The sequence below is a fragment of the Primulina eburnea genome, chromosome 2 (genome assembly GCF_022965805.1).
Source record: "Primulina eburnea isolate SZY01 chromosome 2, ASM2296580v1, whole genome shotgun sequence".
Classification (NCBI taxonomy): Eukaryota; Viridiplantae; Streptophyta; class Magnoliopsida; order Lamiales; family Gesneriaceae; genus Primulina; species Primulina eburnea.
The window spans coordinates 41421418-41553398 of NC_133102.1; the positions used below are offsets into that span (position 1 = coordinate 41421418).

Here is a 131981-nt window from a genome sequence, read left to right on the forward strand (position 1 = left end):
GTCTGCCCATTTTCTTCCGTATAACAGAGATTTCACTTTCGATCGGATGGCACGGTTGTACATTCAGGAGATTGTACGGTTTCATGGTGTGCCCGTGAGTATCGTTAGTGACAGAGATCCTCGATTTACATCTAGATTTTGGGGCAGCTTTCAGCAAGCTTTGGGCACTACCTTGAGTTTGAGTACTGCATATCACCCAGAGACTGACGGTCAGTCAGAGAGGACTATTCGTACTCTTGAGGATATGTTGAGATCTTGTGTGATGGATTTCGGGCCAGCTTGGCAGGATCAACTACCGCTGATAGAGTTTGCATACAACAACAGTTTTCATAGGAGTATTGGTATGTCTCCGTTTGAAGCATTGTATGGTCGACGTTGTCGTACTCCTCTGTTCTGGGAAGAAGTCGGAGAACGACAGGTCGAGGGTCCAGAATTGATTCAGCAGGCCATGGACAAAGTTCTTGTGATCAAACAGCGGATTAAGACTGCTCAGGATCGACAAGCGAGTTATGCGAACTCCAAGCGCAGACCTCTTCATTTTGATGCAGGCGAGAAAGTGTTTCTCAAGGTATCACCTTTTCGGAGGATTCTGAGATTTGGACTCAAGGGTAAGCTATCTCCGAGATTCATTGGTCCTTTTGAGATCTTAGAATGTGTGGGAGATTTGGCCTATAGATTAGCTTTGCCACCGTATCTGTCTAGTGTTCACAATGTGTTTCATGTGTCCTTGTTGAGACGATACGTAGCGGATGAGTCTCATGTTTTGCATCCGACAGAAGTTCAGCTGAATCCGGATTTGTCTTTTGTGGAAAGACCGGTTTCGATCTTAGACCGGAAGGATAAGGTACTGCGGAATAAGACTATTCCTCTTGTCTTAGTGCAGTGGCAGCGCCGAGATACTGAAGAAGCTACTTGGGAACTAGAGAGTCGCATGCGGTCAGAGCATCCAGAGTTGTTCTAGTTGTAGTATTTTCAGTAATGATTGTAATTTCAGTTATACTTTCAGTTGTAATTCATTCTTAAGTTGAATGTATTGTTGTTCAGAATTGTCATTCTTCAGACTCGATTTCGCGGACGAAATCCTTTTTAGGGGGGGAGAATGTAGTATCCCGATGCCTAATTTGAGTTAATTATTGGATTAAATATATTTCGGTGGGATCGGAAGGACCGAACAGAGTTCGGATCGTCCGAAGCGGGTTCGGATCGTCCGAAGAGGGTTCGAATCGTCCGAAGACAGGTGGCTGGACACGTGGAAGACATGCAGAGTTCGGATCGTCCGATCAGGGTTCGGATCGTCCGAAGACAGGTGTCTGGACACGTGGAAGACATGCAGGGTTCGGATCGTCCGATAAGGGTTCGGAAGGTCCGAAGTGTACAGTGGATCGGATCGTCCGAAGTGGATCGGATCGTCCGATCGTTGTCTATAAATAGAGGCGCGAGGCTTCATTTGTTACTCGCCAATTCCGAGTGTTCCAGAGCGTTTTGGTCGTTTCTGATGGGTTTCTAGTCTTTTCCCGAGGTTTAGGCACTAGCGGGGAGCTACTGGTTTTGTAGCGGAGCTGTGCTCTAGTTGGGAGCTAGCGGCATCAGTGGGCTGACTACGGACGCAGACTTGATTCTAGGACTGATTGCTAGGATCTACTGGTTTGAGGTACGAAAGTACTATCCGAGATAGCAGGATTGAGTATGCTTTACTATGTGTTGCATGTTTATATGTTGCATTATTATCTGTCATATGATGCATGGTTTATTATGCGGCATTTGCATAATCATGTTGAGCCTGACTATTTTTGAGATAGCCTGTTGAGAGGGTGCTCAGCCCTCGTTTGTTGTGGATGGTTGGACCCCGTTGGCCGACGGTGGTCAGGTCACCGGTATATCCACAGGTTTATTTTGGTATGGGAGCCACCTCCTGGTGCGACGGCGCAGAGTGCTACATACCTTGACGTCATTTACCTGAGCAGTATTTCGATATACCCAGATCCTGGTATCCAGTACATTTTGCATACATGCATGTCATAGTCTTGTATACTCATGCTTTCGGTGCTGAGCGTTTTATGCTCACGTCCTCGGTTTATCTCTGTTTTGGACACCCTATTCGATGGGGCAGGTCTCAGGTTGGACGGTCCAGGAGGGAGTGGACAGGGAGCTGGCAGAGGTTGACATGTAGTTGTTGGTATTTATTCTTGGTATTTAGTTCGATCTGGTTGTTTAAGTATTTTGTACTTACAGATTCGATTGGGTTGTATTACTGTTTTTCCGCTGTTTACCTGATTCAGTTTTAAATGTTAATTTTGCATGCTTAAGTTCTGATTAGTAGGTGATTCTGGAACGGGTCACTACATTTACACTTCGGCTTACCCCTTCCTATTCATTCTTTGATTTGTTCTAATCTGTCAGTCTAGCTTCTTTCCGCAATTATATGTTAACAAACTGATATAAACACTCGATAATAGTCAGTTTAGTTGCCAACCTATCTAAACTAATCGAAAAATTTCCATATTGTGTTCTAAGTGTTTAATCAACATCCTTCTAAACACTTAACTAATCCTGCAATTGGTATTAGAGAGGTTTATTTTCGATTCTGAACATTTCCGATTACAATGAATCATTCAGTAAAATTCTCATGCTGTCAATGCATGCTCACTTAGCTGCTCAAGATGAAGACATGTAGTTTGTTATTACAGAAGGGCCGATGATGATACTAAAAGCTAATACAGCTATAGCCATCTCCGAAGGTGCTCCTCAAATTCTCGAAAAAACAAAGACCGAATCAACCAAGGAGGAACAATAAGAAAGAACTGATTATGATGAAACTTATACCCCAAGAACAAGACTGAAAGCCATTCGAATGTTTCTTACAACCCCGCATCAGTGCCACGTCAGCACCATATTGGAAAAATGACTAAAATTTTCAAAGAAACAAATATATCATACTAAAAGTGAAATTTGACAACATAGAAAAAATTAAAATCACAAATAAATAAACATGGACATGACATATTTGTCATTTAGATATATTTGTCATTTATATCTAAGATATTAAGGCTCAGTTTGGTTAGTAGGATTAAAGGTGGATAAATTATTAATGTTTTGTTTGCTTTGATTTATAAAGTTGACATTGACAATTTGTGGGACAGCTTTTACTGTGTGTGTTGGACAAGAGATCCGATAATAGAAGAAGGATAAAACCTATCCCACAACTCTAATACATATTAATGTCCTAAATACCCCTGATTTATAAAATCAAATTTGCAATTTATTCTTTACCTCATTCTCCCAATTTCTTCAGCAGTACACTCTTGCCAATTGTTTTGGTTGATCTTGCTCTCAATTGTTTTGGTTATAATGAAATATTAATTTTCTTTATTTATTTCAGCGATCTTGAGGAATGAAGTTGGCTGGTTCGACGAGGAGGAGAACAATTCCAGCCTTCTTGCAGCCCGTTTAGCCACCGATGCCGCGGACGTAAAATCAGCCATCGCCGAGAGGATATCGGTGATACTACAGAACATGACTTCTCTTCTTACATCTTTCATTGTTGCCTTCACAGTCGAATGGAGGGTCTCACTGCTAATACTTGCCACATTTCCCCTTCTAGTCCTGGCAAATTTTGCTCAGGTAAACCTTTCAATCCATCCACAACCACACTTGTTTTGTTATGAACGCTCCGAAAGTTTGTGGGGGACTAGGTCGTTTTAGGCATTTTCATTGAAGTAGGGCCCAACCCAGAAAAACATGCTCAAGCTCTCTGTTACCTCTTCGATTCTGATGTTTCACAGTTCTGGCCTCAGCTTTCAATCTTCACCGGCGAAGAGAAGTGAGAGGGTTTTCATTTGATCTGTGATTTATCGGAAGACGGCCTCTAGGTTTGGGGGAGGAAAGAATATTAATTGTTTAATAAATTAAAATATTATTATGAAGGGTATTTTGGTCAACAACACATTTAGCATAATTTTATCCATCTCATTAATTTCACACCACACATGATATTATATATCACTAAAATTATATATCTTATCATATCAACCATTTATCAATCAAATTATTAATCATTCAATTATCACATCCTACGTACCAAGCGAACCCTAAATGTGTATATACTATATTTAACATGTAAAATTATAAATAAAATAAAAAAATTAATATTCAATATTAAAAATTAAACTTAAAGTGTAAATTTAATATTATTTAATTTAATTACATGTATAATTATAGATAAATAAAAATTTTAGTAGTCGATATGGAAAAGTATAAATAAGTTCATATGTGAGGGTACTTTTGGTCATATAAAAGGAAAAAAATTTAAGACATTAAATATGTAGATAATATATTTAACGAATAAGACTTGGCATCATATATATATATATATATATATATATATATATATATATATATATATATATATATATATATATATATATATATATATATATAATCTATCTGTATATATATATATTCATTTTCATATGAAGATATCATACAACTTGCTATAGTAATGATCATATGCATTAATATTTTATTTTTTGAAAAATATAGCATATGTTTGTTTATTAACAATTTCACGGAAACTCTTGTCAGTCGATTTCAAAGTTAATTTATGACACATAAATTGTATTTTAATCATTCATGGAAAATTATTTTTTTATATTAAAAATACAATGTTTTATTTTAAATACAAGCATAATTTACTCGTCTCCTCAAAAATTATACAAGAGATCGTCTCATAAGTATAACTGGAAAACCATTAAATTCAATATTTAAATTCTATTAAAAATCAACATGCCAATATCGTTATCTGTTGTCGTTGGTAGTTGTATCGTATGCAAATAATTTATTATTATTGTCGTTAAATGTTCGCAAGCAAGTTGCAAAATTTTTTAAGTGGACAATGATAAATGGTAACAACTTCACGTAAGTAGAAAACATATATTAAAATAAACATATATTAAAATATTTACAAGCTCGTCTTACATTTCAATTTTGGTAGATAAATTTTCAATTTGATCCGACTTATGAATTTTTTTATTTTTCAATGTAAACATGAACTGAATCAACCTGTTTTACAAATATTGATCCGTAAAATAGTTTCACATTACACTTACTCAAAAACATAAAACTTGTAAGTTTAAATTTAATAAAATAAAATAATTGTATATAACTCAACACAAAATACATGCATGATCTAGAAAATGGCACACGTATTTATTGAAAATTCAAATTATTAAAAACAATAGAATGATGAATATTAAGAATACAATTATATTGTCCTACTTGAGAAAGCATGGTTTTTATATATACGAATATGAAAAACGAAGAAATCAGTTAAATTGTAGTTTGATCGAATTAAGCGTAATTAAGATGTTTAATTAAGTGTGTTTAAAAATAATCAATCGTATCTATTTTTTTAATTTTTTTTAATTTTGATAGTATGTCTTTTATTTTAATAATAAATTAGGTTTATAATTTAGATGTTTATTTTTAAATTTTAATTATGATTAAGCATGTCTGATAATGATTTGACAAATATTTATCATTTTTAATGTGGTCTAATTGCAAAGACAAATAAAGATTGTAATTTTGAGATTTAATATGAGAATTAATGCATCATACTTATCATATTTATATATTATTTTATCTATTTATTGTTTGAGATAATTACAATTACACTAAAGATAAAAAACGTTTTTTCACGCTTAAGCCTGTGCTAATCTCGCTTAAACTTGAAAAGCTTGGAGCTCGACATCCGCGCTTCGGGGCACTTCATGCTTTTTAGAACTTTGACGTCAACACGATTTTGATTATGTTGACGTCACATCAACGTCGTATAGTGTCATGTCAGAAAAAATTGCAAAAATAGGGAAGTGAAACTAATTAAAAAGGAGCAGATATCCAATATGACAGGTTAATATGGTTATAATGAAAAATTAATATTTTTGACATAACATTAAAAACTCTCATGGATCGGTTCGAGTTGAAAATTCGTCTCAAAAAATTGATATCATAAAAATTTTGTTATTAAAAAATAGTCTATGCTAATATCTTCACTTTCAAAATTTTGAATTTTGAAAAATCAGAAAGGATAATTAACAATCACACGATGAAGTCAAAAATCGGCAACAGTTGCAAACTGTATTTTGGTCTTTTAAGACAAGGGGCTGTCTGCCTCAATTTACAGCATAATAATCAAAGCTATAGTAAAGTATTGGCAAAAAAGTTGAATTTTGGCACATAATTAATATTATAATAATTTTTATCCAATAAATTTAATTTTAGTCCACCAATTAGGTTTTTCCATCATTTTTCCATTCATTGACGCATGTCGGTGTTTGAATGTTCAAAATGTCGGCTAAAAGCAAGTATTATATTAAAAAATTTAATAATTTTTTTTAAAAAAACCCATTCACAAAAAACGTGACATATTATATTTGGAGTCGAAATTAAAAAAATCTAGCTGCTCATATTATTATATATTACTCTCTAAAAATGACCGATTCAATAATAAAGAAAACGTGTTCTTTTGAAGGCCAATTGAGTAACGCTTTTCCCCTTTTTGGAGTGTTGGTTTTTGTTTGTTGGCCTATATGTCCCGCAAATGGTCATTTTGGTATGTGATCATACGGACAGGTAAGTTGTAAAAGTGGACGACCTGGGTGTGTTTTATGGTTGTTGCTGATAAGATGAGGTCCCGTCGGTGACGGAACGCGGCTAACCTGCTAATCAAACTACCTAAGTAACACCTAAAATCACGAACATGAACTTTAGAAAGGGGCCGGATGTGAGCTCTAGCGTATTGTAACACTCGAAACGTGTCGAGAATTCAATCTGTAAGAGATGAGGGACATGGGATTGATTTCATGGATTTTCTTACTAGAAAACACAAAATTTACCGCCCCCGATTACATTTACGGTAACTAAAAAGAAAAATGCTTTCAAAACATAGTGCTTTAATTACCAGAAACATATGATCCCATAATTTAGCACCATGCAAGGATGATATCCAAAAGGCATTACGACAAATTGCTTGATAATTACACAGTTCTAAGATACAATGCTGATGAAAACATGAACTGTACAAACTACACAAAATGCTACAGATGCATGGGATCGGAGCCGACTGACTGTAAACAATCCACACCTCGTTGCCATTTTCCTAGACCAAAGAACTTGTTTCAGCGCTTCCCATGTCTTCATTGAAACTAGATGGCATCTCTGCTCTGGACCTAAAGCATGTAATATGTGCACCTTCATCAGCCAAAAAAAAAAACGTAAAAGTAACAAATGTGATGCAGTTCTTTCAAATTCTAGTAGTTATATATAACTTATTTTTTAAAAATAGGAAAATAGTTATCTGTAACTTCTTGATCTAGCTGGTACATATAAGTCGAGCTCAAGTAAGAGTTCTTGTCAATCTGAAGGCATACTTCTGTTTTTTATATTATTATTATTATATTTTGAGTTGTTCAAACCATAACTTGTCTCGCCGACAAATATTTTGAAGATCTAAATTGTAGCTCAGTCAGTTTCGAAATTCTAAAAAAATTCAACCTTTTTGAAATTGATTTCGAGCAATTGAAACAGGTAACAGTCCGAGCTTGAGTGTTTTACTGGCTTACTGCTCAAGCTTAACACAGCTATTGTGCACCCCATTACCAAGACTCGTAGATTGTGAAATGGAAAGAAGAATAGAGCAAAGATCACTAGAATTCAGTAATTAATGTTAGGGGTAACGTATAAGGTCAAACCTATGAGAGATCCATGGTTGGTTATCTACTGGAAACGATCTCAGCTGATGTTGCTGGTGCAAGATTTCACCTCTCGACCTTTTCGGAGCCTGTGTTGAGAAAAGATGTAGGGAAAAATGTTTACTTACTCGATTGGAAAAAGTTGAAGATTGGTGTTGACATAGCACGAAACTTACAGGCATCTCATTCTTAAAAGGTATATTGACTTGATCTGGCTCATAGTTTTCCTTTTTTATTCTCCTTTCTCCATAAAATTTGCCTTCCTACATAATTGGAGCATAGAATTTCAGCACCAATGTATAAACGCAGGACTTAGTCATCAAAACATAAAAGTTAACATCGCACCTTAATAATATGTTGGGACATCCCTCTGTCTGTTATATTGTGATAATCGTTGCCTTTAGTGGCCATATAAGAAGGCTCTTTTTTTACATCTACATGAGATATCTTAGCGATGTTATCATTGGACTTACGAGTCCACCTCTCCGCAGGTTCTCCTTCCACCTTCACACCATTGGACCTGTGAGTCCAAGTCTCCGCAGGTTCCCGTTCCACCTTCACAGCATTGGACCTATGAGTCCAAGCCTCAGCAGGTTCCGCTTCCACCTTCACGCCACAGGGAAGTTTATGACGATGATTCGGAAAAGAACCCTTTCTCACTACTTCAACACCTTGTCTTGACCTCATTTGGTTTACATCTCCATCGTCACAATCAGGCGTGTACTTGGCCAAATTTTCGGGCAATTCTACAGAAAAGTTCCTCCGGGGATAATAAGCACCGCTGCTGGGAAGCATAGTCTGTTGCCCAAACTTTTGCTGAAAGTAACTGTCCGAAGGATGAGACACATGCATCGTTTTAGCTCTATCTATGTTCGACTTATGAGAGGTCATGCCCGAGTTGTATCCAAAGTCCTGAGAGGACTGAGATAAAATGAAAACTATAATGAGTATTGCTGTAATATCAGGTTATAACATTAATCTGTTATCTTAAAATAGACCATCTGCTCTTCACAACTTGTTAAGAAAGCAATGACCAAATGTCTGAAGTGTGGTTGTGAAGATATTTAATATTGTTTTAGATAAAGATTCAAGGGGAACACCACAGCAACCCAAAACATTGTTGCTTGAGACATGGCAAAGATTTCATTATAATCAAAAAGAAAAAAATTCCTTAAAGCCATCAACTTTTAAGACCTTATCAAAAGCCTAATTTCCATTTTTGTGGTCCTGCAGGAAGTTATAGCTCTTCAATAACTTATCCATTAGCAAAACATAACTAAACCAAACAACAGTTCATATTAACTTTAGGTGTATCTCACAAGAACCCAAATAGAAATATGTTTTAGTTACTCAAGAATATGGTCATCCGAGACATCAAACCTTGCACCATGTTTGGTGCCTTTTGTATGCATAAGCAATAGGACAATAATGCATCCACAAAGTTTAAGTTTGCAGTGATCGTGGCATTCTTTAATGATAGGCTGATCTTTTGAAAACTGAAGCATTGATTTTTCAAGTCCAACACTCGCTGTATTTTAACCACTTAATAAGCCTGAAAATACTCCAACATGCAAAAGTTAATTCTTTAAGAAAAAGTCACAAAATTAACTCACCTTGTCAAAAGTTGGGTACTGGCGGATCTTTGAAACAACAGGAGAAGCAGGAACGATAGGTTCTCCGGAGTAGCAAGGTTCTGAAAAGTATGCACATTAAGAAAGAGAAGTCAGAGAAAACTGCCGAGTGGCATCCTAACAGCTCAGTTAATGTGAAGAACCGCCATGTATTGTAAAAGGAATCACGTAAATACCACAAATCGGGGACATACCATTACCACAAATCGGGGACATATCATATTGCCAAGTGAGAAGTAATATGAGATGAACAGAAATTCACCATAGTTCCCAAACTGCTGATGGTGGCAGTTCAGGATCAGCACATCGATGGTGTAAAATAACACTTTTATGTTTAACATTTTTCAGGTATGGGTGCTAATGGTCACAGTCAAATTTCAAGAAAATGGCTAGACCAATGTATAAGAGTAGTATCTAGAAAATGAAATCAAGATTAACACACAGCGAAATATAATATCACAAGTTGCATACAAGGAAATCTGCATCTTTGAGCTCCGTTCCAATATTACAAACACTAAGCAGATAACAGGATTTTAAATCTTCACAGGAGAAAACTATATCCAACTCTTCTAGGAAATAGAATGCTCCTGCAAATATTTGATCTGCTAGGCATCGTATGAAATCTTAAACATTATTAGTTTCCAAGTCAAGGAAAAAAATCGAAGTTTATCATGACTCCTAAATCAGTTCTTTATATGAAATGGTTAGTTCACATGAGCTATCAGACGATTTTAAATGCATAGAAATAAAGTGAATGACATGTTTCAAATACTAAGAAAAATGGAGACAAAAAGACTCACGAATTATAAAAGTACATAAAATTTCAGGGCGTTCTGAGAATAAAATACTGACATGGTTTAAAATTGCAGAACTAAAGAAAATAATGCACATCTTGAAAATTTATAGCTATTAACTGTTCTAACTTACCATCAACTGGATTCTTCATTGGGGTCTCAAATGCACCAGGCGGAAGTGGATCAAATTCAACACCAAGTGGTGGGCCATCCTCCCGATAATGCCTACCTAGTTGCATTTTAACAGCCGTTATGGCAGAATTCTCAACTTGACCCTTCACTTTTAAGTAACCTGATGGACCAGACCTAACTTTTCCACCCTTCACTTCCACTGGAAACTTTGGTATTAGATATCTTGAAGTTGCCAAATCCAAAGGCTCCCCATTGTGATGGGAAGGCATGTTTGGTAATGAGGAACTACTTCCTGAAGTTGAATCATTCACGGGAGTGTTGTTTCCTGTATACTGTCTACCGCGTTCATGCGTGAAGTCTGCTGCTTGGACGTTTAATCTTCCACTTTCAACCTCTCTGGTGTCAAAATTTCGATCATCACCCGGTTTTGTGCTGCCACAGGAATCTTGCCGAAGTCCACTACCTCGATCCTGTATAACCCCACTCGAACGATCTTGTCTTCCAATTGCACAGGTTTCCCCATTCAGCAATCTCTTGTCCTTCAACCTCCGGTGGCAAAACCACCCAGAAACTTGTTTTTCTGTCAAACCTATAGACTCTGCAAGCTGTATTTTCATGGATTCTGAAGGATATTTATGTTCTGTGGAAAAAAAATACTTTGTTTACAATCATATCAGAGATGGACACAGAAACAGCAAGATTTATATTGAGCAACTTTACCATCATAGAATTTCTCCAATGCTTCAACCTGAGAACGTGTCTTGACAATCCTCTTCTTGCTCTTGTCAGGAAGGGTTTTATCATCTTCATAATGTAGCTCACATGATTCTACCACATTTGAGAAGGAAATGATAGCTATAAGTCTATAACCCCTCAAGCTATCGACCACAAGAACCCCGAAAAATAAATGCCCACTAGTACCAAAAACCTTGTTTTTTAGCACATATCATGTCTTATAATTTATCTGGCCTATTTCATCATTTGTTTTCCATGCCAATCACTCCTCAAACACAAATAATACACCATTTTTTCTTTTAAAACAAACTGATCCTCCAAGTATACATGATTCCCAATGTTAACAGCAGAATAATCAGTCGTATGAACCAAAGAAAACCAAACATCAAATTTAAAACCTTCAACACTAACGCAAATTATGGCTACAGCACATTAAAGTAAAATCAAATTAAAGCCCAAAAGACATAATTTTGACGCAAAAGACAGAAACCCCAGGAACCAGAATCCAAACCATGGGAACAAAAATAGTTCTAGCAACAATGCACGCAGAGAATAGAAACACGAAAAAAAAACCCTAAAATCACTAATAGCCAAAAAAATTCAGGCAACCCATCAAGTAAATCAAAACGGATAAAACATCAAAAGTCAATAACGATCCATCTAATATTTTTTAAAAAATCTACATATTAAAAAGCTACCTTCTTCCATATTGAGATTCTTCTGGTGCACAAATTTCCCAATGATTTAAGGTGTTTCTTTGTTGTACCCCTGCTTCGCTATTGACCCACCAACGTCTCGACCAACCCCACTTGGCGGAGGATTCAAGAAATTCTGGACAGATAAAAAGAAAGGAATCTTTGTGGGTTTTTCATGAGACGTTAATTTGATGTATATATGGGAACAGCTATGAACAGAAGAGGTTTAATTAGGAAATATTTGCAGAGTAATTCATATATTTTTCGGACAATAAAACCCAGAATCTTTTTCTTTTTCTTTTTTGGCATACAGAATCATAATTCTTCTGGGTTTCATCATGATGTTTGATTCTTTTAATATTATATAAATATAATATAATATTAATAAGATGTAAATTCTATTTTCTAATTTGATTTTGTGTTTCAACTCATCCACTGCAAGCAATTGTAGCCAATCTGTAAACTATGGGTTTTTTGTTTTTGTTAGAGTCGATAAATATAAAATATTGGTTTTCACGATTGGATTTGTTGAGTTATAATCAAGATTTTTCGTATCTTGGAAACAGTAGAATTTCAAATTGGGTTCAAAACTTTTAAATAAATATATCCATCGAATTTAAAAAAATTACAATATTATATTGAACATAAATAACTCACATGAGACGATCTCACATATCAATTTTGTGAAACAAATATTATATTTAAGTCATCCATTAAAAAAAAATTTAAAGCTATTATGGAGTCAAATCCACCAAAAACAAGAAGAGTGAGTCTCATGTGAGACCGTCTCACGGATCATAATCCGTGAGACGGGTCAACCCTACCTATATTCACAATAAAAAGTAATACTCTTAGCATAAAAAGTGATACTTTTTCATGGGTGACCCAAATAAGAGATCCGTCTCACAAATAATACCCGTGAGACCGTCTCACACAAGTTTTTGTCAAACAAGAAAGAGAAAAAATGTTTTCCCGGCCAAATAAATTATTTTATATATTTTATTTCTAAATTTGTAGAAAAAAAATATTGATTTTGTCATTTACGCTCAACTTTTTCGTATATGTCACTTAAATCTCATATCTTTTAACAGTAACCTTCGTTTGGGTACGTGTTGTGTGGGACCCTTAACTCATAATCATTATTACAATGCAATTTGATTATGGTTAATTAATTACAATAGAAAAATAGTTTAAATTTTCTTTACAATAAGCCTAAAAATATCTAATTTGAATACTAAAAATTATTTCATCTCACATCATAAAATATGCTCACACATATTCAAAACCAACAACATACAAATAATTCATATCCTCGAGACATGCCCCGATATATAGATACATATACATATATATACTGGGATAGACCACTAAACCTCAAATCAAACGTGACTCCCTCCAGAAGTATACCATCTTCGGTCTCCTGATAACATGAAGTACATGTCGTTGTCCACACACAAAGACAACAACAGACCCCCTTGGGGTAGCAAAGCTCCGTATAGAACAACCATTGTATATACAACAAGTATCTAAACAATGATATATGATATGTAATGCATGTATGTCGTGGAGGTATCAGGTCAAATGTCCATCCACTGAGCGCATGTCAGAATCAAACGAATCGCTATCAAATCAATGCTCAAGTTGGCACACCGACCTCAATCAGAGATACTCGTATGATAACATCGACAAAACGCTATCAAATCTCAAATCTCAAATCTCAATCAATCAGCCGGGCCATTAATGACTATGTTTTATGGGCCATATAATGCCGAACATAACATCATGTTTACAAACCCCAAAATCAGATCCATTCATATCAGGGTATCCAAGGATCATATCTCAACGTGCATGTCATATATCAATGTATGTAGCAAATAATGTGTGTTAATAAAATATTTATTTTATACATCGATAAATCATAATGTCAATCCCACATCAACTTAACAAATAAGACATATAGACACATATTCTGAATCAAATCAATCAAACATATATTATATGATACATATACATGTCGTATGTTACTCGGTCGCAACATACCTCAATTATTCGTTTCCAGTTCACTGTAGTTTTAGATTTCAGTATAAATATATATCTACATCAATAACACAATCATTTCAATCAATAATATCATTCAAAATCAATAAATAAGTTTCAAATATATTTTGAAACTTTGAAAATTCATATCAAATCGAAATCATAACAAAATTCAATTCCGATTTCAAAAATCAGTTTCTTGTCAGTTATTCTATCACATATAGGAATCTCGACTTCAAATACATGCTATTCCAACATTTAGATAATTAGAACTGCTGAAACCCAAAGAAACTTAGCTCAAAAAAACATTCTCGACGCGAGGATTTCAAATATATAATTTGTTTCGCGTTTTTATAACTTTTCGAGGTAGATTCGGACGATAGAATCAAGTTTCTTCTTTTCTCTTTCGAAGCTGCGGCAAAGGAAATGAAAAAAAATAAAAGTAACAATTCATTTTTATCCCTCGCCAATGTCGGTCTCGCGCTCGAGCACGAGATGTTATGTCCCCGAATACCTAATATTCCGCTCTCAGGCGGTCAAATTTCGCGCTCGGGCACGAGTTGTTATGTCCTCGAATACCTAATATTCCGTGCTCGGGCGGTCAAATGTCGCGCTCGGGCGCGGAGTGTTATGTCCTCCGGATATTCATTGTAACGCGCTAGGGCGGTAACATCTCGCGCTCGAGCGTGGGATGTTCTGTCCAACATCCTATGTTACTATCTAGCAAAAGTGGTCAACATGAAAGTTGTAGATCTATGTCTTTGCTTTCTTTTTCCACCGACCTCACTCAATTTGGATATCTGACGGGAGAGTCATACACATTCTCCCAAAATGTGTCAATTCAGAAACTACAATATACACGTTACACTTCGGGGTGATTTTGTCACTATTTCCCAATGGATTTAGACAAAACTCAAAACATAAAATTGTATTCTTTGAATTAGTGTTCCAATGAAATTGGTTTCGTTTCATTTGGACCAATACTCAGATAATTATGTTGAAAACCGTAACTTGTCACTACTTTATTGCGGTTCAGCGCATCATTCAACTACCAATCAATTTCAATTCAAATCTTTCATTATCGCAATCACATTTCTTACTTTCAATATCAAATATATATACGTCATTTACATAATCACATGACAATTTCATGAGTTATCGATAATCACAATATGATTTATGATAATATGATACCAGGCCCTTACATGTTGAGTTCATATAGCATAAATCGTGTATAAAATACTGAGAAATAAACTTACAAATTTTATAAGTTAAAGAGACGCATTTGAATCGTTAGTAAAAAAGTCCAAAACTCGTATAAAGGGTATAGGCACATTATTGGAGGACAAGACATTTTAAACAATGTGTTCAACTTTCATGAGACCTTTTCCCCAACGGAGCTTTTAGCTATTTGCGAATAATGCATGACCGGACAGAGTTAATCTCGTGGATCTTGCCTGCAGTGAAATCTATGTCGACTGTTAAACGGCCCGTCATGGTACGAGGAAAACAAATATTTGAACCAAAAGCATACCACAAAATGTATCGCACTCAAAACATAAGTGTATCCATAACTCCAGATATTTGATAAATTTTGAATCTTATCCACGATTAGAAATTTTGATTTTGAAAATTTATTTCATCAATAATTTAAAAATCTCGTGTCATATTAATTTGTATGTTTGTCAGATTCATGCAACTTTGTTATTATATTAATAATAATGCATATACTGAATATTTATAATATATCACATTCATTATAAATAATAAAAGAAATCGATAACCGAGAGATCTGTATGAGTCAAATATGGATCCAAATTCAACACCTAGGTAAATATAAGAATGCATATGCAATACTACATTAGCTTCCAATATTTTACATGTCTTTGATCTTCAAAATTCTTGAGGATATGAACACATCATCTTCAAGTTTGATCACCCACTAAATCTAATATTTATATTAAATTTTTACAGCACATTGAGATACAAATTTAAGTGTGAAAACATGTCATAAATCAGATCACTTTAAAATAATTATGAATTAATTAAAAAATAAAAAAAATGTAAAATATCTTAACATACACTTAACATATTGATCATGACTCTCGATCATCTTTTTACCATATAATATATCAAATATTAAACTAAAATCATAATATTAAATATTATTATAAAATCATGTTTCTTGTAAATTTATCACTAATCGTGATAATTAAAAATAAATTAATGAATTGAATAAACACATTTACTCAATCATCCAATAATTTGTTAATAATTAAAATTTCTTGTAAATTACTTTTATCATAGATAATTAAGAATCTAATTGTTAATTATTTATTTTGCAAGAAAAATATATAATTTTATCAAAAATTTATTTCAATGATAAATTTAAGCACATTTTCATATAATATCAATTTAGTCCACAATTTTAAAATTTTTTTAGAAAAATGCCTCATAGGCCCTATTCAGAAACAGCCCACAGAAAAGGAAGGGAAGGGATGCCCGAAATGGGCACCCTGCCCGTGTGTCCACCTGCTACCCGATCAACTAGGTCAGCCGTCGCCCGCAGGGACTTAGCTCAGTTGGTCAGCAGCTGTGAATCTTGGAGAAATGACCAGGGATCGAGTCTCGCAAGCGGCAGTGTGGGAGTTAAATTCCCTCCAATGAGGGGGAGCTCCTTGTGCGCGTCGTAGCATAAGGTCTAGCTGATGTTGGTTGGCTGAGTCACCATGATTTACCTCCTCTCACATTCATGTCGGGCCGGGGGTGAGAGGCGCCCAAGGTGAGCGATTTCACCTTTTGGAGAAACTAGGTCAGCCGTCGGCAGGAACCTGCCCGTTCGTGTAGGGCAGTACGTTGTCCTGTGTGAATTTTTTTTTTGTTATTTTAAAAACTGTTCAACTAGTGTGCAGGAAGTACGTTGCATACGATGGACAACACAGCTTGGAATTGTTCCGGGCAGCGCATTGTTTTCCTAAAAATCAAATTTTACAGGCGCTACAGTTTTTTGGAAGATTTCTTAAGTGATTAGAAACAAAAACTCAACATGATTTAAACAATAAACAAAACGAATCATATGATTGAAAACTTTGGCTCTGATACTACTATTGAGGTACCGTTTTCTCGCATCTAAGAGGCAACATTCCAATCCCAGCAAATTCTAACTTTATCATGATTCTATATTTTCATTATTTAAAATTCTCATATGATATTTTTCATTCTTGAAAATACTATGCATAGTTAACTTTTGATAATGCATGACACACACACACATATATATCATTATATATTCACACACTTTTATATCTCTATATATATAGACATATAAAATTAAATAAATATTGTTTAATTACTTAATTAATTAATTTTCTTAGTAGTCACTACAACTAATTTATTATTTAATCAATATATTTTAAATTTACTAAATAAATAATTGTGAACTCGTTATAATACTGATCGACGATCAGACGGCGGCGATCTATCGAGGCTCATGTAATGAAACCGATCCATTTTTTGCATTTGCTAGTTCTGTGAACTCTTCACTAAAATAGACAATCCTACTCCTCTCACTTAATTAGCAGTTAAGTTGAATTCCACAATTTCCAATAATGAAATATACTTAAAAACTTATTTATAAGCAATATGTTTGATTTTCATCAAACTACAGTCACAAATTCAACTATTTGAATTTGACTACCTCAACGAGAACACCGAATTCAATATTTATATGACCCTCAATAGTTCACGGATACAATTAGTCGTGGTTTTATAACTTCATGTGATTCAGAACAACATTTGTTCTTATTCAAGCTTACCCTAATTAGTCTCATTCTTTTCATCAACCCCTTGATCAAGAACTTCATAACTCAATTCTGATTGCATCTATCGGATCATGGTAAGAACGTCTAGTAGTATCTTCTTACAATCTCCTAGGTATCGCTGATAGTACATGCAAGAACCAGTAAGTTATGATTAGTATATAGCACGGTCCCTTCAACTCATATATTCAGATCGAATCTGCAACCATCGAGAGTTGCAAATGAATTCGATAATGATGCGATGCATATTTGAGTAATAATAATGACATCATTATTGCAACTAAGAAAACACATTTTCTTTAAGCACATGTATTGCTCTTGCCAAAGACTCGTCACATTATTAACTCATTATATCACATCAGACATCTTCATCAGTAGGCGAGCGGTGAATCCTGACTACAATGCACTAGCTTTTACGTATTTCAAAACTGCACCCAACCTCGCCACCCGATAATCCTCATTGAAGTCGGTAGACAAATTAAAGTGCAGCATTAATATGTAGATCCTTATGTTGTCCTAGATCAAATGATTAATGGTGTACAACCATAACCGCAAAATAATTCACTCGATAAATGATAACCACTTGGATAATCTGATGGAGGTTGTTCAATGCTTCATCAAATGATCACTCTTTCGTATGAATGAACATCTTTGTGTCCTTACCAATTAAACACGACATTTTTCATCATATATATTGATCTCAAGTTTGAGCGACATTTATCCATGTTTTAGATAGCTAAATCGACTAGAAACATGTTTAGAATATATATTACACTTCTTAATGAATTTCATGATCCACTAGACTCGTGGACCTTATGGTATAGTATATTCAATTACTTTATCTATACAGCTTTCATGGGTATACATGTAAAATAAATGTCATGATTTGATAAAATCATAAAATATTATGTTATATAATAGTCAACAGAACTCAACATAAGTATGATTGATAAATTTGAAAGATGTATTTATTTAAAATTGTTTTTTTTTTTCAATTTGTTATTTTTTAAAATTTTAGCAAACGAGCTCGCTTAACTTGCAACTCGTGACATGTTAAGTTGGATTGGAGTTTTCTCAACTCGCCAACTTGGTAGGCCGACTCACCCCGGCAATCAAGTTTGTGACAATGGGTTGAGGCGAGGCAGGGCAAGGTGAGCCGAACGATTTGACAAATCTATTACTAGAATACATGCAGATTTAGGATTTTGTGTTGATACAAGCTATGATTTTGGTTTGGGTTTTTTAAGTAAATTTTTACTTGTTTGTTATAATATATATAATATATAAACAAAGTTATCTGTTAAATTCAAAGCATATTTACTAAAAAATAAAATAATTAGGAAATCTTGCTTATCTTTAAATAACTTTTTTTTTTAGCAAGAACATGCTTTTCATTACTCAATATAACATAATAACATCGTTCAATAACCGATCCTCTACAAATGATGGTAGCTCATGCCAAATAGATGGATTTAAATGTAAACAGCATTTCCTAGCTAGCAGATGAACTAATTCATTTGCCTGTCTTCGAACCAAAGAAATAGAAAATTGACTCTCGTGGCTTATCAGCTCTCTATATCTTCCAATTATATCTCCAAACTCTGAAAAGTCATCTGCATATATTTTAACTGCATTAGCGACACCTTTACAATTCTCGGATACTCGGCAAACCTTCTGTGAAGGCAGTTCTAGCAGCCACAACTGCCATTTCTCATCACGAATAACCATGCCAAAGCCTATTACTCTCTGATTCTTAAAGAAGGATACATCAACATTTCACTTTACAAACGTTGGTGGTGGTAATTTCCAGTGAACTTCGCCGTTCTCACTGAGGACACCAGTTTGAGGATGCTGGTTTTGAGCATTAAATTGGGATCGTGCTTTAGCTTCACTCCACTCAAATAGAAATGCATAACCAGATGTAGTAGCTTGAGTAGCAGGCAGGATAGAATCATTCCACAATGTATTATTCATCAGTTTCCATACACTCCACAATATCATAGCAATCTTATCAACTATGGTTTCATTTGACACAGAGAATACTTTGACCACAAAATCCGAGAAACTTTCTGAAGTATTAGAGAATGTATCCATCAAGTTTAAAATACCAGCATGTGCCCAACATTCATGGACATATTTACAGGCTATAAAAGTATGCCAAGTAAGTTCTATGTCCTGATCACATATAACACATGATAGAGGAACAGAAATACCTCGTGAGTTTAGTTTACTTCGAGTCGGGAGACACTCTCTACACGCTTGCCATAAAAACATCTTCCCCTTTGGAGGAATCTTCAGCTGCCATAATCTGCTCCAACTTCCTGGGATTTTGAGGTTATCTTGCGGTATCAATCTCTCCATTAAGACCCTGTATGCAGATCGCACAGAATACTTCCCATCTTTGTTAAAGTGCCAAACACGCATATCAGGACTTTCATTGAAAGTCAGAAGAATATTCTTTATCTCTATAACATCTCTACTACTAAACAACTCCTCAATGAGCTCATTGTTTTATGTCTTTGTGCCTGGAATCAGAAGAGATCATTTTACTGTTAAATCTTGTAAATCATTATTCATTGATGTTTCGATGTGCATATTGTTAGAGTCTCGTAGCCAAGCTTCTGACCACACATTTATATGATGTCCATTCCCAATTTTCCACCTTACGCCTCTCTGTAAAATTGGTCGTGAGCTCCAAATACTACGCCACACAAAACTTGGATTTTGTCCCAAACTTACATTTAAAAAATTCACTCTTGGATAATATTTAGCTTTGAAAACTCTACTAACCAAAGTATCTGGATTAGATAAAAATCTCCACCCTTGCTTCCCAAGCATAGCCAGATTAAAACCATGTAGGTCTCGAAACCCTACACCACCAAACTCTTTTCTCATGCACATCTTATCCCATGCAAACCAATTGATACCTCGTGATCCAGCTTGTTTCGCACCCCACCAAAAAGAATTTAGCATCCTCTGCAATTCATCTAAACTCGATGCAGGGATTAAGAAAATATTCATACAGTATGCTGGGATAGCTTGGCCAATTGATTTCACCATAATGTCCCGACCTGCTCTTGACAACGGCTTTCGCCTCCATTGTCGGACTTTCCTCCAAATTCTATCTTTCAAGAAATTAAACACAGTCTTCTTATTCTTTCCTATCAATGATGGAAGTCCCAGATTTCTTCCTGTATTTAATGGCTTTGAAATACCGATGATTTGGGTCAGATTTGTTTTGGTCTCCTCGGGGACATTTGGACTAAAATAGATCCCTGATTTGTTGAAGTTAACACCTTGGCCCGAAGCTTGCTAATAAGTAGCCAAAATGATCTTCATGGCATTAGTCTCCGGGATAGTTGCGCGGAAGAAAAACATGCTATCATCCGCAAATAGCAAATGAGAGACTGTTGGTGCACCCCTGCAAATCTTTAAATAACTTTTGTTAACCTGCATTTGGGTTAAACCTAGTTATCACCGTGCTTGAATTGAAATCACAATTATATTTCAATTTAATTTGTTTCACTTGAATATATTTAAAATTTCATCGATTTTTAAGTCTAAATCTGAAAATTTTATCAGGTCGACCGGAATTTATTTTTTTTAAAAAAAGGTATAAATAAATCTACACGACATTGTTAATTATAAAGTTTATATGGTAACTAATTTTGATTTTTAAAATACATCAAATTTTATTTTCCAAATATCGTCTCACCATCGTACACTTATATTTAATAAATAATAAAATAAATTAAAAAATATTTAATTTAAATTAATATATATTATATTATTAAGTTTGAAACACTTAGAATAACTAATTTTTCGTATAATGATTTGTTTTAATAATTACATATATTACTAAAGGGTTACATTTATAATGGAAATCACATGTAATTCAGCGGATAAAGTTTTTGTTTCTTAGATTGTAGGTTCAATTCCTACTTGAGTCTTTTTTTATTCATATTTTTTTTCAATTTATTTTCATACTTAGAGTTTTTTTTATTCATCTCTTTTTTTTTTATTTTTTTTTTAATTCATATATCAAAATTATAGCGTATCTCCATTTAAATATAAATCAAATACATTATAAAAATATAAGCATAATCGCCGAAAAGTTGTATAACACGCTATTGCAAATTATTCCACGCTTTTTAGAAAACGCGACTTTAATTTAAAGATAAGATAACTAATATATCGAGCGATAAGAAGCGCCAGTGATTCTATATTCTCGACCTGTTCTCGGCTGATGATTCTTGGTAATGGCGCTCAGTGCACCCATGAATCCATCTCTTTCTTCCCCTGCAGCGTCTAAGTCCTTCACAAGTCTGAGATATTCCAACCCGTTGAATCCATTTCCTGTTTTTGCTCATTCTGTAAGGCCGAGACCTCATTCTTTACGTAGAAAAGTTAGGAGGCTGTGTGTTCAAGCCATCGCCACTCTTGATTCCGGCAATGGGGCAGTGGGCGTGGCGCCATTAATGAATGAGGAAGAAAGCTCCACTCCTACCGAATATGGCCGGCAATTCTTCCCTTTGGCTGCTGTGGTTGGCCAGGTAACAATCTTCTCCCTGCTCCCGGTGTGTAGGATAAATGCGGGATCTTGGTGTGATTTCGTTAAGTGCTGGAGTATGTAGCATTAAATTCGCCGGAACAGGTGGATTCTACTAATGTGGAGAAAAGATAATTTTACTACGAAATTTTGTCAATGCGTGGTAGCCAATTGGGACTAGTGTTTATTGTAAATTGTACATATGTTATTGTTAAGATGAACATGGAACTAACTCATCTCAAAAACTAGCTCAAAAGGGATTGTCTAAGTCCATATATATAACTCTCAGATATTTTATGTTCAACTGACGTGAGACACTCTCTCACGCTCAAGAATGAACATATGAAACATAAAGTTTACAAATGACCCAATTATGGGCAGAACTGATAGCTCAACTATGAGAATTCCAATATATAATGGTGGAAATTGAGCTCTGATATAATTTGTAAATTTCATGCTCCAGATGTTCATTCTTGGGCGTGAGGGGTGTGTTAGTTGTCCCACATTGGTTAGATAATATACATGAGAGTTATATATATGGATTTGGACAATCCTCCCCACTCGAGCGTCTTAACAGTTATGCTCAATAATTCTTCCCTGATGATTTGGAATGTTCTTTTAAATTTATTTGTGTTTTTATTCTATTTATATTCCCATTTGTGTTTGTTCCTGACATCAAGAATGCTTGATAGTTTATTTAATATGAAGGGAGCGAGTGTCTTTGCTTTCTTATCTGCTGTCACACTTTTGTCCAACTCATTCTCTAAATCAGCTGTTTACATGTTCATCACTCCAATGGTGTTTTCAGAGGGCAAATAAAACTTAGTTGATTAGAGATGACTTGTTTATTTTGTAGACATTGAAAGTGGATTTTCTTTACAGGATGCTATTAAGACTGCTCTTTTACTCGGGGCTATAGACCGTGAGATAGGAGGAATAGCAATCTCTGGAAAGAGAGGAACTGCCAAAACAGTGATGGCGCGTGGCTTGCATGCTATTCTTCCACCTATTGAAGTAGTTGCCGGATCATTTGCAAATGCTGACCCAGCTAAACCTGAAGAGTAAGGCTTACTGATTTGCCATTGATAGATTTTATGGGATTATATATCATCAATAATATCTCATGCTTTGCAAATGCAAACTTGATGAGTTGGAATTATTTTTACATTCAGTTGCACTCTGGGCTAGTTCTACAGCTGAGCTTGCACTGACTGTTTCTAGTTTTTGTTTCTCATTTTATTAGAGATAGTGAAGTTATGTGTATTTTTTTAAATTCATTGCATGAAATTTGAAGGTGGGAAGATGGTCTAGCTGACAAAGTAGTTTATGACTCTGATGGAAACATAAAGACCCAAATAGTCAGATCTCCTTTTGTTCAGGTAGTTGCTCAGAATACATTATTTGAAATAAGAACATCTATTTTTTTATAATCTTATAAACCTGTTTTGCAGATCCCTCTTGGAGTTACAGAGGATAGATTGATAGGGTCTGTTGATGTCGAAGAATCAGTGAAATCTGGAACTACAGTTTTTCAGCCCGGTCTTCTTGCAGAGGCCCATCGAGGAGTGTTGTATGTCGATGAGATTAATCTTTTGGATGAAGGCATTAGTAATTTGCTTCTAAACGTCTTGACGGAGGGGGTCAATATTGTGGAGAGAGAAGGTATCAGTTTTCGACACCCATGTAAACCACTTTTGATTGCTACTTATAATCCTGAAGAGGGTGCTGTTCGGGAACATCTTCTAGACCGTGTAGCAATAAACTTGAGGTATGACTTGTGGTCTACTTTTATATATGCATTTTGTTATGCAGTTGTGGATCTAGCAGTTTCTTTTTGTTTTGGTGCGTGTGTATTTTAAGTATGCAACTTTTCTGTTTTTGTTGCTGGTTTTTAAAATTATAAATCTTCCACAGTTGGAATTAATTTTGGTAAACTATGTGTTGAAGCCAACAGGGATTGGACTAAAATACTTAGCATCAATTTCATTTTACATTGGTTATTACATTAGTTTAGAGTTGATTCTTTCCAATATTAATATTAGTCATTTACTAAACATTTCTTTGCACGTATATCATTTACATCTCCGATCTCTAGTTCTCTAGTTGATGAATTTCGAACTGCAACATTGTTTGGTTTCCCTAGCCATGCCTACATCATTATGCATAATTTTCCTAGTATTTACTTGATACCCTCATTTTAGAGCCAAGCAACTTAATGAGTTGCAAAATAGGAAAGCATGCACCCACATTTTGCCACCGGCTTAACTATTCAGTCTTTAATATCGAATATCATTCACCTTCAAAGTAGTCTGTTCTCTTGTGACATCATCATTATGCAGTGCAGATCTTCCATTGAGTTTTGAAGACCGTGTTGCAGCGGTTGAAATCGCTACACGGTTTCAAGAACAAAGTCGTGAAGTGCTAAAAATGGTTGAGGAAGATATGGGCTTAGCAAAGACACAGGTTTTGTTGTAAAGAAACGTGAAGGATGACTATGATTTCATATCATATATGTTATATGTCGAAAGAAATAAATTTATGTATATGCTGTCAAACAAATTTAGTTGCACAAATAACTCATAGAAGTCAAAGTCGAATGAAACTTGCATGCTTGCTTGCTACAGCAAGTTTGTTGACTGCGATGTTCATTTTAATCAACAGGAGCTTAAAATTCTGAAATCTGCTCAAGTATAGTGGCCTATGATTATGAAATCTTCTTAAGCATTAATTAGTCGTTTGAAAACTGAACGACTGTCTTTTTGTTTATTTACTGAAGATAATTTTGGCAAGAGAGTATTTGAAGGATGTGATTATCAGCAGGGAGCAATTAAAATACCTTGTTCTGGAAGCCCTCCGAAGTGGTTGCCAGGTTTTAATGTTAAACCCTCCCAATGTTTGCTTTCTTATATCATGATTGAGTTTTTCAAGGCTTTTTTTAACAAGAAGCCCGCTTTATTCTTATCATGGGTCCTCTATTTTTTTCTCCATTTTTTTGCACCGGTGTTGTTGAATTTCAAGTTACATACTTCAACTTTACTGAGGGACATGTTTATTTATTGTCAAAATTTTATACTTCTATTTTTTCTTTATAAAATTCCCACATGTTTTTCTCGATAAATCTTCCACATGTGTTGCTTAGGTCAGGATGCTATAATTTTAATGGTTGTTTTAAATTTTTTTAGCCCATAAATTTACAGCAATGTGTAGAGAACCATCTTGATGAATATCATATATTTTTAACGTCAGCACACTTTCTCCAAGTTACTTGATGCAAATATACGATGAAGGGATACATTAATGCTATAATCACTTATGAAGTGATACTGTTATCAGATATTCATTAAAAAGAAAAGCCTTGTTAATGCCACAATGAGCCTTGTGGTGTTATTTGAACATCTATTTTGGTGCAGGGTCACAGAGCTGAATTGTATGCTGCACGAGTGGCTAGATGTCTAGCTGCTCTCGAAGGACGTGAAAAAGTTAGTGTAGAGGACTTGAAGAAAGCTGTTAAGTACCATATTCCTCTGCTTTAAATGTTTTGAATTGTATCTGCAACAGTAACTTTTAAGAGGAGTGTCGAGATCAATGTAGATGAGTTGAAGACCTGGAATTTTGGTATTTATAGATAGCTAAATACATTTTACATCTGAGATGTCTTTTAAGTCTGTCCTTTGGATTGCCATCAAGTTTTGTTTATCGTTATGGTTTCATACACTTTGAAACAAGGAAAAGAACAAGCAGCGTTTGTTGAAAAAGATAACCATCATTCATCAGATGCAACTTATCCTACCTAGTTTTACAGTATATTGAACATTTTATCTTTAGCTCGGTGCTGCTTAGTTGGATACTCATGCCTTAATCCTGCGTGTGCATCTGAAAAATAAAACATTTCATCTCAAATATTTGTTATTGTTGCTATGTTCATGAGTGCGCCACCTTTGGAGAATTCACGGCAATCACTGTTAACAGGTAGAATTGGTCATCCTTCCACGGTCAATCATTAAGGAAAGTCCACCTGATCAGCAAAACCAGCAGCCTCCCCCTCCTCCTCCTCCGCAAAGTCAAGATTCTGCAGAAGAGGAGAATGAAGAGGAGGATCAAGAGGTTTGTTCAATATTCACTGCATTTTAAAGCTTTGACTTCTTTTCTTTTCCTTTACTTTTTCTTTTTTCCTTCCAAATCTGGCTTTTCTCATTACCAAATGTGTGACCTCGAAGGAAAGAATTAACCTTCCGACTGGAATGATTTTGTATCTCCTTATGGACAGAACATTCCCTTTTTGTAACAGGATGATGACAAGGATGAAGAGGATGAGCAGCAACAGGAACAAATACCTGAAGAGTTCATCTTCGATGCTGAAGGGGGTCTAGTGGATGAGAAACTTCTCTTCTTTGCACAACAAGCGCAGAGACGACGAGGAAAAGCTGGGAGAGCAAAGAACGTTATATTTTCCGAGGACAGAGGGAGATATATTAAGCCAATGCTTCCAAAAGTCAGATCTCTTTACTTCTTATTACGTATTGACCCTCTGAGGCCATCTCCCTACAAAATCTATTTTGGTGCACATTTTACACTAAAATAGTGCGATTTCTGCACCAAATACAACATTCATCTCCTACTCATTTACTTCAAATCTTACGCAATTTATTTTACATATATTAATTATTATCTTTTATTTAATATATTTTTAATTATGAATTGTATTGTTATATTAATTTTTTGCATTTGTTTTAAATTATATTATTTATAAATTAATAAATCAAATTATTCATTCATTATTAGTAATTAATATAAATACATAAATATTTTAAAAATCAATAATTATTATTTATTATTATTTAATTTTTATGATTAAATATCTAATTATTAAAATAATAAAATAAATATTATACTATTATTTATAATCTTTAATACAAATATTTAAAATAAAACAAAATTTTTTTGGCTCAGAGGAAATGGCGCAGCCCCATTGGATGACATTTTCCTGCACCAAAAAGATACCCTAAAAGCATCTTTACTCATTGAGAGGGTAATGAAAGTTGGACCGATATTGAACGTTGGTGATTTTTCAAATAAATCTTCTTACATTCCCTTGCTAACTCACTGGCTAAGAATAGGATGAGTTGTGCTGCGAAGTCTGCTTTAATGTGAAGTTTTTCTGATAAAGTTTTCCAATCATGACCAGGGGCCTGTAAAGAGGTTGGCTGTTGATGCAACTCTTAGAGCGGCAGCACCATATCAAAAGTTGCGGAGAGAGAAAGATGTTCAAAAAATCAAGAAAGTTTTTGTGGAGAAGACAGACATGAGAGCTAAAAGAATGGCTCGCAAAGCAGGGGCATTGGTAGTGTTCTGGTCGATTGCTGTCAATTTTCAGTATTTAAGTTCCATATTATGTCGGCTTCAGTGTAGTAAACCCGCATCCTGTTTAACATGTGACAGGTTATATTTGTTGTTGATGCAAGCGGAAGTATGGCATTGAACAGAATGCAAAATGCTAAAGGTGCAGCTCTGAAATTACTTGCTGAGAGTTATACGAGTAGAGATCAGGTTAGTTTTGAAAATGGTATATATATTTCCAAATTGTTTGCCATGTTTTATAGGAGTTGATGTGGAGAGGTTACGACTTACGAGGATAGAAGAAGAGTAGAGGGGAGAGAATGAAAGACTGAGAGTGAAAGAAAGAACTTTTTCATTTGTACTCATAGCCTTGTTGCATAGATTAAAAAGGAAATAATTCCCTGAATATATGTTGGTTCAGATTCCACACTATGATTGAACAAGTTTTTCTTAGATTCCTTTCCTCTCTTTCTGCAAAAGTTTTTCTTGTTCAACTTGCTGAACTAACTAATGCAATATGGTCTACTTTAAAGGCTGTGCGCTTTTGTCTATTTTCAGTCTAAGGGAGCCCAATTTAATGCCTAAATATTCATAATGCTCATCTCCTTAATTTACGAGAAATTTCTATTCATTTTGCTACGTTATGTTACTGGATTTTGTATCGGCAGAACCCTGATACCCCGAATATCTTATGGTAGAGAGGCTATAAAGACTGGGGTGGCATGAGATCAATTCGGTTTGGAAACTGCAGGAGCTTTAGCTCGAATAGACATGAATTTACAGTGTGTCAATCCCCGGTCAAATATGGTTTCTCGAAAGCTACCCCGAGTTTTTATTAGTCAATGTAATCTTTAAATTTATAATACGAATATCAAGACTAATTCATATATCATAATTCAAAATCCTTTTTTACTCCTAAGTAATCTAAATCACCGGTAAATCATAATTTGTGTGATGGTTTTCCTTGAGCTGGAGTTCTTGCTTTTTCTCAAATAATGTGCGATCATCAGCTGACAGCAAGTGCAATAAACAAAGCTTCAGTTTAGGTTTCTGTCTAGCACAGACTTGAGCTTATGAATGATTAAGAATCTGGCTTTAATAAACTCGTTCGCAACCCCGATTAAGATTTTACTCACCTTTTACTTTAAGGGCTTTTTGATGAGATTGTATAGAGCCTAAAAAGAATTATGATATATTAAATTGATGTTCGAATGGCCGTAAGTTTCTTTAGCGCTTTAATAGGTATCTATCATTCCCTTCCGTGGAGATGCTGCAGAAGTTCTCCTGCCTCCTTCGAGGTCTATCTCTATGGCTAAGAAGCGTCTAGAGAGGCTTCCATGTGGTGGAGGTTCTCCTCTTGCCCATGGCCTTACAACGGTATGATATTCTTGCATTTATATATCTGCTCACATCATTATTTTGAAGCATTATTTTATGAACTTCCAAACTCTCTGTTAAAATTCTCTCTCAGGCTGTCAGAGTTGGAATGAATGCAGAGAAGAGCGGTGATGTGGGACGTATAATGATCGTGGCAATAACTGATGGAAGGGCCAACATATCGCTAAAGAGATCCACAGATCCTGAAGCTGCTGCTGCTGCTGCTGCTGATATGCCTAGACCCTCCGCTCAAGAATTGAAGGTATATCTCAAGTTTACCCCATTTTTTGGGTACTCATAAATTTACAGTTTCCAAATTTGATCAGTTTGTTGTTAATATTGTTTCAGGATGAGATTCTTGAAGTTGCTGGGAAGATTTATAAAGCAGGGATGTCACTTCTAGTCATCGATACAGAAAACAAGTTCGTTTCAACTGGTTTTGCCAAAGAAATTGCAAGAGTTGCTCAAGGTCTGTAAATCTTAATTCTGTGATCATATTCTATTTTTCGACATTATAACCAGTTTTTCATGAAACATGGTTATCAAATATCCAGGAAAATACTACTACCTGCCGAATGCTTCAGACGCAGTTATCTCAGCAACGACGAAGGATGCATTGTCAGCTTTGAAAAATTCATAATCCGACCCCATTATAAGATTCGGCTTCTTGTCACTTAAACAGAGATGAAACGTGTTTTTTGAAATTTTCAAGTCGTTTTGGTTTAATGTTGATGTAAGATTGTACTTTTTTTTGACAATGTTGCCATAAGATTTTGGAATTGCACAGACCATCTGATAACATTTGTTGCATAGTTCCTCTGTCTCTCGTTCGTGATTGTCTAGAATCTAAAGACACGCTGTCTATGGATATACCTGAAATTGGAGGCGGAGAGAACATCTGAAGATTATGATGAAATATGTTTTGCAGGCATATATTAAAAAGTAAGAATTGGTTGAAAAAGAACCAAAGAGATGCAACAAAATAACACGAACGAATTCAATACATAACAAAGATAGCATATTAAGATTAAAACTTGACAATAGATTATCAAAATGAGCATAAAAAATTACAAACAACATAATGACCACAAATACTTTCAATCTAATTGTTCATAGTTTTATATAAAAATTAAATAAAAATAATAATTACCTAAAAACCAACTTTACAAGTGTGTGACGAATTTAAAGACGGGGGTCTATTGTCAGTGCGGAACAGGTCTTGGAGAGTTGGTTTGATTATGACGAGGGATTGACTAATGCATATAATTTCTGGCTCTACTTTGGAAATCTTGCATTCTACCTAAGCACATGTTTGCTCTCTGTGTCGGGTAAATTATTGTAGTGGTTGAGGGAAAATAATTATTGTAGTGATTGATGGAAAAGCGTTGGATCTCGGTTTTCTCGTGCTCAAATACAGCAGAAGTTTTAACAAAAAATTTAGATCTTGACATTCAGATATATTTGTTTGAGCACTCGGATGGTTCTAATAATTAAACATACAAATAGTGTTTAAAATTTTTTACCTTTGGTGAAGGATTTACAAGGCTCCAACTATTCTGAGATTAGCGGAGATAGGTCTTTATATATTTCCTACGAACTTCCTTTGAGGCTCTTTTTTCTTCAATCTTTCTATCAAGTCCTAGAGAGTTATATTAATTTGCAAAATTAGTGAAGAATCTGCATCCCAACTCTGCTTTGCATGCTCTGTTTCGAAACAAGTGTCGAAAGAGATACGAGCTTGGCTTGGGATGCGCAAGCTTATGGGGTCTGCCGCCTTGGTTCTGGAACCTTTTCGAGAAGTGTAGGAGGGTAATTCTATTATGTCCAATATGAGATGTGTTGCGTTAGCAGCTTCATGTGGTTTTTGGTTGATGTTTTATTTGTGTTGTTTTATTATTAGCTTGTCCCGTGATTGTTGATCTTGACTTCTTGTTTTGCTTTTTTGTTATATCTGAGTGAAGTCATATGTTGGTCTCAAGTGCGGAATTTGAGATAATAAAACCCGAAAATAAAGAATAAACTGGACACCGAGATTTACGTAGAAAACCCCTAAAAATTATTAGGGTAAAAACCACGGGCAAGATGAAAAGATTTACACTATAATATTTTGTGGTGTAGAACTCACTCACTGTGTTTCCAAAGAGAACACACACTCTCTTAATACAGGAGAACAAAACACCTCACAAATATTATAGAATTAAGCACTTAATACTTATAAGGTGAGAGAAAACTCGAAGAAGAGATAATTTCAGAATGAAGGGAGGAGCTCTATTTATAGAGCCTCTTGACCGTGTGAAGACGCGTATAAAACGCGTCTTCCGCCTTCCGTCTTCCATCCGAAATAATCGGTCAAATATGCCAACCCATTTGTCTGCTACATTTATTGACTTTCCTATTTGCCGACATCATATTCTTTGCTCATTTTCCTTCAATTCAACTCTTATCAGATTCCCACCGAGTGAATCGGGTGAATAGGGTCTGGACAATCCACCATATCTTTGAGAGTAAGTCTCATGTGATACCGTCTCACGGATCCTAATCTGTGAGACGGGTCAACCCTACTCATATTCACAATAAAAATTAATACTTTTAACATAAAAAATAATATTTTTTCATGGATGACTTAAATAAGAGATCCGTCTCACAAATGCGACCCGTGAGACAGTCTCACACAAGTTTTTGTCTATCTATGAAGATGTCCCGTTTACTTTTACAAACTTATTTATCTTTTTAATGGATTTGTTCATTAAAAAAAGTTAAGATATCTTAATTATTTAAATAAATCTTAAATATTAAATTTGGTGTGCTTGTCCGCGTCTTTAGAAAACCAGTGTTAGTTTAAGTGCAAATTATCCAAATAGCTAAAAAGAGAGTGGGCCCAATGAAATTTGGGCCGAATCCTGATTACTAAAAATTGGGACTATGGGCCCCCAGTTTTGGCCTAAAATCTGCCATTAAGTCTGCAACCTCAGCAGTTTACCTTCGCAGAAGTTCAATGGCGACTGAGAATAAATCGAAGCCAAACAGCCACCCCAACAAAGTTAACAAGAAAAGAAAACATTACCTCCCTTACAATGTACTCCGTTTCAGTTCATCTCTTTTCTCATGATAAAAGACTGAATTTTATTTATTTATTTTCAGAATTTTATTTTATATCGATTGTTTATTGTTACGATGATATGCTTTTGGTGGGTTTTTTCAGAGGCCAGTGAAGAAGGGCGCTCACCCTTTATGCCCAGGAGTTCAGGGTTTCTTCATAACATGTGATGGCGGGAGGGAACACCAAGCCTCGCATGAAGCCATCGATGTTATTGACTCTGTATGCATATATTTTTATTTTTACTTGAGAGCAAAGGAAGAGGCAAAGTTTTGAGTTCTTGCTTTTTGTTTGCTGTCTTATGTGTTAAACTGAAGCTTTTTGTTGTTTTCATGTCGATTATTGCTACGAGTGTATGATATTAAAGGTTTTGATGGATTCAGGAGGAGGGGTCAGGGTTGTTAATTTGTTATCGTTAATGTCTTGTTGTCTGAGTTTACTTGCTTTTAAAGATTTTCATTTTCATCTCATAAATTATGATTTATCTACTGCACCCTACTGCTCCACTCAACATAAGCTTTAGAGACTCAAATTATCTCCACTGCCTTTGCTTAATTAATTGGTTTTGTGTGATCTAAATTCTACAGTCATTCTCTTGTACTCCGTATGGTTGGTAGGGACCTAGTACCTCTTTGTTTTAAGAATTCACAGTTCGTCTCCAAGAACATGTTAAGTTACCATCTCTCGATAAATACCGGGACCATTTGTTTAGTTTTGGATCCAGATGTAAGAATTACATTTTTACTGGTTGTGTCATCTACCACTATCTGGATTTGTTTGTTGTATCTGTGAGTTTTTCTTCTCCACCTTCTCTTTGAAGCTAGTTATAGTTAGTTTTATGATTTGTTGTTTCTCGATGCAGTTCTTTGAAGAGGTTGTGGAGGAGGGGATTGAGTCAAAAGTTGAGAAACTGAAACCATCGGTGAACCCTTTGAACAAAATAACCAAATTCTCATACTCTGATTCATCCAGTAGTGATGATGAAGATAATGATGAGAATAAAGATGCAGGAGATGAAGGTCGAAGAGATGGAGATGAATTGCAGAAAAAGAATGCAGATGAACCTGTTATTGCAGTAAACATCGATTCAAGAGACGAGACAGTATCTCAGAATGAAGATGATGCATCTTTCGAGAAGAAAACACAAGAAATCGAAGAGAAGCCTGAGGATCACCTCAATCAAGAGGCTAAGGCTGCGGTGCCTCGTGTTAAGAAACAATGTGTGCGAACAGGTACAGATGAATCCGGAAATGGCTCGTCTCTCAAGTTAGAAAAAAAATCTGTCGACCAGCTAATTGAAGCTGAGCTTGCAGAGTTGAGTGACAAGGGCAAGGTGAGTGGAAAATGGCTGCCAGAGTTTTTTTTTTTTTTGGTTGAAAAACATGTGCTTTTGCTATTGATGCGTTGTCTCTTTATAAAAAATAGAGGCGTTTTAGCAAACTAGACCCTGCATGTAATGGCGTTGTCTTCATACAAATGCGCAAGAGAGATGGAGATCCTAGCCCAAAAGATATCGTCCAACACATGATGACCTCTCTTGCATCCACCAGGAAACATATCTCAAGGTCTGTATTTATAAGTTGCTTCCTCTTAATGTATTTTACAAGTTGCTTCCTCTTGATTCTCCCCCTAGAGTGAATAAAGATGGGTTTTTTTTTTAGAATACTCTGTGTTTCATTCATTTATTATTTTTGACATTTGGCATGAGTGAGCTTAGAACCTACTATCTCTTAACAGGTTTTTGTTAAGAGTACTTCCCATAGAAATTTCATGCTATGCATCAGATGAAGAAATCAGAAGAGCTATCAAACCTCTAGTCGATAAGTATTTTCCGGAAGAAACTCAGACCCCGCTTAAGGTAAACGTACAACCCAGTGATTTTCAGCCATTTTGTATTTTGTACTTACCGAACCATTGTGTACTCGGTGTACCCACTTAAGGTAAACGTACAACCCAGTGATTTTCAGCCATTTTGTATTTTGTACTTGCCCAACCATTGTATGCTCGGTGTAACCAGTTCTAGATTACATTAACGAGTCAAAATTCAAAAGGGTAGTCATCTAGCTTGTTGAAGTTACTTCTTTGAGGTCAATATATACTGTACAACTACTCTCAATCATACATGGCAGAGCAGATCTCCATCTTAATTACTATTTCCACCGCAGTTTGCAGTTCTCTATGAAGCTCGCGCAAATACTGGCATTGATCGAGCTAAAATTATAGGTGCAGTTGCCAAATCGGTCCCACCACCGCACAAAGTAGATCTTGGCAGCCCCAACTTGAGTATAGTGGTCCAAATTGTCAAGGTACGAAAAACATTTTTTCCGAGATTCAAACCAGTGCATCTCTATATATCCGTCTAGACCACAAAAAAATGTGATGAATTGTGGAGGGGACTCAATTTGGTACTTTCTAACTGGAGGAAGGTGCTGTACAAGCTGATGATGTGTGTTTCTGTTACAAATCAAAACAACAGAATCCATTGGAGACTTTGGGATGGACTTGTTTCAAATCTGCTGACACACTTGTTCTTCATTTCTTTCAGACTGTATGTTTAATAGGTGTTGCCGAAAGGTACAAGGAACTGGCCAAGTACAACGTGAGGCAGCTCACATCAGTGACAACATAGCGACAGCCAAGAATACTCCAGCCTCAGTACTTGCGCTAGATTTGGTTGTTATGATATGTCAGTTTGCCTGGTTACATGTTCAAAAACGAGTCTGAAACTGGTTGAGTTAATGAAAACCGAGATCTTATTTGTGGATTTTACATACGAGAAATACAAACGTCGAATTCCTGCTACCAGTTAGAATCTTGGAACAGATTTTTACGGAGAGCTCCCATTCATTTCAGTTCATATACTTAAATCTTACTTGAAGTGGCTCAAATCTTGAATCCCCTGTTTTGAACTAACCGAGGCAGAGTCGGACTGTATTGTGGAAAATACCCTGGTGGGGTCACCTTCATTGTCTTTCATTCTTGATTTTTTAACATTTGGTTTCTTAGAAATCGAAATCCTCGGTTTTAATTTAGGAATTTTATAAATCACAACGAACCAAATTCATTCGAAAATCGAATCAAAATGAACAAAAATCTGAGGTTAGATTTTGAATCAAACTGTTGTTTCAATGGAGTTTTTTTAGAAAATATTTGTTAAGAGGATTTTGACATCTTTCCCAGAGACAAAATAACAGCAGATATAGTAAAAATTTGTCCAGACTTTCATATGCACTGATTTTAATATGTTCTTATTCAGGTCTGGATAACTATACATGACTCAGTTTTGTTTCATGTTTTAAATCTTTAAGCTGCAAGTCATATCTCATTTTTATATTTCAATTGAATACTGCATAAAAATTTTTGATTGTGTCATGAAGGCCCCCCCGTTGCTCAGCTTGATTGTACAACACACAGGAGGAATCAATATAATCCAGCGACCATTAAAAATTACAAATTCCATGTCCTTAAAAAATAAATATTAATGAATGAATATAATTAAATTCAATATTTCAGACGTTACATCATCATCTAGCATTGTAACCTATGAGATCAAGCTAGTATATATCATGGCACATACATTACAAACTACACCATAAGTTTATGGTTCCCACAAGTATAAAGGGGCTATGCACATTTCGAATCGCCCCTGATCCTTGGTGCAATATCTTCAATAACACGGCTGGATATTCGCCTAATATCTAGCAATTCAAAATCTTGATTGAAACATGAAAATTGTCACGCGAGCTTTCCAACAAGTGTAAGGGAAGATATAACACAGTGAATATAGCAGGAGATGAGGTCTGAGCTGTACAGCATACATACATACATATAGCAACTATAGTACGGTATCAACAACAGAGGAAGCTGAATGAGATGCAGCTAAAAGGGCAGCACCAATACCTGATCCATCTTCAGTCACTTTAATTATGACATAAGGAGCAACATCCTCACCTAGTATTTGTGCCATCGCCTCGTTTAGATACTCTCTGAACAATGTATAGTTCGTATATAAACCCCCCTCAATCGCCACCACCGTTCTTTTCATCTTGAATTGGCTTCCTACTTTGGGTCCGGCTTTCCCACCAGCGACTCCACCACTCCCATCGCGGCCGATCTTTTTCAGTATTCCCACGATTCCTGCAGCAGCCAATCTGGCGGCTCTGCAGGTCACTATATCGCATACCTTTACAATAAGCTTGCGAATGTTAAGGGGAACATCAGGGATCTGAAAGGCAAAGCAGTTGGGATCTTTTCAGTGAGATGCAAGTAAAATGAAGAATAAAGAGTGGGTAGGTATTCAACCTCCAAGATGTCTTTTAAGACTCTGGATACCTCCCTTAAGTCAGGGGATTCATCCTCGTGCATGGCAGCCATTAAAGGAGTCCTGGAATAGTTTAGGTGTGGATAAAAGAATAAATATGAAAAAGAGAAACTATAATACCAGGTCAAAACATAAATATGTAAAATGATAATAACAGGTTAAAACAGAAAAATGAATTTGAATACTGAGACCAAATGCACCAAGAATTAGAGTTATTACCTCAAGATGAAGGGCACGTGTAATTTAGAAGAATCAGGTCCAAACACATCCAACTCCTGAGACATTCTTAGAATCACTCTGCGTGCAATATCTCCTAGGTACATCCCTGATATCATTTTCTCAAAACCCTATAGCATAGCATATATTTCACTGATCAGTCGCCTGTTTGAATTAACGAGCAAAAAGTTACTAACCGTTTAATTTATATTTCATTGATCAGTCGCATGTTTGAATTATGGAGCAAAAAGTTACCAACTGTTGAATTTATATTTCATTGATCAGTCGCCTGTTTGAATTATCGAGCAAAAAGTTACTAACTGTTGAATTACTATCACCTGATCATTTGGGTTAGGACTCTCAGCATCCAAGTCAAAATCGTATGATGTTCTAGGCAAATGTGACGACCAAAAATTACCCCATTCTACGTTGACCACCTAACATTTTCAGATATGTTGCAAATTAGAAACGATAGAAAATGAAAGCAAATATGTCTTATATCAAACATGAAAAATACTTAATCGACAGTTGGAAAGTTTACCATGTCTCTTGAAGTAGTAAGGAGGCCTTGAGACTTGATTATCGCATCTGCTCTTTCCAAATAACAGGCATTAGTACCTGTCCCAATTATCACAGCAACCAATGTGTCCTCATCATGATAATGACCCACAGCCAAGGTCCCTACGGTATCATTTATCTGCTTACACAATAAGCAACATTGATTGGGAATCAATAATGAGTCGATATATAAACCCACATAAACTAAAACAAAAAAAAAAGGAAAAAAGAAAAAGAGCAATTGTTTACGTTAGCTAAAAACCAATACCAACTAGAGAAAATAATTAGATAATCTCCTTTATGCTAAACACGAAATGTAAAACCAATTGGGAAAAAACTGCGGCATTTCATCATATAAATGAGAATAACCCTTCATTTACATGTATGAGGCTATCAATTCTAATAGGATAGAACAAAGTGCTTACAAGTGCAGTCACTTGAATATCCAGGCCTTTTCGAGACAATGCATGTTGTAGGCACTGAGAAACATCTCTTCCAACCTAAAAGTAAGCATGGAATCCCACACAAAGTTATAATTCAACACATCTCCACTCATATTAATGAATTTAAGCAAAAATTAAATTATTCGAATTTAATTTAAGAAAAATGGCCTTCGTATAATCTCTTAGAACTAACTAGCTTGGAAGGCCAGATTTTAAAATAATTGACATCAGTGTGTAGGATAATGTAAATTTGAAGCAGGTCGTATTGAGACCAATTATATGGCAAGAAGTCATTTACTTTCAGAAATACCTTGATTTCTCAATGAAATCTATTGTCATGATGTATCAAAGCATGTTGGATGAGAAAAAAGGAAAAGCAACGTAGACATCTAAGGGGTAAATCAGAGTACTGAAATAAAATGACATGTGATGATAAATGGTTACTTTAGAACAAATTCCTCCGACATTTTGACACATTTGAAAATAACTGGCAACTTTAGAATAAATTCACACCCCCCCCCCCCCCCCCCCCCCTCAACCAAAAAAAAAACTACTTATCATCTTCCACTCATTAGGGAAGACAACTAGAACCAACACAAAGAAAACATCTTCAACTAACCGTGTCTTCTATAGCGAATCCTTTCGTCCATTTGATTAGAAGTCCTGATGAAAAAGAAATTTGTTTCACCGGAAACGAAAATGTGAAGCCCAGTTCCCTCTTTCCCAACTTTGAAAGCTCAGAAACGTTATCACCCTTTCCAACAAAAACCTTCAATGGTGCAGCTATGAAATCAAAAAGCTCCTGATAGAGCAAACCACAATGAAGAAAAAGGTCAGTGTCTCAATTCTTGCAAATTACCCTGAACAGGAAAAAAAAAAAAAAAGAGGCTAAACTTGCCTACCTCACTCGTGCTAGTCATCAAAGGCTCGGGAATGGGTTGTCGATCTACGTCATGTCCAATAATAGCAGACCTTTGGCCTCCTAGCTGAACCCGCAAGACTCGAAAGTTGGTACCACCAAGATGCAGAGCATAAAAGGTTCCTTTCTCATTCCTGGAGAAATAATGTAAGATTGAACTTAACAAGCAACGCTAAACTTAGGAAACAAAAGGAGTTTAAATTCCAAAAAAGGCATTCTAATTTTATCCAGGCGACAGAGATTTAAAGACACAATTAGGACACTTAAAAGGACATTGAGCGGTTATATTGCTGAAAATTTTAGCTTTAATTTGTAACAGATGCATATATAAGCACCGTGAGGCTTGGACTTAACAAAATAGTCATTTGACACATTACAAAAATTAAAATGAAAATTATTTTGTTTTTTTATCAGAATTGGGAAAAAAAGGAACATACAAGCAAGAACTAGAAACACACAAAAAGAAAATTTGGTAACAAAATTTACCTTATAAATGTGAAGAGAGAGAACAAAATAATGATCACAGCAATAGAATTGCAGAAATCTAAAAAAGGAAGCTCTTTAACCATACTGCCCGTGATTTTAACTGGCATTGAAAACAGTTTAGGTATGCAACAAAAATAATTTCAAAGAAACTCCATAAAGCATCTTAAAATTAAATATTTAACATTAAAGATTGAAGGAAAGCAAAACAAATTAGATTAAAATAATGATCGCAATGGTGTAAACACCAATAATATATAATTATAACCAACCATATCAATACCGTCAAGCACTTTATGTTATCAACGCTTTCCCTTTGGCAGGTAATAAAGAACATAATAATTTTGAAATGATATTAACTACAACAAAGAAAATACATTGTTTGTTAACAAGAGAATCTTAAACTAGATTACTTAATTAGTGTGGGTTATCCTGAAGTAAAACTGTAGAACCTAGTATACAATCCTATCGAACACCATCAAACTAATTAAGCTTGTCTAAGAACAAAAATGGGGAGCAGATCCAGCAAAAAAATATCCAAAACACAACAAAATTAAAACATCTAAAAAATAAAAAAGGAAAAGGATGATAAATGATAGATGAAATGCTATAAAAACCAAAGAAATTATAAGTAAAAAACAAAGAGAGAGAGAGAGAGAGAGAACAACAAAGAATAGTGCATAGTAAAAACCAGAACAATCAAGCATATTTATAATGGGGAGAGAAAAAAATAACTTGGTGAGCAAAAATTTATACCCCATTCTTGAAAGTGATACCAACCTTGGAACAGACAGAAAGAAGAATAAACAATCAAGCATTAGCCGAAACACATAAAAATTTGATAACATCACTGACAATTAATAAAAATTACAGCAATGAAAAAAACATAAAATTTTAAACTTTTCACACCATTTAAACGAGTAAATCAATGGCACAAAAAAACACAAAACTGAACACAAGAAACAGCATATTCGAGCACCAAAACATGATGAAACCAATGAGATAATGAAGAGAGGCACACAAAAGCATTGAACTATTGAAGGTTTACCCGGTAGGAAGATCGTGAACGTAAGTGAGGAGCATCTTGAGCTTCGAACCTCCCTCGGAAGCAAGCCCTGCGTGCATCTCAACCGCCATGGCATCCACAACCTGGCGCAGCCTCCCCACCGGGGTGGCACAACCTTCCTCCAGCTCCTTCACCACCCTCAGAACTCTCCTCCATCCCATCCTCCTCTTCACCCTCCTCCCCACCATCACAGCCGCCGCTACACACGCGGCCACTGCACACCCCGCCGCCAACCCCACCACTACTTTCCCCATTATATATAAAAAAAAAAAAGACTACCCCCTTCCCCCTTCTCACTCACCCCAAAGAAAGAGTAATCAATCTACCATCGTCACAATAACCCGCAATCAACCAATATCAGTCATCAATCCACGACATCATCCCGCAAGAATCAGATTTTCAGGTTCAATGATCAAAAGAGGGACCGAAAAAACGGCGACTCATTCAAGAGCTCGCAGGACGAGAGTCTGAATATTTTCCCAATATCCAGCGATTCTTGCCCACTTCTTTTCCTCCCCTCCAATGGCTAAACGGAGTAGAGTTGGCTGCTCTCCAAGGGAGAAGAGTTCGGAATCGAGTGTATGTAGGAGTGTGCTTTCGAAAGCGAGCTCAGGTATTTATAATGAGATTCAAAAGGACATATTTGCCCTTTCAAAATATGGAAATACCTGATTTGTTACCTTTCTCGTTATAGCGAGGAGGATCCTGGCTTTACAAATTGGAGACCTATTTTCTGTCTGAAATTACAATTTTGCCACTATCTTTTTTAAAAATATTTAAAGAGACTATTTATTTAATTTAATGTTGGGTTCTTGGATTAATAATCGATTTTGATGTCATATATATATATATATATATATATATATATATATATATATAAACTGTATATATATATTCATTTTTAAAGACACAAAACCAATATACATTTATACATATATATGTTAATTTTGAGTGGCACAATAATTATAAAATAAATTTTTTTTGTTTTTTAAAATATATATATATATATATATTAAAAAGGATTGAGACTTTGTGCTGAATTTTGGAGATTTGATTTAAAAAGGTGGTGGATTAATTGGACTTTTAATCCACCACCTTCTTAATGATTATGATAAATTGATTTTTATAAATCTCAATAAAATTATTAGTATCACCTGATTAACCTTAAAAATTGATATTTGACTTGACTCATAAAATCAAAGGTTCAATTATCATATTATATAATATATAAAATTAAGCAAAAATAAATAAATCATGCAAACACTATCGACGCATGAACAAATAAAAAATATGAAGTCAAGCAACAACTTTGAAATTATAAAATTTATTATAATAAGGTTAATTTTGTCATTACAATCTAATATATAAATTTAATCACTCTTATTAAAATCATACCAAACATTAAATATGATATCTTACATCTTATTTATCCTTAGCTTATCTTTATATTATATATCACATGTTTATCATATCATGTGTACCAAACTATGCTTAATGATGATGATAGGGACATTTTCTTAATGATATAAATTTTTATTTGAAAGGGATGAGACAAGCTTTTGTCCTTGGGTTTGGATTCTTTTATGTCTGATGACCTCAGTGTATTATATTACAATTTTAATGATGATGAAGTGATTTTAGTATGATTCATCATAGGTCGAGTTTTTATCGTTTTATTAACATTATGATTTATAATCAACTGTTCAAACATTGTCTTAATCAATTTTTCATGATCATTAATTGGATGTGTTGTAAAACTAAATTTTTTGAAGGTGTTTAATATAAGATAACACATTAAGTTTTGACATAACTTGATCTATATAATAAGATTTTTGTATTATTAAAACATATAAAAAATTATGAGACAGTCTCACGAGTCAATTTTGTGAGACATGAGTCTTATTTGACTCATCCGTGAAAAAGTAGTATTTTTATACTTAAAATATTACTTATTATTGTAAATAGGAGTATGGTTGACCTGTTTCACGAGAAAAAAATCTATGAGATCATCTCACAAGAAACTTTCTATTATCGAAACTAGTAATCGGATTATAAAACTCACAAATTTGATAATATTCTTTTTTATATATATATAACATAAACTAAACATTATATATTTTTTGAATTCGAGCACATAAAAAAGTCAAGATAATCAATATTATGAAAATTCAAAAAAATAAACGTAATGTACAAAACGGACATTTTACTATGGCGAGAGAATATAAATAAACGACGACGTGTTTTGGCCCTTTCCCGGTGCTGGGTCGTACGTGATGCCAGCTGTGATCCGCTAATTCCAGCTGTGCATCGAAAACCATACCATTCATTCCCAATTCCCATTACCAGCAGACAATTTCCTTTTCTTTTTTTGTTTTATTTTTATTTATGAACTTGAAATAAATTATATAATATAAATATATAAAAGTAAGAACACAAAAAGACGAGTGAATTTTATCTATATTTATAATTGAAAGTAATATTTATTATGTGATCTAAATAGAATATCATTTTTACGAAATTGATTTGTGAGGCCGTCTCATTAAAATTTTTGTGATAAATATATATCAGATACATACATCTTTTATGAGAAGACTTAAAGCTAAAAGAGAGGTTTATATGGAAATTAACATTACCCTTTTTAATGATATATAATGTGTGATATATCATTAAAAAAGTTCCCTGAAATAATTCTTCAAGTAGAATCCATGTCTCTTTGATATCTGCTTTGTAAAAATTGTGTAAAACGATCTTACCAATCTTATTTTATGAGTCAAATATCTTATTTGGATCATACATGAAAAATTATTAATTTTTATGCTAAGAGTATTCATTTTTTATTGTGAATATCGGTAGGGTTGACACGTCTCACCGATAAAGATTCGTGAGACCGTCTCATAAGAGACCTAATCATACAAAAAGCTGTTACCTAAAAAATTAGAATTTGTGATATGATAATAAATTTATTTCAATTGATAAAAAAATAAAATAAAATAAAATTTCGTTATTGGAGTATTTATTTTATGCCCACCAACAAAGCTTAGCTCCGTGCCATCCCATTTTGTTTTACGCTAGAAACGTGCTCAAATTTCCCCATTAAACGCGACACCTACCACACTATTCTCAACTTTTTCAACAACTATGGGACAGCACAATCGAAAATAAAATCTCAATTTTGTTTTTATTTTTGTTTTTTTTTTATTTATCTGCGATTTTAGTTATCTATATCATTAAATTTTAACATTATAGTTCATTGCTAGTTTTTTCTTGCGACTTTGGTCATTTTCCAAAGTGATACTGATGCGGCAGTGATTCGAAACCAACACAACACTGCTCACGAGTGTAATACTATATTAACATTTTCATTGAAAATAATTAAAATTGTCGAAACTTAAAATATATTACTAAAACACAAATATATTACAAGAAGAATGACATACCAAACATAAATTGCCATTTTGCCTTTTTCATAGATTTAAATTTAAACACTTCATTATAATATATTTAATCAATCACATTGAATTGGACATTATCAAACCCCGAAATGTATATTAAATATTTAAAATAATAAATAATATTTTTTTTTTTTACGAGTGACTCGAATAAGATATTTGTCTAACAAAATTGACTCGTAAGACCTTCTCAAAAAAGTTTATTGGTCTTAAAGCAACACATATTTCGGTCATATTATACAATGGCCGATCTTCATATTAATTATCATGTAATATCTTTAGGCATATTTTGGTACATGGGATAAGAGATGGATTGATAAATAATCCTCCTTATCCCATGTTTGGTACATTTTTAAAAAGCTCATGATAATATCATGGGCCCTTGATAAATAATTTTTTAGAATGATAAAATATCTCTAATAGAAGGTGTGATAATTTTAATTTAATGATAAAATACATTACAAATGACTTAATTACCCTCAATTTATAAATGTTTTTTAATAAATCTATGCTAGTAGGTAGAAATTAAAATCAAATAAATATTTTATTTATTTTTATATATTATATAATATGATAATTATATAAATGAATTCGAGATAATTATATAAATAATTTTTGTAAATCTCAATAAAATTATTAATATCGCTCTATTAACCTTAAAAATTTATATTTGACTTGACTCACAAAATCAAGGGCTCAATTATCATATTATATAATATATAAAATTAGGTAAAAATAAATAAATCATGCAAGTACTACCGGCACATGAACAAATAAAAAATATGAACTCAAGCAACAACTTTGAAATTATAAAATTTATTATGATAAAGTTAATTTTGTCATTACAATCTAATATATAAATTTAATCACTCTTATTAAAATCATACCAAACATTAAATATAATATCCTACATCTTATTTATTCTTGACTTATCCTTATATTATATATCACATGTTTATCCTATCATGTATACCAGACGTGTATATTGTTTAATTTTTTACACATTTAGTTGATATATTATTCTTCTAATCCAAAAAAATAAAATATTTTTTTTAAACAAAAAAATGTAGCAAGTACATACGACCCTAATATATGATTTAAAATTTTAAACTCGTAATATTACATGGGTAGATCTCTTGTGAGACGGTCTCACGAATCATTATCTGTGAGACAGGTCAACCCTACATATATTCACAATAAAAGAGTAATACTCTTAGCATAAAAAGTAATATTTTTTTCATGGATAACTCAAATAAAAGATCTGTCTAACAAAATACGATTCGTGAGACCGTCTCCCACAAGTTTTTGTCAGAAGTCTAACATTAATTAATGACGACCAACTAAGAATATATGATCGTCATCAAATCTGCTGCTGCCAACATTAAAGTGTTGAATGAATTGCCATTAAATGCACTTACATTAACTGCTCTCCGTAATTGTTTTTTTTTTTAAAAAAAAATTAATGCCATTAACAAATTTATAATAATAAATAAATATATTTATTCAAAATAAATAATTCATCAAATCACATTTTACACGCGGGACTATTGTTTATGTGTAAATTGAATTTTTATATGTCCACATTGTACTTTCCATTAATTTATACAAATCGACACCAAACTTTCTTAGAACTAATGTATCGATGGACTGTGTATGTATAATATTTTTTATAATTTATTTTATTTATATTTAAATGAAGATCAAAATATAATTATAAGAAAGAGGAGGACTGTATTGCTATTTTGATATATAAATGAAAAAATTAAATAGAAAAAAGAAAGGAAAAGAAACTCAAGTAAGATTTGACACTGCAATTTGATAATTTAAAGAGAAACAATCTATCCGTTGAGATACATTTAACTTGCATTAAAATTTTAATAATTTATTAAATAGATGCTCCTTGACTATCATTATACGATAATAGCATACATAAGACGACATTAGAACAAGTGTTGCAAGGGGCGGAGCCAGGATCTTGGTTCAGTGTAGGCAACAATATATTATAATTAATAAAGAAAAAAAAACAATGATTAATCGACATCTAAAAATAATGTGTCATAAAGTTTGAACACAAATTACGCACAGCTAGTAGCATTGAAAACAATTGAATGATCGACAAACATTGAACGAAAAAACGAACCTAAAATTTGGTAACATTTTGGATTTTTTAGAGATTATGAAAGATGAAAGCAATAATTAAAATGAATTTGAATGATTGTTAATCAAAGTATATGACGTTCATGTCTCGAGAAGAGAAAACACATTAAGGAGGCTATAGAGTATATACTTGGATACTAATAACATGTAAAAAATGGAGTCTAAAATTTTGGGTTTACAAAATATTAAAAAAAAAATTGGATCAGTATAGACAGCTAAACATATAATAATAACTTACACAAATTAAAAATTTAGACATAAATAAATATATATATATATATATATACATAAACATATAAAAAAAAAATTTGGCCCAGTGTAGGCACAAGCCCACACTGGGCCTGAGCTGGCTCCGCCAGTGATTGCAACCCTTATTAGATGATTGGGATAAAAGGGAGGACCCAAAGAGAATCCTGAATATGCCACAATTTTACTAATCCACATACGTGTCTCTCTCATCAATCGATACTAGTTGAAGTAATGAAAATTATCCCGTTGATGAGAAGAAACGAAAAAATAATATATAATTATTAAAACAAACTACAAGATTAAAAATTAGTTATTTTAATTGTTTCAAACTTAATAATATAATAATGATAGATAAAGTATGATAATAATTAAAAAAACACTTCCCTAAATTTATTTTATGAGAAAAACACAATAAAGTGAAAAACCAAATACTTAATTAAGTTGAAAAAATCATTCCAATATATTAGGTTCCACATAAGAAAATTTATGTTGATAAAATTATATTTCATCAGTATAAATAACAAGTAGTATCTTCTATCACATAAAATAAATTTTATAAGTTTTAACATATATTCATACATGGCATGTATGAGTGTGCAATCGATCCGAATTGAACCGAAACCGAACACGACTTTTTTCCGCCAACCGAACCAATCAATTTTAGCTATTAAACCGAAATGGTAAAACGAAATAACCGATATTTAAAAAGAGTAAGTCTCTTGTGAGACGGTCTCACGAACTTTTATCTGTGAGACGAGTCAACCCTATCGATATTCACAATAAAAAGTAATACTTTTAGCAGAAAAAGTAATACATTTTCATGGATGACCCAATAAGATATTCGACCCACGGAATTGATCCATGAGACCGTCTCACAAGAATTTTTGTGATTTAAAAAAATTGTTTTTTTAGTTTTTTGTTTTCAGTTTTATTGAATTCAAAAACTCAATAAAATAAAATAATAAGTTGTGAATTAATCATAATAATTTGAGACCTATAATAATAAAATTGAACTTTTTGTTAAAAGTTCATTACTTTTTTTTAGATAGATATTTTAAAGTTCAATACAAAAAAATAAAAATTGTAAAAGGTCCGGCTCAAGAATAATTATATAATATATAAAATATTTGTTCCAATCGGTTCGATCGATTTTTTACATTCAAAACTAAAACCGAATGATTAAACTGACTTGACCGATATTTTTAAAAATATGATCGACTGAACCGACCTAACTGAAATTCCCGTTTTGATCGGTTTAGTCAGTTTGCTGAGTCGAACCAAATTGCATGCAAAAATAAAGTCAACTTTATAGATAAATTTTTGTGCTTTGTGTGCGCAATTCTACTGGGCTAGACCACGAAATGATGGTTTGAAGCCAAGTTTGGCAACCCATATAACTGTCAATACTACGAATTAAATGTGAGTGGATTTAAATAAACTTTCTTGAGTAGGTTTCTCGGGCATGAAGGTCATTCTGGCCTGAACCTTTGAGGACGATAGGTCCCCAAAACGACCACAAGATGAAAAAAATAGTTGGGACGAGAGAAGAAAACGCCTATGATCCCGAGGCCAAGACCTCACGGCCCTACCTAGAACAACCACTTAGTCTAAACTTCATACTTCTTTCAGACAAAAAAGAAGAGGTACTATTGATATCCCGAAAATCTGACCCGACCCAAATCATGTCAACCCAACCCAGACCACGTGTGCCCATCTGTGCAGATAATGGGCCAAAGAATAAGATAAAAGCCTAAAGGGTCCAGCACTCGGCTCGGAAGTTAAATTATTATATGCTCGGTTTGAATGGGAGGGACCGTCGGGCCGAGTAGCTCGGCATTTCCCGATTAGGACGTTCCTGCTTGGACCGTTAGCTTGGTCTTGGCCAACCATCAGGAATAATTTGTTTACCAGATCGGACCATAGACACGTGAAATTTTTGGTATCATCAATATCTAAAATCGAAATCATGTTGTTTGTCACGAAAATTGCGGGCGTGCCAGGCACGTGTTCGTGCCAAATTTGTGAAAATAATCTGACTTCTTTTACCAAACGTTGTGTTTCTCGATTCGATCGTTCGTTCTAATTCCCTCGAAATGTCTCCAAAAATGAGAACATAAAATGAAGAATATACTGAAATTAAAGGTGGAATTCATAAACAACATCAATATTCATTATGCTGCCATGAATTTGATCGACATTTTTACAAGAAAGTCGGAGGAATATGCGAAATATGAAGAAACTAAAATACTGGAAAATGAAAAATGAGCGTGCAATTGATGATAGAATTCTGCAGAGCTTTTACTGTAGATTTTTTGTGTGTAGTTGTTGAGTGCCTTCTCTGATTCCTTCGTTCCCATTTTTGTACAACTCCCCTAAACGGTTTGGCCATTTTCCACGTCTATCCATTATGAGTCGTGGATCACCTCCTCCGTCATGGCCTTCAACTGACACTTTATGGGCTTGTTCATTGGGCCTTCTCATATTCTGCAGGCTTTTATATTGGATGGGTTTTCAAATATTTGGGCTAAACAACTGCCCCCTAGCCAATTTGGGCCAATGGCCAATTTGGTCATTTTTGGCCCAATTTTGGCTATTTGGACATTTTACTAATTTGGCCCAATTTTGGCCAAACTAGCTATTATACACTGCGTAGAAATATATGGTTAAGAAGGAATGGTTCTATGACTTGAATATGAATTGACCGAGACACATGTTTTCCTTCCATCGGGTTAAATCAAAGTGTGCATTCCCTGAACCCCCTAATTCATATCACCTTCCTCAAACCATTCTTTATCTCTTTCTTTCTCACTTCCCCCAAACCTCCATCGGTGCCCACCGATTTTCCCGAAGAAATTTCCGCTCCATCGACTTTGTGATGCCATTCAAGTTTCTGAAAGTTGTCATCGTCAATCTCCTTCACATCAAACCACATCTTCTCGAGGTAGGTATATTTCACCATTTATCCAATCCCTCATCACAAAAACTTTGTAGAATATATCATATTTCATGATGCACTCAAGGTGTTCGTGAATATGTCAGAATGAGTTTTTTATGAGCAATACCTTGCAACACCCACTGCTTGCATCTCAACAGGACGGCTCCCTTGGCGCCCATATTCAAAACTTGGCATATAGCTAGTGCAACTTCTGTATTCCATGCGCTTAAAAGAAATGTACCAGCACAAGGAATGGTGATGCTCCACCCAAATTCACTGAGGATGAGATCTCATTTTCTGGAATCTTGGCAAGCCATAAATTAAAAAATGGCAAGATTCATTCCATCTCACAAAGAAGTGACACGTGCCACATCAATGACAACAATAGCACACACAAAGCATGGTTTTGTTGATCAACATCCCATTATTTCTAATGTGCTCCCATTTATTTCGCAGGAACATAGTTGGATAAATTGAGGATTTATCTCAAAGGCCAATGCAAGCAGTATCTTAAATACCAATGGATATGGAAATTACCTCTTGGGAATGTCCGCCGGCCAATCCAAAATAATTTCCAAGCTTGGATGAATATCTTTGCAACTGATTGAGCATATATGTATGAAGTGTAATACACATTTGAAAAAAAAAAAAATAAGTAGGCTAGGGACGGTAGGTGTACTTTTTTGCACTTGTTTGCCATGGTTTGGCAAGTGTCTTTTATGAGGTGTAGGGTTGGAAAAGTGGCTTGATAGCCAAACTTTGTTTGTAAAATACATTGTTGTTCTGGTATATGTTGCTTGAGATATATTTGCAGGTGTTTACAATTTTGGCATATCACATTTACAAGGGAAACTCTGCCAAAATTTTTGTAAAAATCACTTAAAAATAACGGCTAACTAGCCTATTTCCTTTAAGATTCTCACAACACGCTATCACCAATGCTCATTAACACCCATACTTTCCAAACACCATCAAAATATCGAAATATGTAATAAACGTACTCTACACGTCATCACTTCGGCTAACAAGACAACACATTATTCTCTTAAAAATACATCAGCTGCAAAGGATTCCATGAGCAAATTTTCTTTTTATTTATTCACAGATGCTCCATCATTATTTGCAAACAAATTCAGCAAGGAATGAGCTTTTTAGCAAGGAATGGCTTAAAAGCCTATTCCTCCCATATTTACATAAACTTCTTATAAGTCAATATCTCAAAAGTTAGCCAAAGTGGCTATCCAGCCTACTATGTACCAATCTCCTTCGCATCCAGCTTCATGAACCATATGTATCCGGCTGTCGATTTTTCATCTGAGCCGGAGCTAATATGAAATCTTCCATTTGTAACTTTTCTTCCTCACTACCCCTACATTCCTCCTCAATTATTACTTCAGCTCTGTCAATGTCCCATAATTCCTGAGTTTGTACTTCACTCACCAGCTGCTGCAATGTGGCTTTCCATTCGGAAGTTCCAGCCACTTCCATTTCTTCTTTAGTGAATTTAATCATCGACCTCCTCGATAATAGGTCGAACCATGGGTCTAGGAGAGACCATGGCAGTAGATTTGAGAATTTTTCCAACGGCTTCCCTTACTTTCTTTGTATCCATGTAGACTGCTCCTTGCTGTCCATTCATCTTGTAATCACGAATTCTGATAGGTCCGAATGCTCCATCATAATATCTAGCCTCTACCGCGTTGGAATTAGATTGATACGGCTGCGAATCAGCCTGTACCACTTCCACTTCATCCCCTTTCCACATCAACAGCAACTGGTGCATGGATGATGGCACACAATGATTGTTGTGAATCCAATCCCTTCCTAGCAAAGCGTGGAAACTTGCACTGGAATTTACCACGAAAAAGGCTGACAACGAAGATCGGGAGCCTACAGTGATGTTTGCTGGCAACACCCCAAGAGTTTTTGTAGACTCCCCGGTAAAGGCTGCCACAGAAACTTCGGTGGGAATCAAATCCTCCACCTCCTTCCCCAATTTCTGAAGAATTCTGTACGGCAAAATATTCACAGCAGACCCATTATCTATTAACACTCTAGACAACGGCTTTCCATTCACATGCGCTACAATATAGAGTGGTTTAATATGCTGAGTCATTTCATTTGTGGGTCGTTTCATCAATACTCTTTTCTCTTCATCGACAAAAACACCAACGCTTTCATTCAAAATCTCAGTCTGAACAGGTTGTGTACCATTTTGATTTCCAGCGAACACTTCGGACTCAGACATCCTTTTGCGTTTGAATTCCTCTGGCAACATTAACGAGCCAGTGGCACATTCAAATGAAATCAAAATCTGCCCCACTTTGACAGTAGCCCTCTTGACTGGTTCACTGTCTTCCTCCGATAATAGATCATCATCTTCCTCCTCATTATCTTCAGTAGCCTTCCTCCCAAATTTTTTCTTCTCTTTAAATGACTCCTCTACCCCAGATCTACGTTCAGCAGCTTTTTCTCTCAACAAACGTCGTTTTTGGGTTCTAGAAAGAGGCTTTGGGAATTTTGGATGTTCTACTCGCCTCCATACACCATCAGGGATTGCTCTGGGAGGAACAACAAAGCGGGAATTCCTCTCATATTTTTTATCAGTGTTCATAAGAGATGGCCTCTGTATTATCTTATGAGATGACTGCTGGCCACTTCTTCTCTCGTTATTCATCGACCAAGAATATGGGCTCCTTCTGAGGTACTGGTTCACCGGCCTTCTGGCCATGGATTCCCTGTCATACCTCATATTCCTTCCAGTATAATGCAGATCTTCCTCACTGTAATAGCGGTCTTTTCCATGACAAGTTTCTGATTTCTTCTCTTTAACCTCAAACATCATTTTCCGAGGCACCCAACACCTCTTTACAGTAATTCTCGGCCTAATGGACATGTCCCTGTTTCCACTCCTCCTCCTCTCATTGATCAAGAAGCGCAAGTCAGTACTGCTCATGTTCACATTGGCTATCGGGGGAAAAGGATCTTCATCCACGATCATTGCCTCTTTTTTCTCGGGGAATTTCAAGATCCCCTTGTTGATTCTTTCCTGCAAGACATTCTTGAAAGCCCAACAAGCATTAGTATTATGATTGAAGGAATTGTGGTACTTACAGTAATCTCTCCCTTTCAATTCCTCCCTAGTGGGCAGCTTATGGTCTGGGGGGAATGTTATAAACTTTTCCTTCACTAAATGATCAAAGATTTCCTCCGTCCTTGATGCATCGAACGTATAGGGAGCTTGCGCTGGAGGCATGTTTTTCTTGGAAAGTTCTTCACCCTTGCGCCTCAACGAAGGGACAGTGTGTGATCCGGAATTTGCTACTTCTGCCAACGCAACTTCCTCCACTTCCTGGAAATAAGAGCCCACTGTAGATTTTCTTTTATGGCTCTCCTCTCGTAACAATTCCTCATACTCTGACACTTTGGCAGCGAGTTCATAAAAGTCATGGAATTCCATCCCTTGGAACTTCTTTCTAAGTTCAAAATCGAGTCCTCGTTGTGCCATCTTCACGTACTCTGATTCAGGAAGGAAAACTCTGGACCTGCTTCTCACCTTCTTGAATTTACAAATGAAATCATTAGCAGATTCCCCGGGTTTTTGGACCACTCTTGACAATTCTGCTATACTAATCTCAGGTACCGTCCTGAAGAATTGTGTATGGAATTGACGTTCCATATCATGCCAAGTCATAATAGAGTTCCGAGGCAGCGTTGCATACCATGTGAAAGCAGTACTGGTCAGGGAATTTGGGAACAAACGTAACTTGTAATTAGAAAAGTTCTCCAAATTTGCCAATTCCCCACACTGAATTGTAAACCTGGCTACATGTTCCATTCTGGATTGACCGTCTTCCCCGGAGTATAACGTGAAGTCTGGAATGCGATATCCTCTTGGGTAAGGGTTTTCATAATCCACGATATCAGGATACGGTTTATGGAATTCTGGTCGGTTGATTGGCCTCACTCCTGGGCCATACAACTCTTGAATCACATCACGTATCATCTCAAAATCCAACGCTGGAGTTTGTCTTAAATGGTGAGGGGAATAGTTTTCCCCCCGAGTGTTATTCCCCGAACCTGGCGCTGGATATCCACGCACTCCCCCGTCAACATACATCCCTGGATGTGAGTTAGGAGACGTCACAGAGAACACGTTACCAGCAATTTGTTTGCCATTGTTGCAGTTTTGGAACTTCAATCCCAATTCCTCATCCCTCTTGTGCGGAGGAGTGTATCTCCCTCCCCTGGCAGATTCTGGACTTCGTGTTTCCCCCAAGCGGCGATTTTCACCTGCTTGAGAAATTCCTGAACCCTGGCCTTGATCTTTTAGCAATTTAACGTCAGTTTCTTGGAGTTCCGTGTTTTCTGGTGTAACAGCCTCTCCTCTTACAGATTTCCTCCATTCCTTCATTTCTGCCACAAATTCCATCATAACAGTAGAGAAAGTTTGGGTCATTTCCTTGAAATCACAGCGGATATTTTTCTCCATAGCCAACATAAAGTTCAGCGAAGACCCGTCACCACCAGAAATAGCAATTCCTTCTTTCATAGTTTCTTCCTCGAACTGGTGTACAAGCCTTTCAACCGTTCTTCCTTCTGCATCAGTTTCTTCCTCCTGTGAACGATGATTTTTTCCATGTGATGGAGGAATTCTTTCATTCTTCTCAGTACGCTTTGGAGGCATTTGGTCCCACCGGGCGTGCCAACTTGTTTGTCACGAAAATTGCGGGCGTGCCAGGCACGTGTTCGTGCCAAATTTGTGAAAATAATCTGACTTCTTTTACCAAACGTTGTGTTTCTCGATTCGATCGTTCGTTCTAATTCCCTCGAAATGTCTCCAAAAATGAGAACATAAAATGAAGAATATACTGAAATTAAAGGTGGAATTCATAAACAACATCAATATTCATTATGCTGCCATGAATTTGATCGACATTTTTACAAGAAAGTCGGAGGAATATGCGAAATATGAAGAAACTAAAATACTGGAAAATGAAAAATGAGCGTGCAATTGATGATAGAATTCTGCAGAGCTTTTACTGTAGATTTTTTGTGTGTAGTTGTTGAGTGCCTTCTCTGATTCCTTCGTTCCCATTTTTGTACAACTCCCCTAAACGGTTTGGCCATTTTCCACGTCTATCCATTATGAGTCGTGGATCACCTCCTCCGTCATGGCCTTCAACTGACACTTTATGGGCTTGTTCATTGGGCCTTCTCATATTCTGCAGGCTTTTATATTGGATGGGTTTTCAAATATTTGGGCTAAACACATGTATAAAATCTTGAGCACAAAAAGATTAAATTTCTAATTTATTTTTACTTCAAAAAACACAGATCTAATTAATTATACATGCTACACAAATATAGTAGAGTAATTACGACTTTGTCTGGACAAATACTTATAAAACTTTTTGCAAATTTTTTTTCTATAAAAAATTTTAGAAGTTGTTTTAAGAATAAATGTGTTTGGACAATTTTTTTTTTGAAAAAAAGATTTTATTGTTAAAAATAATAAAGAAGATGTTTGAAAAACTATTCTATAAAAACCATTTAATTATCTTTATCTCATGTTTTTTTATTATAAAATATCTCTCAATTATTCTTTAAAAATCTATATATATATAAAAGCAGAGTTTTTGCCAAAAATAGTAATTTCCCGCCAAAATGTCATTTCTATAAAAGGAAAGATTTATCATCAATATTGAAATATGTGTACTGCAATAAATGATCACTTCAATTATTGTTTGCATTGATTATATCAATTCATTTAATTCAATTTTGAATTTAATTAATTTTTGTATTAATTCAAATGTAATTTATGTATTAAATATTTTTTTACTCAAATTAAAACTAAACTATATTGAAAAATTAAACTGTATTAAAAAATTTTGCATTAGTTATATCAATCAATTTAAGTAAAAACTATATAAATAAATTTAAAATAAAAATGAATGCAATGTTCAGTATCAGTCATGAAGTAAATCATCCAAAAATAAATTTTGCTATTTTAAGTAATTTATTTCTCAAAATACTTACTAAAAAATAAATACTATATTTAATTAGTTTATTTAAATTTTCTAAAACAAAAATTGGTTGAGTGTTAAAAATTATCATTACAACAAAGTATTCCAATGGACATTAATGTACTATTTAATAATCATAAATTTTTTATCCCAAATACATATTATTTCGAAATTACCTTAATTTTAAAGAATTATTGCATTGTAGTTTTCTTCCAAAATCATATGTATATTGTATATCTTGATTTGTCTTCTTAAAAATTCAAATAAGATAGCACAAGAAATTTAAAAGAGATATATTCAAAAGAATTTCAAATAGACATTAAATTACTTTCGATATTATCCTCAATAATCAAAAATATTTGACACTCAATGCATGCAATTCGGGATTTCCATAATTTTAAAGAGTTAAAGTATGTTGTAATTCTGTCAAAAGCATCAAATGTATACTTTTTGTCCCTTGAGATGTCTTATTTGAATTTTAAATTATAATAATACAATATTGCATATTATATTAGAAACCAATTTTATTAAAATTTTTCTTATTAAATTTATTTATTCCAAAATTGAATTCTGAAATGGCTCTTCTTTTCAGCAGCATATATGAGTTGAATCTTTTTAAGATGTAATGTTCGTTTAAATTTAGATTTGTTCGTTATTATGAAATACCTACATATGGAAACAACGAGACATTAAGTTTGAAATATATGTTTCATGATCAAGAAATAAAAAATATTATTCTTCTATTTATACAAAATTTTAATTATTATTTGTTACTAATGTGATAATTTTTTTTTATATTACAAAGTTCACGGATACATGATAGCATAATGTTCCGTAATGGAAATGATTGGACCAATTCTAAAGAAAGCAAACATCTTATTAGAAGACACCTTTTAAAATTTGTTGACATTATTTTGGAATACACATAGTAAATGTTAATAAAATAACTTTTATGATTTATACATAATCTACTTATGATCAAATGTTTCATTTTTCTTTCGAAATAATAAACTGTTGTGTATATTACGAAGAGATTTTGTAAATTAAATCACAACCTATTTGGATAAAGATATTGATGAAAAAATTATTGTTATCATTCAAATGTGTCAAACACGTGTCATGTCACAAAATTGTTTGTGAATGTGGATTTACACGAAATTACTGAATTTTAAAAAAGTATATTTTATTAATTTTAATGAATGTGATTTAAAAATATTTGCTTATCACATGTTAAAAAATAATAATATATAACTTCTCGAAAAGTAAATAATTAAATATGTATTAAGGTTGATGGCCGACATCAATAAACTAAACACGATAAACATCATGTTATTGTCTTAGGCTAACACGATCTAAAAATTTGATATATGATAGTGATTATTATCCAAAAAAATTAATCGACATGCGTTGTATGTAAGAAACTTTTTAAAATTAGTGAAAAAATAGTTTTTTTTTAATTTTTTATAATTGTATTACTTTTTTTAAAATTTAAATATCTATTCATTTTTCATTAATTTTTAATAATATCATCCCGTGCATCGCACGGGTTAAATACTAGTTGTACTAAAAAGTAAGTTTTTCTAAAAAATATTTGAAAACATTTTACAAAATCTTATACAAACATACAAACACACAAACACAAACTTTAAGTATTTTTCATTTATAAAATACTAAAAATGTTTTTTTAAGTGCTTTTCCAAATGAAGCTTATATGTATCACCTTTTTTCATTTATCTCAAATATGTAATTAATATCTATAATTATTACTATTGTTTCTATAGCAATTCTCAACAATTTTTTATATACCATCAAAATACTCATCGTATAAAGAAATTTGAGCATAGAATTGGTTTTTTGAGCAATATTTTTTAAAAAAATCAAATAAACATATATATATATATATATATATATTTATGTATTTATGTATGTATATATAGAACGATATAGTAAATACTTGAAGAAATAAAATTGTATCTTATTGATTATAATTTTTGGATAGGGATAGATCATAATTATATTTTCATAATTGATTGTTTATGGCATAATAAATACATTGGTTTATCATATTGATTATAATTTTTGGATAGGGATAAATCATAAATATATTTTAATAATTGATTATTTATGAGGGGAAGTTGGTGAAAAATCCCCAATGAAAACATTTCTTTGGCTTCACTCCCTACCCACAAAATTGTGGTACTATGTCATACAAAATGTGATACACTTCATGTGGAAATGTGGTATACTTCATGTGGAAATGTGGTACTAAAAAAGTACCTAGGGACTGAACACAAAAAATAATGACGGCTGGGGACTGAACCCAAATTTCCCGTATTTATGACATAAAAAATACATTGGTCTAAAAACAATAATATTTGTATAGTGAAAGCAAAATGGGTAATAATTTTGAGAAAAACTTTTGTGAGACGGTTTTATGGATCGTATTTTGTCACACATGTCTCTTATTTGGTTCATCCATAAGAAAATATTACTTTTTATTGTGAATATCGGTAGAGTTGACTCATCTCACAGATAAAGATTCGTGAGACCGTCTCACAAAAAAACTTGTCAACAATTTTATCCTTGAACAGTCAACACCCACGTGAGTTGCGGGGCCTCCTGTGATATCTTTACACTCCAAAATTCTTAACACTTCTCACTTCCCTCGAATAATCACCAATAGGTTGATTAAAATTATATAATTTGATATCAAACATGATTTTGTTTAAATATAATATGTAGTGATTTTGAAACTTACTTCAATTTTATCCTTCTAAGCAAGTCGAATAATTTGAATGCAATATACTTGAAATTCATCGTTTCAAGTTCATCGATCCAAACACAATCTTATTCGTCATTTTCAAGACACACTTTAAATTGAGATTTCTCACTTACATCTTCTATATTCAAATACTTGCACATAAATAAAAAATATTACATGTAAAAGAAATAAGTGTCAAATACTTTAGGCATGAATGTAAAAAAAAAATCTCACTATAATTACATCGATTTCGACCATTTAATCACATATATGTGTCTAGCCTCTAAAGAAGTATCTAAATTAGTAGGCTAGATGAACGTTTGACCAAATATCAAGAATTCGATTCACCTATCAATACTTTCTCTGAAGAACTTGTCAAATGTAACGTGATTTACAGTCAATTATAATAGCTCATGAAGCTGCAAATTCTCCTATCATAAATATATAAATATATATATATATATATATATCCCTTCAATTGAAGCAACCCTACAATTTTTTACTTTTTTGGCTTCCTTCAATTGAAGCAACCCTACAATTTTTTACTTTTTTGGCTTTAATTTTTTAAATAGTTATGTTTAATTTATAATTCATATTTTAAGTAAATAATAATATTTATAGTGTTCTTTATTTTTGCAATTTTAAATAAATAATAAATTAATTTACTTGAAATATTTTAAATATTAATTATAAAATTTGTAACAATTTCAATTGAAAGTAATAACTATAAAAAAATATAAATTTAACAAACAAATAAATTAAATCACCAGTACGTTAAAAAAATAAAATTATGTACAAATTTAAACAATATTTTTTTAAAAAATAAAAAAAATTATAGATCAAATAATTATTTTATTTATACAAAATAATTAATTCAAATTAAAATATATTATAATTTCATTATCATCGTATCATCAAATTAGATATAATTATTAGAAAATAAAAATATTAATGTTGAATATGATCTTTATGTAACACAAAATATAACACAAATGAGTTGATTTTTATGTAATAAAGATAATGTAATAATGCATCACAACTTTCCCTCTCATGTAACAAATTTTTTTTTCTTTTTTCTTCCCAGCTTTTTCTTTGTGTGAAGTCGTGATTTGACAGATGATTTAAAAGCTACACAGCTGGAGAGAAAGTGACGACTAAAGCTTTTTTCCATCAGTCCATATCTTCTGCATTCAATTTGTCCCACTTTTCAAGCCAAGAATCGAGTCTAATCCACTACAAACTTGTTTTTTCACCCCTTCAACCAATGTTTGTAGTGCGGTTGGGGTAGCATAAAAGTAATATTTTATTGTGAAATTGAAGGATATATGTTGATTTAGATAAGTGAGATATGAATCTCTCACACAATCAAAATGGGATACTTGGATGTATTGTGTAAGTACTGTCCTAGGATATTCTAGGACCTCGTCAACAACCTAGGCTTCACCAAACACATAAATTTCCTTCCTTTACTTATGACAATATATCCTAAACGTTTCTTCTTTTACTTTGAAGATTTGGCAACATACAAGTGTCAAATCTTCTCATTTTCCTTTCCTTTAAGGTCCTAAATCCCTTTCGTAGCACACAAAGTGTTAACTTGATCATATAGATTACCATTACGTTATATTAAGTATCCCGGCTTCGATACAGGGCAGACAGAGTGTCAGATAACAAAAGGATTAGATAGAAGTTAAAGAAAACAAAACAAAACAAAAAGGTAGATTTGCATTCTGTGATAGCAAGAGTTGCTACTTGCGACTGCCTTTGATTGTTATATGTCATGTAGTTCTCAGGGGTCCAAAAAACCTCTGACTAAATCAAATGAATAAAGAGGTACCCGGTTCTAATAGATTGGTTCTGGTGTCATCTATGCATATACTATGTATTGACGTTAAGCAGTAGTATGGTAAAATATAGATGATGGATGATACTGAGGAGATCTTGCTTACAGATCCTTTCATACTGTTACGGCCATGGTTTCAGGCTTCAGCTATACAGCTGCACAATGTAATTAGTTCTTCTTATGTGCTACTCGAATTTTCTGCATCAAACAATTTGAAAAGGTGGACATCAGAATCAAGACTTGAAAAAACGAGTGCTCCGCCTTTTTTATGATAAAGCTGTAACTATGTTTCCGTACAAAAGGGTTGGATAAGGCAGCTAATTAATTGTATATCAGAAAAACTTGATCCAACATCCATGCTCTTACCACTAAGTTAATTCCCAGCTTGTTTGTGCAATCAGCTACTGATACCTACATTTCAGTGGTTCCTTTGCAATAATAAAGCAACATGTAAACAGCTGAAGATCGGTAATTTTTTTTAAATGTGAAAGCTATAGAACAAAAAAGGAAGCACAAGGAAATGATGAAAATTAGTAACCTTACCATTTTTAGTTTAATGTGATTTGGGACTATAGTGGAGAGTTAAAGTCGGAGGATTCATCTGGAGGTCGGAAGTGAACTGGTCGGTTTTCTGAAGTGAATTTTGTAGGCGAAGCAAATAAGTTATCAGGAAGAGTGTACTCCAAGCTGGTTCATGACAAACAAGAAACGTATAATAGGAGAAATTTTTTAAGCAAAATTTTAAAATTTCAGTAAACAATTGAACAACAAGCTGAATAGCTGAACTTGGATTTATCATGTATGCTTTCTCAGCAAGGTTATCAAACCGCGTCATGCTGCACTTCTTTAAAATAACTTCTAGTACCTTCCAGATATATCAGATTCATTTGCGTCCACACGCTCTTGGTCATTGGCACCTCGAAGATCACTGTTAATTGCCAATTTAGTTCCTCCAGTCAATTTCCAATCATCAGCTGTAACGGCTTGAGAATTAGCTGCTTCTCGGCCACCATCATCACCTGTAAGAAATAAAAAGACGGCCAATGGTAATTTGTTGAACTTGGATGCCAAGCCATATTACTCGTTGCATGTGTGTTTTCAAACACATGCTTGAGAATTTATGAAATGACGGAGGTTTACAAAACTAACCTCTGGGAACCTCTTGATCAATTGCATTAGAAGAAACAAGAATATTCTGATTTATCAATTCGGACCGTCTTGGAGCAGAAACTGGAAAAAAATTATGCATTTGAGGCAGATTTTTTAGGTCCATTAGGCGTAAATTCGCCATCCTTCTTTCTTGGAGTTCCAAAGCATGCTGTAATTCAGCTTCCTTCTCCATTTTTCTTCTCAGCATCATCTCTTGTGAATTGAGCAGCATTCTCGGTCCTGTGCCAAAAATAAATAAATAATTAAAAGAAGAATCATGTTATAAACTCGCTGTGGTCAGGGTTAATATGCAGCCATCCGTGTGGACATACCAAAAGGGATATCCAGGCGCTCTCTCAAATCAAGTTCCGTAGGGCTTAGAGAAGCATATTCCCCTAACTCAATGTTCTGATGTTTCCTACACGTGGTTCAATAAAAATTGGACATCATGACCAGTACGGGATCAACAATTATAGCTTGTAGGAAGGAGAAAGACGTGATGAAAAACGTACTTGTCAGGGATTGTTCCTTTCTCTTTGTAAGGTTTCACAAGAACACGAGAATCACAAACAAAATGAGGGTTTCCTTTTGCCAAAATGAGCTTCACAGTCTCGGGGAATGCGAAAGTAACAAACCCAAACATTCGTTTTTGCTGATAAGGTATCCTAACATCTTGAACTGGCCCAAAATTACTTCAAATAAAGATGACAAAGCACATTCTAGCATTAGTTCCATGAATGAAAATTTTGATCAACTGTAAAGAAACCACATACCGAAAGTAAACAGATACATCCTCCTCCTTAAATGTACTGTCAGCAGGAAATGTCAAGTAAATCTGTCGGGAACTCAAATTTGCACCAAAACTGACTCCCATTGAAAACGGGTCATTCCTCTCAGGTAGATAGCGGTTAGTTTTTTGGAAATTATCTACCATCATTAGTGCACCGGTGGCCGATCTGACAGTACATGACATTGCTGATGAGAAATTACTTGAACTAGTTCAAACGGAAGACCAAAAAGTGTCGTCCATTATCATTTATCCCCACAGACACAATTATATTACAAAAACATAATCTACTTGTTTAACTTTTCCATCATAAATATACAAAACTACAGTTCACGATTGTCATGGAGATCTATTTTGGCAGGCATTCAGTTCATATACATCTACCAAAAACTAGATTTCACAGTTGAATATACACCAAAGAATGAGGAAGAGAGCAAGAAAAATACCACAATTTGCAATTCCAAAGCCAGGTGAAGTAAAACAAGATGAGATCAAAATCAGAACATAGCCACCTTCTCAAAATGCACATAAAGATAGTATACACAAGCACAATGGCACAAGGGAAAAAACCATGAAAATAAATAATGGCAAAGACTATTTCAACTATTCAGAAAAAAGGTCAATAATTACACTTGTGATGAACTTGATTAAAAAATGAAGGGCAAGATAAATTCCAAACAAGAATTTACCTCTGATTTTCATTCAGAAAGTTAACACGCTTGCTGCATCCATAAGGAGAGTGACCTCCGGAAGCCATGAGCCCGAACCTCTGCTGCTGAATAGCCTTCATTCTATCAAGCCCAGAAAAATTCCTGCATGGAGACTCTACATCAGTAGCGTCCGCACCACCACTGGAACTGTGCAAGAACTTGCAAGAACTACCATTCTTGCAAAACCCCCTCGCAAAGTACGTGCAAGGGGTCCACCCAAATCCAATTCCAGCACCTCCTTCCTCAAGATTAGCAAGAAATGAAGAAGCATCATTCACAGAACAACTCCTTCGGTGAAATGAGTTGGAGTGAGGGGAAGTAGTACCGCTGTTAAAGTCCTCGGAAAAAGGGAGAATCGGAGAACCGCTCCTTCCACTTGGGCTGATTCTTGGATCAGCCATGGAATCATTCTGATCGTGAATTTTCTGGTGCACCTGCACTCCACCACCACCGCTGCCGAACAATTCTTCACCAAACTCATCTCCATACAAAGGCAAACTCGACGAACCCGAAAAACCATAAGCGCCATTTACTGCAGAAGCATAAGAGGCAGGCCTCGGGCTAATCCTTGGAAAAACACCCGCTGGTGAAGAAGGGTTACTCAAATGGAATCCATCACTTGGTATCGAGATTCTTGGGGAACTATGCCAAAATGGGTTCTTTGGCCTTACGGCATTTGAAGCGTAGGAAGAGTGACTACTCGGACTAATTCCCAAACAAATCTTCACTTGATCAACACAACACAACAAAATGTTATCCGAACTCTGGGCTAATCTTATTATATCCCCCTCTCCTTCGCCTTGTATCAGAATAACACCAATGATTTTGGTAGCATTTTCCGGATCCAAACTCTGAATTCTCGACATCAACACTTTGGTAGCCTCGGATGTATCCATGGAGAGTTGTAGGGACTCTTTTCTTTATCTTTTCTCAGTACTTTACTGTGGGTTTTTTTCCCTTCTTTTATTGGGGTTCAGAGTGCAGAGACAAGTTGTATGCCAACTCCAGCAAGACTCCCACTCCAACAAGGGCTTTTCTTTAATCTTTATCTTTTCGTTTTTCCCAACAAAATCTCCGGGATGAGAGTGAGATTAACAGTGAAAAGCGGATGAATTTGTAGGGTTTAAAGTACTGGTTTTTATAGAAGGCTAAAAGCCTTTTTAGAGGGAAACAGAGCAGAGAAATGGTGATCAATGGAGGGGGACTTTGTGTTAATTTGGGGAATGATTAGGAATTGGGTGGCAAAGATTTTAATTTTCATGTTTTATAAAAGGTAAATTATTGGTTGGCATATACATACATGATACATACATCATAGGATTGTGTGAGACTATAATATTAATTGGAAAATGGGTAGATCTTTTAAATATGTTGTTTCCATATAATTCTTAATATTTTTTTATAAAAAAATATACATTTCCTCTCATTTCAAAAAAAATCATAAAACATATTATAATACATTTGTATATCTATGATTATCATATCTTAATAAATCATTTCTCTGTCTTTATCTATATTTGAAAAAAAAGATTAGTCTTATGTAAAGTGAGGATAATAGTGTGTTGATAAAGAAAAAGATAATTTAAGAACACATCATGTATAATTTGTTAGATAAATGAATTAATAAATTAGCATTAAATTTTTCTTTAGGTACCGTTTGGATTGATTTATAATTTATCTCCACATCATTATCTTATCTAATGGATTATCATATTATATATTCATCTATTAATTATTTATCTTACATCAATCAAATAATTGAATTTTAATTACAAAATTACCTTTGATAAATAATATTATTGATATTTTCTAAATGGCAAAATGATAATATAATATGCCCAGTCGTCGAGTCGTGGTTGAGAGTTTCCCAGATATATATATATACACTATATTATGGAGTCATACATTTACCGGGGAGATGCCCCGTGTAGCTGTACTGTTATGTTTACGATGTTTTGAATTGATAGTGGTGTGATCGAGCCTTGCCGGCTCTGCATGTGTTTAGTCCTGGCCAGTGCGGCTATAGGTTTGTGAATTGCTATTATGACTTTATTTCGAGTATATAAATGTTGTTTGTGATGTTTTGATATTTTTGGGATGTCCTATTTACGAATAGGTCATGCCGAAATTTCTGTAGGCCCAAAATGGAAAATTTTTAATCGCTTTCGCTGTTTACAATAATAAATCCTGGTTGTTTGGTCATTAAATATTAATCAGGAGCACGGGCCCCCACAGTTGGTATCATAATATTATCTCAAATTTAATCAATCAAATAAAACATCATATTGACTATCATTTTTTATTTATTTTATTATTACAAAATATTATTTATCTCTACATTATTATCTTATATTTCACTTCAGACAGACCCTTATAATATAATGAAAGTGTAAAATCTAGACAATGCTAAAGTTAAAGCCGGTACATCATACAACGATATTTATATCAACTATAGGTTCATTGATATTCCTTGTATAATATATGCTATCACACATACAGTCATACATTCGATCGAATTGTTTGATCTTAAAGGAGATCTTTTATAATTTTGCACGCGAGAGGTGATTTCTTGGTTCCCCCTATCACTTCCATTTCCACTAAGTGATTGCTTATATATCATGATATTTTATTATTATATAATGAGATTTTGTATTAAATATTCATGATATTTTAATAAATTGAGTTTTTTACAATATAAAAATTGTTATATAAATATTGTTGTGTATATGGCATCACTCAAAAGATTTACATAAACATCAAGATTTTTAGATTTGTAGAAAATCTAAATTAATTAAATTGATGAGCTGGTTGGGAAATTCAAAATTTTGATTATGGATGGTAGTAAATGCTACCTAGAAAAGAGATATATTTATTTGATACTATGAATATATGAATATATATAGATATGTATATATCAATACTTGATGATGTCCGAGTAGATTGTATGAGTTGAGTGGATAATCTACCGAGCATAAATGTTGTTCTTTTCCAGTAAAGATTTTTGACTTGATAAGGATCAGTATGATATGGCCTGATGGGACGAGCCTAGCTTAGCCTGGCTTGGTGGGATGAGCTCGGGTGGTCTTGTCTGGAGGGATGAGCTCCGGTGGTCTGGTATGGAGTACCCTTGACAGGGTCTGATGAGCCCGGGTATGATGAGCTGCACACACTCAACAAGAAAATGTCGGTGAGACACCAGAATGGTTTCCGGTGTGACAACTCTGACGCTTAAGTCTATAAATCGGATTTCCCACATACGATGTCAATGATGATGCCCGTGTAGATTGGGCGAGCTGGTGGACAATCTACCGAGAATAAATAGTGTTCTTTCCATATGAATATTTTTGACTTGATAGGATCAGTATGACCTGGCTTAGCATGGCCTGATGGGACGAGGCTAGCCTGGCTGATGGGACGAGCCCCGGTGGTCTGGTCTGGAGAGATGAGCTCTGGTAGCCTCGGCTGTAGGATGTGATCGGGTAGCCTGACCTTCACTAGCCTGATGGAATGAGCTCGGGTAGCCAGGCATGTCCTATCCTGACCTGGTGGGATGAGCCTGATCTGACCTAATAAGATGAGCCCAGGTGAGGTGGGGCCTGACCTATATCTTTGACGAGGTAGAATAAGATCGAGTCACACGATCTGCACACACTCAACAAGAAAATGTCAGTGGAGCGTCAGAAGGGTTTACTGCGTAGCCACTCCGACGTTTAATTCAGTACAAAGTTAACTAAATAGAGAGAGAATTTATTGAATGCAGTAGAATGCATTATATCTTTACCAAATGAGCAAACCTGGGTATTTATATGGGAGAATATGACTTCGATCATAGGGTACGGACATTATTCATGATTATACATATGCCAAGCCATGTCCTCTGATGGCTTCTCATGTCCTGTCCTCTGTCAATAAGCACGACGATCCATACTGTTCTGATCTTGTCATGAACACTGATTTTCATGCTAATGATGTATGGTGACCCATACTGGTTGGACCTAAACCTGGTTTGGGCAGTGAACCCTGGCCGAGATAGATAAACCCTGGTCGGGTGAGATGGACCTTGGTCGGGCTAGATGGGCCCTGGCCAGGAGAGATTACCGTGGACGAGCTAGGTGGACCTTGGTCGGGCTAGATAAACCCTGGCCGAGCTAGATGAATCATGGCTGGGCTATACGACCTTCGCGGGGCGAGATGGACCTTGGATAGGCTAGATGAACCCTGGTCGGGTGAGAGGACTCATGCCTAGTAGATGAATCATGACCAGGTGACCTGAACACTAGCTAACTGATGATATCCGAGCTCTATTCAAATTCTCGAAAACAACTTGAAATCTGGTCCTGCTTTTGGTCCTCTGTTCCTGCCCGAATTCAAGGATGACTAGAGCCTTTGTAGGACATCATCAATATTGTTTTTATGATGATGAATCCGTTATCGTTATTTTTTAATATTTATTATATATATTTTAGGACTAACACAATAATCTACGAACGAAGATATTACTTTTACTTTAAGTTTAAAGGAATGGCAACGGGGGTTAATATGGTGTCATTAATGAATTTATACTCGCAATTTAATCATTAATGATTATGTACTCGTACGGGATATAATTTAATAATTATTAAATTAATTTTGTTGGTTTCTGTGTCTTTGAATTATGTAGCGTGGGCTTGTCTCTATACATAGGGACAAACAAAATGCTGAACGAGGGGGCAAACGTTAATTCTCCCCATCCTATTCCACTCAAGGGTCGGGTCAATTTGGTATGTTGACTAAAAAATAGTAAAAATTTATATGAGACGATCTCACAGATTATATTTTTTGAGACGAATATTTTATTTGGATCATCAATGAAAAAATATTATTTTTTTTATTAATAATATTATTTTTTATTGTGAATATAAGTAAGATTAACCCGTCTCACAGATAAAGATTCGTTAGATCGTCTCAAAAGAGACCTACTCTTAAAAAAGAGTGAGTCTCATGTGAGACCGTCTCACGGATCTTAATCTGTGAGACGGATCAACCCTACCATATTCACAATAAAAAGTAATACTCTTAGCATAAAAAGTAATACTTTTTTCATGGATGATCCAAATAAAAGATCCATCTTACAAATACGACCCGTGAAACCGTCTCATACAAGTTTTTACCTTTAAAAAATTTAGTTATAATCTGACAATTGAATTAGGTTCATATGAGCATATTTTATAGTATAGTTTTTTAACATTATGTTTATATATATTAATCTAAAACTGGTGTTACGATGATTTTGATTATTCAAAAGTTACTATAGTATTTTATAGTTTTTTGAACATTATGTTTATATACATTTTTATTTTAAATTTTTATATGGAAGCTATTAAATTTATTAAGTATGAAGAAGTGGAGAAATATATAATATTTGAAAACAAAAGTGATAAACGAAATCAGAAGTAGATATTGTTTGATAAATAAATAACTCAAATATGAACTAGGAATTTGGATTTAAAAAACAAACCAAACTTATTTTTTAAGCTAAAAATCATACACAAGCACTAAATTAGCTCAAAAAAGAAAAGAAAAACAAAAGAAGAAGAAAGTTAAACATCAGGACACACAGCGAATGCGGAAATGGAGGGCGATGGATCTCATCGACGAGGATGCAGGCGGCGACTCCCCAAGCCCAGTAGTTCCCTCGACTGAAACCCTCTGGGTAGTGGTTTGATGTTTGGTGCATTTCGTCCCTTTGGGATGAAGCTATTAGCTGCTCACACAGTGCACAGAAGGAGGAATTTGTGGAGGTACCATATTGTTATCTACAAGAGTAGTAAGTTCAGTTTCTTTACCAGCCCTCGTCTTACTTTAGTTTCCCGTCGATGAGTGAGGGTGGATCACGGGACACAGTCGATGAACTTGAACTCGCATCCTGCGGGACAAATCGCTATGAATTTGCAGGCAAATCAAAGGAGAACAACACAAACCGCTTTAGCATCATAGACGCTAATCGTGTGCATCGATAAATATTCACTCTTACATGCATTCTTAGGATAATAAGATGACATCTCATTTCTCACACACTAAACACTGACCACCATTTCCTATGCAGTACCTATAAGTTTGTGATAGGTTTTTAAATTAAGTTTTTAAAATCCAATTCACTCATTATAATCCATAAAGTTTAATCCAATTCAAGATTTTTAAATTCAATCTATTTTTTTTTATTATTATTATAAAGAATCGACCAAATAACAATCAATTATCTATATAACAAATGACTAAAAAGTGAAAACAAAATAACTGGCAACAAATACAGAAACAATGAAACATTTCCAAATTCCAGCAATATAGTAAGACAAAATTAAATATTTCAAAAAATATTTGCGATGTTTTTTTAATCTTCGAAAATAATCTCTATCTCTAAAATATGAACAAAAATCAAAGAATTTCCCCCTTTTACATCTCCTAGCATAACCATTACTTTTCATTAAATTCTTATCATTATTTTCCAATTTTAGTCTCTTATTATATATATATAATCTAGACCTAATTCCACCAGACCTCCCTGTGAAAGTCCAAAAAAAAAAAGTAAGTGGGGTGTATTCAACGTGGGAAATTTATTGACTTTTGTAGATTTTAAAAATCTAGAGGTATTCAATCAAGACTTTTGCATACTCTATAGAAGTCTTGTGGTATTCAAAATAGACTTTCATGGAGTTTTAAAAAGTCAAGTGGTATTCAACATTGACTTTTATAAACTCTATAAAATTCTATAGGTATTCAAATTTTCCATGGACTTTTAATAACTCCATGGAATTCATTGACATACAAACATTAAAGCCTAAGGTACAACTACAAATTGTAAAAAATTGTATTTGGTTCAATTGATGTATTTTAAAAAATTTACAAACATGCATATAAACCCACATATATATACATGTAAGGATTAAACGATTTAACTTTTAAATAAGTAAATTTATTTATTAATATAAATATTAAAAATAATTTCAAATTGACTATGTTATATATGTCAATTAATTATTGGTTCAAAGAAATTAATAAAAAATCACATGTTATAGTTAAGTACAAAATTTATAAAATTCTATAAAAAAAAATCTACAAAAGTCTATAAAAATCTTGCAAAAAAGTCTACATAAATCCACATAAATCTGTGAGATTCCATAAAAGTCAATAAAAATTTATCAAATCCATAAAAGTCTATCATTTAAAAAAGTCATTAAAAGTCATCAAAACTCTGAATTGAATACACCCCACTTAGAACAATTTTATCAGATCATTTATAACCTGTTTGATATTAGTTTTTCCAAAACGAAACCAAACATGCATTTCATTTTCCCAAAACTGTTCCGGAAGTTAATCAAACGATATAAGAGGACTTCTTCAATATCCAGTTCGAAGGTTTCGGTTATCGATCTTCCGAATACCGACGTATTTCATTGCAAATCCTTAAAACACTCAAATTCCCTCATCTAATTCTTGGTATTTGGACAAAATTGGGTTAATAATGAGAATAAATAGACCTGGAGGGTACTTGTAATTGTAGAAGTCGTCGGATTTATTTGTTGTTCTTTTTCAGAATGACATATAAGTAATATTTAAATATAGTTTGATTTTCATGTAATTATGACATACCCCAGAGAAGTAAACGCAATTATCCCACATCCCCACCAAGCATAGAGAACAAGAGCAAACATTGCCTCTCTTTCAAACACACTCTCAGCCATGTTTCCAATCTTTTCAAGACACCATTAGCATAATGATAATATAGAACAAGAGACATAAAAAGGGCCTAGAACTTTTTAGAAGTGGAACATGACAAACCTGAGAATACATACTGCTCAATCTTTGACTGCCTTTACCACGTTGAACATTGGGCAAATTCTTGAAATTTTCCATGGACTACTACCACCTGTCACCACCAACAAATTAACTTTCCATCACGTAGAAATCATAGAAATAGGCTTCCTTTGATAATCTTTGCTAAGGAAAACAGAGAAACAAACTCAAGAGCTTATAGCTAAGATGGACTAGATGGTGTATGCAGTGACTTGTAAATAATATTTCATCGAGCTTTTGTTTACACTTTCCAGTAAGTTTCGCTTCCCAAGTTATACTAATGAAACAAGAATTAGTAAGATTGCTAACATGAGTTATCCACAAGAAAGAGAAATGAGATCCAGTCATGGCATTGGTAGAAACCACCATCGTTTGAGATAATATTGAAAATGGGTCACGAAGAAAAACTTGAAAAAATGATTGCAGAAGCATTAGATTTCAATAAATTGTTGTTGCCAAAAAAGGAAGAAATTGACCCTTGTGTTTTACAAGATGGATAAGAATCTTTTTGACATATAAATAAATACTTTCCTCTTTAAAATTGAAATCTATGTTGTTTCCTCTCTTTTAATTATAGCAATCTACAGCTAACTGGTCATCGTGAAATGGCAAGCCGTGCTTCCAAGAAAAGTCAAGTTTCCAACTAGGTGACTGTTCATATTTCAAATTTAAAGAAATGCTGGTTCCTATGAAACTGATAAATATAAGCAACCGAAATTTATAGCTACTCTTTCTTCTCATTGAACACACCGTTCTCAACTCTGCCATTGTAACTTTGATAAGGAACTTCGATCATGGGCCTTGGAGCAGGTTGTCCACCAAAGTCTTCTGGAAAACATTCAAAATCAGGACCAAAATTGAACTTCACGACACAATTCGGTTGGTTCGGAAGAGTGTACATTGAAGCAGCAGGGTAGTAGTGACCACCAAAAAGATTATTGAAAGCAACCCCTTGGCATACTCCATTTTTGAAAAAAGACATCTCACTTCCTGCACGACACCAAAAAAAAGGGTCTCATGAATAACTCAATGGTAGATTAATTACCTACAATTAATTACATGTCGAAGAATTAAAATTCAAAGAAGGTAACTTGTAAGTCAATGTAGAAACAATCCAAAACATATAAAGCAACCATGCATGATAAAGAATCTCGCATTTTGAGATATAGTACTTAATTGTTCAACCACCATCCCTTCACCATAAAAAATCATTTCTGCCTCTGCATTCAGATTTGGAAACATTCCACAAATAAACAGTCATTACAAGCCTGATGGAAATTAAAAATGGCGATCAAGGTGCTAACATACATCTGTCGCATAGCTAGTTCAGTTGGCATTTTAACTACCAAATAGACCTACCGTTTTTTTACCTTTCACAGACAAGATAATCAGGTTCGAAAGCTATGAAAAGATTGAAACAACTTTTCGCTACCTCTTCACATGATTTTATATTCCATCTGGAGTATTTCATTTCCAAATTCAAATATATTGCACCCACAACTTAACTTGTTTGTTCAAGAAAAAATGAAGAGATCGCATCAACCTGAAAATTAGGACTTTTTCTTATTGCCAATAAACTATAGTTTCTTACTCAAAATCTTAACAGACAAACAATTAAGCAACGCGAGTAAAACAATCAAACCAAACCTTGGTTTTCTTACACGCGACCTAAAATAAAACTGGAACAAAAAAACCAAAGAAGTTAACACCATGCATGAAAAAGCCTAATATCTAGAATTGTATAGAGAGCTAGAACACTATAACTATAGGGTACATCAAGTTGTGTTTCTCACTTTCTGTTCTTTTAAAACTTAAATTCATGTCATTTTTTTATTTCAAAATTCCTACCAGCATCTCCAACTACAAATCATTGCATTTATCCAACCATTATTTTCCCCCTGGAATATTTAATCAATCATTCCCTTTCCTCAACCTATTCAATTTCCTTAACCTTTTCAAATAATTATAATATACCATCAACCATTACCCACTATCCATCAGCTACCATATAAAACTTTCAAATTACATTACCAAGTTTCTTCTTCTCATCCGAAAAAACTTCCCATGATAGAAACCAATCCAACACAACCTTCAATGAACTTGATTGACCAACTTTAAAACAATACAATAAAATGACCCAAATTAATTTGTTGATTGAATGACAAACCGGTTAATCCATTCCTCTAAGTCCAGTGAGTGGCTTAATCTAGCTTTTATGGAAGCTTCAACAATTAATGGATTGGTTATAGCATTAGCACTTTTATTTGTCAATCCTTTGGTTTAATATTAGAATAGGAAAATGCATATTTTTTGCTTATTTATTGTCGTGGACTACATGCATACCACTGAATACGGACCTCCTTAGGAGAAAGAGAGGGCTCTTGCCTAGTAGATTGGTTGCCCAACTTCTTCTTCTTCCTTTTTTTAGATGAAAGCAAAAAATCTTGTAGACAAATAGAACAATACTCAGTCTAGACTGAAAAATAGTGTCTATTCAAAACGTAATACAAAGTTTCGACCATAGACCAAAGTGATCATATTGATCAGAAAAGTAGACATTGGGAACTCCTACAAAAAAAATTGTGGGAATTTTATATACTAATCTTATTCATCTTTTTATTGCTTCTTGCTGTTTCTTTTTGACTGGATTTCTGAGCTTCATTTGTATTGTATTTTTATTTGGATTCAAGATTCTCTAGTGTACACTACTACATTTGGTGTTTCCAGAAAGTTATCTGTTGAGTTCTCACTTCTAATCACTGTTTTGGGCACTGTTGAAGATGGATACCAAAAGAATAATGGCAAATGGTAAAGACTCCCCCTATGGTGTGTGTATATGTGTGAAAATGTGTATGTTTTGAGTAAAAAAATTATTTCCCACCAGATAAATTAAACCAAAGACAGGTAAGGCCATTAAACCATAAGATAAGTAAGCTTCCTTAAACCAATCAAACAAATAGGGTGCGAGCATTCAAACCTCTCCTAAGACTAAGAGATCTCTCCAGAGATTCCGATCAGAAGTATATTCATCCAAGACAATTTCTTCATTGACACTTACAAAACACACAGCATCCAAATTATGCTTTATCAAATATATAGCACACAAACAACGGTCAAATAAAGGTTAACATCAAGTTTACACTAGCAATGATCTAGAACAACGATATGCATTGAAACAATCTACATTATAAAGAACAGATATGTACTCACCAGGAACAACTTTGGGGGAATCATCTTTGGCATCAGGAGCACAGACATAGCGCTGCCCCTTGTACCAAACCATTCGCTGAGGATCGGGAGCGTAAGACCCTCCATCTGGTACATTAATGTAAAACCCGATAACATCACCTTCTTTATATCCTTCCTCCCCATACTTCTCCCTCAAAGCCTTGTGCACTTTACTGCCATCAACATCTCTATACCCGAAACTATTCCCATCGTATCCTACTGGTGCCTGCAAGTCGCCTTTATCTGTCGACCACCCCAACCTCGTATGCCCTGTCTCTCCCAAATGCACCACTTTTATTTCAAAATACCATGCACCTTCACTCACACCTCGAGTAGCTCTCACCATTCTATACCCCTTAGTGCTTCCCACACTTAATCTATCTTCACTGAGTTCAACCTTTTCTGCCTTGTACACCTTTGAAAGACATAATTTCAAGTCTGGGCTGTCGTCGTCTTTGTCGGGAAATCTTGGAATTGGTGTGATTAAAACTTTACCCTCGGCCGAGGGGCCAACGTTTGCTGCCTTCTTGGAATTATGGCAATTGTTAGAGACATGCTTGGTCTTTTTCTTCCCCTTCCTGGACGTGGTGGTCCACACGTCCTTGCTCTTCTTCTTGGGCTTCTTCACGGCATGTGCGGGCTTCCCGTTCGGGAGAGGCAACGGCGTATTCGTCGTATCAGCGCTTGGGAGCATTAGAGCAATTCTGGCTTCCAAAGAACCGCCTTTCGGCAATTCAGAAATCTGCTTTTGCTGCTTCGTATTGTGCTCCTCTTCTTCTCCCTCCTCGTCTTCTTCTTCATCTTCTTCTCCGGCATCCGTTTCTGGGTTCAAACTCGGAGTTCCATAGTTGGAAGTCTCATCAGAGGAGATCTCCTCGGAGGCTGCGTGTTCCAGCTCTTCCTTGGCCCCATTACCGTGATCAGTGCCGGTTTCCCTCTCGGCCTTGGTGCCTGAGATAGTGAAAACTGTATTATCGGTGTCGCCGCCGTTCACGGTGGCCGTGGGTGGTGTTTGAATGGACTCCATTGTAGATGTTAAGAGGCGTTGAAAGAAAACCAGGTGAAATAAAATTCATTGGGGCCAAAATTCGATATGGGCTTTAGAATGCAACAAGGCCCAAAATAAGCCCATGAATTGTTTACACTTTATTACTACTTCATTCACATACGATATGTATATATGATATTAAACTTTTAAATCTTATTTATTAATTTAAAAAATTGAAAAATATTTAAATTTGATTTTATTCCCAACAAAATATTTTGAGTAGAGTAGGTGGTCTCACGAATCTTTATCTGTGACACGGGTCAATCCTATCGATATTCACAATAAAAAATAATACTCTTAACATAAAAAGTAATATTTTTTTATAGATGACTTAAATAAGAGATTTGTCTACAAAATACGACTCGTGAGATTGTCTCAAACAAATTTTTGCCTTTTGAGTAAGCAATGATAGTTGCGGTCATTCTATTAGATAAACGATCGAATATATTAAGGTATTGTTATAAGAAATACGAGCATTTTGGGGATTTTAAAAATTTGATCATTACATTATTTTTCTCTTTGTCAGATCCAACTTTAATATTATAATAATAACATATATTACATGGATTAAATAAAAAATGTATACGATAAATAATTAATCACATCGTTGCACATGAAATATACGAAAGTTGAACAACAGAAAGACCATCAGATATGAAAGCTCAAATGCTGAAGTCCACGAGAATTGCAGTTGGTCCGAGAAAGCGTTCGAATAAGGAAGTTGACTCACAATCCATGATAAAACATCGTGGAAGATGAATAATCCGTGGAGAATACTAGAACAAAAATGAATTCAAATAATGTTATATATATATATATATATATATATATATATATATATATATATAACGGAAGTAAATTATAAACATTTTTTAGTCAGAGTTGACGAAGTACTTTAATTTTCCTCTCCTTTTTTAATTTTTTTTTTTGTTTTTTTGTTCTTACTTGGTAGGTAAGTCAATTCATCGAAGAATTGACCAAAAGCAGCCCAAGAAAAGTCCGAAGAGTTAGGTACGTTACATAACGGATGATCCATCATTCTCAATTATAAAATTTATTTTATTTTTTTACATAAATTAATAATATTAATGAGAAAACAAATTATACTGACATGATTTCTAATACATTCTTATTTAATGATATTATAAAAACAAAGTGGATATATTTATGCACATTAAATAGGGGTAAATGAGTAAAATATTTTATCAAATATGGAAATCGAACTATATATTTGAGATAAACGAAAAACGTGGATTATATAATTGGGAAGCAATAAATATTAAAAATAAAATACACAATGCATACATATAAAATAAATTTCATTTTTCTATATTTTTCTTTTTTGGGAACACTATATGGTTACATATATATAATAATTTGATAAATCATGTTTTTCAAGACACTAGTATTTTTTTTTTGAAGGTAAGACACTAGTATTAATAACGATTGGTCATGTTTGTAAATCACATGTTTCTTATTTTGGTTGGCAAAAATTTGTGTGAGACGGTCTCACGGGTCGTATTTGTGAGACGGATCTCTTATTTGGGTTATCCATGAAAAATTATTATTTTCTATGCTAAGAGTATCACTTTTTATTATGAATATGGGTATGGTTAACCCGTCTCACAGATTAAAATCCGTGAGACGGTCTCACATGAGACCCACTCATTTTGTAAATTACACATTGTACTAACGCGTGCATAAAACATGGGTTTTAATAACGATGGATCATATTTTGTGAATTACATGTTTCATGTATGTAGTTTCAAATACTTTTCGATTCACAAAAAATAGTAAGTCTTATATGAGACCGTATCATGGATCTTAATATGTGAGACGGATCAACCTTACGGATATTCACAATAAAAAGTAATACTCTTAGCATAAAAAATAATAATTTTTCATGGATGACCCAAATAAGATATCTGTCTCACAAATACGACCCGTGAGACCGTCTCACACAAGTTTTTGTCCACAAAAAATATATCATTTTTCTTATAAGGACAACTATAGCATCTGGACAATCTACCTCTACATAATTGTGCTTCTGGCAATACATGAGAATTGAATATTTTAATTTTACTTTGATACTAATTGTAGGACTAAACATTTTTTATTTTACAAAAAAATTAACTAGTATAAACGATATAACTCATATCTTTTAACATAAACAACCGTCCGAACATCACGACTCTACTGTCAGATACATTTATTGCACCAAACAATGTATAAAAATTGATTAGTTTAAGGCAAAAACTTGTGTGAGACGGTCTCACGGGTCATATTTGTGAGACAGATCTCTTATTTGGGTCACCCATGAAAAAGTATTACTTTTTATGCTAAGAGTATTACTTTTTATTGTGAATATGAGTAGGATTGACCCGTCTCACGGATTATGACCCGTGAGACGGTCTCACATGAGACTCACTCTTAGTTTAATCATTCATACTTGATATATAGCAGAAGTGTCGTAAATTATGATAAGTATTATTGTTTGATGTATAATATAGGTTTGAATTAATTTTCAATCTAAAATCTGGAACAAGGTTTAATAGACGTGGAAACGAATAAAGTCGGATCGAAAAACATATTATCATATTTGAAATCGTCGAATTTGAGCCGAACTCGAGCTCCATTAAATTTTTTCGATATTGAACACGAGTTCGAATATATTTTATTATGTTTGAATTTAAGCTTTCAATTCTCAAGATTTTTTTTATAAAAGAAAAAAAAAAGGAGGAAATTTAAAAAAAATGAATTTTTGACATTTTCAAAGCCCTACGGTATAGAACATGGAAGTCTCCTTCCCGACTCAGAGCTCTTGTGTTTTCCATGTCCGAACCACGCGTCGTGTAGATGGTCCCACCATGAACTTCCTCCAATTCCTAACTACCACCATCATAAATAAATGCGCATGACTGAACACGCCTGCTTGCTAAAACCCTTTATTTGACTCCCATTTAATCGGTGTTCTCTCTGCAGATTCTTCGACAGTATTCGATCGCCGGCTTGTTCTCTTTAACTGTCTGCTGTGTGTGTTTGTACACGGGAACTCATGTATAAGGGGGAGGAGGGTCCCATGTCTCCAAGCAACTCCTTTACCTCCAACGTACGAGTTTTCTTTTCCCCCTTTTTTTTGCTTTTGAACGTAATGATTGGTTTTCGGGGGTTAAGAATTCTACCCGATATTCATTTTCTTGGTGCCGAAAGAGTTTCTTGATTTCTTGTATTCTTGATTGGTGACGATGCGTGACAGCGGCCTATTATTATTGCTGTTTAATTGTTTTCTTGGTTGTCGAGCATGAGGGTCTGTACTGGTTATGCTTACCCGGTGTTTGATTGTTTTCTTGGATTCTTGACCGAAGGGTGTGAGGGCCAGTACTGATCATGCTCAACCTTTACTTATAACAGATTTCTTGTCTTCCTGAATGGCTGAGATTGGGTGCCGGTAGCTAATTATCTTTAAGTTTCTAGTGATGTTACTGAATATGGATTGATGAGGATTTGTGCCAGTAATTGACTGTCTGCTGTTTAATTACTTTGTTGATTGGCGAGGATGAAGGCCAGTACTGGTCGTGCTTACATATGTTGGACCAAATTGGTGTGTGCTGACTGCTGGGATAAATGGGGACTTTTTTTTATTTTAATTTTTAATCGATTTTAATATTTTAAAATTCCGTTCCTTGATTTTCAACTTGCAACTAAATGGTAAGCATAAATTTTTTTAGACCAGACTCCAACGTGCTTTGTGATACTTAGCTTGCTTATTTTCTTGAGTATGATCACATGTATGGTCATAGGCTTAAAAACATAATAAAAAATCCCAATTGGAAGTAAATAATTAATGGGAAAGTATTTGGGAAACTCTGATCATGCATCATATTCAAGCCTTTTGCAATTCTCTTGAGTATAATCACATGTGTTATCAAAGACAGAAGAATGTAACATAATAAATCTCACTTAGAAGCAACATACTTTATCAAGAGTACCTGGGAGGAAACTCATCATATACGAGGACTGCTTTTATTCTTGAATTGAAGAGATCCTATCCAGTGAATTATTGTATGGATCCAGTTGTTTCTTAGAGTGCTCTGTATGAAGTAAATAAAGATGATGTAGTGGCTTACGGCTTATACCATGGATAAGTTCCATTTTTTATACCAGTTTTTAGACAGAGGCATATTACAAAATCACTTGCTTCAGTTGTCTCAATTACGGCTGCATGTTGTTGGATCACGTTCGTTTGAGTGTTGCTCTAGTTTTCTCAGAACACTAGAAGAAATTCTGAAGGCTAACATGATTTCTTCTGAACAGGGCAATTCCGGTGTGTCACCAGTGGAAAATGGTTTTGATTATTCTCCCCCTCTATTGAACTCTGAGAAGGCCATTCATGAGCTTGTCCAACAGCCGCTCCTTGATGGAATTGATGATCATCTCTTTGAATTTTCAGAGGCTTTAAGAAGTGTGTCTTTTGTAGTACTTAACCATTTGAAGTTATGCCATATCTTAACACAAAACATTTGATTTGACCTGCGATCTTAGCTGTAGCGAAGGCACTAAGAAGAGTTACTGAAGGGAAGGCTTCTGCACAAGCTGAGGCTGCTGAATGGAAGCGCAAATATGAACTGGAGAGGGCACGTAACTTGCTGTTGGAGCAAAGAGGTTATAACCAACTTGTGTGTATATAGTAAAGTTGATTACATATAGCATCACTTGTTTAGAAAATGGAATTTTATCCAAGATGCACATATTTTGCACGTCGATTATTTTTCCTTAATGATAGCTCAAAGTTAATGATGATTACTTCTTGAATTTGTGAGTTGATATTTGTTGATGTTTCTGGTCATTTTTTGAGCTAATGTTTAGGTTGACTTGCAAACCAATATCACGTTGAAGGTTTAAAAGACAGGCAAAATGAATTATATCCGTTTGTGATTTCCAGCTCAGTTTTGATGAAACTGATCAACCGATCTATGCTTGGTTTGAGATATAATGACTACGAAATGGGGTCTAAAAAAGAAACTGCGTCAGTCAAGGATTATAAACACTGATGGTTTTATTTTTATGTCGTCCCATTATTCTATTTCTTTTCCATTCTCTGTCTTGAAAGTTCCAACTAACAGGGAAACAGATTCCCCATTTTTGGCATGTTTAGTTTGTTAAAACTAGCAATGGATACTTTTGCGAGACTGTAGTATTCCTGGTAGATTTTTGGCTATGACACGAGGATAATCTAACCTGGTATTAGTTTGCATCTTTTGTCAACCGTGAAATATTGCATACTAAAATTTGCTTCTGTTTTCCTTGATATTGATTTGGTAATTGCTTTCTGTTTTTTGTTGTGTTCCACTCTGCAATGGAGGTTAGTCTATAATTTAAAGTTTCCCAGGATTTCGCAAGATATAATGTTCTTGCCTGCTTTGCAGAGCTGTCATCAAGAGGGCAATGCAGTGAGTTTAATGTGCAGAAAGCTGGAAACTCGCTTGACCAAATCATGTTGTTTGATGAGAACAGTGAAAAATGTGAATTGTGCAATGGGAAGGATGATATATGTGCTAATGAAGTTCTTCGAGATGGTGAATCTGATTCTGACTCTCCCTTGGTGCACGCTAAGATGATGAGGAAGGTGTGATATCGTTTCTTAGCCCCGTCATATGATTATTGACTTATGCTCTTTAATATTTTAGATTTACCTGCATTAATTTTCTTCTTTCATATCTCATGGGTAACAATATACCAAAGAGAAAAAAAAATAAAAAGAAATGATAGAACAAGATTTGACATATTGATTTTATGGAGACAGGCATCGTTTAGGCTAGCATGGTGCTGCAATGGCGAAAAAGGTGATCGCCACAAACATGACATTGTCTCTTTTGAAAAGGGTAATATTACAACTGCGGAACGTAGCAGCAAACAGGTATAACTATTGTACTAGTGTTTATCAAATATCGTCTTGCATCATTTTGATTGATCACTCATTGCTTGTAATTCCCTATCATAAATATTTTTATTTACGAAAGTTTTTAAATTTAAGTATCAATCTGCGAGTAAAATTATCTTGTTTCAGATTTCCTTGAAGTGGGAATCCCCCCCTCAGACTGTGCTTATATTGACCAAGCCAAATTCAACTTCTGTACAAATTCTCTGTTTTGAAATGGTCAGGTAAGATGCTTTAAGATGTCTGGTTCTTACATTATGTATTTCCGTCATTTATGTTACTTGTAACTTTACCCTAAATTTTGTTAAAACTTCCGACTTACTAGCCACTGTGAGATAAAATGTGACAAGTCTTAAACTTCTTGAAACCATTAAGGCATCTTTAAACTTAAAGATGATCAGAAAAAATTCCCAGTGGGATTTATTCCGCATTTATTTCAATCTTGTCTCTGCATTGTACCCATAATCTTAATATTAATTACCATTTAAGATGTATTCTCTTTCCCAGATGGTTGAAGGAGCAGAAAAAACTAAATATATTCGTGGAGCCACGAGTAAAGAATGAGCTTTTGGCAGAATCATCATACTATGGCTTTGTACAGACCTGGCTTGATGGTAATACTAAATGATTTAATATGACGTGGTCGTGTTTTTTTTTCTTCGTTAATAATACTAAATACGTGATATCCTCTTTTCCCTAAACTTTTCAGTTTTCATTCATGTAGTATGACTTCATCTTGGTAAACTGGATAATAGATTGATGCTTTGTACCTGTTGTCGATTCATGTGTTTGTTTGCATCTGTGAACACCGTTCCATGCTTTTTTTCCACAGACAAGGAGATGCTACTCTTGCACACAAAGGTCGACCTCGTTGTAACTCTAGGCGGGGATGGAACCGTCCTTTGGGTATGTGTGATGCTCTATGGTATACTCGGTGTTTAAGGAATCGTGAAACATTTTGTTTCTACCTTTTCCAAATTGAATTTTGCTTCTCCATGTCCATGGTTGATGAAGTTTTCCTCTTAACTTAGGCCACCAATGGACTTTTCTTTGAAAATTTGAGCTAGCTACGTTGGAAATGACCGCATACCATTTTATTTTTTTCCAGGCTGCATCTGTGTTCAAAGGCCCCGTTCCTCCAATTGTGCCATTCTCTTTGGGTTCTCTCGGTTTCATGACCCCATTTTGTATCCTCAATCTTCTCGATACGGTTTCTTGTTTTCATTCTTAGTTTTTTACATCACGATCCTTTATCATTTCTTGTGAGGATGATCTATTGTCCGTTGAAAATGATATTCTCTGGACTGTCAAATGATCTTTAACACAATCAGATAGCGAACACTACCGAGAATATCTGAACTCCATCCTCAGTGGTCCTATCGGTATCACATTGAGACATCGGTTGCAGTGCCATATCATTCGAGATGCAGCCAAAAGTGAATTTGAGAATGAAGGTCCCATGCTCGTCTTGAATGAAGTTACTATTGACCGTGGTATTTCTTCATTCCTTACAAATCTTGAATGCTATTGCGACAACTCGTTTGTCACCTGCGTACAAGGGGACGGTCTTATATTGTCTACTACGTCTGGGAGCACAGCATATTCCCTGGCTGCTGGAGGATCGATGGTCCATCCTCAGGTATGTGCTTTTCAACGTTTAATCTTTTATCAACTCTGACCATATCCGTTAGTGTTCTCTTATACAGTTGCTAATACCGGAACAAAATCCGATGACATACAGGTTCCCGGGATTCTGTTCACACCGATATGCCCCCACTCATTATCCTTCCGGCCTCTAATATTACCAGAGCATGTGACGATCAGAGTGGTCGTCCCTTTCAACAGCAGAAGTCATGCCTGGGTATCCTTTGATGGAAAGGACCGGAAACAGTTGGCCCCTGGGGATGCGCTTGTTTGCAGCATGGCACCATGGCCTGTCCCCACAGCATGTCAGGTTGATTCAACTAACGATTTCTTACGTAGCATCCACGACGGGCTTCACTGGAATCTGAGGAAGACTCAATCTTTCGACGGTCCTCGTGATTCGTGAAAAAGCTCGTATTAGGTTTGTTTTCAAGGATATTTGTCCCACAGGTTAAGATTCTGATTACACTCAGGGGAGTGATTCCCAGTAGTTGTGCACTATGCAAGGAGCGAGAATTCATGTCATAAAGAAAAGTTTATTCTAATAAAAAATTAATATCTTCTTGTTTCAAAATAAATTACTTATTTTTTGAAGTTATTGTTTCAAAGTTTATAATATTTAAGATACTAAAATTAAAACTTTAATGATTACAAATCCAATATTAACACATAAATTTAAAATTAGGATATATATTTGGGCATCCGCAATGGTGGATGTTATAAGACTTATCAATTCATCAAAAATCGTGGAGTTCACTGTCATATACTTATTATAAAAACATATCCATTTTACCCACATATTTTTAACATTAAAACTCATTATTTATAGGTCACACAGTCTACTCAATCATCTTAAAAAATTTTCATATTAAATATAAATGTTTTACAATATTTAAATCATTTTCTAGATGTTTCAACGGTTACTTTGCAACGGCTAGTTTCCAATGATTATTTTACAATGACAATGTTGTAAAGTTGATAATAATTGAAAATCACATTAATGGAAATGAGAAATACCATAATTAAAAAGTACAATAACTCGGAAAATACAATAATACTAGAAAATACACGTTAAGTAAATAATTTAGATATTTCATATCGACTTAATATCTTGACATAGACATTCATGTATGATAGGATGAACCTCTGTCATCTGTGAGAAAATACATGTTGAGAAAATATGTGTGCACATTGGTGTGTATTTATAGAAAGGATTTCAAATTAGCTCTTAACTAGACGTTAAATTTTTTTTTTTGAATTTTTTATTTTCTCTCCTATAATGCCCACTCACAACAAAGATGAGGTGTTAAATAATGTTCATTTAACATCCCAATATAGGTGCTCTTGTGATTTATACGATTAAGAAGATGGTAGTGATTCAAATATTATTATTATGATGAAAAGTTTAAATTACAAACCCATTCAAGATTATTTACAATAGCAAAAGGATAAAATGGAATGAATACAAGATTCAATGGAAAAGGGGAAAAAAAGGGAAAAAAATTTCACTGTGCTTGACAGAGATAGCACTGTGCTTCTCAAGAAATATATGCTAGCTAGATACAAATACTCGAGGCTTATGCATGTAAGTAAGTAGAATGGACGTACTAGAAACTTTCGTTTTACTTCTGAATTGTATTGGCACTTTTGTAACATGATTCTGTTGGAAATAGTGTCTTAAAAGCATTGTAATTAGACTATGTTTTTATATAATTAATAGAAGCGACATTTATTATTGAACATACTCAAATATCATAGAAAAATCCCTAGTTTATTGGATGTAACCATGATTTTAGTATATATAAAAGTTATATATACAAGAGGATTAAAAGTATGGATAATAAACTTAAATTAAGTCCGTGATGAAATTAATTAAATTATGGGATATTTAATCAAAGCATCACTAATGTGACCCATGAACATTAAGAATGTGACCGTCTTATCCGGACTGTCGATGTAGAGACATCTAGATGGGGACATTTATATATAATGAGATAATGTAGGACTAGGACCGGTTTAATTAAACATTTCATAATAAATTCCGTTACTATGAAATTTAAGTTAAATCACAAAGATGATCATATATGAATAAATCTGAATCCTGAAGTGATTATAGATTCCTGTTCATTTCAATGTGATTCTTGATTTGCTTGTTTAAAGTTTGCAATTATGCATTCTCAATACTTGCATTTTAGATTTACATTTGAAATTAATGGCTGGGAATATGAATTCACAGACATGGAATCCATTATTTTTTGCGAGAAGCAGAAAGATAATTCTCTCATTTGTTAATTCTAGAACTGAGTGTGGGCCCAATTAATTCATAATTGAATTATAAATTGAACCACTTACTAGTGAATTAATGGTAAATGAGGATAAAGAGTTTAATTATTTATCTAATTTATTGGAGCTTCTAATTATGAGTCCATGGTCCCCAGTACGCTTTTCAAATTAATGACGAATAAGAAATGCAATTTAGAAATCAATCGAGATAATGGAAATTTGTTTCCATATCATCAAAGGCTTAGATATAAATATAATTTAATATGAGTTATTAATTATATTTAAATTATAATTATGAGATAATTATGAATTTAATTATCGTAATAATATTATAAATGGACATATACAATTTTTTTTCAGAAACGAGAGACAATTGATTTAAATATATATATATATATATATATATATATATATATATATAAAGAAAAGTCAAATTTGATAAACTTACATGTGAAAATTGTTTTCATTGTCAAGGCAATCAATTGTATGATTGAAACATACGTATAAAAATTGTTTTTTATAACAATCAATTTGCCACGGTTTCAATTATATATATAGAACAATACATGCAATGTAAAAGAGAAAAAAAAACTTGAAGAAAAGTCATTTATATATATATTTTCATTTGATGAAAATATATCGAGAATGATATATTCTCTGAGAGAATAATAAAATCTGATTTCTAAGTTTGTATATTTCTGAGTGTCTACACGCTACCGTATCGATAGAAAAGATTGTACTGGAAGGCTGTGGTTTTTACCGATCTCGGATTCACAAAAAGAAAGAAAAACTACAAACAAGGGCTTAGCCATAGTGTGGGCTGGGCTGGGCTCAAGCCCAGCAAAGATTTTCGAGTTTAGATTCTTGTAGCTTCTAAGAAAAAAGTTGGAAATTCGAATCCCAGTGTCATGAATTTGGAAAGAGAGAGTATATTTCAACCCCTGTCTGCAAACTCGAGACATAAAGGCCACCTCTAGGATTTCCAAAAACTAGATTATCAAAGTCAGACTAACTACTTGAAGTCTTTTCTTTCATATTCAGTTTGATGTTGTGATATCTTAACGCGAGGGTTGTATGCCACGCTGCAAGAAAAACTATGTAATTAAGCCAATTTTCTGCTGCCGCGTATCTCTTTAATTAAGCACTATTCTCCTTGGGGTTCATTGGTTTGTGTTTTCCTCAAGATTCTTGTAGTTTCTAGTGTTTTTGAATTTGGGTTTGGTCTATTCTGGATTCAAGATTAATAACTTGCAATAAATTAATTGTATGCTTTTATGGAATCCTATCACCATGAATTATTTTTTTAGTACCTTTGATGTTTGGTTACTCAAAAGATAGAAAAAAATTGTTTTTTTTTATCAACTTTTAATTTAAATGAAGAGTATTTTTTGAGGTGAAATAAAATGACGTTTATAGATTTTTTATTTATAGGTGAATCAAAATGTCAAAAAGAATCATTAATGATTACTTCATCCAAACAAACAATGAACAACTATCAAAAACTTCAAATGATTTTCTTCGGTCAAGTTCAAGCCCCCCATATTTTGATATTCTGGTTAAACGTCCTTGACTACAAAAAGGTTAGTTTTTCTAGAAACTAATTTTATTTAAATTCATCATTAATTTATATTCATATGTTTGATTATAATTTATGAAATTATGTAATCGCTTCCGCTGTGCTTCTGATCTGATCAAAATAATTTTTATAGCCGGAATAGTTCCGAAGACTCTATAAATTTCCAACAGATTCTTGTGTTGGCTTCACCCCACCCTAAGGATCTTGGCCTAGTTCTATTGATAATGCATTGTGCTAATAAACTAGTAGGGATCTATCAATCCTTCGATAGCGACATTAATATCAAGGAAAAATTGCAAATCTGATTATATTGTTTGTCTTTTGCCATTTTAGTATTCTATGTTATCGAATTTCAAATTTACTCTGTTATTTGTTTTAAAAATTTTAATTATTTTTCAATGAGATGTGGATATGTTTAGTGTGATGTAATTGATTCCTTTGGAAAAAAACGACAAACATTTCAAAACAAATGACCAAATTGCAGAAAAAAAAAAGATTCAAGAATAAGAACTTTCGTTTTTCATGCAAAACTCTCATTTCTCTCTTCACTTCAAGCCCCAATCCCTCACTCAGTCACTCTTTGCTTCAAAAACTCTCCAATGAATTTCTTCTTAGTTCCTTTTTCCCCATAATTCTATTTCTTAGTTAAATTTGTTAGAATTTTGGGGCCATAAATGTAATTATAAATGTTTATATGTCATCAATTAAATAAGTCATAAACTTATGTGGTCTAATTTGGAATAAGAATTGACTTGAGGACTTAAATGTCATGATATTTAAGTGTGGATACCATATATGATATTTCTGGTTTGTTGAGGGACCAAATTAGAAATAGCGAAGTTTGTTTAATTATAAAATGAGTTATGGTCCCAATTTTGCAGAACAATGTATCGTTCTGTTTCCCATCAACAGAACTCTTGGGTTTTTTGGAAGAAACTGCAAGATTGAAGATCATCACCGAAAATTGACTGCAAACTCATGGATTCCGGTACGCTTCCGCAATTATGATTAATATAAATGTTGTTTCTTGAGAATTGAATAGAATTTGGAAATTGTGTGTTGAGATATGAAACCCAATTGATTTCTTCAATTGGTATCAGAGCCCTCTATTTCAAATTCTTAAGAAATTATATAGCTCTTGTTTTATTGATTTGGTTTTGCTTCGGTGTATATATTTAAGTTTATGAATTCCACCGAGGTATATAACCGAATTCTGGAAATTTCAATTATACTTTCTATTACAATTAATCTGATTATTTTTTCGCCGATCATGCGATGACAATTTTTTGTTTTGGCGTAATCATGGACTCTCGGATCATTTTTTTTCTTTTTTTCCTTCTTTCCAAAATTATGTTGATTGGTCAATCTATTGGGTGAAGAGGATTGATGCATAATTATTAAGGGAATAATCGGTGGAGACAAATGTATTATTATTATTTTTCCTCCAAATGATTGATTGAATCGGTCCTGGTTGTTTTTCATGGATTCTGTTGGGGCATGATAGTTTAATAATCTATCATATGTGTCATCATTCTAGAACTTGTTTTTCTTTTCGATGGCAATATTTTTTGTTTTCTTCTAAATACATATTGAAACGGTTAATGACATGATTATCTGATCAAATTTTTGTTTGGATTCCGTTAATGACATTGTGATTAAAATTTTGTTTTCCTTCAAAATACATATTGAAACGTTGTGATTAAAATTTTGTTTTCCTTCAAAATGAAATTGAATCGATCGGTGGGTGATTCAGATTATGGTTTTGTGATAACCGCCCTTATTTGTCACAAATTGGTTAGAATGTATTGTTCCATCATTTGTGTAACTATTTCATGATATTTGATTAAAATTTTTGTTCGGTTGAATATCATAATTCTTTGATATTTAATATTTCGGATTAAATTAAGTTTCAATTATATGTCACCAAAGTGATTTACTATAATTGTATATCTAATATTTCAAATTAAATTAAATTTAAATTATATGTCGCCAAAGTGACCGCTATTATTTAAATTTTTTTTATTTGAGATATTAGGATATTATAAAGATTTTAAATAAAGTGCAAATGAGTATATTTATGTGAGTGTTGATCGACCCAAAGGAAGATTTATACTTGACAAAATGATTCATTTGCTTGTAATAATAAACATGTAACAATTATAAGGTTTTAGTTGTTTATTTTTGTGAAAATAATAAATCTATCCAAAGATAGATTTCTTGTTTGTCATACAATATTGTTAATGTTTGATTATTGCAACAAGAGTACCACTTGCATATAATATTATTGTCCAAAGATTTTAATATTGATATTGCACTAGGTATCTTGAGATGGGATTTGCCATTTATTTTAATTTCTTTGAGATGAGCATGTTATTTATGTTATTATTTTTATGTTCTCTTCTCAGCAAAAGTTGCTACTATATCTGCTAATCTAAGTTCAGTGCCGATCCTTAATGGGACAAATTTTAAGGATTGGAAGGAGAACATTCTTATTGTTCTTGGCTGCATGGATCTAGATCTTGCGATCAGGACAGAGCAACCTGCCGCTCTTATGGATTCTAGTTCTTCTGAACAGAGGTCTATATGTGAGAGGTGGGATCGCTCTAACCGCATGAGTCTTATGATCATCAAACGCGGCATACCTGAGGCTTTTAGAGGTGCGGTGTCCGACAGTGTCACCAAAGCTAAGGATTATCTCGATGCGATTGAGAAGCGCTTTGCCAAAAGCGATAAGGCGGAAACAAGCACGATTCTGAAGAGCTTGATTTCCATGAAGTATAAAGGCAAGGGAAATATCCGAGAATATATCATGGAAATGTCCCACCTTGCATCGCAGTTGAAGGCACTCAATCTTGAATTGTCGGAAGACATGCTTGTTCATTTAGTGCTGATTTCTCTTCCAAATCAATTTAGTCAGTTCAAGATAAGTTATAACTGTCAAAAGGAGAAATGGTCTCTTAATGAGCTCATTTCTTATTGTGTTCAAGAGGAAGAGCGATTGAAGCAAGACAAGACTGAAAGTGCACATTATGCAAGTACCTCTAAAGATAAGGGCAAGAAAAGAATGAATGAGGCTATTAAAGGTCCAAATGCAAAGAAGAACAAGCAAGATAAGGACAAGAAAGGTTGTTTCTTCTGTGATAAGGATGATCATGTCAAGAAAGATTGTCCTAAGTACCATGCATGGCGTGCAAAGAAAGGTACATTTTCAAGTTTGGTATGTTCTGAAGTAAATTTAGCTTCAGTACCAAGAAACACTTGGTGGTTAGATTCCGGTGCTACTGCTAATATAAGTGTTTCAATGCAGGGTTGCCTGAGCTGCCGAAAGCCAAATGATGCTGAAAGATGCATTTATGTAGGTGATGGCAAGTCGGTCGAAGTGGAAGCAATAGGGCATTTTAGATTGTTATTAAGTACTGATTATTATTTGGATTTAATAGATACTTTTGTTGTACCGTCGTTTAGACGGAATTTAATTTCTGTTTCTAGTTTGGACAAATTAGGATATTGTTGTTCATTTGGAAACAATATGTTTAGGTTATCTATTAACTCTAATGTTGTTGGAACTGGTTCACTTATAGATTATGACAATCTATATATGCTTGAAACAAATGCTTCTTATTTTGAAACCCTAAATGTGGAATCACGTGGTACTAAGCGTAAATTTAATAATGAAAACTCTGGTGCATTATGGCACAAGCGATTAGGACACATCTCTAGAAATAGAGTTGAACGACTTGTATCAGATGGAATTTTGAACTCCATTGATTTTACAGACTTAAACAATTGTGTTGGATGCATCAAAGGCAAACAGACCAAAAGAAAGAAAGATGGTGCATATAGAGCTACTGAGGTATTGGAATTGATACATACAGATATTTGTGGACCATTTCCAACACCTTCTTGGAATGGTCAACAATATTTTGTATCATTCATTGATGATTACTCTAGATATGCATACTTATTTCTTATCCATGAAAAATCACAGACATTGGACGTTTTCAAGTCATTTAAGACTGAAGTCGAGAATCAACTCGACAAAAGAATTAAGAAAGTCAAATCTGATCGTGGTGGTGAATATTACGGAGAAATGACGGTTCAGGGGAACAACGTCCAGGACCTTTTGCTCAATACCTAGAGGAATATGGAATCGTCCCGCAGTACACCATGCCAGGCTCACCAAGCATGAATGGTGTAGCTGAACGACGAAATAGGACTCTTAAGGATATGGTAAGGAGTATGATCAATCATTCAACATTACCAGAGTCACTCTGGGGAGAAGCATTAAAAACAACAACTTACATTCTAAATAGAGTATAAACTAAAGCAGCTATTAAAACACCTTATGAGCTTTGGACAGGGCGAAAGCCAAGTCTAAAACATTTTCATATTTGGGGATGTCCAGCTGAGGCTAGACCATATCGACCATATGAAAAGAAACTGGACTCCAGAACAGTCAGTAGCTACTTTATTGGGTATTTTGAGCTATCAAGGGGCTATAAATTTTATGATCCCAAAGTAAAGAATATATTTGAGACGGGAACTTACGGAGATCCACTAGAGAAAGGAAGAGCGCTATTCCGGATGATTACATAGTGCTACTCCAAGAACATGAGGAAAATGATGGTATGGCGGAGAATGATCCAATCAACGTTCGTCAAGCCATGCAAGATTCAAATTCTCAAAAGTGGGCCGAAGCAATGAGTGAAGAGTATAAGTCAATGCAAGACAATAAAGTTTGGGAACTTGTCCCATTACCAGAAGGTGTGAAACCCATTGGTTGTAAGTGGATCTTCAAAACCAAACGGGATTCAAAAGGTAATGTGGAAAGGTACAAAGCACGTCTTGTAACTAAAGGCTATACTCAAAAGTATGGGATTGACTTTAAAGAGACATTCTCTCCAGTTTCATCGAAGGACTCTTTTAGGACAATCATGGCACTTGTTGCACACTTTGATATGGAACTTCATCAGATGGATGTCAAGACAGCTTTTCTCAATGGTGACATTGAGGAAACAATCTATATGGTGCAACCAGAACACTTTGTATTGGGAAATCCAAAGAATATGGTTTGCAAACTTAAGAAGTCCATCTATGGGTTAAAGCAAGCTTCTCGTCAATGGTACCACAAGTTTCATCAAGTAATTATCTCATTTGGTTTTGAGGTAAATGTAGTAGATGATTGTGTGTATCATAAGTTCAGTGGGAGTAAACATATATTTCTGGTCTTATATGTGGATGACATTTTGCTTGCCACAAACGATATAGGCATGTTGAACGATACCAAGAAATTTCTCTCTAGACATTTTGAAATGAAAGATCTTGGTAACGCCTCCTTTGTACTAGGAATCCAAATACATCGAGATCGTTCTCGAGGTATTCTTGGATTATCGCAAAAGAGCTATATCGATAAGGTACTTAACAGATTTGGCATGCAAGATTGTAAGCCAGGTAATACCCTTGTTGCTAAAGGAGATAAGTTTAGCCTTAAACAGTGCCCTAAAGGAAGCCTCGAGATTCAAGAAATGCAAAAGATTCCCTATGCTTCGGCTGTAGGAAGTCTTATGTATGCTCAAGTTTGTACGCGTCCAGATATTGTGTACATTGTTGGAGTGTTGGGCAGATATTTAAGCAACCCAGGAATGGATCACTGGCAAGCAGCCAAAAGAGTAATGAGATATCTAAAGAGAACTTGTGATTACATGCTCACATATAAGAGGTCGAATAATCTTGAGATCATGGGATATTCGGACTCCGATTTCGCGGGATGCCAAGATAGCATGAGATCCACTTCAGGCTATGTATTTCTATTGGCTGGCGGAGCTATCTCTTGGAGAAGTGCCAAACAAGCACTAACAGCTTCTTCCACCATGGCGGCTGAATTTATAGCATGTTACGAGGCATCTAATCATGCAATATGGCTGAGGAATTTTGTCATTGGGCTGCGTATTCTAGAAGAGGTCGAAAGACCATTGAAATTGTTGTGTGACAATAGATCAGCTGTATTGTATTCCAACAATAATAGGAGCTCGACAAAATCGAAACACATCGACATCAAGTTCCTTGTTGTGAAAGAAAGAGTACAAAGTGGACAGATTTTAATTGAACACATAGGCACAAACTCCATGATAGCAGATCCTTTTACGAAGGGTTTGCCACCCAATGTTTTCCATGAGCACACCACTCATATGGGTGTTATTCAGTTTGATGAAGTCTAGATCTAGTGGGAGTTTGTACTATACATTTTATGTTTAGTTCTGTTGTTCAAACTTATGTATTTGGATATTTTCTGATCAGAAATAAAGTTGATTGTTTACTTTACACTTTGTCTAACTGAAATTAAGGTTTTGATCTCACTTTGGTAAAGAAGGACCAGTTGAAAATTGACATGAATAGATCACCTTGCATGTAATTTTCATGCCACATATTCATGATTGATCTATGTCATTTGATTGTATTGATATGTGTGACCATTGATGGTTCAGTTGTGATAGATACAACAAAGACTGCATTGATCCTATGTCGATATAATTAATGGACGAGATTGTTTAAGAAGTCTTATTGTTGTGATGACAAAAGTTTTGAGCTCGTTAAGTTTAATACATTTATAAGTTTACATATATGGTCCAGTGGGAGATTGTTAGAATTTTGGGGCCATAAATGTAATTATAAATGTTTATATGTCATCAATTAAATAAGTCATAAACTTATGTGGTCTAATTTGGAATAAGAATTGACTTGAGGACTTAAATGTCATGATATTTAAGTGTGGATACCATATATGATATTTCTGGTTTGTTGAGGGACCAAATTAGAAATAGCGAAGTTTGTTTAATTATAAAATGGGTTATGGTCCCAATTTTGCAGAACAACGTATCGTTCTGTTTCCCATCAACAGAACTCTTGGGTTTTTTGGAAGAAACTGCAAGATTGAAGATCATCACCGAAAATTGACTGCAAACTCATGGATTCCGGTACGCTTCCGTAATTATGATTAATATATATGTTGTTTCTTGAGAATTGAATAGAATTTGGAGATTGTGTGTTGAGATATGAAACACAATTGATTTCTTCAAAATTTACACAACATAGAAGACTGATCTTTCATTAAATTTTTCTATCTTTTTAATGACTATAAATTCTTTTCGAGTTGGTCCAGTATTTTGGATCTTGCATCTCCCTTCATCATATTCAATACAAGTGCCATCTCGTTCTAAAATGAGCAAGAAATTGGATTCACTGAAAGAAAAGGTACGCCCAATTCAGTGGCAATATAATTCATTACTGTCTAAATTTTTTGCGTAATTTTTCTTAAAAAATGCGTTTTCCGCTATCATCTTTTAAAGAATATTTCTTATTATCAGTTATATATTATTCTCAGGCTTCAATTCAGGGTTCTGAAGAAACATGGTCACACACAAGAAGATGATGAGATATTCGTTGATTGTTTTACGAGGCAAACTCGCTTCGAAGTTCATATTTTTCCCATCTATCATGAAGGTAATCCCTTCGCAAATGCATCCTTTGACAAGAGATGGACCAGCTTCTCATGTACATATGCTAGATAGGAATAGTGCTCGAGCGATATATGAATAGTACTCCAGCGATAGAGTTGTTTTCGTAAAAGTGATTAAATTTATAGATTAGATAGGAATAGTACTCGAGCGATAGAGTCGTTTTCGTAAAAGTGATTAAATTTATAGATTGTGAAGAATTGAGGAAAAATAAAAAGTTGGTCGTGATTGAAAACAAAAGTGAAAATGTGAAGTAGGTGGTGTTTGAAAAACAAAAGTTGAGGAAAAAATCTGACTTTAGATTTAAACTATGTTTGATCTACTTCTGAACGTTGTATTGATATTTCTTTAAATTATTTCTTGCATTAGCTTTCTTCGAGGGTATCTTTGGTGATAGCCCGAGACCGATAATTTGATTTGTGTTTTACCAATTGGAAATAAATGTCTATATTTGCATGAACTATACAGTTAAAATGTCTTCTCTTCGGATTTTGGCAATTTAAAGCATTAATTTATATTTCAATATCTAACTAAGCTCAGTACTGGGAATAAGATTTAAGAACAGAACCGTCTAAGGGAAATTATTCGAATTTCGAGCTATCCATGATGATGTGTTTTCATCTCACTTTGCATAGATGCTGCGGCTAAGAACCATACAATTGGAAATGAAAAAGAAAAGTTACGACGGATCAAGAATGTCAATTTGCATTAAACTGAGATTTTTATGCAAATTAGAGGGCACCATGAATGCTGCATAAGATCATTTACTTCATTTTTCACCAAGAAAACACAACTTAAGAGATGTTCTTGAAGCACTCTTAATTCATCTCATTGTCAAAACTGGTGAATCTGATAATTTCCTAAAGCTTCTCTGCCATTGTGCTACTTTGAGGGCTGTGAAGAGAAATGTCTTTACAATGGTGTACTTGCCCTGTCACTGGTAAAGAATTCCCAATATCTTGCAACGGTGATTGTTTTGATGCCAAAATCACATCCCTTTTTCTGTATATCTTTCTTCTTTCCTCAGTTAGGATATCTTGTTTGCTGTCTATGTTGCTAGATTGGCGAGTTTCCTTTAAACGACGCAGAACCATTCTCTTCTCTTTTGCCAGGTGTTTACCCAAAGAAAGAGGCGGCAACTCATTGTGTCTAGCTTGTTCATTGTTTTGCTCACCATTAAGCTCTTTCACCACCTTCTCCAAGGCATATCCGTCTTTATCAAAACAATGGTTCTCCTTCAAACGGTAAGTCATAACCCTTTTTTCGTTTTCAAGCTGTTTTTTCAGAGGAAGTAACATTGCATCTTTATCTTCAATCTCCTCTTTTAAAGATAAAAGTTCGAGTTGAAGTTCACCAGCCCTGTTTTGAAAACTCTGAGCTTTTTCTTTCCATTCTTCCACCTATAGAAAGAAAGAGAATGTAAGCCATGAGAAGTTAAACCAAGAAACGCCTGCTGAAAGAGCAAGAATGGTGAAGCCTTACACTGTGTCTCAAGGTTTGGATTTCGTAATCAGAACAGAGTGATCGATTTTCCCAGAAATCGCGTGATTTTCTAAGTTCTTCCATTTCACCCCTTACCTGACCCAACATTTCTTGCATCTGTGACCACTGCTCAGTCTCGGCTCTCACCTGCTCCACAATTCTGCGAATAATGGCTTTGCATCGTCCCGAACATTTGTGCTCGTCTTGTAAAGTTGGTTCCTGTTTATCGAATATTTATTAATACATGGATATGATTAAGATTGTAGGAATCAAATATCTATAGAATGTAGAGCTCCCACGCTTCGCGTTTCGCCAGAGGATCCAAGGTCATTGTTGTCATTAATAAGCCATGACAGGGACTATAAGCGAACTATAGATTTGCAAAACCATGGAGATAAAAGGTTTGGATTTTTTAAAAGCATTTTACTAATAAAACTGCATTTCCTATTTACGCAATACAGTAGTCTTGGCATTATGCTTAGACTATCGCTTGCTGTCCAAAATAGGCCAAGAAAAGTACTGCGGATGAAGATGATACTTGCAAAAGCCATTAAGATCAAGCATTATTTGGCTTGTGTTAAAGTATTTTAAAATCTAAACTGTGTTTTTCACTTGGATACCGGGATTTACTGTCCACCAAATTTTTGAAATTTGGTCAGATTCTCTGCTCAGACTCAACTGGATATGTTCTCGGCAACATAAAAAAACAACAGAAACAGAAGAAATCTGAAACAGAATCAGACACTAGAATTGACAGCAGTGGTCCACGAGTATTAATTGACATGTGGTATTCAGGCAGTGAGCTTCTGGGGCAGTGTGGAGCAACCGAACCATCCAGCAAGCTTTCTTGTTTAAAATCTTTTGCTAAATATATGTTTATCACAAATCACCCACATTGACTTGATATTTGACTTACTTCGCATAATAAGATACACACACACACCACACCACCAATATAAACTTGATAAAGTATAGAAAAAAAATTCATATTTAATCTATCATAAAGCAATACTAAGCCACAAAACATAGCATTAATCATTTTTACCTGCACATTATACATGCACCAAGAAACTATAACTCAATAAGCTCAATCGGAACCATATTCAATCTGAAATAACAAAGAAAACATTATAAAACAACTGAGAAGAAATCATAATCTTGCCTGATACAATTGTCTGTTGGAGGAACTCGAGAATTCAGGGCATAAATCTATTCGCTTGGACGTGGAAGCAGAGCTAGCAACAGAACTGTTGGCTGTGCTGGAAAGCATTGACACGTACACTTCCCCCACTCTATCCAACACCCCTTTTGATAATCCCTCCATTTTCTTTTTCAGCATATCCATCTGCGCATTCTTTAATTTTTTTAATGCAAAACCAACTATTTAATCAGAGCCCACGAGTGTGTTTTGTTTGAAAAAGGTTTTTGTACCCGTAATTTGGTGAAACAACACAAAAAAACGAGTGAAATGATATGATAAAATGATTTCGAAACATTGTTCTTACATCAGTGGAGTTATTTTTCATTGCGATATTCAAATCCCCGCTCTCACTGATGGTCAATTCCTTGGAACAACTTTCTTGAGATAAGCTCCCGAATTTCTCGAGCTGGCTCTGCAAAATGCATGCTTTCTTGTCAAAGTTGCTGCAATTTTTAACTTTAATTCTTGACTCCTTTCTCAACTCCTCAATCTTCTCTTCTAAATCTTCAATCTCCTCCTCCAAAACGGCCTTCGCATTCTTCCCGTCAAAAATCTTTTCTTTGCCCTGGAAATCAACAGGACAAGATAAACACAGTAATAAATCGAAAACCGATAGTGGGATCTTCGATGGAGAAACGGAACTTACAGAGACAAGTGTCTGAATAGCTGATCTAAGGGTCCTCTCCATCTTCACCCTGTTCCTCTCCAATTTTCTTATAGAAAACTCTCTCTCCATTCTCAAGAAATTACACTCGGCCCTCAGTATTTCAGCTTGAAACCTCCATTTCTCCTCCTCAAAACCACCACCGTTGTTGTAGCCTCCTTCCTCATCTTTCTCCACCACTCGTTCTCTCCTCTCGGCTGCTAATGTATTTGAGGTTGAGTTCAATAACACAATCGAAAGTTCGCTATCATTTTTTTGATCAAACAGGTTTCCGAGCTTCCCTTTGGAAGGATAGAGGTATTCTTGCTCCATGACTGATGGGTAGCTGCTGCTGTTGTGGTTGTGGTGGGAGGCGGCGGTTGGTTTCTGCTGCTTACGTCGTGTTCTACGGCTGCGGGGGAAGTTGAGGATCTTGGGGCTCGGCGGAGGCGGTGGCGTTGGGTGCCATTTTACTCTTCTTGAAGTTGCCGACATGCTCTCTCTCTCCGAGTCCCACTGGGCATAGCAATGGTGCAACTGAGCCATTAAGAGTTGCTTTTTTGGGGTTTAGCAGCAATTTGAATTAACGCTAACGGCAGAGTTTATATAGGCTGCCTGGTCTTCACAGTACCTTGACCTTCACTTGCTCCAATAAGATTTAAATATTTATAACAAATTTTCCAAAATTTTCCATTCATATCACAAAAAACTTCGTTTAAATCAATTTTGTGAGATAGATATCTGATATGATTTGATTTAATTAATAAAAACTATTATTTTTTTATGTAAAATATATAAATTTTCATGATAGATATAATACGGATATGGTCCCTTGTGAGACGTTCTCACAAATATTTATCTATGAGAAGGATCAATCATACTGATATTCACAATAAAAAGTAATATTTTTTCATGGATGACCCAAATAAGAGATCTGTCTCACAAAATATGACTCGTGAAACGGTCGAACACAAGTTTTTGTCATATAATAATACATCAACATCTTAGAATAAGTAACTTGATCATTTACTTAATAAACAAAATTACCTCATATTTCATTCAATAAAAGTTTTTTTATAAGAATTTATTTTAATAAATTCTAAAAATGACTAAATGATTTGTTAATCATAATCAATTACCCATTGATTTAAAAAATAATGATTTACGTTAAAAATATGTGCATGTAAATTATCGTCTGCATAATTTTTTTACCAATAAAAATAATATATAAGCATACTATATATTCACTTATTAAAACTTAAAATTTGAATTAATACCATAATTGTTACTATATAATCTATATTATACTTGCTACTTATAACACATGAGATGCTTATAACAACCATTTAAGGGTCTTGTAATTTATGATAAATTAAAATACCCCAACAAGATTACAAAAATATTTAAGCTTCATTTAATTACAAAATTTGATTAAAAAATTTATCTATACCTAAGATATCTCACTAATATTTTTTTACTGTAAAATTATTTGTAATTTTCAACTTAGGAAAAAATCATGTCACCACTAACATAAAATATTATTATAAAAAAATAAATTAAAATTTAACATAATCTCTAAATATTTCACATAAACATTAATTTACATAAAAATAAAATTTAATGTGTATTCGAGATAATTCGGCGTAAATACAGTAAAATGGCAAAAAATAGGAGGGATTTTGGAAATAGCAAATTACACCTTTTTATTTACTTTTTAAAAGACTTTTCTTGGTAATTCGAGAAGTTAAAAAGGGGGGGAAAAGCAAATAAATAAATAAATAAATAATTAAAAAAGAAAAGAAAATCCAATAGGGTTGTAATTATTTAGGAGAATTCAATGACTTGTACTTGTATTCCTTTCACGATTTTATTCTTTGCTTGAATAATTAACTGACCTAAATTTAATGCTACCAATTGAGTTCTTTATAATATTAAATTTATGGAAATCAAACGTTTTTTATATAAAAAACCATACTTTCGAAATATATTAAAATTAATTTAATAAATTACAATAACGATTCACACAAAATATTAAATTTTTCAGGCAAAAACTTATGTGAGACGATCTCACGGGTCGTATTTTGTGAGACAGATCTCTTATTTGGGTCATCCATGAAAAAATATATTTTTTTATGCTAAGAGCATTACTTTGTATTGTGAATATCTGTAGGGTTGACATGTCTCATGGATAAAAATTCATGAGACCGTCTCACGAGAGACTTACTCAATTTTTTTATAATAATCAGTCGTTGCAAAAAAATCTAACTAACTTTGAAAATTACATTTACATAATCTAAGATTTATATACAAACAAATGTTATTTTCAAAATTAATTGAGTTTTTTTTTATAATTATTATTATAAATAAAAAGAGATACAGGTAGGTGCGGAGCCTAGACACATTACTAGTGTGTGAAGGTAAATAAATAAAATAGTTAGTATGGCCCCCGCAGGGGCAGATATCACAGGGTACGAGGTGGGCTTCATCAATTTTCCCACTGTACTTGGTAAATTTATGATTATTTTTTCGGGAAATTGAAAAAAAGATTTACTTACGTAAATGTGAATAAATATTTATTTACTTATTATATTCATATTAATTCAAACAAAAAATATATTATCTTCACATTTGTTTATTTATTCATCAGGGTCGTGGAGTTTCTGTTCCTGTTTTCATAATCTGATAAGTGATCGAATCAATTTATTTTGAAAAACAATTCAATCGCTCAAATCGGTTGAATCGAGAGTCGGATCGAAAAACAGTTATAGTATATAAAATAATAATATAATATCATAAGTAATATATTTTAAATTATAAAGATTTTAAATTTGTGCATGAATAATAAAAAAGATATATTTATCCAAGTTTACAATCTAAACATACGTATAACACACACATATATATATATATACTAGGTACTTTGCACACGCGGTGCGTGTGTACAGAGTTTTTTTTTAATTATTTATGGACTAAAATAAAATTTGAAAAATTATCGAGGGACTACAATGCTATTTGAATAATTGTAATTTAAAAAAAATAAAAAAAAATGTTTTTTGAAATTAAAAAATAAATAAAAACAAAAATGTAATTTGGATACCAAATGGAGGTAAAATTGGGAAAACAAAAAACAGACCAAGGGCAAAGTTGGAAGATCCAAAAACAGACCAAACTATTTTGTCTTTATTAGACAGATTCTTAATAATATATATATATATATATATATATATATATATATATATATATATATATATATATATATATAATATTTGTTAAAGTCTAAAACCTATGTAATTTTATACATATATTCAAACATCAATTATAGTTATATATTTTTTAAAAACAATAAATTAAATAAATTATATTATTATTAAAATAAAAATTTCAACAAGTCCAAATTCTGGTTCAACACGTTGAACTGGTTTTTTTGTTCATAGCCGATTCGACTTGTTTTTTATCAGGTTCGTTCGACTTGTTTTTTATCAGGTTCGACCGTCGAATCGTGAACGATTCTCGGTCGAATCGGTCGGTCTGATTTGGTTTTGCTTTCAACAACTATTTGTTCCCATCACATTTATTTCATTTTGAAACCTTACTATTGAACTTTTTTAAATTTACATAAAAATTATATTAAACTTGTGAGTAGGTCTTGAAGGAAAATAATATTTTCGATTTTAATTGAATTTCTCTAATAATATCTTTTCCTTAATGATTTAATTGAGTATATTATTTAATGTGATTTTGTATTTTTATGACAATGTGTAACGTACCGTACTTTTTACCATTCAAAATTTGCGGAAAAATTAAAAATTTTCTTAAACATAAAATTTCATACGGTCGTCACTTGTCATTTAACTTAATAATATTAAAATCAGCATTCACAACTAATATTTTCCAACAAAGTACTTATTTCAAATCATCTCACATCCAACATAAAAACATAATATTTTAAAGTTTTCACAAAACATAAACATAGCGGTTCTCGGGTTTAGCCTTCCGCTCAGTCCAAGCATGCCCCTTGGTCGCCACCTCATGTCTCCTAATCAACATACTCACCTGCATCGATCAAGTCTAGTGAGTCTAAAGACTCAACACGTATAAACTGGGAATAACGAGTACTACATAATAAAATCGCATACAACTTCAAAATAGATCGTACATACTTCAAACTTGAACTTTGCGTAATAAACTTAAACTTTCATAAATTTGCTCTTTGCATAAACTTTGAACATATTTGCATACATAATATGACATGCCATCACATAAACTTTTCTTTAACATGCTTTCATACTTCAACATACTTAACTTCATCATTTTGTGTAGAGGATGTTTCAAAGCAAGTGACCCATAACATAATAAATATCTGATCAGACAAACCACAGTACTGGGCTGACAGGGACGTATCCACTGCCACATACATAAGATCCCCGTTCATAATTTAACGGGCTGGTTGGTCCCCGTTAAATCCGTTCAAAATTTAACGCTTTCCAACCACGATCTAACTCGTTCATAATTTAACGGGGTGGAGAGGTCTTCGGCCACGTTCACCGACTTCCAAACTCATTCACTTTTTGGTCACAAGACATTTAGCATACCTCAAAAACTTCAAATATTTTCTTTGCACGTCATACATACTTACTTGGCGCTGAGGGATTCGTTGGATGTCAATCGTGTCGTTGCTGCAACATACTAACATGAATTCATAACGTGTACAACTTAAACGTAAAAGTCATGCTTAATCTCAAGCTAAATAAGTTCTTAGAACATTTTATAATTTCTCACCACTTGACCTTGTAAAACATTAATGTTAAATCATAGCATAAAACCTCAAACCAAACCTTAAGTGATAAAATATTTATCCCGAAAACTGAAGCTACACGGACCTCGTACCCAGGTCAGGCCTCGCGTCCGTGTAGGTACTGCCTCATATGTGTCATGTAAAAGAAGGGGCACGAACCCCGTCCCTAGGTCCGTGTAGGGGTACGTGTCTGTGCGTTTAAATATGTGTCGAAGAAATGAGAAGGCACGAACCCCGTGCTAACCTCCGTCTCCGGGTCCGTGTCCGTCTGCCCAACGAATTATTTGATGAAAATTTTATGACATGTCTATTCTCCCAATTAACACATAATGCATCAAGATTCAACACTATGAGACCATTCTAGGACACCATAACAATGAACTAAACTTTTATAATCACTCTACAATTTATACGACCCAAAAATACTGTCATTTATATTAAAGTTTATTTCTTACGACTTCTTAATAATTCAAGCTCTTAACGACATGAATCGAAACCTCAAAAATACTCTAAACATCATTACTAACTTTCTTATATGCAGCAACGATCACCCATCGATCCCCAACAAAGCCTGCAACATAAAAACTTCAAGAACACATTAAAATTCATAACTTTCTTGAAACACGATTTGAGCGGTCATACAAAAAACATCATAACTCACTCGTTGTAAATCTAAATAACTCGAATTTTATATCAAATCGAACGTATCAAAAAGATCTACGTTTTTGTAGTTGAAAGTTTTCTCAAAATATATACCGAAAAATTGCAGTTTTCGAAAGAACATCAAAACATGAGTTTTCGGATTTAATTTGAGCAGTCATACTAAAAACACCATAACTCACTCGTTTTTAATCCAAATAACTCGAATTTTATATCAAATCGAACATATCGAAAAGATCTACGTTTTTGTAGTTGAAAGTTTTCTCAAAATATGTACCGAAAAATTGTAGTTTTCGAAAGAATATCAAAACAAGAATTTTCGGATCTAAAATTTGTTCAAAACATATTCAATACATTTCTTGCTCAAACTTCTACATCATATATACATTTTTATGCTTAAAAAAAAACTCAACACATAATATGACATGATCGATGCAGCAAGAACAGATTATACGTGCCTTTTGATATTTAAAAATACCGTAACGACGATACCGAAGCGGAGATGATACGGGAGGCGATCCGAGACGAACGTGGCTTGATTTTCTTTGAATAAAACTAAACTAAACTTGCTGGAAATTTGCAGAGATTGTACGTTTATTGAAGGGAGAGGGGAGTAATGACAATATGAGAGTTGTGTTGGAAGAGAATTTTAAAATTTCTTCTTTTCCCTATAGTCAAAGGAACAATTAAACATGTGTTTGCTTTTTAAAACAATTGAAGGGTATGTGTGCGTACGTGTATGAATGTGTTGAATATGTGCAAACTATTTTAAATATTTTAATGTGTGTGTGTATGTAATATGCATAATTGAAGGTGTGTGTGTGTGTGTGTCTATTAGTCAAAAGAAGTAGGAGAAACGTGTGGGTGTGTCTAATTAGATATCATTTGTGCTAACTAATAAATAAAATACTAATAAAAATGCTAACCCACTTTAATTTAAAATAAACTGTTCAATTAAAATAACACACACAAAAATACTAATTTTAAAAATCTTAAACTTTTAAAATTACTAATTAAATGATTTAGGTTTAAAATTACTAAACCTAAACAAATCATTTAAATTGCCCCTATCTCAACTTAAAATAAAATGTCACAATTAGAATCACTAAAATCCACATTTGATAAACTTTTAAAAATTTAAACTCCTAAAATAACTTAATATTTAAATTAGGCTTTTAAAAATATTAAAACTTCATAAATAATTTAAAATGTCTTATACCTAACTTAAACTAAAATACCACATTAAAATTTACTAAAAATCGTCTCAGTCTCCTTTTCTCGATCTCGCCTCGAATAATCGTCTGAAACATAAAACTCAAGTAACATGTTAACATACATTAAATAAACATAAATAATTAAAATAATAAATTTCATAAATTAAATGAAAGCATGCATTAAAATCATTTAATAAAATACATAAGGAATTTAATAACTTGCACGTACTTGGTTCATATGGACTTAAAATTTTCGGGACTTCACACAATGAGATAATTATGGAAATATGCTAGATATGATATTTATTAGAGTAATTTAATGAGGAGTGAGTCTCATGTGAGACCGTCTCACGGATCATAATCTATGAGACGGGTCAACCCTACTCATATTCACAATAAAAAGTAATACTTTTTCATGGGTAACCCAAATAAAAGATCTGTCTTACAAATACGACACGTGAGATCGTCTCACACAAGATTTTGTCTTTAATGAGAAATGATATCAATATTTAAAAATAGTTTATTACTAATAAAATTCTTACTTCCCTTTTATATTAGGTTTCCTTGTGGAAATAAAGATCTTGACTCATAAGTAAGGAGCTAAGGACATTGGTGAAAGTGCACTTCAATATCTATCATACATACATACACGGAGCGAAGTTTTTTTAGAGAAAAATAATTTTCGAAGTCGTTGCTGTTGAAGTGTAGTGATTACCATGTTGTCCTGAATGTTGCAAACATCTACAGACAACATTCGTAACGATGTTGGTTGAAGATCATGTTTAGTTGCTCGTGCTTTTCAGGATCACGTTTTTGTTTTGCTTTCTTGTCTAAGTTTTAATTTTATTAGTTGTTTTAGAAAGCGTTTTATTTTCTCAACATGTTGAGAAAATTGATTTTTGTGAGAATCGCTAGTGATAGGTTTTTGTAAACGGTTACGTTTTCTAGTGATTAATTTTTGCCCCGGCACCGCAAAAGTATTTATATTTGTGCAAATTTAATCTCGTCCATCTATTTATTTTAAGTAAATTTGTGTACAAATTTTAATTTTCCGCTGCATGTGTCTGAGATGTTATAACATCTGGCACAACATTTAATTCTGATAAAACACGAATTTGCATTTTATATTGATTTGGTTATATTAGATACATTTTATTATCTGTCGAACAACACAACTCCTATCAGGTATCCTATGAGACTGTATTACAAATTTATATATAACTCAGTCTGATCCACACCTCTAGTAAAAATAATAATTTTGGAATAAAAATATATTTTTTTCATGAATTGTATCTGATAAGAGATCGTCCTCACAAAATTATTCAATGAGATGATTTGATGTGATTTTTTGTGTGATTTTAAAATAGTACTTGATTAAATCACCGTTGCACATTTGATATGATTCAGACCCCAAGTTTTACATTTTAATTTTTTTTAAAAGTAAATCTTAAGTACAGCTCTACCATTAATGGTGATCAGTTATCTGAAGCCTAATCCCACATAATGACCGTTTTTAAAAGTTTATTGACAAACAATTTGAAATTCAAAATTTGCAATAATTCATCAGATTCACCAAAGTCAAATAATAATAATAATAATAATAATAATAAGGGATGATTAGTTGAGAATAAAGGATGGGTTGTCTTGTGCACATAATTGTCATGTACGATGGTTTATATAATTTCCCACCTAGCATATGTGCTGGGATTGAACTATATGATCAAGATTTTTGTGCTCGATTTTCAATATGATCCATGTCAAGTTATTAGACGAAAATTATATGATATTGGAGTATTTTAAAGTTTATCAAATTGAAATTAGCAAAAAAAGATGAAGGAGAGACTCATATGATTGATACATACGTCAGGGAGCTGCTAAGACGTCTGGAAAGTACGCATCAGCGTCCAAATACGGCTTGGAACAATCCAGACAGTTCGTAGGAACTAAGCACCTCCCAGAGGCGCCTAAGAGGAGCCCCCTCTGTGCCTTGGATTTCCCCAGGGCCACGGGGGAGGTGCCTAGAGGTTCGGCGACGCTGTTTAACAATAGTTGCGAGTTTTTCATGATATTTTGCATCTAAATGATGTGTTTTGATGATTTTCATATGATTTTTGGAAGAAAGAACACTTCATTGATGAAACAAAATGTCTCTATATATTGATATCTATAAAATACATTATCAATGATCAATATTAATAAGTAATTTTTTTTTAAAAAAAGAACTTTTGCATTTTATTTTTCTGAACATCTTTTGCACACATATTGTTTGCATCTTTTTCCTTATATTCTAAAAGAGAGTTGGTTCATTTCTGTTTATTGGAATGTGTGATTTGTAGAGTTACTATCATAAGGTGGAAGTCGTTTTATTTTGAGAGACATTGTCATATCTCGTGAACACCAAGTGTTGGAAAATTGGACTTAACAATAAAGAATTTTCTCTTACATCGACTTTAGATTTTCTAACTATTATTAGCTTCAAGTTGCAAATCTAATTAAGGAGATTGGAGAAATCCCAACCTACAATCTTGTGACGAATTTTGTGTTCTTCATTTTGGTTTGCAATTTGAAGATGTATTGATTATAATTAACCTCAAATTGTACAGTCTCACATTCATACGACAACTTGTGAATCTATGAATTTTAGATATCAGGTTTTGAAATTTTAGTTTTATTTTTGTTACAATGCTTAAATTTGATGTTTTTTCGAACTTATTTGATTGAAGGACAATAAATATGTTGATTCTATGTGCAAAATGCAATTATTGTAAATTATGGATCACAAGAATTAAGTCAAACACATGAATCTAAGGAAGTCTATTCAAGTAGTGTCTTGATTCGAAAATTCAATACTTTGTGTATTGATTTGCGAAACTTCTTGAAACTAAAGAAACAAAAATCGGAACGAGACCAAAGATCTTAAATTTGGATTAAGGATTAAAAAAATAACTAATCATATGTCTAAAATTTACAGCATCAAATTAGATATGCATCAAAGTATAAATTGTCTCAATCCATTTTTGTTGGAAAAATATATGGCTCCTTAAATAGAGAAAATAATATTTTATCTTATTCGATGATGAGGTGCAAGATATGATATGTGTATATCGTGAAATGAAAGATGAATATTTTGTGGTTTATGATTGACATAAAAATAATATTAAAAATAAACATAGCAAAGAAGCAAAAGTTATTTGAAATAATTTGAGTAATATATGGTACATTATTTGATTATACATCAAAGTATGGATCTATACTCAAATAAAGCAAATAGAGGGGCTGAAATAAGAATTCGGAATTGGGATAAAATTATTAAGAGTAGGTCTCATGTGAGACCGTCTCACGGATCACAATCTGTGAGACGGGTCAACTCTGCCCATATTCACAATAAAAAGTAATACTCTTAGCATAAAAAGTAATACTTTTTCATGGATTATCCAAATAAAGATCCGTCTCACAAAATACGACCCGTGAGACCGTCTCACACAAGTTTTTGCCAATTATTAAATGCTATGTTTATAAATCTACGCTTACCCAAACATGGTGGGGGAATCATTTGACAACTGAAAATGAATTATATCATTCTTGTTTCTCCATTCTTTCTACTTTAATTTTACATGCTAACTTTGTAAGTCTTGATGCTTAAAATCCAAATTCACAAGATATAAACTATCGAGTTTGGATTTTTTAAGTTGTGCGATTAAAATTCAAACTTTAAAATTATATTAGAGAGTTACTTTGAATTCCTTAAGAAATTGCGCTTAAATCCGAGTATGCAATAAATAAATTATTGAATTTTGATTTAGAAGTTTTAACGCTTATAATTCAAGCCAATAGTATTATAAACATTTCAATATTGTGTGATTTTGAAATGACACAAAGTCCTATAAATAATTAGAAATGTGAGGTACTTTATTTAAATTAGTAGAAATATTATGTTAAAATACAACACGAAATTGAATATGTATGTATATGATACAATATCATGATAAATTTCGTATTCAACTGTGTTATAATTTTGATTGAGAGAAATCATACGATGACTTAATGGATTTGTTGTAAAAATCTTGAATTGAGATCAAATGTATAGCTTGTCAAGATTAATGATATTAAAAAATATTAAAATTTTCATAATGGCAACCAACTTTGTTGATTAGATATCCCAAAATCTTGGTTCAATTGGATAACTAAATTATGAGAACTTGTGCTAGGGCTTGATAATTACTCACTTCTCATTCCTAGGATTGGAAGTGTTGTTTTCTGCCAATGTAATGAGGATAAATATTGTACTTTTAGGTATTATTTGGTACATGAGATAAGGGTGAGATTGATAAATAATCTCCCTTATCCCATATTTGGTACCTTTTTAAAAGACCATGATAATATCATGGGCTCTTGATAAATAAAATTTGAGAAGGATTAAACATCCTTTGTCAGAGGTGTGATAATTTTAATGTAATGATAAAATACATTACAAATGACTTAATTACCATCAATTTAAATGCATTTAATTTAATGTTAAATGGTTATTAAATACATACATATATACAAATATATAGATACATATATATATACACACACAAATATATATATACACACACATGTATATATGTGTGTGTGTGTATATATAAATACATACATATATACAATTACAAGATCTTGATAACAATGAAATATAAGTTTTTGTGATAGAGTTAATTTTGTCATTACAATTCAATATATAGATTTAATCACTCTTGTTAAAATCATATCAAACATTAAACATATTATCTTACTATTATATTTATCCTTGATTTATCCTTATACTATATATCCCTTACTTATCATATCCTATGTAATGACTAATTTACTTTTAAAGGTGTGGTATGGTAATATATTTTTAAAAGAAAACTACCTATATAAGTGTGAGGGTGTACAGTCTCAAAGAAACACTTATAAAACCAAGTTGTGTTTCATTGCCAAAATGGACGCAACCGATAAAATCAAATATAAATGGAAGAGAGTTATCATATAGGTATTATTGTATGGTTTCACACAAACCGCAAATAAGTTCAAGACATCATGTTCAATTCGTAACCAAATAAATCCGATAGTACTTTACTAAGGAATGTTCAAAGCAAAAATTACCTCTTTTAATCGATGATTTTTCGTGTAAACTCTCTTTCGACATCACATGTATTAATACATTAATTTTATTAATATGGGGGATTGTAGGAATGTTTCAAGGCTTAATGAATGAAAATTAAGGAAAACATATGAAGAAAAAACTCCAACGTTTGTTTCATGCGTCAGGGGAGGCGCTGATGCATCTAACGATCCAAGACGTTGAGGAGGCGCTTAAACACCTTCTATGTTGTGTAGAGGAAGAGAAGCCTAGGCTTCTGTCATCGCTATTTGACAATAGTTGCAAGTTTTTCATGATGCTTTGCATCCCAATAGTGTCCATCTATTAATTTTTTATGACTTTTGGATGAAAGAATACTCCTTTGTTGAAACATCATGTTCCTACGTATTTATATCTGCAAATACATTATCAAGATTAATATTTATTTTGAGAGACGATTGTTGTATCACATGAGCATCAAGTGCAAAACAAATTCGTCTTAATGACAAAGAGTTATCTTTTACATCGACTTTAAATTTGGTAACATATATTCACGAGTCATATTAGCTTGAGGTTATACATCTCATGAAGAAGATAGGAGAAATTCCTACCAACATATGAATCACTAAGCAAGTTATAACTTAGAGCCAATTCTTTTTTTATGGTACGAGCAATTATAAACCGATATAGTTTATGAGTTATAGATAAGAACAAACAACTTTGACAAATTTATTAACAAAAACGAAAAATATAGAACACGTGTGGTTGTCTTAACTGGATTATGTCGAAAGCTGGTCTTTCTCACATTGGCAAACCCAAAATTCTGAAGTTTCAAAATTAATTATTTTTCTACCTAAAAAAATTGAATAACCTTTTTAACAAATTAAATTTATGCGCTTTAACAATTACACAAGTACTTTCGCTTTTAATAAATTATTATTAATATTGTTTTTCTTCCCAAAAATGCGTTTTTTTTTCATGGTACGCACAGTCACCACATTCTGGTAGGATAAATTTCCGAACTAAAACAATAACTTGTAAATCATGTTTATCAGATAAACTACCCTGAATAACTAAAGTATGATGGTAAAGGGGTAAGGTTCGTTCGATCCTGGGTGTGGGGGCAATGCAATCTAGGGTCCGATCCCAACGAGCGTCACTAGTTCAGACGTGGGCTTTAAGATGACCCTGAGCCTGAAATCAAGAAAAAGACCGTTAAGAGGGGGCCAGGAGGGTGTCCTGGCGTAGCCCCTCCGACGCTCAAGTCAGTGACTGAGGTTATATGGGGGGAGCAGCTAAGGGTGCTGCTGAAAACAATATAGTGAAAATTCGTCAACTGAACACTCAAACCTGGTATTTATATGAGAATACCTGGGCCTTTGGTGGGCCTGTCTTCCATTTGGGCTAGGGCCCTTGGTAGGCATGTCTTCCCTTTGGACTAGGGATGAGCCAGGGGTAGTGGGCTCATCCATGGGGTATCACCAGTCTCCCCCTCCCGAGTCGAACTGAATCGTAGGTTCGAAGTTCGATTAGTTGTGCTGTCCCCGAGTTACCGGGTGTGAGGTGTGTACTTTTCCTCTGCTACTCATTAGTCTCCACAAGTTGGGAAATAAATTAAATCGCTTTCCTGTTTTGAAGGGAAAGATTTGGTCCGGATACCAGCCTCACCCTCGCCTCGCCAAGTGAACACCCGAGCTCTTGCCTCACCGTGTGCTCGCACTTATCGTGTCATCCCTTCATCTCAGCCACTCGCCCTCATCGTCTCGCCGTAGCCCGCCTCGCCGCTCCCAGCTCTCGCCTCGCCGTCCTCGCTCTCGCCCCGCCTAGCCCACGCCCAGCTCTCGCCCATCGCCATCCCCGCCGAGCCCACGCCCAAATCTCGCCTCGCCCTCCTCGCTCTCGCCCCGCCTAGCCCACGCCCCACTCTCGTCTCGCCCCGCCCAACAACGCAGCCAGCGCCTCGCCACACCACGCCTAGCTCTCGCCCCGCCCTCCTCGCTCTCGCCTCGCCCCGCCTAGCCCACGCCCCAACGCCCCACTCTCGTCTCGCCCCGCCCAACAACGCAGCCAGCGCCTCGCCACGCCACGCCTAGCTCTCGCCCCGCCCTCCTCGCTCTCGCCTCGCCCCGCCTAGCCCACGCCCCAACGCCCCACTCTCGTCTCGCCCCGCCCAACAACGCAGCCAGCGCCTCGCCACGCCACGCCTAGCTCTCGCCCCGCCCTCCTCGCTCTCGCCTCGCCCTGCCTAGCCCACGCCCCAACGCCCCACTCTCGTCTCGCCCCTCCCAACAGCGCAGCCAGCGCCTCGCCCGACAGCGCGCCTCGTCCCGCAGCGCGCCTCGCCACGCCCAGCTCTCGCCTACAGCGCCTACCAGCGCCCAGGTGCTCTCGCCCTGCCACGCTCTCGCCCAGCCCGTGCTGCCGCACTCTCGCCCAAGCGCCACGCTCGCCCAAGCGCCTACGCCGAGTCCTCACCCGCCCAGCCCCGTGCCATGCTCGTCCTCTGTCACTGGCGACATATTGTCTAATCACTGGTCGATCCCCGTAATAGCAGCGGCAAACATCTTTCGTTGTCAACAAACGAAATAAATTTTTCTAACACAGTATGCTCTCATCGCCCCCATCTTCAAGGTCCTCCACTAAGCTTTTGAAAGAAAATAATTTTCACTTCCCCGTACCCTTGACTTCTCTGCTAAAACAGTTCTTAGCAGGAAAAATAAAATATTAACCTCCTCACCCTCTGTCTCCTCTACTAGGCTCAGCCCAAGTAGGAAAATAAAACTACCACCTCATCATCTCATAACTCCTCTGCTAGGAGATACCTCAGCAGGAAAATAAAATTCAACACCTTCACCCTCTAACTCCTCTGCTAGGTCATACCTCAGCAGGAAAATAGAAATCAACACCTTCACCCTCTAACTCCTCTGCTCGGTAATACCTCAGCAGGAAAATAAAAATCAACGTCACCACGCTCTAACTCCTCTGCTATGTGACACCTGAGCAGGAATATAAAAATCAACACCTCCACCTTCTAACTCCTCTGCTAAGCCAGGTCTTAGCAGGAAAATAAAAATCAACACCTCCACCCTCTAACTCCTCTGCTAAGTCAGGTCTTAGCAGGAAAATAAAAATCAACGTCACCACGCTCTAACTCCTCTGCTAGGTGACACCTGAGCAGGAAAATAAAAATCAACACCTCCACCCTCTAACTCCTCTGCTAAGCCAGGTCTTAGCAGGAATATAAAAATCAACACCTCCACCCTCTAACTCCTCTGCTAAGCCATGTCTTAGCAGGAAAATAAAAATCAACGTCACCACGCTCTAACTCCTCTGCTAGGTGACACCTGAGCAGGAAAATAAAAATCAACACCTCCACCCTATAACTCCTCTGCTAAGCCAGGTCTTAGCAGGAAAATAAAAATCAACGTCACCACGCTCTAACTCCTCTGCTAGGTGACACCTGAGCAGGAAAATAAAAATCAACACCTCCACCCTCTAACTCCTCTGCTAAGCCAGGTCTTAGCAGGAATATAAAAATCAACACCTCCACCCTCTAACTCCTCTGCTAAGCCATGTCTTAGCAGGAAAATAAAAATCAACGTCACCACGCTCTAACTCCTCTGCTAGGTGACACCTGAGCAGGAAAATAAAAATCAACACCTCCACCCTCTAACTCCTCTGCTAAGCCAGGTCTTAGCAGGAAAATAAAAATCAACGTCACCACGCTCTAACTCCTCTGCTAGGTGACACCTGAGCAGGAAAATAAAAATCAACACCTCCACCCTCTAACTCCTCTGCTAAGCCAGGTCTTAGCAGGAATATAAAAATCAACACCTCCACCCTCTAACTCCTCTGCTAAGCCATGTCTTAGCAGGAAAATAAAAATCAACGTCACCACGCTCTAACTCCTCTGCTAGGTGACACCTGAGCAGGAAAATAAAAATCAACACCTACACCCTCTAACTCCTCTGCTAAGCCAGGTCTTAGCAGGAAAATAAAAATCAACGTCACCACGCTCTAACTCCTCTGCTAGGTGACACCTGAGCAGGAAAATAAAAATCAACACCTCCACCCTCTAACTCCTCTGCTAAGCCAGGTCTTAGCAGGAATATAAAAATCAACACCTCCACCCTCTAACTCCTCTGCTAAGCCATGTCTTAGCAGGAAAATAAAAATCAACGTCACCACGCTCTAACTCCTCTGCTAGGTGACACCTGAGCAGGAAAATAAAAATCAACACCTCCACCCTCTAACTCCTCTGCTAAGCCAGGTCTTAGCAGGAAAATAAAAATCAACGTCACCACGCTCTAACTCCTCTGCTAGGTGGCACCTGAGCAGGAAAATAAAAATCAACACCTCCACCCTCTAACTCCTCTGCTAAGCCAGGTCTTAGCAGGAATATAAAAATCAACACCTCCACCCTCTAACTCCTCTGCTAAGCCATGTCTTAGCAGGAAAATAAAAATCAACGTCACCACGCTCTAACTCCTCTGCTAGGTGACACCTGAGCAGGAAAATAAAAATCAACACCTCCACCCTCTAACTCCTCTGCTAAGCCAGGTCTTAGCAGGAATATAAAAATCAACACCTCCACCCTCTAACCCCTCTGCTAAACCAGATCTTAACAGGAAAATAAAAATCAACACTTCCACTTTCTAACTCCTCTACTAAGCCAGGTCTTAGCAGGAAAATAAAAATCAACGTCACCACGCTCTAACTCCTCTGCTAGGTGACACCTGAGCAGGAAAATAAAAATCAACACCTCCACCTTCTAACTCCTCTGCTAAGCCAGGTCTTAGCAGGAAAATAAAAATCAACACCATCACCCTCTAACTCCTCTGCTAGGTTGACACCTCAGCAGGAAAATAAAAATCAACCACCTTCCCCCGCTAACTCCTCTGCTAGGTGACACCTTAGCAGGAAAATAAAAATCAACACCTCCCCCCTCTAACTCCTCTGCTAGGTCACACCTCAAATCAACACCTCCCCCTCTAACTCCTCTGCTAGGTAACACCTCAGCAGGAAAATACAAATCAACCACCTTCCCCCGCTAACTCCTCTGCTAGGTGACACCTGAGCAGGAAAATAAAAATCAACACCATCACCCTCTAACTCCTCTGCTAGGTGACACCTCAGCAGGAAAATAAAAATCAACCACCTTCCCCCGCTAACTCCTCTGCTAGGTGACACCTTAGCAGGAAAATAAAAATCAACACCTCCCCCCTCTAACTCCTCTGCTAAGTCACACCTCAAATCAACACCTCCCCCCTCTAACTCCTCTGCTAGGTAACACCTCAGCAGGAAAATACAAATCAACCACCTTCCCCCGCTAACTCCTCTGCTAGGTGACACCTGAGCAGGAAAATAAAAATCAACACCATCACCCTCTAACTCCTCTGCTAGGTGACACCTCAGCAGGAAAATAAAAATCAACCACCTCTTCCCTCTAACTCCTCTGCTAGTTGATACCTTAGCAGGAATATAAAATTTCTCCGCACCCCAACTCTGCTCCTCTACTAGGCGATGCCTTAGTAGAAAAATAAAATTTCTCCCCGTCCTCTAACTCTGCTCCTCTACTAGGCGATACCTTAGTAGGAAAATAAAATTTCTCTCCTGCCCTCTGCTCCTCTACCAGGCGATGCCTTAGTAGGAAAATAAAATTTTTCTCCTTCCGTCTCGTAATACAACAACATTCATGAACTGAAAAGAGGAACCTGATTTTATTGAATATCAACTGATAACGTAAGACAAATTCAGGAACGAAATACATCAAAAATGAAGTAAAGATATTCTCTAAGGTGGTAAGCGTTCTCAGGCCTCTTTTAGAGCTTTACCCAGAGTTTCCATCAGTAGCACCCCCCGAGATCATATGAATCATTCCTCTCGTAGGGTGGTTATCCTCATTCATTCCCCCCCTCGGTTCGACGGGTCCCTGAGGAACATCTTGACCTCGACCTTCCTCTCTCTGCTCCCCGACCCTCTGATTTACCCATGGAGGGCCTTGACCACGTCTAGGAGACGAGCGAGACCTCTGTCGACTCCTGGATGAGGATCCTTCTCGTCTATCCCGCGAAGGCAATCTAGCACTGCTCTTAGCCCTTCGCGACTTCTCCCAGCTCTCCTCGGGCTCCCTCACCTCCGTCACCTCGTCACGACTCCTATCCAGAGGAACATGTGATGAGAATTGTCTTCTGTCCCTAGCTTTAATCTCCTCTCTTTCCCCTGCGCCCCTCTTCCTTCCTCCTCTCTCCGCTCCCTCAACTCCACTCCTCCCAGGTCGCTGCTCCATTCTCTTATGCCGCTGGGCATCTTCCAGATTTATATATTTCTCAGCTCGAGCCAACAGATCATCATAGCTCGACGGAGGCTTCTTGACCAGCGACTTGAAAAACTCCCCTCCTCTAAGTCCCTGGGTAAAGGCACTTATCATGATGTCAGGAGTTACCGCTGGTATTTCCAACGCTACGCTGTTGAAGCGCTGGACAAACTCCCGTAAAGTTTCACCCTCTTGCTGTTTCATTACAAACAAACTCAAGTAGTTTTTTTGGTGCCTTTTGCTACTAGCGAATCGGTGCAAGAAAGCAGCTGAGAAATCCTCAAAAGAGCGTATGGAGTTGGGCGGCAAGGAATTAAACCATTGCTGGGCTGACCTCACCAAAGTGCCCAGAAACACTCTGCACTTGACTCCATCTGAATACTGATGCAACAGAGCTGTGTTCTCAAACCTCCCCAAGTGTTCTTCGGGGTCCGTATGTCCATCATATTCTCCAACGTTTGACTGTCGGAAATTTGGAGGAAGCCCCTCTTCCAAAATGGCGAGGGAAAAAGGACTTCCTTTCTTGGGGGCTGCATCTCTGTTTCCCAATTGCTGCCTCAGCGTCCGTATTTCCCTCCACATCTCTTCCATCTCCGGATTCTCCTCACTTGGGCGGGGTCGCGTCTCCTCCACCCTACTCTGACTTCCCTCCACATTCTCCTCTCGCTCCTGGCGAGCGGTCTGATCTTCTGCAAACATAGACTCTTGATTCCTCTTCATGGCCTCATCCACTATCCGGGTGATAAATTGACCCAACTGTTCTAGGGTCAAGTTCCCCACATTCTCATTGGGACGGGGTTGCTCGACCCTTGCCTCGTGAAGGGGCTGCTCGGTTCTTGTCTCTTGCCGAGGTTGTTCCTGTCTCGTCTCAAGATGCGGCTGTTCCTGTATTGTCTCAGCACGAGATGGTTCAGGTCCTCTCCGAGGACGTGATGATGCTGAGGTAGCTCTTCCACTCCCTCTCTTACCTACCATATCTACGTCTTAACTCAAACTTCCCACAGACGGCGCCAAGTGATACTCACGGGAAATCTAGGGTCTGATCCCAACGAGCGTCACTAGTTCAGACGTGGGCTTTAAGATGACCCTGAGCCTGAAATCAAGAAAAAGACCGTTAAGAGGGGGCCAGGAGGGTGTCCTGGCGTAGCCCCTCCGACGCTCAAGTCAGTGACTGAGGTTATATGGGGGGAGCAGCTAAGGGTGCTGCTGAAAACAATATAGTGAATTCGTCAACTGAACACTCAAACCTGGTATTTATATGAGAATACCTGGGCCTTTGGTGGGCCTGTCTTCCATTTGGGCTAGGGCCCTTGGTAGGCATGTCTTCCCTTTGGACTAGGGATGAGCCAGGGGTAGTGGGCTCATCCATGGGGTATCACCCACACCTCAAATCAATGGTTAAGATTCCACTTCATGGGGAAAAAAAAAAATTTAAAAAAAAATTTAGGTCAAAAAAAATTCCATCTCTTGGATGTACCCTGCAGGCCTGCAGGGGTAGGATGGAATAATTCAGTAAATGGAGAGACGGACCATAGGCTGAGTCGGTTGTCTCATCTGGAATAAAATAAATTATCGAATTATTCTATTGTTTGGGCCGACCTAACATTCAACAATTTGGGCTTTACTTAAAGCCCATTATGCCTACTATTTCTTGTTACGGTATGTGATTAATATTAAAAATAAAATTATTATATTATTATAAATGAAACGAAGAAAAAAACTGAGGTAAAAATGAAGAAATCGGGCGGAGGCGGTGGAGGCGCCGGAGATAAAAAGCGGGCACGGCGTTCGTACGGAGACTCCGCCACCGACACTCCTCCTAGGGTTTGTTAATTTTTAAATGTATACGGATTTGTGATCATGCATTCTTTTAGTATAATAACGTTTGGTATCTGTTTATGTTCCGGTAATGTTTCGTGGAATTTTGGCGTTTTGTGATGCTCTTTGACTTCTTTGAAACATCGGATGCTAGTGAGAAAATTACGCATGAATATGTTTATAAGAAACTGTGGAATTTTATTGTTCATGGGGGTTTGAAATCCACGGTTATGTGTGGGATTTTGAAGATTTATGTGAAAAGATGGTGGGTTTATGGGAAAATGAATGTAATTTACTAGATTATTGGTTTAATTTCCACACTCATTTTACGCTTTTATGTGTGGACACCACTCCATGTGATATTTCTGAGAAATGAAATTTATTTGTTCATAAATTTCAGAAGCAAGCTGTAAAAAAGGACGTGTTTCAGATTTTTGCTGAGAAAGTTCGAAATCACAAGGATCTGGGATCTAGGTGGGCCGTTTTACAAGAGTCCCGAGTTGAATATTTTAGAGGAAAAGATTTTGTTAGCTTTTTGAGAAATCATTCAGAACTCAAAGATGTACTTGAATCAGACAAGGATTTGGAGATTGAAAATATTGCCAACATACTTCTGAGTAAGAACCTTATTGTGAGGTGTGATCGTGTTGTCAAAATTGTTAGGCCTGGGAGAAGAAAATTATCAACTTGGCCAGCCCATTTGGAGATATTCGGTGTAAGTTCAGTTTTAGTTTTCCTTCAAAAATAATAATGATAATAATGGTGATGATAAAGGAGAAACTTTTTCTTGTGAGTTTATGCATTTTTGCTTAGGTTATCATTTCCTAATTTTCCTTAGCTCATAGTGTGGATCGAAAAGCTTCCCTCTTATTTTGAGAACTGATAAAACGAATATAACTCAAGGTATTTATTGTTTTGTGGGTGAAATAATCTTAGCATGTGCACAGCTCTTGTAGAACTGTAAAAACTTGTGGTGATGTTGCAACATATTGACAAAAAGTACTAACTTTTAGTTAAATTAATGATCGATGCGTGAGTTATTGGAGAATCTTACATTAATTTTGTTATGTCTGTTTGTCATTTTTGGAATTTTAGTTCAGAAATTTTGGCATGTTCTTGGTTCTGTTATGGAAAAATGGGATTCCAAGTGCCAGCAGCTGATTTAAACGTGGTGCCAAGATTTTCTTTTCTTAATTCTTTTGCATAATGTGAACAAATGAGTCAAATTTTTTCCTTTATTGGTACAAGTGATGCCTTGCCTCCATGTTTTTCCACTTATCTTTACCCATTTTGTTAGCGGTAATGATTCACTTGGTCCATGTGTTGAGAATATTTTATTATTTGAATGGATTCCTAATTTTCCATCCATTATCATCACGCCTTGCAGGATCAAGTGTTTTCCGATAATGATACTTTTTTTGCGTGGACTTTTGTTAATCGAAGGCCGTTGTGGCAGACGCTTCTCTCATTTTCCTGGCCTGTTTTGACTCTAGCCATCTGCTTGTTTCCTGTGTATCCCCACCAAGTTAAGCTGCTCATTCTCTACTTGTGCGCAGGTGTACTGCTACTTATATGTTGCCTGCTTTTAGGTACGTCCATTTGTTCTGGTGTTTTCCTATTTTAGTTTATTTTCTTGCATTTTTATTTTAAATTGCTCTGTGAACTGTGATGAGAAGTAATGATATTTGTTGGATTGAAGTTTTTGAAATATTCAAATTTTGTTCCAAATGATCAACGATGTAGAAGTTAATAGCTGAAAGTTATCCTCAGTGACAAAACAGTGTTGATTGAAACTAAAGATTTCTGAATATCCTGACTTAAGATGTGGTTACGAGTTTCTGTTTTTTTTCAAAGAAGGAGATTGTGGTGCTCAGAATCGAGAGGTTATAATAGTGGTGTTCTTTGTTAAATTTTGTTGCCATGTCCAAACGAGATTATTTTGGCTATTAAGCTGGTGTTTATAGCAAATAATATATTTTCCCTCCACTGCTTTCGGTCGCGTGGCTTACTTCTACGTCCTAGTTAGAGTGGTCATTAGCATACAGATAAGTGGGCACCAGAAGGTTACTGCGAGCGATTTAGTTTGGATTGATGTCATCTGTTATTGATATTCTTTGCTTTGGCAAAATCTAATCTTGAAGGCATTTTCAGGGACCTTGTTGGCCTGCTATCCCATCCGTTTATTTTAAATGCTAGTGATGTGAAACTCGGGGGAATTTTTTGTAGGTTGTTATGTGGAATTTCCTCTAGCAATATATGTTTCAATGCTAACTTTGTGTTGTTATGCAAATAACCGACCTATACTACTCTTTTTATCTCACATCGGTACACTTCATTTATGTATGTTGTCAAATTTGAGAGCAACTGCTACATCAGACTTTTAAGGTTTCTCTTTAATGCAGTGAGATCCCTCATCTTTGGAGCTCTATGGATTATTCTTGGAAAGCATGTTTGGTTCTTCCCTAACATTCTTGCAGAGGAAGCAACGCTCAAGGAATTGTTCCAGTTTTGGCCCAAGAAAGATGAGGGTGAGCGTCCAAAGTGGACAGCGAGGTTATTTTATGCAGTAGTAGCTGTGCTGGTCATTCTACTATTGAGGCACCATGCACCCGATGAAGCCGCTAGAGCTAGGTATGCGTATACCTTATGAACATAGCCAACCAGCGTTTGAATAACAGAATGGATCCTATAAAATAATGTTTCTAATAAAAAAAAATAACAGAATGGATCAAGTGTAGGATGATATAATTTATATGAATTTTTTGGTCACGTATAAATTCATGGGACAAATTTTTTTTATTCTCTTCGTAAATGCACAGAGTACAGAAGAGACATCAATTACACGAGAAAACTTATTATCCGATTTTTGGCGTTTATCTGCTGATGGTGGTGTACAGTCTTCATTTATGAATTTATCACGTGCTCTATGGTATGTTAAGCATTTTGAGCCGCGGCTTGATTCTTGTCAAAGGTCCAGAAGGATGCTGAAACTAGAATGGGTAGCATTATTAAGTGGAACAATTTTTTTTCCTCCGTCGCCATCATTGTGTGTAGAACCTACTTGACTGGACCTTCTGCGAAGCTATCTGCACTTCTCAAATTTACCGGGCTGAACTCGTGTTTCATTCCTGCAGGTACCAGAAACGTGTTTACAACATAATAGATGACGTTCTTGAGTGGTCCCCTAGCCTTGCGCTCTCGGGTATGATGGAGAAGCAAACCTTGTTTAACGTGACTAATTCCCAGAACAACACTGATGATAGCACTGCAGAAACGGATCGAGGCGAAAATAGAGAGGAAGAAACCCAAGTAGAAGATGAGGGGGAAATGATAGATGAAACATATTGAATGCTACATGGTACAAGAATATGTAACAAACCATAGGACATGACAATTTATTCACAAAATTACAGCTCTATCTGTCCAACTATGCTTTTTTGAGACAGCTTTTTTTTTTTTTGGCTGTGAACCTTGTGTATGACTTTGTAAACTGTAGTTTTAAAATCAAGGTGATGTTCTATTTATTGTCACGACAACCTACTTCCACTTCACAGTGTTCCAAAATCTGCCAATTTTCTGGCCGACCGCACTGAAAAAGTGTTAGTCGACCAGCCTAGGTGCCAGAAAATTATTGTTATTAGTAAATTTTTTTAAGATATTAACCAAAGTTCAAAAAAAATGCGATTGATTTATTGGTTGAATTAAAACACCAAATTTCGTTTTGGTATATTGATATTGTGAAATTTTTCTAGCGACTGTTAGTCGTCACCTAAGCGCTAGCTGTTGATCGCCCGATTAACGTCTGTTGAATTATATATTGAAATTAAATTTTAGTAAAATTCATCTCCCAAACTTTTAAAAAAATATTCATCCAAGAGAAGCAAGGAAAATTTATCCGATAACAATGATAATATTAATGCTACAAAATAAAAATTAATATGGTAAAAAATAAACTGATGAAGTAAAATCTAACAATAAGATATATTTTACCTAATTTTTCTTTTTATAATTTGTACTGTATTTTTTATTTGAAAGACATTCTAAAGTTTATTTAATATTTTTATTTGAAAGACATTCTAAAGTTTATTTAATATTTTCATGTTCAATTATTTTTTTGATTTTATTATACTGTTTACTTATTTATTTATTGTTTTACTTGCTAGTCTACTCTCTTTATTCAAAAAAAATCATCTAACCGTTCAAACAGTACATGACAATTCGATTTGAATTTAGAGAAACTGCCCAAGACAACCCTATAAGGGCTTTTTTCTTAAAATAATACACACACACATATATATATATATATATATATATATATATATATATATATATATATGTGTATGTATAACAACTTGGTATCTTTTACAAATGTATAACAATCCGGTACAATCTGACATGGATTCATAATTGTACCGGATTCAACAATTTTTTAATTAAAATATAATTTTTTATTTTGAAAAATAAAAAATTTATTTGAATCTGGTGCAATATAAATCTGTAGTGGTCCGTTCCGAATTCATCTTTTGTGTGTGTTGTAAATTACAGAACTTAATTTGAAATATTCACATTGCTCTTTTGAAGAAGCAGAGTTGGAGAGCTTAGTTCGTTGCATTGAGTAAGTAGTGTTGGTTTTTTGTTGTTCTAATTTACGTGCATGCAAACAATTATATATATATTTATATATATATATATATATATATATATATATTATTATTAGAATAATTTTATTTTAAAATATCTGTTTTGTTTTTTAATATTTTGACATATAATCCAGAACTACGGAGAAAATTATTTTAATATTTCTTTAAACAACAAACATCTTCTAAATTCTCATGGTGTCAACATTTCTTTTTCTTTTGTTTTTCTAATATATGTGTAAGGTATTTGTTATATTTTTTTAATATTGAAATTATTTTGTTATTGTACTATTTCGTATAATAATTTTCATTTATTTCAGATTTTAATATTGTTAATTGATTTTATCACAAATTTCATACCAATTTTGAAAAGATAATTTCAGTAATTAATTTTTCGTAATTGTACTATTTGTCATTATGGTGTAACAATAGTTATTGTTATATAAATAATAGTTGCATGTGTTAATATAATTATAATGTTGTTAGCTTCTATTATACTAATAATTATAATTTTGTTAAATATTATATATTTAATAATAATCACGATATAACAATAATAATAGTAATACTAATTAGACTTCTAATAATAAGAAGATGTTTGTGATTTTAATTTTTTTTCAATATTATTATTCAAAAATAATTATATTATTTAAATATACAAAATTGTATTTAATATGACAGATGAGTTAATATTAACGTAATTAATACATATGAAAAATTTAAATATAAAAAATTGTACTATTTCTTATAATAATTTTCATTTATTTCAGGTTTTAATATTGTTCATTTATTTTATCACAAATTTCATATCAATTTTGAAAAGATAATTTCAGTAATTAATTTTTCGTAATTTTATTATTTGTAATTGGTATAACAATAGTAATTGTTATATTAATAATAGTTTCATGTATTAATTGTTGGCTTGCATTATACTAATAATTATAATTCTGATAAATATTATATATTTAATAATAATCATATGATATAACAACAATAATAGTAATAATAATTAGACAATTAATAATAAACAGAAATTTTTAATTTTTAATTTTTTTTCAATATTATTATTTAAAATAATTATATTATTTAAATATACAAAATTGTGAATTATTTTAAATTAAATTCCACAATTTTGAATTCAGGATGAACCGCCACATATTCATATTGCACTAGCTACTAGATTCGAAAGATCTTTTTTATTTTTAAAATAAAAAATCATATTTAAATTTTAATCAAAAAATTGTTGAATCCGATACAATCTGACACAGATTCTTATGAATCCAGAAAAACCTGTACCAGATTGTTATAGATTTGTAAATGCCATCAAATTACTATATTTTTATATATATTTTTGCTTTTTATATTATTGAAAGAAAAAGCCCCCTATAAGATACATAATTGTCCTCTCATAATTATCGAAATAGTTTATAAGGAAACATAAAGGATTTGCAGTTGATGCAAACAACACTTCAAAATGTAACAAACGCAACAAAACACTGTTCTCCTACCACAAACTTTACACAAGGATCTCTCCTATTCAGACTACGTTTCTAGTCATTTGTACACTGAAAGAAGCTAAGAAAATCCCAGCATTCCTCCCCTCCACAACCTAAATAAAACAGCCAAGAATGAATTGCCGCCCAGCCTAGAAGCCAAGATTTATGCTTCCTTGGAACCAAACCAACCTTCTTACCACGGAGTCCAAGTACACAGAAAGTGCATAATTAGATGGGATATGTCCTAACAGTTGATTGGGGACGTTCCCTAACCTCACCAGAATTAGCCTGATATGCTGGTTTCTGCAGAGACTCAGGTGCTTTTAATCGACAAGACTCAGAGAAAAAAGGATCGGAACTTGATGAACTGATTGATCGTGAAGTGGTGGCCAAGCCAGTGTCTGTTCCCTTGGATGTATCAGCATTCGACTTTTTAGCAAAACGCCCACCAGAGCCTCTTTCCCTCCTCAAGGCATGTTGATGTCGGGACTCGTGAAGATAAGGCTGTCGGTTAAAAGAAAAGTTCGTCAATAAAAGTTTTTAGAACAAGCCTTTCTCATGACCAAAGATAGATTCTACTAGAGGTTTATCTGGGGAACCAAAAAAGTTACCTTGCGAGATTTAATCATCTTCTTTTCAAGCTCTGCTTTAGCACGTGACTGTCGTCTTCGCATAATACCGTGGTACTGCTTGGCATTCACATAAACAGGCTCCTCTGTCATTTCCAAGGGCAGCGCCATCCTTGTATTATGGATGTCACATAATTGAGGAACCTGATCAAAAAAGGAATTCTCAGAGCAAAATTGGAAAATGGGTAATTGGTTCCAATGAACGCATTCATATTTCTTCCTTCAAAAGTAGCACTCCAACCCACAGAAGTTAATTTTTGGATGCACAAAATGGAAAGTCGTTCGATAGGATAAAAAACAAAATCATATCAAGTGTTTCTCTTCACAAGATATAACAATGAAAAGCAGAACAACTATCAGTTCATGCACATACCAAAGGCTGCCCATAAGCGGCCACCATTCCTCCATAATAAGGTTCGTAAGGATTTGAAGCACAGCCCTGAAAGGGGTTGTTAAACAAAATAAAATAGATTTCTGGATTACAAAGATGAACTTCAATATTGCTGCCGTGACCATCTGGCGGTCACCAGCCAATATAATTATTTCAAATAGCCAATTTTGAACTTCAATATATCTAGATGGCAACTTTTGTAGTTTAATATTTCTGATAGCAATTTTTAAAATTCAATAACTCTGATTGTGACAATCTTACAATTGAGTGTCCAACAAGCTCAAACTGTTGGGGAAGCTGTGTGAGGCTCCCATCATTTCCTTGATGCAAGCTTGGCGCAACTTGCTGAAGATTCTCCACGTGCCTATAATTCGTATCTGATAGTGACAGACGTGATCACTAGTATTGCACTCATAAACGTCCATGTGGTATTGATCAAAGGAATATTTTCATATGAGTTACTGGGTTATTGAAGCTACCTGGTATAACACTTGGTGAATGTTTGACTGCATCATCATCTTCCTCATTTATTCCACCCACAGATTGTGAGCGGCCATCTGCAGATTGTTCCCGGGATGACGAGTCTGATGCTTTATCCCGCATCATGGCAGGAGAAAAGGAAGTATTTCCACCATTATTCCACCATGTTTCTGAGCATATATAGGAATTGGTAATGTTACACAGCTTAGATTCTACTTGATTAGCACCCTTAGACTTAGGTTGCATGCTCTCCCAATTTGTCCGAGAACTCAGCTGAATCCTTACATTAACCAAATATAAGCCAGACAAAGCCCAGTCAGTTCAAGTGGGGGGAAATTTTCTAAGCATGCAGCCTAAACTTTAATGGGGAAGAAACAGTAATAAATGCTCAGAATAGCAAAACTTTTTTCGTTGTTGGATATTTACTAAGCACAAAAAGCGTCCCTAAAAATTAACAAGTGATGCCATACTCCTGATCAGACATACTTAAACCGACAGCATCTTTATGTAGCCTCATAACCATGCCACAATTTGTTGATAAATAACCATGCCAGCCAGTTACAATTAGCATATAATGTTTCCTATCCAAGAGTTCATACACAGGCATTGATTCAATTTACATTATTCCTAATATGGAATTCCTAATTTCAGTTATAACTAAATTAAAATAAAATTAATCTGAAATACAACATGTACTATTTCACGGATGCTTTCTTCTGAGAATTTAATACCATATAGAAAGAAGAAAAAGGTATCATAGAAAACGCAAAATTCCCATTAATTGGCAATTCTATTTTATGCAATCAGAGGCCAAATACCAGTTTAGTCAAAGAAAAAAGGGCATTTAGAGCTTATATGATCATGATAATATGCTTCCAGTGAGCAAAGAGGGCTTAGAGAAGGCAACATGAGAAAGTATCAAACACAAAGACAGAATTTATAAATGCCTCAAGCCTAACAATAGTTTAATCTAAGAACCTTTATTATGCCCGAAGCCTAACAAATGCTTAATCCATTAACTCACTTATTGATGATGACACTGGACTCAAGCTCAAGAATGCACCAGCACACTGTACTCGCTGAATATACTGAAAAGTTTCAACGTCATCATCATACATTTCCTGATGTACTGGAGAGACTACAAAACTAAAATTGTTCTGTCTTTCCCCAAAGTTCGAGCTCATGCAATGCAAAAAATCCTTCTCTCCCTTTTTCTACTCCAATTTCTTGGTTACTTTACTTTCCCCAACAAGAAACTCACCCTCAGGGATGGAACTGCTGATGGTGAAGAGGGATGCATTCCAGGCAACAAGGATAAACTTCAAGATGCCTCGTTTTAATTGGATCAGGATACATGCACAGGCTGGTCACATGTAAATTTTATCATCTAAGTGCCAATTAGTCCGTCAATCTCATATAGCACAGGATCAATCGAATGGCCCAAACCCCTGGAACCAAAGAGGAAAAAAATCGGGGCCATTTTTATTCATGGTTTGCCTCCCAATTTAAATCCGGGGCCGCCACCGCTGACCTTCAGGGAAATATTCCGACTTCAGTAAAATTCAACTTTACCACTCCAAAAACTAATCTTTCTCACCACATCACAAAACCCAAGTAAAGAAAAACCAAACCAAACAACAATCGAATCACTAATCACACATTCACAATTATCAACCCAACAGAAAATCAAAAACCCAAATCAGAAACGCAATCATATGCAAAATAATAACCATGCAATACCACACACACTAACACTAGGTACTCCTCATGCAAACAAAACAGAGAAGCTGGGTAAATATGGACCTTTACCAGAGATGACTGGTTAGGATTCAAACAAGCCCTATAATTTAGGGGGTGATTTGAGATTGCTTTGAAGAGAGAATTCAGGGACAACTGATATCTGAGGAGAGCTGAAGAGTAAAAATTAAAGATAAATTAAATGCGAATTGCTCATTTTGGGGGAGAGGGAGATCTCAGCGTTGCTGAGTTTTTGATATTCTCACCCCCCAAAATGCACACGGTTGACACCAACCTCAATTTGTCGTATATTTTTATATTAAATAATTAAATAATTTTTTTTCTCTGAAATCAAATTTTTTACGTCTTGTTTATTTTTTACATAAATTTTTAAAATTTATTAAAAAATAAATTTATATATAAACTTCATATTTATATTTTTAAAATTCATAAAAACAAATAGTTACACAATTTTCAAAACATATATATATATATATATATATATATATATATATATATATATATATTTCATTAATATAGTAATTGGATAAATATAATACAATGTATGTTATTAAATCAAGCATCCAACTTATTAAATATATAATAAAATTGAGCCGATTAATCAAATCGGATTATAACAATTAGGCCCAGTTTTATGCGTATGATTAAGTTTGGATTATTTATTAATATTTTGTTTGATTTTTTGTGTAAACTTTACATTGATTATAAGTTTGACTCTTCATTGTTTGTCTTGAAAAACAAATCTATGTCTTGAAGATGGACAATATCTATTTGACTATAGTCACCAACACTGACACAACGTGAACATCAAAATACTCACAATAGATTTTTTTTCTAGATAACTTTTGCTTTCTTCCACCTGTTCGAACAACGATAGTAGATCTAATTTATGATTCACTTGCAAAAAAAAACTAATTAAACTCAGAACAATAGATAAATGCTTTTTGTTAGCTCTTCGCTTCAGATAATTTCAGGCATCAAACAGATGAGTCGTGAAAATTGACCCAGTCAATTCGATATATGATATGAGTCCATTTTGTATAGTTATTTTATTTTATTTTTTTGGAATAGAAATCAAAATGGGAGTTTACGTGATTAATTTAGACAAGTGTTTATAAACATTTTTATAAAAAAAATATTTTTACACAGATTTTAAAATTGTTTTAAAAATAAATATGTTTTATGAAAAAATTTTATGACAAAGTTTTATAGTTAAAAATAATAAAAAGTCGTTTGAACAAATATTTCAAAAAAAAAATGTAATTGCGATTTTACTTTTTTTCTTGTTAGCGATTTATTGCTTGTCTGACCTTTTTTTTTTTTTAAAGAAAAACATTAAAATATACATATCAATTATTTTTTAAAAAATAAATACATATTTACTGTGCGGTTGTTAGGGGTGAGTTTATCATGAATGGATTACAAAATTCCAAAGACCATATGACACGCACTGCAATGGGACGACGCGTGGCGTGTGCAGTGGTCCCCACGTATCAGTGGGCCCTCTAAATCATGGTCGACTCACTGCCACGTTGCTTTTACCATTCTCCATTTGTCTTCTCCTACACTTTCTTTTCTTTCAAAAAATTATTCAATTGGCTTCTGCTAAGGCTAATATTTATCGTCGTCTAAAAATTATATATATATATATATATATATATATATAGAGCTCAATTCGTATCGTGATTGATTTGTCAAGACTTATATGTTCAGGAGGTTTTGTGTTCGAATCTTCGGAAGTTAAAAGCTCTAGTATTTGGATTGGAGAAGTCCTATGAGTAATGACGCATGTGAAAGTCTGTGAAAAAAAAAATGTCCTAGATCGAAAATGGTTACAATAAATATATAAATACGAGTGATTAAAAAATTAGTGTTGGATTTGGCTGATCGAAACAAAAAAACGGAAAAGAGCTAAATGTCTTAAAGTTTAGATGCATGAAAAGACACAATTGAGTGCAAATGATAAGATTCTTGTTTCATCGAATATGTGGTTCGATTTCTATATTAATTAAAAATAATCATATATTGTGTTAAAATAATAAATACGAGTACATTATACACACGTTGGGTAGTTGTACTTATATTTTTTTATAAATCATTTGATTTATATTTAAATGAGAAATAAAATATAATTATAAGAAATAATTTGGGAATGTACTGTGATTTGTGATTTGATATATGAATAGAATAAAGAAATAAAAAAAATATTAAAATAAGAATTGAACCTCTAACTTGATGCTTAGAAAAGCAAAGCCTTGTCTGCTGAGCTAGTAGCTACATGTGTAATATCTGAAGTAAATATCACAATTTTTTGATTTAATATTGTGAGATTACTAAATAATTAACGATTTTTAAAGAAAGAAATATGACATATTTTGATCATATAAAGTCCAAATAATTCGACATTTGAATATAAATAACATAGAAAACTCAAAGATATAGAAGTTTCATGTTTGAAATTTTGATAAATTTGATTATTTGATTGGTTCAAACAGATATATGTATGTTGGAAATGTTAAATATATTATATTATATTATAGATATTATTAATAATGTAATATAATACTAAAGAAAAAAGGAAGGAAATTTGAGGCAACATATAAGTGAGACGGTGAGGAAAACATACACTTTTGATTATTTTTTTTTGATTGCGACTTATCACGAATTGATTTCAGTTTTGGAATCGTTGACACGAGTTCTTCGATTTGAAGTATATATTTAAATTGAAGATTGTTGAATAATGTATGATTATAACGAAAAAGAGAAAATTATAGTAGTTTTATTTTGAATTATTTTCAATTTATTGTAATTAGAGAATTTAATCGTTGAATTGAAATTGATGTGTTGTTTGTCAGTTATTAATTTTGATTAGATATTCAAATTCTACGAAATATCGGCTACATGTTGATATAATAAAGCTTTCGTAGTTTAACAGATATTGTAAAATAGCTTATTATTTGAAATTAATTTATTAGGGTGTATTTGATGTTAGTATTGATAACTAAATAAACATGAATATTAACTGTTGAACGATGAAGACATATAATCGAGTTTTATATTTTGTTGAATTAATTGTGTTGGGCTATTTGATGTTATATATTGAGGATGTTATGACTGTGTTGATACTATGACAATAATCTGATAATTGTTGAATTATTTAGATACGTCACAAGCCTCATGATCAAAGAAATAGCCAGATTTTATATATACTCGATTATCAGGTACGTGTTGACGTACGAACATATGTTGTCATTGTTTAGTATTGATAAATAGTACTGGGTTGAACGATGGTAAATCACCGGGATTGGGTGATTTGATATTATATATGTTGTTGTTTATTAATGTTGATGTTGTTGGCTCTTGTTGTTGGGAGACGTCTCGTTGATGTTGTTGGGAGACGTCTCGTTGATGTTGTTTGATCGACGATATTGTTGTTGTCGGAGTAGGGGTGCGACATACCGTTGATGTTGTTCGTTCGATGATATTGGTGTCGCCGGAGTAGGGGTGCGACATATCGTTGATGTTGTTGTTGTTGCTGTAGTATGGGACTGATGTCGTTGATGGTTTGACTGTCCAAAAATAGATAAAAGAGTATTTATGTTACGATTTCAGATATATTTTATGTTGTTATTAATATAACTGTTATGTAATACGATGATGATTGTTGTATATGCTCACCCTTTGTGGGATATTTCTGTGGGACAGGTTATAGACTATGCCGTCAGATATGACAAAGATGAATGACTAGGTGTGTCTAGTCAAACAGTCCTGTAGTTGATATTAGATAGAGACAATATAGTTTATTATCTTATTTGAGTTGTGTGTATGTATTTATTATATTGTTTCTGATACATTAATGTAGATAGTGTGATGATTGCACTATTTTATCGTATATGCATTAAATCACTACGTCGTTGAAAAGAAAATTTTTATGCATATGACGTCACATGTTGTATGATTACGAGGCGAGGTTTGGGGCGCCACACTTATATGTTAGATGTTTGAGATGGTTAAGAGTTGGGTTTGTGATGAGGGAGTTGGATGGCGATATTATCTGCGCGTGTATGTGCATTTGACTTGTTCTTGATGATTTCTTGGTATGATTGATTGTTCTTTAGTTGCGCATGCTTTCGCACGAAAGGTGTGATGATAATTACTGGATTGTAGTTGTTAAATGTTATGATTAACAATTTGATTTCCAGTGATAACACCTAGAGAACATGTACATCCACACGAGATAATGGACGAGGTTGACAGTGGGTTTGGACAGATGAATCCATTGCCACCACCTCCTATGGGACAGACACCTGCTGATCAGCCTTTATTGCCCGGTGAGTTGACTTTGGCACAGTCTAACAGTTATTTTCCGTTGAGATTTGATAGCTCTGAGACTGGCGAGCGAGGAGAGAGTGAATTGAGAGGATAGAGCGGATATTTGTGACTGCTCCGTGTGCTAGGTATGCTTGGTTACGATTGGCTATATTTCAGCTTTCGAGGAATGTACTATTGTGGTGGCAGACGACTGAGGCAAGATTGAGAGCACAGAGTTGTACTGTTGATTGGGATGTGTCTCGATCTCGTTTTCTTGATAAATATTTTTCTATAGCAACCAGACAGAAGAAAGTGAGAGAATTTGAGGATTTGAGACAGGGTAGTATGTTTGTTGCTGAGTATGAGACTCGATATTATGCATTGTTGAAATATGTGCCACATGTTGCTACGAATGTTCATGCATATCGACCCTGCATCAAAACACATCCCAATACATGTAGTGATGCATCAGTATAAACAACAAACCTCTCGTTTTCCGTAGGGATTGACAATACTCAGCAACTACAAGTATCTCATCTATTCCCACCTCCTCCTTCTTCTCTTTCACATCTACAACATAAATAATATAACCCTCATGGCCATGCTCCAATAATCGAGACATTCCGATAGCAGATACCAACGGAACACGGGGACGAGAAACCTTCCCATAAAATGTCCAACGCTCTTTCTGATATGTGTAAAAATATATTACCTGGTGATAACAATCAACAGTCGCACAATATCTCCTCAGGACATTAACTCCCACAAATACAATCAAAATCAGTCATCTCCAAAATAATCACATCAGATCTCAGCTCATAGCCCTCATAAGAAATAATACCATCTAATATCATAGATACAACTGATATATCAACTCAAGAGGGTGTCGAAACAGAAAGAGGCATAGATAATGGATACGAGCGCAATGATGCTCAAACACAAACATTTTCGATATAAATGTATGTGAGACACCTGTATCAACAAGAATATAAGCAGTATAAGAATATAAATAACACTTACCGCTATCATCTTGGCATGAACATTCGTACCAACATGTGTCACATATTTCAACAATGTAGCACATCGAGTCTCATACCCAGTAACAAACATACTACCTTGTCTCAAATCCTCGAATTCTCTCTCTTTCTTTTGTCTAGCTGCTATAGAAAAATATTTATCAAGAAAACGAGATTGAAATACATACCAATCAATAGTACGGCTCCGTGCTCTCAAACCGGCCTCAGTAGTCTGCCACCACAGTAGTACATTCCTCGAAAGCTGAAATGTAGCCAATCATAACCAAGAAGACCTAGCACATGGAGCAGTCACAAATATCCGTTCTATCCTCTCAATCCACTCTTCTGCTCGCTCGCAAGTCTCAGAGCTATAAAATCTCGGTGGAAGATAACTGCTAAAATGTGCCAAAGTCAACTCACCGAGCAATAAAGGCTGATTTGTAGGTGCCTATCCCATAGGAGGAGGTGGTAATGGATTCATTTGTCCAAACACACTGTCAACCTCGTCCGTTATCTCGTGTGGATGTACCTGTTCTCTAGCTGGTATCACTGGAAATCAAATTGTTAATCATAACATTTAACAATTCAACCCAATAATTATCATCAAACCTTTCGCATGAAAACACACACAACTAAAGAACAATCAATCATACCAAGAAATTATCAAGAATAAGTCAAATGCACAGACACACGCAGATAATATCGTCATCAAATTCTCTCATCACAAACCCAACTCCTAACCATCTCATACATCTAACATATGCTCTGATACCGCCAAGTATGGCACCCTAAACCTCGCCACGTAATCATAAAACATGTGACGTCGTATGCATAAAATTTTTCTTCTCAACGATGTAATAATATAATGCATACACGACAAAATAGTGCAATCATCACACTATCTACATTAGTGTAGCAGAAACAATATAATAAATACATACACACAACTC

The 131981-nt window shown here is 34.6% G+C and overlaps 11 protein-coding genes across 28 annotated transcripts; 5 read left to right on the top strand and 6 right to left on the bottom strand.

Moving 5' to 3' along the window:
- Positions 1-6913: 6913 nt before the first annotated feature.
- Positions 6914-12065, bottom strand: LOC140823232 (uncharacterized). 3 transcript variants are annotated; one of them, XM_073184462.1, is made up of 9 exons: positions 11736-12064; positions 11023-11130; positions 10304-10942; positions 9359-9438; positions 8091-8666; positions 7922-8008; positions 7746-7834; positions 7123-7223; positions 6914-7091 (listed from the first exon to the last, which is right to left on the bottom strand). In XM_073184462.1, exons 1-8 carry the CDS (start codon positions 11743-11745, stop codon positions 7154-7156), a joined length of 1659 nt encoding a protein of 552 aa, XP_073040563.1. In that variant the 5' UTR covers positions 11746-12064; the 3' UTR covers positions 6914-7091; positions 7123-7153. The 3 variants fall into 3 exon arrangements, with proteins under 3 accessions (XP_073040563.1, XP_073040564.1, XP_073040562.1); XM_073184463.1 differs by having other exon boundaries at positions 6914-7223; positions 8091-8657; positions 11736-12065; XM_073184461.1 differs by having other exon boundaries at positions 6914-7223.
- Positions 12066-21792: 9727 nt separating this feature from the next.
- On the top strand, positions 21793-29662 carry LOC140823233 (magnesium-chelatase subunit ChlD, chloroplastic). The gene is made up of 15 exons (XM_073184464.1): positions 21793-22140; positions 23019-23197; positions 23431-23515; positions 23588-23904; positions 24476-24599; positions 24913-25005; positions 25547-25642; positions 26106-26240; positions 26425-26628; positions 27322-27477; positions 27576-27683; positions 28716-28850; positions 28945-29112; positions 29199-29319; positions 29405-29662. Exons 1-15 carry the CDS (start codon positions 21847-21849, stop codon positions 29488-29490), a joined length of 2301 nt encoding a protein of 766 aa, XP_073040565.1. The 5' UTR covers positions 21793-21846; the 3' UTR covers positions 29491-29662.
- Positions 29663-31774: 2112 nt separating this feature from the next.
- LOC140823235 (uncharacterized) lies at positions 31775-34715 on the top strand. Its single transcript, XM_073184466.1, has 7 exons — positions 31775-31926; positions 32053-32169; positions 32810-33280; positions 33373-33512; positions 33685-33805; positions 34113-34253; positions 34493-34715. Exons 1-7 carry the CDS (start codon positions 31846-31848, stop codon positions 34574-34576), a joined length of 1155 nt encoding a protein of 384 aa, XP_073040567.1. The 5' UTR covers positions 31775-31845; the 3' UTR covers positions 34577-34715.
- Positions 34716-35425: 710 nt separating this feature from the next.
- Positions 35426-40629, bottom strand: LOC140823234 (hexokinase-3-like). Its single transcript, XM_073184465.1, has 10 exons — positions 39936-40629; positions 38388-38538; positions 38105-38287; positions 37468-37542; positions 37026-37181; positions 36823-36921; positions 36488-36615; positions 36250-36331; positions 35848-36172; positions 35426-35645 (listed from the first exon to the last, which is right to left on the bottom strand). Exons 1-10 carry the CDS (start codon positions 40205-40207, stop codon positions 35572-35574), a joined length of 1545 nt encoding a protein of 514 aa, XP_073040566.1. The 5' UTR covers positions 40208-40629; the 3' UTR covers positions 35426-35571.
- Positions 40630-59231: 18602 nt separating this feature from the next.
- LOC140823237 (zinc finger CCCH domain-containing protein 46-like) lies at positions 59232-63256 on the bottom strand. Of its 3 annotated transcripts, none has more exons than XM_073184468.1 (9): positions 61999-63256; positions 61296-61478; positions 61035-61214; positions 60855-60940; positions 60523-60762; positions 60239-60392; positions 59917-60060; positions 59740-59784; positions 59232-59571 (listed from the first exon to the last, which is right to left on the bottom strand). In XM_073184468.1, the coding sequence occupies exons 1-7, from the start codon at positions 62913-62915 to the stop codon at positions 59943-59945; spliced, it is 1878 nt and encodes a 625-aa protein (XP_073040569.1). In that variant the 5' UTR covers positions 62916-63256; the 3' UTR covers positions 59232-59571; positions 59740-59784; positions 59917-59942. The 3 variants fall into 3 exon arrangements, with proteins under 3 accessions (XP_073040569.1, XP_073040568.1, XP_073040570.1); XM_073184467.1 differs by having other exon boundaries at positions 59740-59801; XM_073184469.1 differs by having other exon boundaries at positions 59740-59831.
- Positions 63257-67474: 4218 nt separating this feature from the next.
- On the bottom strand, positions 67475-74146 carry LOC140823238 (protein TRAUCO-like). Of its 6 annotated transcripts, none has more exons than XR_012116167.1 (5): positions 73063-74146; positions 70752-70842; positions 70603-70680; positions 69838-69925; positions 67475-67924 (listed from the first exon to the last, which is right to left on the bottom strand). XR_012116167.1 is itself a non-coding variant. In XM_073184472.1 (4 exons), exons 1-3 carry the CDS (start codon positions 74105-74107, stop codon positions 69855-69857), a joined length of 1356 nt encoding a protein of 451 aa, XP_073040573.1. In that variant the 5' UTR covers positions 74108-74146; the 3' UTR covers positions 67479-67924; positions 69838-69854. The 6 variants fall into 6 exon arrangements, 4 of the variants coding, with proteins under 4 accessions (XP_073040573.1, XP_073040571.1, XP_073040574.1 ...); XR_012116166.1 differs by having other exon boundaries at positions 67475-67939; XM_073184472.1 differs by having other exon boundaries at positions 67479-67924; positions 70603-70842.
- Positions 74147-76907: 2761 nt separating this feature from the next.
- LOC140823239 (NAD(H) kinase 1) lies at positions 76908-82288 on the top strand. Its single transcript, XM_073184475.1, has 11 exons — positions 76908-77237; positions 78443-78590; positions 78671-78790; positions 79555-79754; positions 79932-80045; positions 80196-80290; positions 80574-80680; positions 80899-80972; positions 81175-81253; positions 81398-81705; positions 81808-82288. Exons 1-11 carry the CDS (start codon positions 77184-77186, stop codon positions 82114-82116), a joined length of 1608 nt encoding a protein of 535 aa, XP_073040576.1. The 5' UTR covers positions 76908-77183; the 3' UTR covers positions 82117-82288.
- An 896-nt stretch (positions 82289-83184) lies between these two features.
- Positions 83185-89204, top strand: LOC140824331 (uncharacterized). Its single transcript, XM_073185932.1, has 3 exons — positions 83185-83299; positions 87975-88769; positions 88877-89204. Exons 1-3 carry the CDS (start codon positions 83185-83187, stop codon positions 88903-88905), a joined length of 939 nt encoding a protein of 312 aa, XP_073042033.1. The 3' UTR covers positions 88906-89204.
- A 4739-nt stretch (positions 89205-93943) lies between these two features.
- Positions 93944-96968, bottom strand: LOC140823240 (uncharacterized). The gene is made up of 5 exons (XM_073184476.1): positions 96413-96968; positions 96071-96331; positions 95728-95910; positions 94566-94784; positions 93944-94483 (listed from the first exon to the last, which is right to left on the bottom strand). The coding sequence occupies exons 1-5, from the start codon at positions 96953-96955 to the stop codon at positions 93944-93946; spliced, it is 1746 nt and encodes a 581-aa protein (XP_073040577.1). The 5' UTR covers positions 96956-96968.
- Positions 96969-116190: 19222 nt separating this feature from the next.
- Positions 116191-119864, top strand: LOC140823241 (uncharacterized). The gene is made up of 5 exons (XM_073184477.1): positions 116191-116319; positions 116714-117028; positions 117701-117902; positions 118716-118944; positions 119448-119864. The coding sequence occupies exons 1-5, from the start codon at positions 116227-116229 to the stop codon at positions 119659-119661; spliced, it is 1053 nt and encodes a 350-aa protein (XP_073040578.1). The 5' UTR covers positions 116191-116226; the 3' UTR covers positions 119662-119864.
- Positions 119865-122337: 2473 nt separating this feature from the next.
- Positions 122338-125956, bottom strand: LOC140823242 (nuclear transcription factor Y subunit A-1-like). 9 transcript variants are annotated; one of them, XM_073184480.1, is made up of 7 exons: positions 125756-125952; positions 125208-125477; positions 123946-124219; positions 123728-123843; positions 123449-123514; positions 123058-123219; positions 122338-122950 (listed from the first exon to the last, which is right to left on the bottom strand). In XM_073184480.1, exons 2-7 carry the CDS (start codon positions 125244-125246, stop codon positions 122675-122677), a joined length of 933 nt encoding a protein of 310 aa, XP_073040581.1. In that variant the 5' UTR covers positions 125247-125477; positions 125756-125952; the 3' UTR covers positions 122338-122674. The 9 variants fall into 9 exon arrangements, with proteins under 9 accessions (XP_073040581.1, XP_073040579.1, XP_073040586.1 ...); XM_073184478.1 differs by having other exon boundaries at positions 125750-125952; XM_073184485.1 differs by having other exon boundaries at positions 123946-124226; positions 125750-125952.
- Between the last annotated feature and the right edge of the window lie 6025 nt (positions 125957-131981).

Bases quoted from the DNA above. Each gene is read 5' to 3' on its own strand.
- LOC140823233 (XM_073184464.1), top strand. From the start codon at position 21,847: ATGGCGCTCAGTGCACCCATGAATCCATCTCTTTCTTCCCCTGCAGCG. The intron at 23,516-23,587 runs GTAGTTGCTCAG...CCTGTTTTGCAG, and splicing joins TCAGATCTCCTTTTGTTCAG to ATCCCTCTTGGAGTTACAGA. The intron at 26,629-27,321 runs GTCAGATCTCTT...AATCATGACCAG, and splicing joins TTAAGCCAATGCTTCCAAAA to GGGCCTGTAAAGAGGTTGGC.
- LOC140823241 (XM_073184477.1), top strand. From the start codon at position 116,227: ATGAAGAAATCGGGCGGAGGCGGTGGAGGCGCCGGAGATAAAAAGCGG. The intron at 117,029-117,700 runs GTAAGTTCAGTT...CACGCCTTGCAG, and splicing joins CCCATTTGGAGATATTCGGT to GATCAAGTGTTTTCCGATAA. The intron at 117,903-118,715 runs GTACGTCCATTT...TCTTTAATGCAG, and splicing joins TATATGTTGCCTGCTTTTAG to TGAGATCCCTCATCTTTGGA.
- LOC140823239 (XM_073184475.1), top strand. From the start codon at position 77,184: ATGTATAAGGGGGAGGAGGGTCCCATGTCTCCAAGCAACTCCTTTACC. The intron at 77,238-78,442 runs GTACGAGTTTTC...TCTTCTGAACAG, and splicing joins GCAACTCCTTTACCTCCAAC to GGCAATTCCGGTGTGTCACC. The intron at 78,591-78,670 runs GTGTGTCTTTTG...CTGCGATCTTAG, and splicing joins ATTTTCAGAGGCTTTAAGAA to CTGTAGCGAAGGCACTAAGA.
- LOC140823242 (XM_073184480.1), bottom strand. From the start codon at position 125,246: ATGCATCCCTCTTCACCATCAGCAGTTCCATCCCTGAGG. The intron at 123,220-123,448 runs GTATGTGCATGA...TTTTTTGATCAG, and splicing joins CCGCTTATGGGCAGCCTTTG to GTTCCTCAATTATGTGACAT. The intron at 122,951-123,057 runs GTAACTTTTTTG...TTTAACCGACAG, and splicing joins AGATGATTAAATCTCGCAAG to CCTTATCTTCACGAGTCCCG.
- LOC140824331 (XM_073185932.1), top strand. From the start codon at position 83,185: ATGGAAAAGGGGAAAAAAAGGGAAAAAAATTTCACTGTGCTTGACAGA. The intron at 83,300-87,974 runs GTAAGTAGAATG...TTCTCTTCTCAG, and splicing joins CTCGAGGCTTATGCATGTAA to CAAAAGTTGCTACTATATCT. The intron at 88,770-88,876 runs GTACATTTTCAA...GTTTCAATGCAG, and splicing joins TGCATGGCGTGCAAAGAAAG to GGTTGCCTGAGCTGCCGAAA.
- LOC140823232 (XM_073184462.1), bottom strand. The intron at 8,667-9,358 runs GTGAGTTAATTT...ATTTTATCTCAG, and splicing joins AGTACCCAACTTTTGACAAG to TCCTCTCAGGACTTTGGATA. The intron at 8,009-8,090 runs GTGCGATGTTAA...CCAATTATGTAG, and splicing joins TGTCCCAACATATTATTAAG to GAAGGCAAATTTTATGGAGA.
- LOC140823234 (XM_073184465.1), bottom strand. From the start codon at position 40,207: ATGGGGAAAGTAGTGGTGGGGTTGGCGGCGGGGTGTGCAGTGGCCGCG. The intron at 38,539-39,935 runs GTAAACCTTCAA...TTATTTCTCCAG, and splicing joins GTTCACGATCTTCCTACCGG to GAATGAGAAAGGAACCTTTT. The intron at 36,332-36,487 runs GTAATAACTCTA...AAACTATTCCAG, and splicing joins CACGTGCCCTTCATCTTGAG to GACTCCTTTAATGGCTGCCA.
- LOC140823235 (XM_073184466.1), top strand. From the start codon at position 31,846: ATGGCGACTGAGAATAAATCGAAGCCAAACAGCCACCCCAACAAAGTT. The intron at 31,927-32,052 runs GTACTCCGTTTC...GGGTTTTTTCAG, and splicing joins AACATTACCTCCCTTACAAT to AGGCCAGTGAAGAAGGGCGC. The intron at 34,254-34,492 runs GTACGAAAAACA...CATTTCTTTCAG, and splicing joins TAGTGGTCCAAATTGTCAAG to ACTGTATGTTTAATAGGTGT.
- LOC140823240 (XM_073184476.1), bottom strand. From the start codon at position 96,955: ATGGCTCAGTTGCACCATTGCTATGCCCAGTGGGACTCGGAGAGAGAG. The intron at 94,785-95,727 runs GCAAGATTATGA...TTCGATAAACAG, and splicing joins CCAACAGACAATTGTATCAG to GAACCAACTTTACAAGACGA. The intron at 94,484-94,565 runs GTAAGGCTTCAC...TTCTTTCTATAG, and splicing joins TCCAAACCTTGAGACACAGT to GTGGAAGAATGGAAAGAAAA.
- LOC140823237 (XM_073184468.1), bottom strand. From the start codon at position 62,915: ATGGATACATCCGAGGCTACCAAAGTGTTGATGTCGAGAATTCAGAGT. The intron at 60,393-60,522 runs GTTAGTTTTGTA...TATTTCTTACAG, and splicing joins TGATCAAGAGGTTCCCAGAG to GTGATGATGGTGGCCGAGAA. The intron at 60,061-60,238 runs GTACTAGAAGTT...GTCATGAACCAG, and splicing joins GAATCTGATATATCTGGAAG to CTTGGAGTACACTCTTCCTG.
- LOC140823238 (XM_073184472.1), bottom strand. From the start codon at position 74,107: ATGGAGTCCATTCAAACACCACCCACGGCCACCGTGAACGGCGGCGAC. The intron at 70,843-73,062 runs GTGAGTACATAT...GGTGTCGTGCAG, and splicing joins TTCCCCCAAAGTTGTTCCTG to GAAGTGAGATGTCTTTTTTC. The intron at 69,926-70,602 runs GTGTGTTCAATG...TGGTGGTGACAG, and splicing joins CAATGGCAGAGTTGAGAACG to GTGGTAGTAGTCCATGGAAA.